Source organism: Astyanax mexicanus, chromosome 6 (assembly GCF_023375975.1).
Source record: "Astyanax mexicanus isolate ESR-SI-001 chromosome 6, AstMex3_surface, whole genome shotgun sequence".
Taxonomy (NCBI): Eukaryota; Metazoa; Chordata; class Actinopteri; order Characiformes; family Acestrorhamphidae; genus Astyanax; species Astyanax mexicanus.
In genome coordinates, this window is record NC_064413.1 from 3,128,537 (window position 1) to 3,261,334 (window position 132,798).

The 132,798-nt window shown below is 36.3% G+C and overlaps 8 protein-coding genes across 8 annotated transcripts; 4 read left to right on the forward strand and 4 right to left on the reverse strand.

The window, feature by feature from the left end:
• Positions 1-9,388: 9,388 nt before the first annotated feature.
• Positions 9,389-13,057, reverse strand: LOC125802355 (protein FAM237B-like). Its single transcript, XM_049480140.1, has 2 exons — positions 12,876-13,057; positions 9,389-10,166 (listed from the first exon to the last, which is right to left on the reverse strand). Exon 2 carries the CDS (start codon positions 10,112-10,114, stop codon positions 9,713-9,715), a length of 402 nt encoding a protein of 133 aa, XP_049336097.1. The 5' UTR covers positions 10,115-10,166; positions 12,876-13,057; the 3' UTR covers positions 9,389-9,712.
• Positions 13,058-15,329: 2,272 nt separating this feature from the next.
• gtpbp10 (GTP-binding protein 10 (putative)) lies at positions 15,330-29,891 on the forward strand. The gene is made up of 10 exons (XM_007231145.4): positions 15,330-15,524; positions 17,274-17,467; positions 18,805-18,896; positions 19,207-19,351; positions 21,154-21,227; positions 22,927-22,979; positions 25,560-25,667; positions 25,751-25,828; positions 26,647-26,770; positions 28,326-29,891. Exons 1-10 carry the CDS (start codon positions 15,492-15,494, stop codon positions 28,574-28,576), a joined length of 1,152 nt encoding a protein of 383 aa, XP_007231207.2. The 5' UTR covers positions 15,330-15,491; the 3' UTR covers positions 28,577-29,891.
• A 1,059-nt stretch (positions 29,892-30,950) lies between these two features.
• Positions 30,951-43,105, reverse strand: LOC103047392 (meprin A subunit beta-like). Its single transcript, XM_022674236.2, has 14 exons — positions 43,024-43,105; positions 42,876-42,910; positions 41,931-42,015; positions 41,716-41,833; positions 38,948-39,123; positions 37,983-38,201; positions 37,720-37,869; positions 37,584-37,619; positions 36,473-36,697; positions 34,943-35,380; positions 34,040-34,210; positions 33,482-33,584; positions 32,467-32,529; positions 30,951-32,160 (listed from the first exon to the last, which is right to left on the reverse strand). The coding sequence occupies exons 1-14, from the start codon at positions 43,088-43,090 to the stop codon at positions 32,097-32,099; spliced, it is 1,950 nt and encodes a 649-aa protein (XP_022529957.2). The 5' UTR covers positions 43,091-43,105; the 3' UTR covers positions 30,951-32,096.
• Positions 43,106-47,179: 4,074 nt separating this feature from the next.
• On the reverse strand, positions 47,180-62,935 carry LOC111193392 (meprin A subunit beta-like). The gene is made up of 17 exons (XM_049480136.1): positions 62,879-62,935; positions 62,167-62,228; positions 62,031-62,049; positions 61,728-61,769; positions 61,558-61,592; positions 60,801-60,885; positions 60,571-60,688; positions 59,428-59,603; positions 59,015-59,233; positions 57,545-57,694; positions 57,409-57,444; positions 55,979-56,203; positions 54,573-55,019; positions 54,297-54,437; positions 51,191-51,296; positions 50,056-50,112; positions 47,180-48,545 (listed from the first exon to the last, which is right to left on the reverse strand). Exons 2-17 carry the CDS (start codon positions 62,221-62,223, stop codon positions 48,434-48,436), a joined length of 2,025 nt encoding a protein of 674 aa, XP_049336093.1. The 5' UTR covers positions 62,224-62,228; positions 62,879-62,935; the 3' UTR covers positions 47,180-48,433.
• A 4,497-nt stretch (positions 62,936-67,432) lies between these two features.
• On the reverse strand, positions 67,433-90,101 carry LOC103047091 (meprin A subunit beta). Its single transcript, XM_022674237.2, has 17 exons — positions 90,056-90,101; positions 89,736-89,797; positions 88,553-88,577; positions 85,226-85,264; positions 84,195-84,226; positions 84,004-84,094; positions 82,640-82,757; positions 79,714-79,889; positions 78,079-78,297; positions 77,784-77,927; positions 75,768-75,803; positions 74,421-74,645; positions 73,054-73,497; positions 71,987-72,163; positions 71,697-71,805; positions 69,982-70,011; positions 67,433-68,018 (listed from the first exon to the last, which is right to left on the reverse strand). The coding sequence occupies exons 2-17, from the start codon at positions 89,790-89,792 to the stop codon at positions 67,928-67,930; spliced, it is 2,013 nt and encodes a 670-aa protein (XP_022529958.2). The 5' UTR covers positions 89,793-89,797; positions 90,056-90,101; the 3' UTR covers positions 67,433-67,927.
• Positions 90,102-107,303: 17,202 nt separating this feature from the next.
• On the forward strand, positions 107,304-109,109 carry LOC103046789 (apolipoprotein A-I). Its single transcript, XM_022674043.2, has 4 exons — positions 107,304-107,395; positions 107,499-107,553; positions 107,945-108,095; positions 108,186-109,109. Exons 2-4 carry the CDS (start codon positions 107,514-107,516, stop codon positions 108,760-108,762), a joined length of 768 nt encoding a protein of 255 aa, XP_022529764.2. The 5' UTR covers positions 107,304-107,395; positions 107,499-107,513; the 3' UTR covers positions 108,763-109,109.
• Positions 109,110-116,142: 7,033 nt separating this feature from the next.
• Positions 116,143-117,666, forward strand: LOC125802358 (apolipoprotein A-IV-like). The gene is made up of 4 exons (XM_049480143.1): positions 116,143-116,267; positions 116,398-116,452; positions 116,658-116,808; positions 116,899-117,666. Exons 2-4 carry the CDS (start codon positions 116,413-116,415, stop codon positions 117,473-117,475), a joined length of 768 nt encoding a protein of 255 aa, XP_049336100.1. The 5' UTR covers positions 116,143-116,267; positions 116,398-116,412; the 3' UTR covers positions 117,476-117,666.
• Positions 117,667-129,261: 11,595 nt separating this feature from the next.
• apoeb (apolipoprotein Eb) lies at positions 129,262-131,531 on the forward strand. Its single transcript, XM_007231144.4, has 5 exons — positions 129,262-129,324; positions 129,518-129,582; positions 129,808-129,961; positions 130,137-130,424; positions 130,537-131,531. Exons 2-5 carry the CDS (start codon positions 129,540-129,542, stop codon positions 130,895-130,897), a joined length of 846 nt encoding a protein of 281 aa, XP_007231206.2. The 5' UTR covers positions 129,262-129,324; positions 129,518-129,539; the 3' UTR covers positions 130,898-131,531.
• Positions 131,532-132,798: the final 1,267 nt, after the last annotated feature.

A 132,798-nucleotide genomic window follows, 5' to 3' on the forward strand; every position in this document is an offset into this window, starting at 1 on the left:
TTTCAGGTTTATTCTGTTAATAGACTAAATAAATTAATTCAATAATTTCTCATTTCTGTAGAAATGAAATTATAGTTACAAAAACAAGATTGTTTCCAGAACATAGATGTTTAAATCTTATACAAACACTGTGTTAGAACCTGAGTACATTCTTCAAAATGTATAGTGAATGAACACATTATTACGCATATAGAGGAATAATATTAACCTTCATTTAAAAAAAAAACTTCTGGTAGATTTGATATGATTTTAGTTTTTATTGACTACATAAATTTCACAAAAGTTTATGTTTACTCTACTGTAAAAGTAATAGAATTAAAAATATACAAAATATCTAATTTCATGTCTCCTATATTGTAGGTTATTTATGTTTTTGTTAAATGCCAGATTTCACTAAAATTGATCTTCCTGTTAAGCAGCTTGCTATAATATACCATGAAAAAGTGATTAATTGTACATCATGCATCATTAGCTATTTTTCAACTTTTATGCAATGTCAATTACTTCCAGTGTTGTTTTTAAAATAATTCATATTGTTTAATGTTTTGGCTGTAAATCAACTTCTTTAATTGAGGAATGTCTGCCAGTACAGACAGCTGCAAGCAGATAAGTAGGGTCAAGCAGTGATAGTGAAGGTGAGTCTGGAAATGTTACTGAGGGAGTTGAGGCTGAGGAACGGAGATGAAGGAGATGAGGCTGTTGAAACTAAGGGCACCCCAATATCCAGTATGCCCCTGGAAACCACTGGCCCCAGCTCAAGAAAGTATAAAATGCCAGCACACGAAGAACCAAGTACATCTGCATGCAGTGTCTTGTAGCTTTGTGCCCTGTATGCTTTGGCAACCATCATAGAAAATAGTCTCAGAAATTAGCAACAAGCATGATTTGACAGGAAATATGATACATGCTATAAAATACTATAAGAGAATATGCTCACTTAACAGTTCAGAGACTTGACAAGAATACAGTATGATAATACCAGTCACAATCAAGATTCTATAAGGTTCTACGGTTCAGAGACATTTTCTTGTGTCACAATATCCTCCTCAGTTCCACTATTCCAACAGAATACCATATTACAACTGTATAACTGAATTACATTTGTGTTTTTTTTACAACAAAAAATGCATGAAGTACACTTGAGTGGACAGATAAATATTTCTTTATCGAATAAAGATAGAATATATATTTTTTTCAAACCTTGTTTTACATCCCTAAGGATGTATAAAAACACTTAGAAAAAAAATCCTGACTGAGTTTATTATAATTCATGCATGAGAGGGTTAATTGTACATCATGCATCATTAGCTATTTTTCAACTTTTATGCAATGTCAATTACTTCCAGTGTTGTTTTTAAAATAATTCATATTGTTTAATGTTTTGGCTGTAAATCAACTTCTTTAATTGAGGAATGTCTGCCAGTACAGACAGTTGCAAGCAGAGAAGTAGGGTCAAGCAGTGATAGTGAAGGTGAGTCTGGAAATGTTACTGAGGGAGTTGAGGCTGAGGAACGGAGATGAAGGAGATGAGGCTGTTGAAACTAAGGGCACCCCAATATCCAGTATGCCCCTGGAAACCACTGGCCCAGCTCAAGAAAGTATAAAATGCCAGCACACGAAGAACCAAGTACATCTGCATGCAGTGTCTTGTAGCTTTGTGCCCTGTATGCTTTGGCAACCATCATAGAAAATAGTCTCAGAAATTAGCAACAAGCATGATTTGACAGGAAATATGATACATGCTATAAAATACTATAAGAGAATATGCTCACTTAACAGTTCAGAGACTTGACAAGAATACAGTATGATAATACCAGTCACAATCAAGATTCTATAAGGTTCTACGGTTCAGAGACATTTTCTTGTGTCACAATATCCTCCTCAGTTCCACTATTCCAACAGAATACCATATTACAACTGTATAACTGAATTACATTTGTGTTTTTTTTACAACAAAAAATGCATGAAGTACACTTGAGTGGACAGATAAATATTTCTTTATCGAATAAAGATAGAATATATTTTTTTTCAAACCTTGTTTTACATCCCTAAGGATGTATAAAAACACTTAGAAAAAAAATCCTGACTGAGTTTATTATAATTCATGCATGAGAGGGTTAAGCTGGAAAATATTATTTCTGTCTTATAAATATTATAAACAGTAAAAAGAAAATATATTGATCTATAGATAAGTTCATCTATAGATAAGTTTGCTTAAATACAGGCACTTTTCATTAAGGGGAATTATATATTTATACAGTTTTAATATAATTATGCTGCCTCATGTTGGGCTGATGGTTAATCTGTTTAACCTCAGTAGTATTAAACCCATCAGGGGCAAAACTGAGCCAAAAGCTGCCAGAGATTTTTTGTAAAATTTATTTTTGACCAGTAGAGGGCACAGATGTATAATGTTCAGTTAAAGACAGGGGCATTACTTTTTCTGATGCATGAATATTCAACACATGCAAAACTCCTGTAGGCTAAAATTAAACTCTTAAAAATCTTAATTAGCATTACACAGAACTATGACATAATTTGCCTTGCTTTTTTGATGCACAACTATCCTTTGATAAATGTGTCTAAATTGCCAATCGCCCCACTTTGAAAGTATCCTCAAGTGCAGTCTCAAAGACCATAAAAAAACGCAATGATGAAACTGGCACTCATCAGAATGCCACTCCAGAATATTATATATATTAAATTCTTTTAGAAGCAAAACAATATAAATAAATTTCATTTAAAAACATGTTTTCAGCTTTTGAAAATAAGAGACCACTTAAAAATAATTAGTTTATTTGTTTTTACCAAATTAAAAACCTCTGGAATATAATCAAGAGGAAGATGGATGATCACAAGCCATCAAACCACCAAACTGAACTGCTTGAATTTTTGCACCAGGAGTAAAGCAGCATAAAGTTATCCAAAAGCAGTGTGTAAGACTGGTGGAGTCTTACACACTGATGCCAAGCTGCATGAAAACTGTGATTTAAATGTAATTAAATATTGATTTCTGAACTCTAAAACTATGCTGCATTGCCGAGTAGCATCACAGCGCTAACGCTCGGAGAAAAGCGCAGCGACTCGGTTCTGATACATCAGCTCACAGACGCAGCGCCATCTACTGTACCCACCCAGAGAGAGCAAGGCCAATTGTGCACTCTCAGGGCTCTGGCAGCTGATGGAAAGCTGCATAACCGGGATTCGAACCAGCCATATCCCAATCAAAGTAGCAGGCTTTTAGTTGATTGGACCAGTCGGCGCCCATGCTGATTATATCTTATTGTTTTACAGGCAGTTGTCATGGAATGAGATTTTCACCTGTTATAAATGTCTCACAACTTTTACAGTATCAGAGTATAGGAGTATATGGTATTTTACAGTTCTTCTTTCCTCTACTGTTGTTCTTAGAACAGGATGTATTTTTGGTTAAACAGAAGCTGTGACATATTAAAAACTTTAATCTTTTTTATTATTGGAGGACTGTAAAATGTAAAATGTCTTACATTTTTTTAAATAAATAAAAATCTCTTAAACTATTTTAAAACCAGCTGAAGATTATTATCAATAGGAATGAATTTGCTGATTTCTCAGTTAATCAACTGGTTGTTCGTAATTTCTTCTCTGTTCATTTGTTTCCAATGCTGATATTAAGCAAGTGTACACAGTATGGTAACAACCAATCAACAATCAGTTTTCTTTCCATCTTAAAAATGATAAAAAAATCATATACCACTAAAACTCCACTTAAAATCGTTGTTAACCTGCATTAAAATATTGATTAATCCCTCTTTACCACATTAGGTTGGATGAGTCGTGGCCCACCGTCTCCTACGCAGAGTCTAGTGCACTAGAGTGAATGAAGTGTGCATGTATTCCCCAAACTGACACACGGGGAAATCCAGGCCAATCACTGGATGTTCACCTTGATGTCATGAAAAGGGAATTAGGAAGATTCCTCATTTTCTCAAACCTATCATTAACCCTCGCATGACTCTCAAAAGGACAATCAGCAAATAAAGTGCTTTAGGATTTCGGCTATGACATAGACAGACATCTTTTACTGGATTGCACCCAGATTGCAGTGTTGAACGCAGTGGGCGTGACTAAGCCTGGCTACTGGAGCTTAATTGGGTTGTGACTGAGTGTCTAGTGGCTGCTGATGAGTAACTGTGTGTGTGTGTGTGTGTGTGTGTGTGTGTGTGTGTGTGTGTTTGTGTGTGTGTGAATGTTTGTGTTTTCATTCAGTTTTTTCATTCAATATTTCTTTGTTACAATGGCAGTCCGTGTTATTTAGTTTTTAAACTGAAAGCAGAAGCATTTCAAATATAATTATTAAAATCCTTCAGAGATATAATTTTTAGACCACAATAATTTATTGTGGTGAGGGACAGTTCTGGTGGAAACAGGAGAGTTGAGGTGCACATTGAATTCTGCGTGATTTGATCAGCCATGGTTTTATGTTTTTTTAATACAATCCGGGTTAGCACCCGAACATCCCTTTCAGACAGCTTCCTCTTACAGCGTCCACAGTTAATCCTGTTGGATGTGGTTGGTCCTTCTTGGTGGTATGCTGACATTACCCTGGATACCGTGGCTCTTGACGCGTCACAAAGACTTGCTGTCTTGGTCACAGATGCTCCAGCAAGACGTGCACCAACAATTTGTCCTCTTTTGAACTCACACTAATGTTGTGTGCATTGCAATATTTAGAGCAGAACTGTGCTCTTACCCTGCTAATTGAACCTTCACACTCTTACTGCTCTTACTGGTGCAATGTGCAATTAATTAAGATTGGCCACCAGGCTGCTCCAATTTAGCCATGAAACCTAAAATCCCACACTAAAATGAGACAGGTGTTTTAGTTTCATTGTCCAACTCCTGTGTATGTGTTATTAGATTACATAACACATAGTTACAACAAGCCAATCGCATCCATTCGGTGGAATGGCCCCTGTAGCTTTAGTGTGGTGGAACTTGCGCCAGAACATCTTGACATTTTAGGGAGCATTTAGCCTTTAGCTCCGCACATACAGATGTCTGTAGCCCACAAAGACAGAAAAACTGACGCATTGTGTGAGTCAGTATGTGTATGTGTTTGGCTGGACGTTGATTAGCTGTATTGTAGGTGATTTCTTTTATTGTTTTGGAGACGTCAGGGCCACAGCAGGGCTCCGATAACTCAGAGCGGTCGTTGTGGGGCTGTGCAATCAGCTTCATCAGCACTTCAGCCTGCCAACCTGATATTAGACCCTGCGTCCATAATGCAACCGCTTAAACCCTCAATCATCCTTATGTTTTGTGTTCGGTGTATCGAGAACGAAACAAACATGAAGCACAGATGGCTTCAATTTCCCACGAGTGGCTGCTTTAAATGAGGTGCAACAAATGTTCTCAGTACAGAATGTAAAAAAAAAAAAGCACTGAATAAAGGAGACAGGAGTGTGTACGGATGCGTATGTGTGTGTGTTTGGTCTTGTTTTGTGTGAAATTTTCACTTTTTTGTGCAACATGTTCACAGTGTTTTAGCTTTTTTTCCCAAATGCATGGACCCCGGACAAACAAAGCCATGTTTGGTGTCATGGGAAGAGCTTGTTAATCATCTCAAGGTAGCTGGGAGCACAGCCACCAAGAAAACCATTCGTTACACCTTGTGCAGTAATGGACTGAGATGCTGCACTTCCCAAAAAGTCTCTATGATCAAGAAGGAGGGAGGAAAGAAGAAAAACCTGAATGATTCAGAGATGGCTTGGGAGAAGGTAGTGTTTTCCGATTGGACCAAATTTTAACTCTTCTAGGCATTATTAAGTAGAAAATGCTGGATTTGACCCCAAAAACATAATTCCCAATGTCAAATATGGAGGTTTTTCTCTGCTAAATGTACTGCAAGATGTACTGCAAGATGAATAAGGCCTTGTCTCCTGAGTCATAGATGGGTCTTCCAGCATGACAATGACCCAAAACATATGGCCAGTGCAACAAAGTAGTGGCTTAAAAAGAAGAAGCACATATTTAGCCAGTTTCCGGACCTTAATCACATAGAACATCTGTGGGAGGAGCTCAAACATCCTTAAAAACTTGAGGAAACCTAAGAGGAAAGAGCATAATAGTTTTTTAATGGATTTTTTTCTTATAAAAAGAAAAAAAATGTGTAAGAAATTAGAACAAGACTGTAGAATATTTGAATGAAAAGGAACTCATCTAATCTAATATCTAATAATTTTCATTGGTTGTTTCATTTATGTGTTTAAATCTTTTTAATAACATTTATGCTCCTTCTAGATTCTACAGTATCTTTTTTGCGACATGTGTAGTATACTTCTATGTATTCCCTGGTGAAAAAATATACTTAATTGTACTTAAAACATATTGAGAAATGTCTAAGTATGCTGTAAATATACTAACATATTTCTGTACTTACTTAAAATATATAAAACATACATTAATGTTATGCTTTCATCAAATATTTGAAAGTACACTTTAATCATACTTTTAAAAAGTACAATATAATGTATTTTAAATAAATAGACTACTATGAAGTACACTTTTAGTTTAATGTAATTTAAAATACTTTTAAAATACTTACTTCCAAATATACTTTTGTACATTTTTAGCAAAGTATGTTAAAAAAAATCAATTGTTACAGTAGTTCACTTAAAGCACAATGTGGTAAATTAAAATTATGTAGTAAATAGTAAATGAAATTATAACTAATTAAAAAAAAATGGGTAACAAGCTAGAAAATTGTAGTACAGTATATTAAAATATATTTTTATATATTTTTTTGTGCTACTTACAAAAGACAGGAACAAGAAGCATATTTGTACTCTAATGTAAATAGATCACATATATTTAAATAAATTCTTAGTACATTTCTAAAATACCTGGTGAATAATAAATAGTGATACAGTTGTAATACTCATAAATTAAATGTATTCTAATTTTACCGTAAGCATATTTAAAAGAATATGGGGTTACATACATGAAGTAGTTTAAATGTTTAAATGTTACTTAAGTACTGTATATTTAAAATAGCTCCATTTCAGTACAGTTAAGTACACTTAGCACAATTTAAGTAAGACTCTTATACTCTTTTTATTCTGTAATTAAAGTATAATAAGTACAAAAAAGTTGTTTCATTTTAGCACTTTTTAAATATACTGATTAATAATAATTAATGTGGCTACAAGAACACTTTTTTAGTGCACTATAGTATAATAATGCTTAATATACTTTAATCTACTTTTTTCACTCCTGCTTCTGAAGTCATCATCAGCTTCCACCTGAACTCAATCTGATGTGTTAAAACCGCCATGCAGCTGTTCTCAGATGCAGTCAGGTTTCACCCACACACACACACACACACACACACACACACACACACTCACACTCACACTCAAAAGTAATAGCGTGATGAATCATCAAACATATAACATATATCAGTTTGATGCTGTGGGTTCAGAAATAAACCAAATTGCATCCATAGAGTCAGTCATGGCAATTAGGCTGTAGCTGATTGGTAGCTGGTGTAAGGGGACAATCACACCTGGGCCCACATTACTTTTATTGCATTTACATTTATTTGAATTCACATTTATTTTACTAATATATCATATATCATGTTTTACACTCTTATTGCCAAAATGAAGGACATATTTATTGTAATGTGCAAAAGTCACGGTCCACACTTATAGTCACGACCCCTGAAATATTTTCAGAAAATGAAGTATTTATCACAGAAATGATTGCAGTTATAAATGTTTCCTTTGCACACCCCTTGGTAAAATCAATCACTTCTTAAATCCCTCTATCCCTAAATCACTCTTTCTTTGCTAACTGATCCAGGTCTCTCATATTTGATATCTGAAGGCTGCCTTCTCCCAACAGCAATTTTAAGATCCATCTCTGGGTGCTTTTCAAAGATTATTTGGGGTCATTGTCCTGCTGGAAGGCCCAAAACCTATCAAAAACAATCCCAAACATCTATAAACCTCCACCGTATTTGACTGTAGGTACTGTGTTCTTTTTGTTGTGGGCCTTATTCCTTTTTTGGTAAAGGGTAGAATGATGTTTTACAAACATAACCAACTTGACCAAGCTAAACAACCAACATGACCAAGCTTGACCATGCTGGTCCACCAACTTGACCAAACTGGTTGACCTGCATGACTAGCAAGACCAAGCAGGCTAACCAGTATGACCACCATAACCAAGCTGGTTGCTAGCAAAACCATGTTAATCAGTCAGCATGACTTTGCTGGTCGACCTGCATGACCTTCATGAGCAAGTAGATCGCCCATCATTACGAACATGACCAAGTGGTTTAACTCACATTAGCACAAGACCAGCAAGACTCTGCTGGTTGACGCAATTACTATCAAAACCAGGCTCATTGATCTGCATGACCAAGCATGACCAAAATCAAATGCTTTTCTAAAACATCATCAGATTTTCACAACAAATCAAAAATAGATAAAGAGAACCAATCCAAAGTCAGAAGAAAATGTTGGCCGACCAACAAAAGATCACTTCAATAGCATGGCATGGAATAGTTGATGAGGTCACAAAGGTTACCCCAGGGTAACTTCTAAGCAACTGAAGGCCTCTGTCACATTGGCTTATGTTAATGTTTATGAGTCCACTATTAGAAGAAGAAATTAATGAACAAGTAAATGACTTGTGTGAAAATGTGATGATGTTTTAGGTCATATTTATGCAGAAATATCGGAAAAAAAATCTTTCAAGCGCCATTGTAGACCTTACAGGAAAATTCCGGTGTAAAATTGACTTTTGGTGAGGTAAAACATGATAAAAAGTACTTACCTTTGTTGAATAGCTCACCACCGCTCTTCTACAGCTTTCTGAGATTCAGAATTTTACAATTTTAATTGTACAGTTTTGTAATTTTGTACACCCCATAATGCTAGCTTCAGCTACTGATAATAACATAGACATATATACATAGACTCCGCATGGCCTGCCTTCTGCCATAGCAGCCGGCGCCAGAAGGCAGGCTTTGCGGAGTCTATGTGTATATATATGTATGTCTTTGTTATTATCAGTACAGTGATGGCGGCGCTCAGAGCTGAAGCTAGCAGTGGTTTTTAATTAGCTTCTTCTGCACATTTTAAGTTATTAATGCCTCGTTTTAAATGTCAGGGCTTTCCGGATTCTAGCAAGGAGGTGTGGAGCTACTTTGAGCTGGATAACGGTGTAAAAAGCTATTTATTGGGGCAAAATATGTCCCGATACCGCACAAAATTACTGGATTTCAGAAAGCTATAGGAGAATGGTGGTGAGCTATTCTACAAAGGTAAGTTCTTTTTAATCATGTTTTACTACACCCAAAGTCCATTTTATACCTACAGTGGGTGGAGCTAGTTTGAGACATAACAGTGGCGAGCAAAGAAGCAAATTACACCGTCAGGTTGTTTTATTTATTGAAATTAAGGGGGAGGGGTAGGGATGTAAAAAATGATTTGTCCTTCTGACAATGACCTCATTAAAACCTCATTAAGACAGGAAGTGAACACACTCTAAAACACACAGTAGTCTATCTGTTAGCTGAACAACATGGGACAACAGAGAAGACAGCACTGGATGGGATGTCGAGGTCCTGGCTTCTTTAATTAGCTCTATTTAAGCTGTCCAGGACCGGAACCGCCCACCAGGACCCCAGGACATCTACTATCAGGACTTATCAGGTATTAAATCAGTCTCTACTGATTATTATAGTCCCCCTCCTGCCCAGTCCGTGGGCACGTGACAGCACGCAGTCCACATAGCGCTCCCAGAAGAGCTGCGCGAGCTTCATGAACGCGCTGTGGTGGCCCGGCTGCGGGGACGTGTGCAGGTAAGCCATGAAGTCCCAGAAGGCCTCCACGCTGTTGGGTAGGTGTAGCTTACGAGCCTCTATGACCGCGAGCGACGAGGCATCCCAGCATGCACCGTCGATCTCCCCCAGTTGTGCCGGCGCGCCGGAATCAGCGCTCAGAATGGCGGGCATGCTCAGGGTGCAGGACGAGGCCACGGCCAGCAGAAGGCCGTACACGCCCACGAGACGCCACCACTTGACCCCGTGAGGCCCTGCTGACGCGTCCAGTCTGGGATCCATGGACAAATGTGCCAGACGAATGTCAATGAGGTTTGGAAAATCTGCAGTGAACCTGAAAGTCGAGAAATGTTCAGGAATTAATAATCAGTTTTATGTATTGTATTATTAGAAACACAGAATGTAAATATCAGATATATGTAGAGCTGCAAAAATGATTACTGTGCAGTGAGTCAGATTTGTTCATAGTAGTGTTGGATAGAACAATATGTCTAAAAAGCCTCATTAATGCCTCTAAAAGCTACATCACCAGGCTGGTTGACCAGTCAAAACCAACATGACCAAGCTGGTTGACCAGCATGACCACCAGAATCAAGCTTGTTGGAAATACTCTGTTCTAGAGAAATCTTCTAGAGTTAGATTTGTTCACAGTAGTGGTGGATGGAACAAAATGTCTAAAAAACCATCTTTGATGCCCCTAAAAGCTACATCACCAAGCTGGTTGACCAGTATGAAAATTAAAACCAAGCTGGTTGACCAACATAATAAGCTAGTTGAAAATGCTGGATAGTAGATGAAACAATATGCCTATAAAGCCTCTTTAATGTCTCTAAAAGCTACATCACCAAGCTGGCTGACCAGCATGACCACCATGACTAAGCTGGTTGACCAGTATGACAAGCATTACCAAACTGGTTGACCAGTATGACCACCACGACCAAGCTGGTTGGTCATACTGTTCTAGAAAAAGTTCCAGAGTTGGATTTGTTCTTAGTAATGGTGAATGAAAAAATATGTCTAAAAAGCCTCTTTAATGCCTCTAAAATTGACCAAGCTTGTTGACCAGTATGACCACCAAAGCCAAAGAGGGTTAACCAGTATGACCACCAAAACCAAGCTAGTTGACCAGTCATGACCAACATATTAAAGCTTGTTGGCCAGTGCTCTATTCTAAAAAACTTCCAGAGTTCTAGAGTCACATTTGTTCATTGTAGTGGCAGATAGAACAATATGTCTAAAAAGCATCATTAATGCCTCTAAAAGCTACATCACCAAGCTGGTTGACCAGTCATGACCAACATGAGCAAGCTGGTTGACCAGCATGACCATTATGAGCAAACTGGTTGACCAGCATGGCCACCATAATCAAGCTTGCTTTCCACACTGTTCTTGAGAGTTCCAGATTTGTTCATAGTAATGCTGAATGAAACAATATGTCTAAAAGCCTCTTTAATGCCTCTAAAAGCTACATCACCAAGTTGGTTGACCAGTATGACCAACAAAACCAAGCAGTTGACCAGGTTAGCATTTTCCACCTTCAAAGAAAATACAAACACAGCCACAGATAAAAAAAACGCTCACATGGAGCACAGCATAAGTGTTTTCCTTCTTCCAACACACCCAATTCACCTAATCAACTCATTAACAAGCCCTTTCAGAGTTACAGCAGGGACACCACAAAAATTTGCAGGGTTAGGACTGCGAAAAGCATTCATGATGGAGGGATACATGCTTGGTAAAATAAGGCAAAACAGTCCACAAAGTAATCTTGTTATTTTTACATTTACCACTATTGCATTACTGCTGAATTCTGGATATTAAATAAAGCAAATATTTTAGTTAAGTCTTGTAAAATAAATAAATTCCTTCATTATATCAGGGCTAGAATGTTCTGGATGCTAGATGCATGCTACGTCAAAATGGCACAACCAGCGTTTTTACTAAAACCTAAAACTTGATCTTTTCCCCCCAGTTCTATCAGCTCTGCTCTGGCAGTAATATGGAAATTAAATTCCATATTGCTCATACAATTCTTTTTTGACATATAAAGCCCTACATGATCTAATTTCATATTACACGATTACTCAGATCACAGTGTGCTGGCTTCCTACCAGTTCCCAGAATTCAACAGTGGGAAGGGCCTTTCCTTATGAAGCTCCCCAACTCTGGAATAATCTTTTGTATAATGTTCAGACATATAATTGGCTCAGACACAGTCTCAATCTTTAGGTCTAGGAATTAAAACTAGTTTAACTTTTGGTAATTTGGTCAAATCCAGGAGCTCTCCCGCAAACTCTCTATACACACCTACAGTCAGAAATATGTAACCATTTCTGAGAGTAACTTTAAATAACCATATTCAACAGGATGTTCTTGTTTTCAGAGATGGTTCTTTGAGTTGGAATAATTCTATATACAGTACAACCATATATTTTCTTAAAGAACCCTCTGAGAACCAATACGCCAATTCATAGACCAGTAAAATTAGAAATAAAGTTCCAAAACTAGAACAATTTCTGAAAGGAACTTTCATATAAATAATCATATTCAATAGGATGTTCTTGTTGTTTTAGAGATGGTTCTTTGAGTTTGGAATGATTCTATATACAGTAGGACCATAGCTTTGTCTAAAGAACCATTAGAAGAACCATATTCTACTCCTTTTTAAGCCAATAAGCCAATTTATAGTCCAGTGAAATTAGAAACAACATGCTAGAATAAGAAATTATTAGTAAAATTTGTCATAAAAGTGGTCATAAAAATGGTCAATGGACCCAAGAAACAAATGCAATGGCACTTGCCTTTGTTGCAGAATATATCTACATCTAAAACTAGATTAGATAAATGGTTAAATCAGATCTCTGGTTTAATGGTTCTTTAAATACATGGAAAGTAACACAAGGGAAACCACTTGTAGATTTGCTTTTTAAAAAAGTGCAAGAACCCTTTCTCACTACTCCTGTCAGAACCCCTTTGGTTTAAAGTGTTCTTATGAAGCCAAAAGTTGAGCGAAAGCCCTGGAATGATGGTAAAGCAGCCCTACCTGCTCTGCAGTCGGATGCTGAGTGAACGAGCAGCTCCTCTGGTGTGTGTGTGAGCGAGTGTATGCCCTCCTCGCTGCTCCACCTCCTCCTCCTACCTTCACCTTCTCTGCTGTGTGTAACGTCAGTGTGTATGAAGGTCCTTCAGGGGCTTCGACGCAAAACCAAATGACCTGAGAAGCAATTTCAGCAGGACGTGTGACGCAGTCCATCCGTACCATCATCACAAAGGCCAGGGGGGGAGGAGGTGGGCGGCTGTGAAGTAGCTACAGTATGACTTGTGGCATTCACCTGTTACTCACTGATTTCTTTTTTTTTATATATATGTATACTTTTTACTCATTTCGCTTCATTTTAAACAGTCTGAAATGTCTACATATCTCCATAGCTGCATAAATAATAATGCATCAGAAAGAATCATCGTTCAATCGTTTCAATCGTTTCAATCGTTTAAAAAATGTAATCAGATTAATCACAACAATGTTCTGTGATTAACTGTGATTAATCGCACTTGTTCTTCTTAAGATGCAAGTTTTTATAGTGGATAAAACAGACTGCTGATAAATTTGCAGCTGCTCTTTTAAACACAGTGCTTTCGATGGAACGTGATGCGCAGATTTGAGCAGTGAACGCTGCACATACCGCACTCTTAGTGTTTAAACAGCATGGAGCAGCATGGAGACAATGTTTGACCATAGAAGTGTATTATCTGGCTAATTAAAATATTCAAATTCAAATATTCAATATTAAAAACTGCGCAGTTTAGCCAAATTAAAAAGAAGTATATTTAATAGCTAGGTCAGATCAAGACCAGATCACTGATCATCAGTAAATTTTGCATTTTATTTGTAAATCAAGGGACCAAAGTCAAGAATATAAGTGGAGAGACACACAGTCCAAACTGCTTGAGGTCTAGTGTGAAGTTTCCACCAATCAGTGATGGTTTGGAGAGACATGCCATCTGCTGGTGTTGATCCACTGTGTTTTATTATCAAGTCTAAAGTCAGTGCAGTTTCGTTTTCCCACAAAATCTTACAGCACTTCATATCTTACAGCTTCCCTCTGCTACTGACAACTTTAATGGAGATGCGGATTTCCTTTTCCAGCAGGACTTTTAGGCTTTATTAGCTAAAAGCCATAACCATCAACAGCAAAATAAATAATAATAAATGCTTAAAATAGAATACATCTATACAATCTATGGGTTTCACATCTTGAACTGAACTACTGAAATTAAGAAACCTTTCAAAAATATTCTAATTTTGTGAGATGCACCCATATGTTCTTTTTGAAGATCTTTATGAGGCTTTTCTTCTATTCTGCCACAAGAACATATTTTTTTTGGGTGAAGGTATTTGGCATGGCCTGGCTTTTTCATTGGGTTTCCAGTTAATTCATTCCAAGCATATTGGAATATTGAAATATTAAGAGAGCTGGACACAGTGTGCATTTTACATGTAAGAATTTGTATGGCTCCATTATAAATTTCACAATGCAGCTGGTATGTTAAGTATTATGTGTCATCTCCTTCTTATTTTTATACACTCTGCCAACCTCCCCTACGCCCTTGAGGCCCTTGTTCAGGCCAGGCAAATTCTTCCACATTAATTTATTTAGACATTTTATTATTGTTATTATTCCTTTTACAAATAATGGCGCATTCTAGAGCCCAAGGACACTTTACAATGAAATTTCTGCACAATTGACACAGGTTATACAATTCTTTACACACACACACACACACACACACACGCGCGCGAAAGTGAAAAGCGCCAGCCAGCCGCTCACAGTGTACTCCCAACTGGAAACTATGGAAGCCCATTCCTGCCACCTAAAAAATATAAAAAAATAGTCCAGCACATTTTTTATTAAGTCTCATCTCATTATTTTGAGATACTATTTCATTATTTTGTGACAGTAAGTCATTGTTTTAAGATTCTGAGATAGTCATTATTTAAGATAGTAAGTTATTTTTGTGAGATAGTAAGTCATTATTTTGAGATAGCAAGTCATTTTTGTGAGATAGTAAGTTATTATTTTTAAGATTTTGAAATAGTAAGTCATTATTTTGAGATAGCAAGTCATTTTTGTGAGATAGTAAGTCATTATTTTTAAGATTTTGAAATAGTAAGTCATTATTTTGAGATAGTAAGTCATTATTTTGAGACACTATTATTTTGTGAGAGTAAGTAATTTTTTGTATTTTTTGTATCTTAAAATAGTATCTTAAAATAATAAGATAGCAGTTTACTTAATACTTAATAAAAATAAAAAAGTTTTTTTAATTATTATTATTATTATTTTAGTTGGCGGGAATGGGCTTCCATAAATTACAATCATTTTCACTGAGTAAAATAAATGCCGTTATCCCTCTGAGGGATTGACACAGACTTCAGCCAATAGTAGGATGTGCAGTGCAGTCGGCAGTGCTCTAGCCCCGCCCCCCAGACCTGACAGTTTTCCTGTTCCTCTGCGCACATGGCGGGTGTTCAGATGTTAGCGTTAGCCGGTTAGTGAGTGGGTTCAGATGTTAGCGCTGATTTCCGCAGCGCGTGTTTAAAGAACCGCAGGCAGCACCGCGGGCTCTGAGCGAGGGGAGCCGGGCTGCGGGGCTCGGTATGGTCTGGATCAGCAGGGCGTGCTGGAGGAAGGTCGGTAGATGATGTTAGTCCTTTGCTGCTGCTGCGGGTTATTTTGTCCTCTAACGTTAACTTAGCTAAGCTAACGTTAACTAACCCAGAGCTACCGGGTTTATATTATTATTATTATTATTATTATTATTATTATTATTATTATTATTATTATTATTATTAACTCTAATAACCAGCAGCGCCTGTTTTATAACTACACAATTCCACCTTAAATACTGCTGCAGCACTTCTGACCAATTAATTATATAACCTGGTTAAAAGAGACACTGAGAAACACTCTGAAACACTCTGCATGTGGGACTTTTATTTTGAATTATATTAGGCACACTAAAACATTTAACAAGCTAGCCTAGCTTATTAATTTATAAAAATTTGTTTATTTCTCATACTGTTAGTTGTGTTTACAGTTTTACTCAAGAAACATACAATTTAGCTATATTAGTAAATCTAATATTTATATAAATTATAAAAAAGTATTTAATTATGGCACTGATTATTGCAAAGGTCATATGCAGAACTAACGTATTCCACTTTTTATATATAAAAATGAGACAACATTAAAATGATCAGTTTCTCTTATTTTACTCTTTATAGGTTTATGTTTGAGTTAAATGAACATTGTGGTTTAATTCTATAAACGTCAGACAACATTTCTCCCAAGTTACACATAAAAATATTGTTATTTAGAGCATTTATTTGCAATCAAATCATAAATAATGCAAAGAAATCAAGTTCATATTAATTTAGAAACAACAATGCAGATGTTTTAAGAGTTCAGAAATCAATATTTGGTGGAATCACATAGATTTTTAATCACAGCTTTCATGCATCTTGGCATGTTCTCCTCCACCAGTCTTTCACACTGCTTTTTGGTGACCTTATTCCACTCCTGGCACAACAATTCAAGCAGTTCAGCTTGTTTTAAGGGCTTGTGACCAACTTCCATCTTACATTATTACATGAGGCACATGAGGACCTATAAAAAGAATGGCAAATGGCAGCTGGGGTGAACTGCATGGAAAGAACATTTCAAAACAATCATTTAGAGGCAGGACTCAAGCTAAAAAAGGACTTTCTTCAATGTGAACCAAAGAAGACCCAGACTGGAGTTTGCAAAATATCATAAGAATTGGACTAAAGAGGTCAGCTTTGCTCAACACCAGGCCATCAAATGCTCAAGTCATGATCAAGTCATGGCCAGCCCAATCTCCAAACTGGAAAACTATGGTATTAAACATTAAGATCACAAAAAAGCAGTGTGTAAGACTGGTGGAGGAGAACATGCCAAGACGCATGCAAGCTGTGATTTAAAAATCTGGGTTATTCTACCAATTATTGATTGATATTGAACTCTTCCTTTAGATAAATAAAACTTTAGCACTGTCGTTGTTTCTTAATGAATATGAACTTGTTTTCTTTGCATTATTTGAGGTCTAAAAGCTCTGCATCCTTTTAGTTAATTTGACCATTTCTCATTTTCTGCAAATAAATAAATGCTCTAAATGAGAATATTTTTATTTGGAATTTGGGAGAAATGCCATCAGTAGTTTACAGAATAAAACAACAATGTTCATTTTACTCAAAAATATACCTATAAATAGTTAGGTCAGAGTCACAGAAGCTTATTTTAAAATGGTCTAATTTTTGTACATTACTATAATGTATTATAACCTGTACATTAACTTTTTTAAACCTTTAAAATGTTCTTCCATACTCGTCTTGACATGTTTTTCCTCTCTCTGGTGGCAGTATGGGAACTTTGTGGATAACCTGCGGATGTACGTGCGAGGGGGGAGCGGGGGCATGGGCTTACCCCGTCTGGGGGGGCATGGTGGAAACGGAGGAGACGTGTGGGTGGTGGCGAAGAAAGACCTCACCCTGAAGCGGATAAAGGACAGGTATCCCCTGAAGCGCTTTGTGGCTGGCGTGGGCTCCAACAGCAGGTACGTGTGTTCAGTCATCCCTCCTCTTCAAATGTAAAGGGGTTTTCCTCTTCTTTATGCTCTGCCTTTTAAAGCTTTTTTTAAGCCACTGCTATTTATTTTCTAGCTGTGTTTTTTTATTTATTTATTTATTTTTTAAAAGGAATTTTTTCAGTTTTTCTCATATTACAAACACAAATCGTAATGTATTTTATTGAGATCTTAAGTAAAAGACCATCACAAATTAAAACATAAATCCTTAGACCTTGGATTTTGTTGTTCCGGGTTTTTTTTTCTTTCTGAAACCTCCTGGATGAGTTGTCCGTGCCCTTTTGGAGTAATTTCGGTGGGCCGGTCGCTCCTGGGAAGGTTCACCATTGTTCTCATAATCCAAACCATACCCCTCATAGGTATAGTGTCATTTCTTTTACTCAGTGAAAATTATTGCAATTTATGGAAGCACACCTAAAATAATAATTATAATAAAACAATCAAGCACAGGTTTTGTAATAATAAGTCATTATTTTAAGATAGCAAGTCACTATTTTGAGATAGTAAGTCATTATTTTCAGATACCATCTTATTATTTTGAGATAGTACGTCATTAGCTTAAGGTAGTAAGTCATTATTTTAAGATTCTGAATTAGTAAGTCATTATTTTGAGATAGTAAGTCATTATTTTAAGATATTTAAACAGTAAGTCATTATTTTAAGGTAGTAAGTCATTAGATAGATAGATAGATAGATAGATAGATAGGTACTTTATTGATCCCCGAGGTGAAATTCTAGACATCCAGCAGCAGGTATGTATAGTACACAAAGTTACAATAAGATAAGATATAACGATACATATAAATACAATAAAATAAAAAATTAAAATAAAAGTATAAAAATACAGTCTTTAAGTCATTATTTTGAGATAGTGCGTCATTATTTTGAGATGCCATCTTTTTATTTTGAGATAGTAAGTCATTATTTGAAGATAGTAAGTCATTATTTGAAGATTTTGAAACAGTAGGTCATTGTTTTAGGGTAGTAAGTCATTATTTTGCGATAGCAAATCATTATTTTAAGACTTTGAGTAAGTAAATCAAATAAGTGCTACTTTGTGTTGGTCCATCACTTAAAATCTCAATAAAATGAGAAAATAGGGAAGATTCACCAGTGTTACGTGTTTTTTTTTTTATTTGTAAATAATAGTTTTTACTCGATTTGTTAAATCATTGTTGGTTGATTATGCAATGCTTTTGCATTTTAGATGTAATATTGGATCTTTTTCATGTATAATATTTTTGTCTCACTTTCATTAACTGTTTTTTTCTTAATAATAACTTATATTTTTGTGTTGTTGCTTTCAGTATCCGTGCGCTGAAAGGTGCGAGAGGGAATGATGTTGAAATCCCTGCTCCAGTTGGGATCTCCATAACCACAGATAATGGGAAGATCCTAGGTAAACCACCGCTAACCACGCTAGCTCTTTCCAGCTCTTTCCTCGTTCAGCGGGGAGTATATCTGACTGTATCCTGCGTGTTTACTGAGTTATAACAAGCTAGCAGGTAGCCGCTAATGCTAATGCTCCAGCCTTAGTGTTGGAGAAATTTGGGAATCTAAGATTACTGTAAATAAACGGAAGCGCTTTACTCACCCAAAAAAAATAAAAGTTAATCCGGTGCGAAAAATGCGGCCGTCCATGAGACTCATTAGTCCACCAGTCCATTTTGTCCATTTTGCTCATGATTTATGATTGTCTTCCCCTGTAGGAGAGCTGAACTGTGAAGGCGACAGGATTTTGGTGGCTAGAGGCGGCCAAGGAGGAGCTCTTCACTCTGGCTTTTTACCCAGTAAGGGCCAATTCCGTCAGATATGCCTGGATCTTCGGCTCATCGCGGATTTGGGTCTAGTTGGGTAAGAGTAACCAATCATCTCTCACTCGTATACGCACAAGCATGATCAGTGTGACTGTAGACTATTAATGATCAGATTTTAAATTATGATTTCATTTATTAAGGAGAAAAGCAATCTAGACCAACCAGGCCTGATTACAGCCAGACCTGTAGAATAAAATCACTTCAGTAGAACCTGTCTGACAACATGACGCAGATAAAAGCAACAAATTCTACCCCGATCTGAGGAAATTCAACAACAGATGAGAAAACAAAATCACTGTAACCTTTTTTAAAGACTAATAGATGTCAAAGTAATTTTTAAAGCTTTGCCACTCCAGTGAATCATATTTAGAGCTATTATTCACTAATAGAGAAAACATGGAACACTGGTGAACCTTCCCAGGAGTGCCTGGCTTACCAAAATTACTCTAAAAGGGCATGGACAACTCATCCATGAGGTCACAAAAGAACCCAGAAAACCATTCAAAGAACTGCAGGCCTTACTTAAGGCCTCAGTTAAGATCAGTGTTAAGTTAAGAATCAGTGCCGCATTCAAAGGAGTCTTCTAAATGGGACAGCCTAGTTGCTCCACGGTCTTCAAATGAGTCCTTGGAAGGATGCAGCCCCTGAATTGAGACACAGCTATTGTGTCTAAATTAAAACAATTCTGTAAAGTAGAGTGGACTAAAATCCCTCCACAGAGATGTGAAAGACTCGTTGCCAGTTATCAGTAAAGCTTGATTACAGCTCTTAATGCCAAGAGTGGCACAACTAATAACAAAGTTATTAGATTTAGAAGGAAACACTTTTTCACACAGGTCCAGGTTGATTTGGATATGTTTTGTTTCCTTAATAAAGGAAATTATCATTATTACATGTATTATATATGTTTAAAATATGTCTGATTAATTTTAAATTTATGTTAGTATTATTTTAAAAATCAAAAAAATGTTTTTTACAGCATTGTATGCTAAATTAAGCAATTTAAGGTTGTCACTTAATAGTATTAAGTTATAGTATTAACATTATTTCTATAACTTGCACATTGTCATTGCAGTAACAATACTCTCAAGTAGGTTTGGCACCTTCACCTGTTGCAGTACGCTCTCTGTGTGAAGTGTGAAGCCTCGGTTATTGGTGTTTTGGTTCCTACGCAACTGGTTACAGTATTGGTGACGTTAATTCTCACGCAGGAAACACAATAGACGACATCAAGGTCAGGAAAACAAAATTGAGATCATGTCCATATATTGAGCGACAAGTCGATAGCGTAATTATTCTGACAGGTCGGGTTTTAAATGGGAGTTTTCAGGACTCGTCTCTTCTCGTTATCTGGTCTTGATGATGAGGCTGGCTTTATGTTAATGTCTGGAGGTCAGGGACGTGATGTAACTGGAAGTAAGCGGTTTGAATAAGCTAAGAATATATGAAAGCCTTGTATTTATAGTGATTTCACTGAAGGTACCACTGCTACGGAAAGAAGCTTAATGGCGCTATTGAATACGGATGATCGTAGTTACCTGTTCTTACAGCTTTTAGCGCAAATGGCTCAGCTGCATACAAAAGCAAATATATGTCTATTCATTTTAAATAAAAAAAAAAAAAACTTTTGATACCATAAAGGAAGCATAAGCTACACATCTGTAATGTTGTATCAGATAAGTAATACTTATGCACTTATTTTACTTATGTAAAACAAATGCATGACGTGTAAATTGATGTATCATTTTAATTTGCAGGTGTAAATAGGTGTAAAAACCAACACAGTTGTTTGTATATTATTTTATATTAATTTGATCATTCATTAATTCATTTAATCAGGTTTCCTAATGCAGGAAAGTCCTCTCTTCTCACCGCCCTCTCTCACGCCACTCCGCAGATCGCCAGCTATCCATGTGAGTACAACCAAAAGCACAACAGCTCCAACAAACAGAATCTACAAAATCAATCAAATCAATTCACATTGATTTCATAGTCAGAATGAATAAGGGTGAATAGGGAATATTGATTTATTTTCACACAAGAGTTCATAAGAACAGAGTTGAAATGATAAACGCTCTGCTGCACACATTGAGAGTGCTGGTTTAAAAAAAAAAAAAAGGTTTCTGCCCATGCTGATGATATTTAAATAGGGCTGGGCAATATTGCAAAAAAATAAATAAATAAAGAAGTAAAATTTAATCTCATTTAAAGCCATTCAAAATGATACACAAGCTATTGTTTCCATTATCATCGATTTAAATACTTTAAATAAGTATATATTAATAAATGCTATTTTTTTATTATTATTATTATTATTATTATTATTATTATTATTATTATTATTATAAGTTTAATTGGTTTAATTTTTTTTTTTTTTAATTAACAGTCAATATCAAAAAGAATCTGTCCATGCTGCTAATATTTGAATATGGCTGGGCAATATTGTTAAAAAAAAATAATAATAATAATAATAAAAATAAAAAATTAGATAGATAGATATCAAATTTAATCTCATGTAATGCTATTGTTTTTATTACATTCAATTCAAATACTTTTTAAATATTTTTAAAGTAAATATATTTATTATTTCTAATTTTTAAAGTTATTTTTTTATTTCCTATCTTTAACTCCTTGTACATCAGTTAAGAAAAGGTGTTAAATATGTAAATCGCTGCTACATACATTTTGAAAAAAAGTATTAAAACAGTAATTCAATTAATCAGATTAATTTGATTAACTTTTCACTCCTATTTAAATACTACCATACTTTTATAGAATATTAGATGCACTTAAAATCATTTAATTTTTCAAAAGGCTGGGTGCAGCAGCATTAGCATTAGCCACTAACTGTGCTAAGTGCTAGCTCTTTTGCCATTCAGAGGCACGTATATTAGACTGTAGTCTGCTTGTTTACTGTGTTAAAACAAGTTACATGGGACGAACCACTAGCTAATAGCATCCTGGGTTACAAGAACACTCATTTACTTCCTGCTAGCGCTGTGATTAGCAGCTAATGCTATTGCTGCTGCACCCAGCCTTAGTGCTGGAGAAACTTCACTGAAAACTCACCTTTAGACAAAATATTGTAATTCTAAGCTTACTGTAAATAAACGTAAGAGCTTTAATTTCAGGAGAGAAATCTGTGTAGATTAAAATCCTGTTTTGTTAAGAATTACAGTTTTGCTTAGTTATGCACTTTCCCCAGCTCTTCCCCATTAGAAGAGAAAAATGGCAACGCACTTGTTCACTTCAATTTAGGCATCCTAACTAGTGTCACTTTGTGTCTTATAATCTGGTGCACCTTGTAGTCTGAAAAATACGATAAAATGCTCGGAAAAACTGTATTAACATTTTTTTTTGACAGTTTGTTTTAAAGCTAAGAGCATGCACTCCTCTGAAAATTAGTTTTAAGTTTTTGCATAATTCAGTGGATGAGGAGTAGCTGAGTTGTAGCAAAACTTTAAACTGCACTTTTTTCAGAATTAGAGCACTCTGATTCACTTTTTGTTCACATCTGAAGCTTTTGGTTCATTTAATAAGCAGGAATTTAGAAATTCTCCAAATGAACTGCTATCTGGAACATTTAAATTCTTTAATTTAATTCTCTTTCAGTCACGACTCTGAGGCCAGAGATTGGAAAGGTCATGTATGAGGACCATAAGCAGGTATGGGTTTATTTACCTCAGGAATGCTTTGTTACGTCTTTTTATGATGGAATTTTCTCCTTATTAACGGCTGAAGTGCTGCAAATTGACGTTGCTACGGCAACCATCACGCTCACTTTCTTGTCCTTGTGTACCCTGCAGTTAAAGATACGTATGATACGTGAGTAAGGGTCCTCTTTTACATTGCGTAGATTGCGTGTGGATTCTCATTGGTTGAATATTATAATAAACCGTTATCAGTTCGTTCTTCAGTGGGCGTGACCTCAGTAGTGCTTCCGTTTTGCCTGTTTTCTCGGTGTAATTTTCTGTATGAGTGAGAGGAATGTTACAGGTCGTGATTGGAGCAGTGCACTGAATATTTGGCAACTAAAATTATGCGGTCGTGAGTAGCGTAAAAGTACTTTGACTGGATTTAGACACATCAAGTCTAAATATATCAGTGATTCCTCTCAAGTTAGGGTTTTTTTTTCAGCAGCGTCTAGCTAATAGCGTCTTTGGTATTCTTGGTATTCTTCAAGTTATTAAATTTAATTTGGTTTCAGTTTTGGCCAAAAAATTTCATTCGTGTGCATCTCTATAAATCAGGGGTGTCCAAACTTTTTTTGTTGGGGGCCAGAAGGAGAAATATATTTGAAGTCACGGGCCACAGACTCTGTAATAAAACAAATAATGAAATATACCACTTTAAATAATACTTTTTTCCTGATTATTTTATTTACACACCATTTTACTTGACTTACTATCTTTATCTTTGACAGTGTTGTGTAAACTAAGATTTTTCAAATTGATGTTTCATTTCATGATGTCTCTTAATATTAAACTCCTTAATTACGCCAACTTTAAGACTCTTTGGCCTGTTTTTCTTCGCTAGAAATGCGCACTCTCTCCGCTTTTAGACTCTTTGGCCCGTTTTTCTGTGCTAGAAATGCACATCCTCTCCGCTTTTAGACTCTTTGGCCCGTTTCTGACACCTAGCGTTCAAATCTTGACTCTCACATTATAAAAATCTGCTTAACAGCGGGCCAACTTTCATCTTATTTCTAAAATACCTCGCGGGCCGCTCCAAAAAAGGAAACGGGCCGCAAATGGACACCCCTGCTATAAATAAATATTCTATTTTTGTCCAGTACTATCATTATGCTTCTTTATGTAACTAACTTTATTTTATATAACAACGCAGTTCTTTAATGGGATTACTTGAGAACATTTTGAAGCACCTTTATTTAGATGCAGATTAAGAATGATGGAGAGAGATATGCGATATGGACAAAAGTATTGAGACGCCTTCTTACCTGACTTAACTGTCCCTACTCTCAAGGGAAGGCTTCCTAATAGGGATGTCCCCGATCTGATCATGTGATCAGAAATCAGGGCAGAAACTCTGTCTCTTTCTCACGCTGTCTCTCACTCATTCGTTCTCTTTCTCACGCTGTCTGTCTCTCACCCTTTCTGTCTCTCACTTGGTCTGTCTCTCTCACTCTCTGTCTGTCTCTCACCCTTTCTGTCTGACACTGTCTGTCTCTCTCTGTCTCTTTCTCACGCTGTCTCTCACTCGGTCTGTCTCTCTTACTCTCTGTCTGTCTCTCACCCTTTCTGTCTCTTTCTCACTGTCTCTCTCACACTGCCTGTCTCTCTCTGTCTCTTTCTCACGCTGTCTCTCACTCGGTCTGTCTCTCTTACTCTCTGTCTGTCTCTCACCCTTTCTGTCTCTTTCTCACTGTCTCTCTCACACTGCCTGTCTATCTCTGTCTCTTTCTCACGCTGTCTCTCACTCGGTCTGTCTCTCTTACTCTCTGTCTGTCTCTCACCCTTTCTGTCTCTTTCTCACTGTCTCTCTCACACTTTCTGTCTCTCTCTGTCTCTTTCTCACTCTCTCTTTCTCACTCTGTCTCTCACTCGGTCTGTCTCTCTCACTCTTTGTCTGTCTCTCACCCTTTCTGTTTCTCTCTGTCTCTTTCTCACTCTCTCTTTCTCACTCTGTCTCTCACTCGGTCTGTCTCTCTTACTCTCTGTCTGTCTCTCACCCTTTCTGTCTCTTTCTCACTGTCTCTCTCACACTGTCTGTCTCTCTGTCACTTTGTCTTTTTCTGTCTCAGGCTCTCTTTCTTTCTGTCTCTCACTGGATATCTCACACTCTTTGTTGCTCTCTCATTCTCTCTGTCTTTCTCGCTCTCTGTCTCTCTCACACACTCTTTCACATCTCATCTCTTTCACACTCGCTTGTAATACACTGTTTCCTCTTTCCAAGGTTAAATTTGCAAAAATAAAATTCAATATATGCTGCTACACTAGCATTTGTTTCTGTTAAAACTCAGTTAAACTTTAAAAACCATTATAACTACCCTGAGATATTATAATACAGTAAAAATCTAGTCTAAATCTAGTCTAGCATTATAGCAACCACCATGGACACCATAGCAACACCATAGCAACCACCATGGAACCGTCTAGCAAAGGCTTAGCAACCAGCAGAGACTACAGCAGCCAGCCACGAGTCAGCACTGCGATCACACTCGCAGTTTCTGCAGGAACTGTAATCTAGTTTTATTTGAGCTTCTGGATGACTTTTTTTTGGCTCAGGTGTCGGTGGCTGATCTGCCCGGACTGATCGAGGGAGCTCACATGAACAGAGGCATGGGCCACAAGTTTCTGAAGCACGTTGAGAGAACGAGGCAGCTGATGTTTGTGGTGAGTTAAAGAACAGGTCTAAATACGTTCGGAATGAATCTAAAATGTGTTGAGTGTCTAAACTGTGTTTATTTCTGCTGCAGGTGGATGTGCGTGGGTTTCAGCTGGCCAGTAACACGCCGTTTAGATCTGCGTTTGAGGCGGTGCAGCTGCTCACTAAGGTGAGTCCTGCAGATGGAAAGTCTAAGACTCTGTTAGACACTGAGGGCTCTGTCGTACAGCCTGTGTAAGGCGTGGTGTGATGCTCTTTGCTATCTTGTATCCTGTCAACAGTCTATTTTCACACCTGTTAGCACCCACGCGCTGTTAAAATAGCGTCTAGAGTTAAGGAATAAATCTACACTGATGGTTTGGTGTGGTGGTCTGGAAGTGAGGTGTGTTCAGGTAAATTTCAGGCATGTTTCTATTATATATTTTGGTGGTGGAAAACAAACACAGGAGCTCCACTGACTCATTTAAACCCTGACAACAGTCAGTTTCCAGTCCATTTCTATAACCTGCACTTTTACCTCAACTATACACAGAATAAAGAATAAAATAACATTACTATTCCCTTAAATAAATGAGCTGCTGGTGTATCTTCACATCGTGAACGTGCAGGTCAGTATCTGTCTCTACTGAGACGTACAAAAAAAGAGCTGCGCTGTTAAGATACGAACGTGCCAAAGTCAGAGCTCACCTGGCTCTTAAAGGGGATGAATGGCAAGGGACACACTGATTGGTTTATTTCATGTAACGGCCAAAATTAATTAAAAGGTGTATTTTTGGTAACACTTTATTTTAAGGAACACAAATTAGACGCTTATTAATGTCTTATTATTTGCTTTAAAAGTTTTTTTGCAGAATAAATTGGATGTTTTTTGTTTGTCCTTTAAAGTTAAAAATGTAAAAATAAAAAAAAAATAGTTTTAGAGAGGTCAGCATGTTAGATTATCACCACCCCACTTCTTTCCTATTGCTGATGTTGGTTGTCTGTCAGGAGCTGGAGTTGTATAAAGAGGAGCTGCTGGGGAAGCCGGCGATTCTGGTGGTGAATAAGATGGACCTGCCTGAGGCTGAAGAGAAGCTCCAGGAGCTGGAAACTCAGCTGGAGAATCAGGAGGGTAAGTGTGATTGTATTTAAATGGTATTTAATTTTTTTATTTTTTTTGTTATTTATTTAAGCAGTAATACAAAAGAGGGAGTGCTGTAACGTGTAATATTGCAGTGCCAATATTACACGTTATAGCACGAACCTCGAATGTATGATTGCGATTATACCACAGTTCTATTATCACTGTTTATTAAAAGGTTTTGACGTAAAGAGGAGGAGAAAATAGGATCTGTTTGGTTATAAAAACACCGCCATTTAAAATCGTTTCATTGTTGCTCTGTTTGTAGCTGCGTTGTTTGGTTTGTAAGCGCTGCTGCATGGTTGCAAGGTTACCTGTGCTGTATGTGGCGGAGTAATACACGGAGAGCTTCGGTTACAGCACATTACCGGCTGATAACGGCACTCATAGAACGCCTCTCAGCCAATCACATTGCAGGGTCGGAACTAACGGTGGTATAATGTACTGTATTAGTAGTAGTAGTAGCAATAAAAATGTCTCTACAGTGTAAGTTAATAAACATTTCAGTTTGATTAAATGATTTTATTGTATTACTATTGGTGTATACAAATGAGCCAAAACATTATGGCCACCCAAAGATAACTTGAACAGCATGTTGAGGTCTAGGATACAGTGGTGCTTAAAAGTTTCTTCACAGCTATATTTCTTTATAAATATGATCTAAAACATCAGATTTTAGCAGTTTGCTGTGTTAAAGCATTGTTTGTATTTGTATATTTTGTATATTTGTTTATATGCGTGCACATAATATTCTGCATTTTCCTTTTTAAAAAAATAGACAAAAGTTTACAGATTTTCTTTGTCATATCGTCAGAAATAAACACCCTAAAATATTGTGATTTTATTGTGATATAAGACCCACATCACTCAGCCCTCGTCTCTTCAGTGGATCAGATTGTATCATATCACTGATCTTTATCTTTAAATGCTTGAGCACACTTCTGTCTGATATCAAAGGTCTTCCCTGACTCACTGCCCTTCTTCATCTCTCTCTCTCTCTCTCGCTCTCTCTCTCTCTCTTTCACTCCATCTTTCTCTCTCTCTCTCTCTCTTTCTCTTTCTATATCTCTATATCTCTATCTCTGTATTCATCTGTCTTTCTCTCACCTCTCTCTCTTTCTCTTTTTCCATCTCTCTCTTTCTCACCCTCCCTCTCTTTTTTTTTCCATCTTTCTCTCCATTTCTTTCTCACCCTCTTTTTTTTCCCTCTTTCTGTCTCCTGCTCTCTCCATCTCTCTTTCTCTCCTGTCTCCATCTCTGTCTCCATCTCCGTCTCCATCTCTCTCCACTGCACTCCATGTCTCACTCTCCCATTCTCCATCTCTCTCTCTCATCTCCAACTCTCTCTCTGTCCCTCTCACTCTCCATCTCTCCCTCTTTCTCTCTCTCTCTCTCTTTCCATCTCTCTCCTGTCTTTCGTCTCTTGCTCTCTCCACTGTCTCTCTCCATCTCTTTCTCACTCTCTCTCTCTCACCTTTCTCCCTTTCTGTCTCGCCACATCTCTCTTTTTTCTCTCCTTCTCTCCATCTCTCTCTCTCTCTCTCAGAACTGAGTCAGCTCCTGCCGGAGGAGATGATCCCCAGCAGTTTTGTCAGTTTTAAGCACACGGTCCCGGTCTCGGCTCAGACCGGCCTCGGACTGTCCCGCCTGAAGTCCCTCCTCCGGCAGTCTCTGGAGGAGCAGGACGCTGTGGAGACGGAGGAGCAGCGCACGGAGAAGCTGAAGGAGCTGAGGAGGGAGCTTCCTGTCGTCACTAAACCCGTCTGGGGGCAGCATCAGTCAGCCTGGGACTCTTAATGGGAGCGTTAATGTGGAACTGTGTGTTTGTGTGTTTATGGAAGCTGTTTTTGAATGGGCCTTTAATGTGCCTTCAGGATATACAAAAACAGGAATAGCTGGATTTTTACTAGGCCTGCACGATATATTGTTTAAGCATCATCATCATCATTATCAATAATCACATCACAGGACGTGTGATGTCACTTAAGGCAATTAAATCAAACACGTCATGTTGCAATGGTTTGATTCTTGACACAAGAAGTAGTAAGTAGATACACAGCGCTGTCTCTGTGTCTGTGTGAGCGACAGGCTGCTGCTGCCTGTGAAGCGCGAGAGGGAGGAAGCAGGAGTAAACACGAGGTAACTAAATGCGTGGCCTTCATCCACATGGTTGGGCACGTGCTTGTAAACGTGAGCACGTGTGGATAGCTGTGCACCTCAGTTCAGCACAGTTTTGCAGCGCAGATATTTCCAGTTACAGCTGAATTCAGGCTTTCTTTTAATTCCAGGAAAACACTCGTATTTACTTGTAAAAAAGCCATTTAAATGCCTTATTTAAGGGCTGATTACTGTTGTTTTGCTGTTTTCCTCGGGTTTTGAGTTGAGCTCGGCACTGACTCAGCTCTTGATTGGTCCGGACTCGAGACAGCATGTGGGTTGGGGTGGGGCTGGTGACGTCATGAGCCCTGCATTGTTTAAAATCACGATATATATCGTCAAAAAAAGAATGTTTGCAATCTACATTTTTTTCCAATATCATACAGCCCTATTTTCTTTTCTTCAGATATGGATATGTTTATAAGTTTGGATACATTGATTTCCTCTATATAAAATACATACATTCCTCTACAGCTCTGCATACATGTAACTTAATTTATTTTGTAGGCACTACTGAGAACCAACTGTTCCAACAGGGGAGAATTTAGTAAATGACCAGTTCATTATACATCTATTTAAAGTTTCCTGTGTTTTAGGCTGGACTGGACAAAATGATGTAGAATACATCACATAATCTGCATAAAATTGCTTGCAGTGTGGACTAATTGAGTTGTGTAATTGTGAAACGTATGAGCTTTGAAACAGCATGACTGCCATCTAGTGGATATACTAGTGCATCTAAAAAAATAGAATATCATTGAAAAGTTACTTTATTTCAGTAATTCAGTTCAAAATGTTCAAAAACTCACATATTATATAGATCTATTACACACACAGAGTAATCTATTTTAAGTGTTTATTTCTCTTATTGATGATGATTATGACTTACAGCCAATGAAAACCCAAAAAACATTGTCTCAGAAAATAGAATATTATTAAAAAAGATCAATTGGTACTTTTGGCAGTGTGGGCAGTTTCTCTAATTTTGCTATGTATAGGTTTATGTTTGAGTAAAATGAACATTGTTGTTTAATTCTATAAACTACAGACAACATTTCTAGCAAATTCCAACTGTATATATTTTTTGTCATTTAAAGCATTTATTTGCAGAAAGTGAGAAATGGCTGAAATAACTACAACAAAAAAAAAGATGCAGAACTTTCAGACTTTAAATAATGCAAAGAAATCAAGTTCATATTCATAAAGTTTTAAGAGTTCAGTAAAATCAATATTTGGTGGAATAATAACACTGTTTTTTTAATCAGAGTTTTCATGCATCTTGGCATCGTGTTCTCCTCCACCAGTCTTACACACTGCTTTTGGATAACTTTATGCTGCTTTACTCCTGGTGCAAAAAATTCAAGCAGTTCAGTTTGGTGGTTTGATGGTTTGTGATCATCCATCTTCCTCTTGATTATATTCCAGAGGTTTTCAATTTGGTAAAATCAAAGAAACTCATAATTTTTAAGTGCTCTCTTATTTTATTTTTTTTTTTTTATCCCAAAGCTGTATGCTGGTTGGCATCAATGTATACTCTTACCTAGAGCGATTTACCTTAGCCAACTTTAGCCAACATTCCAGGTTCATTGTCATGTGGAACACAGCACAGTTGAGTGCTGCTGAGTGCTTATGAAAACTTACAAAACCTGATTTTGTCCACAAAGACCTGAAAAGGACCAAAAAAAAAAAACACACACACGATGGGTTTGTTTTATGCACTAAAAGCTGTCTGTGGTTTTAAAACATTGTCTCTCAAAACTGGACGAACTTTCTTTGCAGAGCAGCTTTAGTTCAGTGACATTTAAAAACTTGAAACATTTCAAGTCCAACAGCATTTCATTAAGGTATAGGTCACGACTTAGACTGTATAACATTCCATGACGAGTTTCCTCTTTCTCATTTTTAACCACAGCGTAGAGGACAGTAATTTAGACACCACAAAACATCGTAAGTGCTTAACGTTTCCTAGACACTCGTAAAATGTTGAGTAAAACTGGTTCTACATGTTTTTACAGTCAGACAAGACAAAATATAGCTTTTCTGTCAAAAAAAACGCCATCCATTAAGTGTTTTAAAGGCATAAAGGATGTTTACACAGAAAACTGGGTTATTATCTTATTTTAAACTCACTGTGGAGTGTTGGAGTGGGTTGTCAAGCATTTACAACATCAAAGGGATTGAAATCATTTAATAATAATTCAGAAATAATAAGGAATGCAATAGTTTACAAATTTACAGTAAATTTAAGTCAATTTAGGACCCTTTTATTTCATTTAAAACCTTTCATGACTTTTTAAGGACCCGCAGGAACCCTGTACTATGTTCAACTGGATTATTTGATTAGATATAATCATTAAATCAGAACTGTCTAGTATAGATGCCACACCCAAAATATTTAGCTATTTAGAAAAAAAATATATACAGGGTTCTTGCTCCATTTAAAAGTCAGATTTAATGCTTTTTAAGACCTCAATAAATAGAATTTGAGGCCCAAAAATGTAGTAAAAACTTCTTAAGTAGAAAATAATTTATTGTATTGAAAATTTAAACTTAACGATTCCCATTGTTATCTACTTTATTTATCATTTTTGTTCCATTGTGCTGTAGAACATCTTAGCATGTTAGCTAACTCAGCGCTAATGTTAGCTAGCTCTCTGCTAACCCTCGGTTCTCCCCGGTAACACAGCTAACTTGCCGCTAACGTTAGTAGGTTAGCTAGCTCGCCACTAATGTTAACTCTGCTAACCATAGCTCTCTCCCTGGTGACGTTAGCTAGCGCGCAGCTAATGTTAGCTAGCTCTTAGCTAACCTTAGCTCTCTCCCTAGTTACTCGCTGCTAATGTTAGTATGTGCTTTCCCACCGGCATTAAATGGAATACCTACAGCAAATTTACAGTAAATTTAAGACCTTTTTATTTAATTTAAGACCTTTTATGACTTTTTAAGGACCCGCAGGAACCCTGTATTATGTTCAGCTGGATTATTTGATTAGATATAATCATTAAATCAGAACTGTATAGTATAGATGCCACGCCCAAAATATTTAGATATTTAGAAATATATATATATATTTTAGAACAACAGCAGTTTTAGTAATATTAATAACAGCGTTTGTGTTAGCTATTAGCACCAGCGCAGGGTAATATAGATGATTTAGCTGCTAGTTCACTAGCATTAGAACCAGTGCCAGCAGGAGGGCAACTGAAGGATGCACAATATCAGCACTGGAAAAAAAGAAGATAAAAAAGACATAAGAGCAGAAAATGTGAAAAATCGTAACTGTGGCAACAATTGGGAGACAAAATTAAGTGATAGACCAACACAAGGTAGCACATTATTATGAAATGGAACAAAAACGCTTTTTTTTAAAAGATGGACCAAGATGGACCATTCGGAGCCAATGTTTTTTATTTTACTTTTTTTTTTCAAGACATTGATAATTAGCTATAGTCATTTACAACAGTCTTACACTGTTCAGTTATGTGTTAATTATTTATTATAATTATTATAAACAAGATTAGTGTGCATACCCCAATGTGTTTGCGTTTGAAGGCGTAGTGGTGCTCGTGGCTGGAGTACTAGTGGGAAGACTCCTGAAAAAAAAATTGATAAAGATACAGTAATTATTATTATTATTATTGCAGTCTGTTAAAATGCGGAAATCATGAAATACTTCTTTCCTTTAAGTGATATGTACTAGTGCATCTCAAACAATTAAAATTTTGTTAAAAGGTAACTTAATTTCAGTAATTCAGTTAAAAATGTAAAAAAATAATATATTAGATTATGTATTATAGATGTATTACACACATAATGATCTATTTTGAACATTTATTTATTTTATTGTTGATGAGTGTGGCTTACAGCCAATGAAAAACCCAAAAAACGATTTTATGATATACAGGGTTCGTACGGTCATAAAAAAAAACAGTAAAGGCATGGAATTAAAAAATAATAATAATATAAGCTTTGTAAAAATAAAAATACTCAGAAAGTTTTGGAAAAGTCATGGAAAATGTCTAAAAATTGTACGGTCATAAAAAATTGTCTTGAAGGCATGGAAAAGTCATGGAAAAATCATGGAAATTTATTGGTTAAAAAATGTATGAACCCTGTATGTAAGATGAATTGGTACTTTTGGCAGTGTGGGCAGTGTGCCAAGTCCTGCTGAAAAATGAAATCCGTGAATGAATCTCCATAAAAGTTGTCAGTAGCAGAGGGAAGCTGTAAGATATGAAGTGCTGTAAGATTTTGTGGGAAAACGAAACTGCACTGACTTTAGACTTGATAATAAAACACAGTGGATCAACACCAGCAGATATCAGACATGTCTCTCCATCAAACCATCACTGATTGGTGGAAACTTTACACTAGACCTCAAGCAGTTTGGACTGTGTGTCTCTCCACTCTTCCTCCAGACTCTGCTCCCTTGATTTACAATATACATTTTACTGATGATCAGTGATGGTTTGGAGAGACATGTCATCTGCTGGTGTTGATCCACTGTGAGATACTGTAGACCTAATCTGAAATGGGTGTTTATACCTCGTCACGCAGGGTTGAATTTGAGCACCCAGAGAGACACTGATGTTCTTCACTGGAACTGTGGGGCAGGGCAAGGTGTCATTCTGAAGCAGGGGTGAGATATCTGACCATGCACACACACACACACACACACACACACACAACAACAGACACAAAAAATATTGATGTGAGGCGGCGGAGGAACCGTGGGTCCACCCCAAGCCAGGACCCACACCCCCGGTCTGTCCCAGCTGGCCATCGTTGGACCGGGTCCGGTTTAAAAACCTTAACTCAGTTATAAAACACAGAATAAAGAGACTAGAACCAATCAATTCGTTGATTTAAGTTTGTTTTGGGTGTGGTGGAGGTCCCTGTGGTTTTGTCTCGGTGTGCTTCTGAACTGCCTGTTTAAAATATATGCAGTTAGGTCCAGAAATATTTGGAGAGTGACACAATCTTCATGATTTAGGCTTTGCATGCGACCACAAGTGATTTGAAAATGAGAGGCAATTGAAGTGTGAAAACTTGTACAAATTGAAATGTTTCATGTCCTCTTTAAAGGGTAAAATGAAGGCCCACCTGTCATGCTGATGAGAACGATGAGGTCTCCACCTTTGATAAACTGCATGTCACCCAAATGTGTTGAATCAATGATGGCATAACCCATTGGTGTAGTAACATTCACAGTCTCGCCATAGATTATTTGTTGAGTTCCGACTTCACTCGGCCGGCCCCACACCAGCTTACCTCCTAAAATAAAATGTGGAATGAAAGTAATTGCTTAATACTAAACTGCTCAAAAGGATGTGACAGGATCAAGTCAATGCACAAAACTGATAATGGAGAAACATAAAGCAATGAAGTTTGAGTGTGATAAACAATAGGGGTGAAACAATTACTCGAGTTAATCGAGTTACTCAATTTTAAAAAAATTGTTCGAGTAATTTTCTGTGCCTCAAGGAATCGTTTATTTCATTTTAAAACCCAGAGCGTCGTAATTTCGAACTGACTGCTTTTAATGTGTCGACGCGCTTAGCGTTATTAGCGTCTATTTGAATAGAGACAGAGATTATGTAATCAGTAAACCCCTTTGACTTGGTGGTAAAAGAATGCAGCGTGCTTATCCAACACTGGCAGGTCTGGCAAAGTCTCTGCTGTTCAGAAGCTAAGATGCACAACATAAAGTCAATATTTATGCCTCTTTTAACTGACTAATACTCTATATTTGATACCTAAAAGAAATCCTAAGTTGAAACAATTTAACTTAATTTATTCAATTATTAATTATTAAATCATTACACGTGGCATTTTTAATTGCTCTTTAGGCAAGCAACTATGTTTTATCTGATTACTCGATTAATCGAATTGATTGTTCAGTAGAGTACCTGATTGCTAAAATAATTGATAGCTGCAGCCCTAGTAAACAATAAAACGTAAAGATTATGTTTTCGAAAACGGTGAAATTTATTCTGCATTTCTCACCAATGACCAGATTGGGGTCCGTTGTAAAGCTTCTTTGTTTCGATGCACGGTTTCTGATATCGGGGTTCTGGTCCAGCAAGGTGAAAGTCACTTGTCTCCATGGGCAAGGCCACTGCAAACGGTCATCATAGATACCAGACACCAAATTTATACGAATTTCCAAGGTATTAGAATTCAGAAGCAGCACTAGATAAAAGCGATAGCCTTCGGGTGAGTAAAACAGTGGGCTGTACACAAAAATGTGTTCTTTCAAGGTCTCCATGAAGTTGTTGATCTGCCATATGCTATGAGGACACTCTGTCTCCGACAGGTTGATATCATCCACAGAGAAACCTCCTCTGGAATATCCGTTCCCTTTCCGTGCCTCAAATTCCACCTGGAACGTCTTACTCGCGTCCAGTGGCACGAGGCGGAACTGCCAGTGATCAGTGGGAGATCCTGGAAAAAAAAAAAATTTTTAATACATACAATACGTCAATTTATCAGTTTTTTCCCTGTTAACAAGTACCCTGTTTATAACCTGCTTCATCATTAACCCTTTTAAGCCTAGGCTGTTTTGGTGTGTTTTTTCTCTATTTCTTGTCAGTTCCTCTTTTTCAGGTCTTATAACACAGTAATTATTATATCAGACAGACACATGCCCTGATCTCTTTTACTCCAGAAGACATACGGCTGCTCAAAAATAACAATACAATCATTTAAAATGTAAAAGGAAGCAGAATTGTTATATTTTCCTGGAACTCATCATGTTTTGGTCAAAATTACTTTTTTTTTTATGTATGAGACTTTAAATATATTCACACTTAAGATATGTTTTCAAAAATGGTTAGACTAGAGTTTATATGAGATGAAAGCAAAAGAATATTGATGATTTGAGATCACTACATGGCTTATTAATTATTACTTTGACAAAAGACATGGAGAAACAGCATCCGGCGGAGTTATTTTATATTTTTGATAATCACATTAAAACAATCCTGACATTTAGAGCAGCCTATGCCTTTCGGTATTTTGATCAGGACACACAAAGTAAACATATATTATATTGTATCATATATATATATACAAAAATTTAAACTTTTTAGTCTAAATAAATAAAAAATGTTTAGTAAAAATGTGCAAGTAAAATAATGAAAACTATATAAAGTAGTGCGCACACCATACCATAAAGCTTTAGTTTGAGTAAAGCAGGTAGTTTCAAACTTTTTTACACTGTGGACACTTTTGAGTCTGATATTTACTGATATTATTTGGTTTGAAACATCATATAAATATATTTGAAGCACTAAAGGTAAATATTAAATATTGGTTGGGGAAGGAGATTTCTCACTTTTTTAGGTGTTTTTCTCTCAATGGGTTTCTTGTAGATTTAGCTTTACCGCACTGGGATGTGATCACTATTTTTAGAAAGAATAAGCTCCGCCCTTTCTAACCATATATGGATTATGTTTACTTGTGAAGGGATTCCTGAGTAATTATATATATATATATATATGTATATATATTTCACTTGTTAACCAGTTCACTCACCTGTAATCTGGTCCCTAAGCCTGAGGGTTCCTACAGTATCATAAGCACTCTGGTACTCTCGGATCCAGATGTTGAGCTGGTCGGTCTCATTTCCACTGTGATAGTAGAAGAACTCCAGGCACTGGACATTGCAGGATCTGCGGGGGGTCATCTCTCTGCTCTCCAGTCGACCCGAGTCTCCAGGCTGTCCAGTCTTCGTGCTGAAGTGCATGAAGAACGGCGGCTCTGTGGAGAAAAAAATTAATTAGCAGAAAGCTAACACTATGAGCTAACACTATTTTAGCCATCTATAGATAGGCGATCCCTCAACCAAGCACAAGCCATTCACTCTGCTGCGTAATTTAGGGCATGTCAGCGTGTCTTTGCTATCATAACGACTGGAAAAGTATGCCTTGTTACTTTGTTCCATGGGGAAGGGTTACAGTACAAAAGCCTTAGTATTGGATGTTTTTTTTTTAGTTTGTTGACTATTTTGCTATCTTGGATTTGACCCTTTGATTATGTCTCATGGTTCTGCTTGTGTCTCACCCATGTCTGGTCTGTTTGCTTACAATACATAAGTCTTAGTCAATACATTTTTGTACAATTTTGTGCTTGAGTCGGGAACCAAAAAGCTGAAGTAGATTGTTTTTTTTTGTTTATATATAATTCTATAATATATTTCTAATTTTCTCCAATTTTCACCCAATTTATCTAGGCCAACTGTCTCGCCCATTCAGTATTTCCCCCCAGCCCAAGTGATGCCACAACACAAGTAGGGTGAAGACTAGCACACGCCTTCTTCAAAACATGTGACACAAGTCAGACTCCGCCTCTTTTCCAGCACAGCGACTCTGGTGGTTCTGATACATCAGCTCACAGACGCAGCCTTGTGCTGATCCACATCACCCTAGGAGTGATGAATAGGGGAAAGAGAGAGCGCCATCTACTGTACTGTACCCACCCAGAGAGAGCAAGGCCAACTGTGCAATTGTGCTCTCTCAGGGCTCCGGCAGCTGATGACAAAGCTGCAGCAATCTCCCGATCATAGTGGCAAGACATAGTGAACCACTGGAATTATGACCTAAAACACTTTAATAGAATAATGAATTAAATTCAGTATTAAACATACCTGAGGAAATGTTGTTTATGTACAGAGTAAGATTATCTGAAAGGTAACAAAAACATATCACGTTTTAATACTACAGTTCATTGAAACTGGTACGGTAACATCTAAAGACATTTGGCTCTACATTTGGAAACATTACCCCTGGGCGGCAGGTTGGTATGATCACTAGATGGACCTCCAGAAACGTTGCTCACAATCTCCCAGTTACTAACATTAGCAGAAGAGCAGTTAGCCATCTGGCAGGTGCCGTCTTTGAAGCTACAGCGGTCCAGAAAGGAGATGGATTCATCTGTTAAAAAGTTGAGAGTTGAGTACTTTTTGTCAAAACACCACAAAAATATATATTATGTATCAGGGTCAGACCTGCTTTTGATTACTACAAAAGACCATAAAAATACATACTGCATTTATAAAGGTTGTAGAGTTCGACTGCATCCAAAGGGCTCAGGTCATAGCGCTGACCAATGAAGGTTTGGAACTTGGCGTCTTTAGCAGTGATGGTGGGTTTACTTGTATTGCTGAATTCGTATTGTCCATAGTGCATCAGAGACATGTAGTTATAGGGAGTTCCCTGCACGGTGCTTTCATCCTCGCTTACTTTGTCAAAGTTGTTTCTTCTTTCTGAAATCAGAGCACACATACACTTTTGTAAAATGTACTAGCGCATCTCAAAAAATTACTCAGTAGTATATATTATATATATATGTATTTTATTTCTTTTATTGTTTATTTCTTTTATTGTTGATGATTATGGCTTTCAGCCAATGAAAACCCAAAAATCAGTGTCTCAGAAAATTATATTATAAGACCAATTGGTACTTTTGGCAGTGTGGGCAGTGTGCCAAGTCCTGCTGGAAAATGAAATCCACATCTCCATAAAGTTGTCAGTAGCAGAGGGAAGCTGTAAGATATGAAGTGCTGTAAGATTTTGCGGAAAAAACAAAACTGCACTGACTCTAGCCTTAATAATAAAACATAGTGGATCAACATCAGCAGATGTCAGACATGTCTCTCCATCAAACCATCACTGATTGGTGGAAACTTCACACTAGACCTCGAGCAGTTTGGACTGAGTGTCTCTCCACTCTTCCTCCAGACTCTGCTCCCTTGATTTACTTTAAATGAAATGTAAAATTTGCTGATGATCAGTGATGGTTTGGAGAGACATGTCTCAACATCTGCTGGTGTTGGTCCACCAGATTTCATTTTCCAGCAGGACTTGGCACATTATGTTTCACTATGTATTAAAATGCTATCATTTCTTCAGTCATGTTCTGCAGAAAAAAAACGATTTTTGAAACTTGAAGAAGAAGAAAGAATGTTTAAGACTTAAGAAGAAGGTTAAGGTTTAGGAACATGACAGTGACCTTCAGGGATGTTTTCATAATGGATTGTCACGTAGTCGTCTCGATCATATCGGCTCTGTTCGTGGAAGAAGCCCAGACAGTGAAGAAACTCGTGCTCCACAATACCAACATACCCACATCCAATTCCAATAGAGAGCTGCTGCTTCCCACCGTTCCTCCCGATATACGACCAGCACCTGCAAAAAGAGATTTCAGCAGATTTTTACTAAAGCTGTTGATTGTCACACATGGTTTTAATCAGGGTGCGAATTATACAATGATGATTAGGGGTGTCAAGTATTTTTTCTGTAACATCACAGCATGTAAACGATAAATCCATTACATCAGCTAATGTAGCACTCCTATAACACACAATATCCTTTGTAGTCATAAATAATATATTTTACAGCAAAATCCACAGTTAATCCTGCAAAAACACACACAATGTGATTGGTTGCTATCTTTTCCATCAGTTTTCTAGTCATTTAATTTGAATTCATATTCTACAGGGTACAGGATATCTCCCACAAGAATCATTTGGTATTTAATTCTAAATAAATAGAAAATGTAACTAAAAATCTTGGAAGAAAAGGCTTTTGTCGCATCTCATCCACATACTTTGACAATGGGACTTCAATATTAAATGTTAAGAGGGAGATGTAGGAAAGCATTTATATTGCTTGGCTAATCCTAGGTGGTTGCTAAGGCATTGCTATGGTATCCGTGGTGGTTGCTATGGTGTTGCTAAGCAGTTGCTAGATGGTTGCTAAGGCGTTGTTATGGTATCCATGGTGGTTGCTAGAGTGTTGCTAAGCAGTTGCTAGGTGGTTGCTAAGGCGTTGGTATGGTGTCTGTGGTGGTTTCTATGGTGTTGCTAAGCAGTTGCTAGGTGGTTGCTAAGGTGTTGCCAGGTGGTTTCCAAGGCATTGCTATGGTATCCATGGTGGTTGCTATGATGTTGCTAAGCAGTTGCTAGGTGGTTGCTAAGGTGTTGCTAGGTGGTTCCTTAGGAGTTGCTATGGTATCCATGGGTGTTGCTATGGTCTTGCTAAGCAGTTAAACAAAGACCTGACGTGAACGACGCCCACTTTAATCATTCTGTTCTCTTCTGTTGTTCAAGTTGTGCTACCATGTCAAACCGTGCACCCCTAGTGTTTATTTAAGGTCTCGGTAAAACACAGAATCAACCGGAGATCCCTTTTAAACCTACAGTTGTAAGCTGTAAGCTCTGCCTGTGGGCGGTCCTGAGCCGTGGTGGGCGAAGCCATGAATTCACTGGTTGACTTGTATTTCTGAGGCTTTTTTGTAGTAGCTACTGCAGACAGTGGAGGCTGAGAAACAGTTTCATATGCAGCATCCGTATACAACTCAGCAGAATGAGAGGTCTAAGAGAATTAGGATATACCTTTTGCATGCTTCTAGTCGCGCAAGGCATACTTTTCCTGTCGTTACAACAGCAAAGACGCACCAACCCAAAGTCCAAAGTTTTTTTTCCAAAGCATTTGGCTGGAGTTCTCTCGAATCTCTGCCACAGATCTTCTTCATACCAGGCTACATACAGGGGTTGGACAATGAAACTGGTGAAACACAATGAAACACCTGGTATTAGAGCACAATAATTGATTGTGGTGACGGACAGTTCTGGTGGAAACAGGAGAGTTGAGGTGCACATTGAATTCTGCGTGATTTGATCAGCCGTGGTTTTATGTTTTTTTAATACAATCCGGGTTGGCACCCAAACATCCCTTTCAGACAGCTTCCTCTTACAGCGTCCACAGTTAATCCTGTTGGATGTGGTTGGTCCTTCTTGGTGGTATGCTGACATTACCCTGGATACTGTGGCTCTTGATGCATCACAAAGACTTGCTGTCTTGGTCACAGATGCTCCAGCAAGACGTGCACCAACAATTTGTCCTCTTTTGAACTCTGGTGTGTCACCCATAATGTTGTGAGCATTGCAATATTTAGAGCAGAACTGTGCTCTTACCCTGCTAATTGAACCTTCACTCTCTGCTCTTCCTGGCGCAATGTGCAATTAATGATTAAAGATTGAACACCAGGCTGCTCCAATTTTGCCATGAAACCTCCCACACTAAAATGACAGGTGTTTCAGTTTCATTATCCAACCCCTGTATGTAAGCTACGTCTGTTATGTTCTTGCCGGAGAGTGGCGTGACAAGAGCCACATTCCTTGTGTGTCCAAGGTGTTGCATGTGAACAATCAGGTTTTTTTTCTTTACTAATAATAAATTCAAATAACAGATGACAGAACGACAAATTCTAATACATATAAAAATAATTCTTCTTTAAATTATTCATTTAAAGCCCTATCTGGAAGTAATTAGAGCCTCAGGGGGTCCTGGGGTCATTTTCTCTGTGATTTTATTCCAGTCCAGAACGACCATGTACGTGTTTTTCTCAGACGTCCTCTGAGAGAAAATTACAGGCTGAGTTATCTACTGTTTTTCTCAGAACTCACTAAACGTGGTCCGGACGCACATCTCTGAGTTTTGTCTCCTCGCGTTTAATAAAAATACTGTAGCTATTTGTCCACTGCCGCGCACCGTAATTACTCTACACTTTGGGAACGCAACGGTGTCCACAGAGATCCATATAGTAAACACAACAGCGGGTGGAAATGGAGGAGCTACTGAACCTGATGATGTCATGTGACCGAGAAAACCTAAAAAACTCACTGGACCTCCTTTTTTTTTAACTGCAGTCCTGATGCAGGAGTTTTATCACTGAGTAGAAGTAGAAGTAGATGTGATTAAATATGTACACTGTACCCGGTTTGTGCTTCCACAGAGACGTAGTCGGTTTCTGTTGTCCGCGGCTTAAAGTCGATGCATCCTTTCAGTCTCAGCTGCTCGAAAGCTCTTAAAATAACTCCTTTGTCGTTTATGCCTGAATTAAATATAAAAAAAAACATAATAATAAGCTTCAGCAATAAAATCACATAAAATAGTTAAATGAAATATGAATAAATATGTAAAGTTCTTACTCAGGCTGTTATTCAGCACATAGGGAATGTACCCATTCCACCGGTACTTGTTACCCAGAATTGCATTCTTTGTAAGCGGCTTGTCCTAGTTTATAACAGGTTGAATTATTAGTATTATTATTAGTAGTAGTAGTATTATTATTAACACTTACTCATGAGTTATACAGGTGCATCTCAAAAAAAAAAAATTAATCATTGAAAAGTTAATTTATTTCAGTAATTCAGTTCAAAATGTGAAACTCACATATTATATATTATATAGATGTATTAAACACACAGAGTGATCTATTTTTATTTATTTTATTGTTGATAGTTGATTTTATTGACTTACAGCCAAATAAAACCCCATAAAAATCGGTGTCTCAGACAATTAGAATATTATATAAGAGCAATTGGTACTTTTTGCAGTGTGGGCAGTGTGCCAAGTCCTGCTGGAAAATGAAAGCAGATGACATGACTCTTTATCCAAACCATCACTGATTGGTGGAAACTTCACTCTAGACCTCGAGCAGCTTGGACTGTGTGTCTCTCCACTCTTCCTCCAGACTCTGATCCCTTAATTGATTTTTTTTTACAAATGAAACGTAAATTTTAAATTTACTGATGATCAGTGATGGTTTGGAGAGACATGTCTGTCATCTGCTGGTGTTGATCCACTGTGTTTTATTATCAAGTCTAAAGTCAGTGCAGTTTTGTTTTCCCACAAAATCTTACAGCACTTCATATCTTACAGCTTCCCTCTGCTACTGACAACTTTTATGGAGATGCGGATTTCATTTTCCAGCAGGAATTGGCACACTGCCCACACTAACAAAAGTACCAATTGGTCTTAAATAATATTCAGATTTTTCTGAATTTTTTCTTTGTTTTTTTTTTGGAGTCATAACTGTGTTAAACTTGTTATAAAGCAAAATACAATTATATTATACTGTGTGATGAACTTACCACCACCATGATATCTCCTTGGTAAAGGTTTAAATCTGAATGAACATCAGATGGTTATTTATCTCAATGAGATTTATTAAATGGTTTCTGGTATTTTGTGTAAAACTGGTTTATATTATAAATCATACTGAGAAATAAGTTGGTTTACCTTTGTTTATTTCAAAGATGTCCTTAAATTCACCGTCTATACACAACAAAACAGTAGAAAGCAACATTTTTTAAATTAAATTCTTTCTTTTCACTTATTCTGACACAGACTGTGCCCTTTTCACTATTTTCGACTGACGTGACTAATATTCGGTGCATCCTTAAAATATATGTTTAATTAGAATATATTTTATTAATATTAAAGGCACTGATTTAATCGTAATTTCTTTTGTTTAAACATATATTTAGACAAATAATTATTAAATATATTTAACAGCCCAGATCTTAAATGATTAGGTCAGACATTGAAAGTGCCTTTTTAAGCATCCTTATAAAATTTTTAAATGTATTTTATTAATATTGAAGGCGTTTACTTAAGTGGTAAAACATCATTATTCTTCTTGGTTTAAACATATATTTGATAGAATTGTGATTATTAAGCATGTATTTCTCCAGGTTTTCATTCATTTTGCTACTTTTTACTATTTCACAAATTAAACAGTCTACAAGTTTTTTGTGTTGCTTCTCAATTTAAAAGCAATTACCACATAATGATAAATAAATACAGAAAATATATTAATTAAACATATTTAACATCCTTGAACCTGAATTATTTGGCCTTTTCACTTATTCAGACATGAAAAGTATTTTTTTTTTGTTGCTTTTTTGACTTAACTGAAACTGAATAATATTTGGCGCATCCTTAAAAATATATATTTGATTAATACTAAAGGTATTGGCTTAGATATATTATTTATATATTTTTTTCCTGGTTTCATTTACTTGACAATAAAATGGTCTGAATGTAATTTGTGTTGCTTCTCAATTAAAAATCAACATTATTATGAATATATAAATATATAAGTTTATTATATTTAACATTCCAGAGCTTACATTTTTTTTTTTTTTTTTTTTTTTTTACTTATTTTGACATTAAAAAGTGCCTTTTATTTTATTAATATTGAAGGCATTGATTTAATAGATAAACATTACTCTTCTTCTTGTTTAAACATATATACATGGCATGAAGTGGAATGGAATGACTGTTTACAGTATTTCTCTAATATAATCTAATGGTGATCTCAATACTTATAAGCTTACCTGTGAGTGTTGGTGGGGGCTAAAGAAGAGAAAGTGTTAAAAAAAAGTCAAAAATTTACATTTTAAACACAGAAACCGGATTTAATTATAAAACAATATATAGTAGAGTATATAAATTTATATAGTATTACAGTACACTCACCAGTAATGAAGCAGCCAAGCTCAGCAGGAGGACAAATGGGAAAGCCATTGTCCCTAAAAAAATTAAAGAAAAATGTACAAAAAATAGCTTATATAAGATACAGCACTTTTAAAGAGATGCAGATTTCATTTTCCAGCAGGACTTGGCATACTGCCCACACTTATATATATATATATATGTGTGGTCAAATTCTAAATTTTAAGCAGGTTTTTTCCAGGTTTTCATTAATTTCACAAATTGTATATTAGTTTCACATTTTCAACTGAATCACTGAAATAAAGTAACTTTTCAATAATATTATAATTTGTAATTGAGCCATTTGTAATGATTGATAATGTCTCAACTGGTGTCAGATAAAAATTAATAGTTGACTAATAATAGACTTTCTGCTGTATTAAGTACAAGTACTGCTATTTAATGTGCCCTTATTGTTAAATGTGGCTTTTTGCAAAACATTTAAATTCTAAAAAAAATCATAATACATCTGCATTTTACTTTCATAATATAAGTTTTATCCAATAAGGCAGATTAAAACAGATAGAAATACAAATGTCACAAACCTGATCAGCTGGACGACGCGTAGAAAAGCTCACTGAACCTCCGTAAGCATCTTATTTATATTTCCTCCACACCCACACAGGTAAAAGCCTGTCTTATAGAACAGCACAAACGAGACCTGATGTTGCTTCCTCTGCATGGGAAGAATGTACCTGTTTCACTGGTATGAGAACCTTTAACTATGATACAGTAATTACATTATAGTACATTATAGCTCTTTATATGGTGACATGAGTTGGATTTCACTGACCACAACCAGGCCTGATTACTGCCAGACCTGTAGAATCAAGAAATCACTTGATTTTCAGTGAACTTGTCTGACAACATGAAGCAGATATAAGATCTTTAAGTCTATAAAAGCTTACAAAGTCATATCTAAAGCTTTGGGACTTCACTAATGGAGAAAACATGGAACACTGGTGAACCTTCCCAGGAGTGACCGGCCGATCGAACAAAATTACTACAAAAGGGCATGAATAACTCATCCAGGAGGTCACAAAAAAAGAACCAGAACAACACTTAAAGAGCTGCAGGGCAGACCAGCCTCAGTTAAGGTCAGAGTTAATGATTCAAAAACAAGAAACAGGTCCGTCTTACATTTACCAACAAACATCTTGATGATCTTGATTTCCAACAGTTTAAAGCATGTACAGTATCACAGTACTAAACTAAGATGTCAAAAGTGTTGACATTCATTCATCTGTAGGTAGAAGTTTAGATGCTAGTGTTTAATAAAATACTTCTGTAGAAGTTGAAGAAGTATCGACTCAAGCTTTTTTCTTTTTAAGTAAAAGTGTTTAAAAAAAAAAGCACTGGTTTCAAAACTAAAATTAAAACGTACTAAAAGTAAAAGTAATGTAAGGGGAAAAAATAAAAAACATTAAGGAAAACAAAACAAAACCTAACCTAAGTAGCTAGCTTATCAATATCTGACTGGTAGAGCTTATTTACACCCGGCACTAATGTGTGTTTCATATAAAGATCTGTCTATAATGTATCTGTATCTATCTATTTAAACAGCACATTAACAAGAACATATGTTTCATTTTGTTTTCTAATGTTAGCCGGTTCATACTGCTTTATCATCATTAAACTGGCTTGTCTTGATGCACCTACACACATTCCAATGTGATCTCACTATTAAAACATCCAGATACAGTGGCTTGCCAAAGTATTCTTACCCTTTGAACATTTTCACATTCTGTCACAGAAGTTCAATATGATTTAGGTCAGGATTTTGACTAACACATGATTATTCTTTGTTCTAAATCATTTCCCTGTGGCTCTGTAGCTCTGTATGTTTATGGTCATCGTCTTGTTGGAAGGTTAATCTCCTTCCCAGTATTTTACAGCATCCAACAGGTTTTCCAGGATTCTTGCAGGATTGTTTACATTACATTACATTACATTTGGCAGACGCTTTTGTCCAAAGCGACTTACAATAGTCAAGTACAAAAGTAATAGAAGTTAAAGGTAAAAACATATTTATATAGGGCCTAAGGGAGGTCAAAGGGAAATAATGGAATGGAGGAGTGAAGGAGGGGAAGAAGAAAATTAGGTTAGAATTAGTTAGTTAGAGGTGTTAGGAGAGTAAGTGCTCTTTGAAGAGTTCTGTCTTCAGGAGTTTATTAAAGATAGTGAGAGATTCTCCTGATCTGGTAGTAGAAGGTAGTTAGTTAGAGGTGTTAGGAGAGTAAGTGCTCTTTGAAGAGCTCTGTCTTCAGGAGTTTATTAAAGATAGTGAGAGATTCTCCTGATCTGGTAGTGGAAGGTAGTTAGTTAGAGGTGTTAGGAGAGTAAGAGCTCTTTGAAGAGCTCAGTCTTCAGGAGTTTATTAAAGATAGTGAGAGATTCTCCTGATCTGGTAGTAGAAGGTAGTTAGTTAGAGGTGTTAGGAGAGTAAGTGCTCTTTGAAGAGCTCTGTCTTCAGGAATTTATTAAAGATAGTGAGAGATTCTCCTGATCTGGTAGTAGAAGGTAGTTAGTTAGAGGTGTTAGGAGAGTAAGAGCTCTTTGAAGAGCTCAGTCTTCAGGAGTCTCTTAAAGATAGTGAGAGATTCTCCTGATCAGGTAGTAGAAGGTAGTTTGTTAGAGGTGTTAGGAGAGTAGGTGCTCTTTGAAGAGCTCTGTCTTCAGGAGTTTATTAAAGATAATGAGAGATTAGACCAGGAGTATATTTTCTGTAGTGACTTATAATACAATCAGATGTATCCTCAGATATTAAGCAAACATGCTTTGAGTTTAAGCACTGCAGAGCTTTAGCCAGTATTTTCTTATTTGAACTGTTTGAATTGATACTTCATGGTGGTGGTGTGTGATCAGTTTTTCTTAAAATTGCACAAAAAGGAATCTTGAAACGTTTTTTTTTTTGTACAAATTTCAGACAAGAAACCTGCTGTTTATTAAGCTTTCGTAAGTCTTTGGAAAGAATGATATACAGATATTGCAGTTAACAGTCAAGATGAGGACTAAATGATTAAAGTACACAAATGTAATTGAAAACACCACATCCAGCTAAATGATTTAATCAGATATGATCAATTAATAAGAACTTTTAGAGCTTAGATCGGGCCCAAAATATCGAGCCCCAACGGCCCCGCCCTATACACCTTTAATATGAGCCTGAGCCCGATTTAAACCCGACATTTTTTTGAGTAAGTAAAGCGTTAAAACTGAGCTTTTAAAAAAAACATTTTCGGGTTGAGCGAAATCTGTTCAGAATGCTGTTAATTTACATTGCAACACTGAAGAAGCATAGACCTAAGAGCAGTGTTATCTCCGAAATGTTAAAAGTCTGAAAAATACAAGAATAATGTCTGAATAAATTTCCCTGCAATCTAACATAATTTAACATGGTTTACGAATAGAAAACACTTTCTAAACAAACTGTTTTATATTGAGCTTATAGCCTAAGTGCACAAAAAAAACCCACTTTGCAGTATTATGACTATCACGTCATAGATTTATATGAAGTTCGGGTCGGGCCTTGGGTCGGGTTGGGTTCTGGCAGAGATTCTAAGCTCTAAGAACTGTACATACAGTGTTGTGCAAATGTTTTTTGGCATTTAGCATTACAATCCATACAAACAGCAATTATACAAAAAGCCGAGCTTTTACGGCCCCATTTTTCTTAATGAAACATCTCCTAATCTCTCCTCTTAATCTGAGTTTAATAGAGTTATTTTTAGTTCTCATCATATTAATCAACACCTGGTTTGGTACATTGGTAAATTTGGTAAATCAGGTGAGCTGCTGACAGAACTCAACATAATATACAGTACATGCTGGCTGAGGAGCATCCAGCAGAAATCTGGAATCTCTACATTTTGTTCTTCAGCTCGGCTCACAGGATATAAATAGCATACTTCCTTGTTACGTTTTATTGTATGCAGGTTTATTTGCATCTGTTTAAATCATAATTGCTAAGAAATCATAATGCTGAGATGAATGGATTAGTGTCATTTGCCTTGGTGCCTTAAACTCTTGCACAGTACTGTACATTCACATTATTGGTGATTTGTGATTGGTTGATTGTTAGAGAAAGTGGTAAAGCAGCAGTTTTAGTAATATTAGTAACAGCGTTTGTGTTAGCTATTAGCGCCAGCTCTGGCTAATATAGAAGATTTAGCTGCGAGTTCACTAGCATTAGAACCAGTGCCAGCAGGAGGACGACTGAAGGATGAACAATATCAGCACTGGAACAAAAGATGTCCAGACACTCTCTGAAAAAAAAGAAGACAAAAATAGTAATTAGAACATTAGAAAATTTGAAAAAATTGAAAAAATGAATTAATTGTAATTGTGGCAACAGTTAAGAGACACTGAGAAACCAGTGAAAGTAATAAATCAACACGAATGGCCCGATCATACACCCTGTTCTAGATGCGTCGTGATGCTCTTTGCTATCTTACACCCCGTCAACAGTCTATTTTTTAGAGTTCAGGAAAAAATATACACAGATAAATTTCAGGTAAATATCTGGCGTGTTTCTATTATATATTTTGATGACAGAAAACGAAACACAGGAGCGCCACTGACTGATTAAAACCCTGAAAACAGTCAATCATCAGAGTCCATTCCTATAGGTAGCAGAGCTCAAACCCAACTTCTTCCAACTCAACACTAAACAGAATAAATAATAAAATACTGTAAACATCGCTGTTCCCTTAAATAAATGAGCTGCTGGTGTACCTTCACAGTGTGCACGCTCAGGTCAGTATCTGTCTCTGCTGAGACAAAGCACAAGTCAGAGCTTACCCGGCTCTTAAAGGGAATTTAACGCAATTTGACACACTGATTGGTTTATTTCACGTTACGCCCAAAATTAACCACACCTATGATTAACTAAGAGAATGGATACATGCCTTTTCATGTTTCGAGCATGTTTTTCACCCTCGCCATACAAGAGACACACCGACACGCCCTGAATCCAGCTGTGTGATGCACAATTGACCAGTGTGCAATACACGGTTAAAATATGGCCCGAAGTAGCACATCATTTTAAAGTGAAACTAAAAATTGTGTAAAAATCATGACATGCAAAAGTATTCAGCCCTTACTTGAGACACCATTTGCTGCAATTACAGCTGCAGGTCTTTTCGGGTTTGTCTCTACCAGCTTTGCGCATCTAGAGACTGTGATTTTTGCCCCATTCTTCTTTATAAAACAGCTCAAGCTCAGCCAGGTTGGGTGGAGAGCATTTTTACGTCTCTCCACAGAAGCTCAGTGGGGTTTAGGTATTTAGGACTTTGACTGGGCCATTGTTACACACGAAAATTCTTTTATTAGGTTTTAAAATCTAAAATCAAAGCCATTCCACTGTAGCTCTGGCTGTATGTTTGGGTCATCGTCTTGCCGGAAGGCTCCAGGCTCCAGCCTCCAACGAATATGAGTATGAGTACTTTTGCAAGCAACTCTATAGCATCGGTTGTATTACACAACTTGCAAATTCTTTACCGTAGAGACACTGTAGATTTTTACAGCTTTTGTAGTACTTTTTTTTTTTTTGAAGTATAACTTTTGTCTAAATGCCTTTTTGGATCAAGTATAATATTAATATATTTAAGTAGCGAAATTACTGCTTTATTTGCATTAGCATTTGCTATTATTTAAAACTGCATCCTATTTCCAGAAATAAAAAAATAGCTATAGTCATTTACAACAGTCAGAGTCTTACACAATTCAGTTATTTGTTAATTATCTATTTTTAGTAAACACGATTAGTGTGCGTACCCGTTTTTGTCTGAAGGTGTAGTTGTGCTCGTGGCTGGAGTTCTAGTGGTAAGACTCCTAAAAAAAAGTTGATAAAGATTTAGTAATTATTATAATTATTACAGTCTGTTAAAATGCTTAAAATACTTTTAAGTTTGCCTTTAAGTGATATGTACTAGTGCATCTCAAACAATACAAATATTGATGAAAAGTGACTTTATTTCAGTAATTCAGTTCAAAATGTGAAACTTGTATATTATATAGATGTATTAAACACAGAGTGATCTATTTTTATTGTTGATGATTATGGCTTATAGCCAATAAAACTCAAGAATCAGTTTATTATACAAGACCAAAACGGTACTTTTGGCAGTGTGTGGGCAGTGTGCCAAGTCCTGCTGGAAAATGAAATCTGCGTCTCCATAAAAGTTGTCAGTAGCAGAGGGAAGCTGTAAGATATGAAGTGCTGTAAGATTTTGTGGGAAAACAAAACTGCACTGACTTTAGACTTGATAATAAAACACAGTGGATCAACACCAGCAGATGACAGACATGTCTCTCCAAACCATCACTGATTGGTGGAAACTTCACACTAGACCTCGAGCAGTTTGGACTGTGTGTCTCTCCACTCTTCCTCCAGACTCTGCTCCCTTGATTTTCATAAATGAAATGTAAAATTTACTGATGATCAGTGATGGTTTAGAGGAGAGACATGTCTGTCATCTGCTGGTGTTGATCCACTGTGTTTTATTATCAAGTCTAAAGTCAGTGCAGTTTTGTTTTCCCACAAAATCTTACAGCACTTCATATCTTACAACTTTTCACTGCCAAAAGTACCAATTGGTCTTATATAATATTCAAATTTTCTGAGACATTGATTTTCTTTATTTTTTTCACTGGCTGTAAGCCATAATCATATATAATCAATAATAAAAGAAATAAATGCTTAAAATAGATCACTCTGTGTGTTTAATACATCTATATAATATATGAGTTTCACATTTTGAACTGAATCACTGAAATAAATGAACTTTTCAATGATATTCTAATGTATTGGGATGTACTAGTAGAGAGAGTTATTTCAACAAAAGCAGGACTGTAGCAACAAATGACCAAGAAGAATGTTTGAAACAACAAATCTTAAATTGGCGTTTACCTTGCAACACATGCTTCCTTTTGAGCACCCAGAGGGACACTACTGACGTTCATCACTGGAACACTGGTGCAGGGCAAGGTGTCGCTCTGCTGCAGGGGTGAGAGATCTGACCATGCAAACCACACACACACACACACACACACACACACACACACACACACACACACACACACACACACACACACAACACACAAAATATATACAGTTAGGTGCAGAAATATTTGGACAGTGACACAATCGTCATGATTTGGGCTCTACGTGCCACCACACTGTGTTGAAATCGAAAATCGTTTAATTTAACCCTTCCCAGAGGTGGAAAGTAATGAATTACGTTTACTCACATTACTGCAATTGAGTGGATTTTATGAGTAATTTGTCATTTTTAAAGTAGTTTTTAAAATAGGTAATTTTACTTTTACTCAAGTACATTTTGACACAAGTAATTTACTTTGCTACATTGGAAAACTCCCAATTACTAAGTAAAAAAAGAATTACTGGGGGAAAAAAAAATTGGCGCCGACGCACGGATGCTCGTGCGTGGAATAACGAGGCAATAGCGTCCTCACGCAATAAAAAATTTGCCCCGCCGGACAGAGCTGTCAGCTTTCAAAACTTCCACATTAAACCTGCAAAAGCAAGTGGTGTATTTTTATAATTTTTTTTTGTATGATTTCATGTTTTTTTATGATTATTCCTTAAGTTTTTATTGGAAACATTAAACAGTCTGCTTGAATGTAAAAAAAAAACATGTAAATAGCAGTTAAAGCACAGCAATGGCAAGTTAAAATATAATAAAAACTGTAAAACTATAAAAATACAGTTTATAGTCACCTATATGACCATAACCTTTTAACAGTAAAGAAAAAAATTAATCATAGAAACCTATGCCTCTTGTTCTTGAGAATGTTTTATGGGATGGTCTGATCAAATACTGCCTGAAAGGTCTAAATTATTATGTGGAATAAAAGTTCATTAAAAACATTTACTCAAAGTACATTTTAAATTGAGTACTTTTTTACTTTTACTCGAGTAGATTTTTAGCACAGTAAAGGTACTTTTATTTAATTACAATTTCAGTATTTCAGTACTTTTATCCACCTCTGACCCTTCCTAATATGTTTATTTGTCAGGAACACCAACCAGGTGTTCCAGGGTCAATTTGATCCGGTGCATGTTTGAATATCCAATTAATATCCAAAATAATAATTATCCAAAATAATATAAAAAAAAAAAAATCCAAACAAGCAGTGTGAATATTTTATTACTTACTACTTGCTAATTATTCTTCCTTACCTCTAAGAGGTAATGGTTTAATCAGGATAATCACTCGTTTAAAAAAAAAACACATTTTTTTTTAATGTTTCACTACTTTACTACTTTTACAAGACCAACATATTATACATAATAGCTTTACATAACATTAAAGCAGAAGTTTTATACTGAAAAAATCTTTTTTTTTATTTTTCCTAGATCTTCAAACTTTTAAACTGGTCAATTTGACCTGTAACATAACAGGAGGGTTAAAGGGGTTGAACCAAAAATATCTTATGAGACGTTTAGTATTTACAACTCTATTATGTTGAGAATTCTTTGCAGGCAGTGACGGCCTAATGTCTGAAACTCCAAACACTGGGTTTCCTCCTTTATGACGCTTTTCCAGGTCTTTACTGCAGGGTTTAAAACTTTCAAGTGTTGCTGGTTTGTGGGTCTTTCTACCTTCAGTTTTGTGAAGCGAAAGCAAGTAAAATGCTTCTTGATTAGGTTCAGATCCAGTGATTGACTTGTCCAGTGCAGAATATTCCAATTCTTTGCCTTAAAAAATTCCTGGGTTGCTTTAGCAGTATGTTTTTGGTCCTTGTCCATTTGCACTGTTAATCAATGTTCAATCAACCTGGCTGCATTTGGTCGAGTCTGAGCAGAAATTAAATCCCTGTACACTTCAGAATTCATCCTTCTGCTTCTGTCTTCATTTTCATGTCACATTTTCAATAAACACTAATGACCCAGTGCTATAAGAAGCTTTGCACGCCTATACTAACTACCACCACCATGTCTTACATAGGATGTCGTGAAATTTGTCTTGGGCCGTTCCAAGCCTTCTCCATACTTTCTTCTACACATCATTTGGGTACATGCTGATCTAAGGCTTCTTTAGATTTAGATTTAGATCTCTGTTTCTATTAATGATTTGCTCTCATGAAGACTTTTATTTTTATTGTAAACTGGGATACTGATGCATCTACTTTCTGGAGAGTGGTCTTCACTTGGGTGGATATTTTTTAGGTTTTTTTTTTCACCATGGAAAGGATTTTGTGATCATCCACCACTGTTGTCTTCTGTAAATGTCCAGGACATTTTGAGTTCTCAAGCTTAAAACCGCACTCTTTTTTTCCCCAATGTTTGTTTGATTTGGCCACCCCTAACATCTCCACTGTCTCTCTGATGGATTTCTTCTTTTTTCAGCCTAATGATGGTCTTCCATTTCACTTCCATTGAAAGCTCCTTTGACTGCATGTTGTGGGTTCACAGCAACATCTTTCAAACGGCTTCAGACCATTTATCTGCTCGACTGATGACAGATTAATGAGGGAATAGAGCCCAAGAAATAGCTTTTGAGACAATTCATCCAATTACTTTTGAGCCGCTGAAAGGAGGAGGCTTTGTTAAAAAAATGGTTGTAAGTTCTGAACGCTTCAAAGGATATTTTTGTTCAACCCATTTAAATTAAACCTACTGTAAAAGTCTTCAACTGCATCTAATTTATTTAATTTCAAATCCAGTGCGGTGGCATGGGCCTAACTGTATAAATCCACCAGCAGAAATGAAACTTGGTGGGTAGTCATGTCATATTGGAGTGATTCAGTAATTCAGAATGGTGACCCTGAACATACAGCACTACAGAACTACAGTGGAGTGGTTTAGATCAAAGAATATTCATGTGTTAAAATGACCTGACCCGATAATACGTGTTGCTTATTGTCTTGGGTGCATAATATTATACTGGAATGGCAAAAGTCATGGGACAGGAACAAGTACTGTGTCACATGTTTATGTGGATTTCATATTAGATAGGGTAATATGTTTAAATGGTAAAATGAAAGCCCACCTTGCATGCTGGCGAGGATGATGAGGTCACCACCTTTGACAAACTCCCTGTCACCAAAATGTGCTTTATCCAAGACAGTTGGAAACCCCCAGAAGACTGGTGATCCGGCTTCACTTGGCCGGCCCCACACTGGCTTTCCATCTAAAATAAATTGTAGACAGTAAAAGTAAATTGTTCAATACCAAACTCCCCAAAAGGATGTGACAGGATTGATGAACAATAGAAAGTAAAGATGATGTTTGTTAAAACAGTGAAGTTCATTCTGCAAGGTCTCACCATATAAGGTAGTTGGGTCCGTTGTAAAGGTTGTTTGTTTCGATGCACGGTTTCTGATATCGGGGTTCTGGTCCAGCAAGGTGAAAGTCACTTGTCTCCATGAGCAAGGCCACTGCAAACGGTCATCATAGATTCCAGACACTAACCGTATATAGAGGCCAATACTGCTAGGAGTCATTAACAGATGTAGCTGAAAGCGATAACCTTCCGCTGAGTAATACAGTGGACTGAACAGATATTGTGCATTCACAGTTTTGTTCCAAGCCTCCATGAAGTTGTTGATCTGCCATATGCTATGAGGACACTCTGTCTCCGACAGGTTGATATCATCCACAGAGAAACCTCCTCTGGAATATCCGTCCCCTTTCCGTGCCTCAAATTCCACCTGGAACGTCTTACTCGCGTCCAATGGCACGAGGCGGAACTGCCAGTGATCAGTGGGCGGTCCTGATATTGAAAAAAAATATAAAAAATGTACAATGTCAGTTTATCAGTTTGTTTCCTGTTAACAAGTACCCCGTTTATTACCTGTGTATTCAAAGGGAAGGAATTGGACCATTCGCTAGAGTGCTAAGAACATTAAAAAAATGGCGTTTGAAAACTGAAGTTTGTGACTGCATCCAGAAACTTTTGCTTCTCCTCTCCTCCCTTTCTTCTCCACCTCTCCTACCTCGGAAGAAAATGGAGAAATCAAGGAGAGGAGAGAAGGAGCAATAGTAACTAGGGAAATGGGAGAGCTGAGCTTCCAATAGGATGTTGACTATTGATTAACGGAGCCAAACGCAGACATGTCTCTCCAAACCATCACTGATCATCAGTAAATTTTACATTTCATTTACATTAAATCAAGGGAGCAGAGTCTGGAGGAAGAGTGGAGAGACACACAGTCCAAACTGCTCGAGGTCTAGTGTGAAGTTTCCACCAATCAGTGATGGTTTGATGGAGAGACATGTCTGTCATCTGCTGGTGTTGATCCATTGTGTTTATTATCAAGTCAAAAAAAAAAGTCAGTGCAGTTTTGTTTTCCCTCAAAATCTTACAACTTTGATCTTACAACTTTGATCTTAACTTGATGACAACTTTTGTGGAGATGCAGATTTCATTTTCCAGCAGGACTTTCCAGCACAGTGCCCACACTGCCAAAAGTACCAAGACTTTGTTTTTTTTATTGGCTGTAAGCCATAATCATCAACAATAAAAATAAATAAATGCTTAAAATAGATCACTCTGTGTGTTCAATACATCAATATAATATATGAGTTTCACATTTTGAACTGAATTACTGACAAAAAAATTGATAACTTTTCAATGATATTAACATTTCTTCAAATGCACAAGTGTATATTAGATGCCACGATTTAATGTCACCAAAAATGACAAGTTTCACTGGCTTATCAGAAACTCACCTGTAATCTGGTCCATAAGCCTGAGGGTTCCTACAGTATCATAAGCACTCTGGTACTCTCGGATCCAGATGTTGAGCTGGTCGGTCTCATTTCCACTGTGATAGTAGAAGAACTCCAGGCACTGGACATTGCAGGATCTGCGGGGGGTCATCTCTCTGCTCTCCAGTCGACCCGAGTCTCCGGGCTGTCCAGTCTTCGTGCTGAAGTGCATGAAGAAAGGCGGCTCTGTGGAGAAAAAATTAAATTAGCAGAAAGCTAACGAACTGTGAGCTAACACTTTTAGCCATCTATAGATGGCTAACCAAGCAACCAAGCACAAGCCAATCTGCAGCATAATTTAGGGCGTGATCAGCGTGTCTTTGATATCATAATGACGGGAAAAGTATGCTTTGTAACTTGGCATTCCGAAAAGGGGAAAGGGTTAGACTCATTAACAAGAAGAATGGTAAAAAAATAAGATGATTTAGATGATTGTTGTTGCATGGCTCATGGGCTTGGTAGTGGGGGGAAAAGTGGACCTGACTACCCAGGGCCTGAGTAGGACGAGGGGCTCAGGAAAATCCAGATTTATTATATATATATATATATATATATATATTTGGCATGTTTTTGAATTGGGCCCTCCAATTAACTATTTTTTTTATTTATCTTTCAAATATATTGATACAGTCATATGAAAAAGTTTGGGCACCCCTATTAATCTTAATCATTTTTAGTTCTAAATATTTGGGTGTTTGCAACAGCCATTTCAGTTTGATATATCTAATAACTGATGGACACAGTAATATTTCAGGATTGAAATGAGGTTTACTGTACTAACAGAAAATGTGCAATATGCATTAAACCAAAATTTGACCGGTGCAAAAGTATGGGCACCCTTATCATTTTATTGATTTGAATACTTCTAACTACTTCTGTAAGCACGCCATAAACAGCACAAAAGCACACCTCAGGCGACTCTGTTTGTGGAGTGCTTGAAGAAATGGCTTTTTTCGCATCACTCTCCCATTCAGCTTCACCTTGTGTAAAGTGCGCTGTATTGTTGACCGATGCACAGTGACACCATCTGCAGCAAGATGATGCTGCAGCTCTTTGGAGGTGGTCTGTGGATTGTCCTTGACTGTTCTCACCATTCTTCTTCTCTGCCTTTCTGATATTTTTCTTGGCCTGCCACTTTTGGGCTTAACAAGAACTGTCCCTGTGGTCTTCCATTTCCTTACTATGTTCCTCACAGTGGAAACTGACAGGTTAAATCTCTGAGAAAACTTTTTCTATCCTTCCCCTGAACAACTATGTTGAACAATCTTTGTTTTTAGATCATTTGAGAGTTGTTTTGATGAGCCCATGATGCCTCTCTTCAGAGGAAATATATTCTGTGTCGCCTGCAAAGGCGAGCTGAATAAAATAATGTTCCACTTTCAAAAGCATACCTGAGGAAATGTTGTTTATGAACAGAGTCAGATTATCTGAAAGGTAACAAAAACATATCACGTTTTAATACTACAGTTCATTGAAACTGGTACGGTAACATCTAAAGGCATTTGGCTCTACATTTGGAAACATTACCCATGGGCGGCAGGTTGGTATGATCACTAGATGGACCTCCAGAAACGTTGCTCACAATCTGCCAGTTCCCAGCATTAGCAGAGGAGCAGGTAGCCATCTGGCAGGTGCCGTCTTTGAAGCTACAGCGGTCCAGAAAGGAGATGGATTCATCTGTTAGAAATGAGTTAGAGTTACTTTCTGATATCCTGACATAACAAAAAGCTTGATTTAGTTAAGTTTCCTTCTCTTTATTTCATAATATGTACCAAAAGTGTAGCATGTGGAGTATACACTTCCAGAGTATACATTTACAAGTATATTTAAATATGGAAGCACTAGCAGGTGTTTACAGTTTTCCCCAAAATTGAAATCAACATTAATCACATTTAACTCTAAACACAAATTTAAAAATAGTTGTGTACTTTGTCAAAACACCACAAATATATAGCTAAATAAAAAACAACAACAACAAAAAATACTGCATTTAAAACCATGCTTTTCTTCTCAAAACTCAAAATTTCTTCCACCGACTCTGCTCCCTTGATTTCCAAATGAAATGTAAAATTTACTGATGATCAGTGACGGTTTTGTTGATCCACTGTGTTTTATTATCAAGTCTAAAGTCAGTGCAGTTTTGTTTTCCCGCAAAGCTTCCCTCTGCTACTGACAACTTTTATGGAGATGCGAATTTTATTTTCCAGCAGGACTTGGCACACTGCCCACACTGCCAAAAGTACCAATACTCTAAATAATGACCTACATATTCATTATTAATCTTTAAAGCCCCACTAGGTAGGATTTCCTTGATTTTTGATATTTTTAAAGAAGTAAAATTACAGCTTGAAACTCACTGCAGCGCTGCATTGAGGTGTAATAGGGGGAATAGCGGTGCTCTCGTGTCTGTGCTGGAGCTCCTCTGAGCTCAAACCAGACTCTGTAAGTTTTCCGAGGCGGCTGCGACCAACGCTCGCGAGAACTGCGACCTGCTTTCCGACCTTTAGTTCTAACAGTTCTACAAGCACTACTGGTTCATTCTTTACAAACTAACATACAGACACTTCGCCAGAAACTGGAAAGAGAGCGAATATGTCTGTGAAAGCCAGAAAACGAGAAAGAGAAACTAATCCGCCTGAAACATTTTTTACACTCTGCAACTGTAGGGGGAGCCCATGAGCACAAAATCTCAATCCTACCTAGTGGAGCTTTCAATATTAAGACAGTACTTCATAATAGTTATATAGTATAAGAAAAATATGAGATAACATCTTAAAATATTGACAAATAATTTATGTTCTGATGAAAAAAATAGGTAATGGATGTTTTTTAGAAATAGTTTTAGGATTGGGCTTTCTTAAAGCACTCACTGTTTATTTCCTTCCCAATAAATCCCACCCTTTACAGAAGCCAAAGGATGATCACAACTGCTTTTATTTATCTAGTGTCAGCCTTGCATTTTTTTGCATTACTGCAAAAGAACATAGAAATACATACTGCATTTATAGAGGTTGTAGAGTTCGACTGCATCCAAAGGGCTCAGGTCATAGCGCTGACCAATGAAGGTTTGGAACTTAACGTCTTTAGTGATGATGGTGGGTCCACTTGTATTGCTGAAATCGTATTGTCCATAGTGCATCAGAGACCTGTAGTCATAGGGAGTTCCCTGCACGGTGCTTTGCGCCTCACTTACTTTGTCAAAGTTATGTTTCTGAACTGAAATCAGAGCACACATACACTTTTGTGATAAGTATTCAGTAAAGTCTGCATTAAAACTAAGTTTAGCATGTATCAATCGCTATCATTTATTCGGACATTTTCTGCAAGAAAACGATTTTTGAAACTTGAAGAAGAAGAAAGAAGGTTTAAGACTTAAGAAGAAGGTTAAGGTTTAGGAACATGACAATGACCTGCAGGGATGTTTTCATAATGGATTGTCACGTAGTCGTCTCGATCATATCGGCTCTGTTCGTGGAAGAAGCCCAGACAGTGAAGAAACTCGTGCTCCACAATACCGATGTAGCCACACCCACTTCCAATAGAGAGCTGCTGCCTCCCACCGATCCTCCCGATATACGACCAGCACCTGCAAAAACAGATTTCAGCAGTTTTTACTAAAGCTCTGATATATGGTTTTAATCAGGGGCGTCCTTGGGCCTGGGCTTCCGGGGCTTTAGCCCCAAATCATTTTCCAGTAGCCCCGAATCGTTTCGCTCAGCTCAGCTGTATTATTAATGAGGAGAATCTCTTAATGGAAAATCTCTTAATGCCAATAGAAAGGAATTTGCTGACGTATATGTGCTACATTATCTGTTCTTACGAGGCTGCATTCCTTAAAAACAGATAAAATACATTCCTTCTCAAAGTGAAACTATTGAAACAGTAACAAATGTGACCAATCAAGTTTTATCTTAACTGATTAATGGATGTTCTATCTTGCATCTTACATTCCACTAAGAAAAGTCAGGTACCGTGGCAGAAAGCCAGTTTTATTGTGGTAAGAATATGAATAAGAACTCCAATACATCCAATACAATCCTAATCAATCATTCTCACTAGAATCCAGAGAGCCCTGACATTTAAAACAATATACATCGACTCTGCATAGCGTAGCAGCCGGCGCCAGAAGGCAGGCTATGCGGAGTCTATGTATATATATATATGTCTATGTCATTATCAGTACAGTAATGGTGGCGCTCGGAGCTAAAGCTAGTGTTCTAGGATGTAAACAGTGTTCTTTAATAAGCTTAATAAGTTATTAATGCCTCGTTTTAAATGTCAAAGCTCTCTGATTTCTAGCAAGCAGGTGTGGTGCTATTTTGAGCTGCTGGAAAACTTTGGAAAAAACTATTTATCAAGGTAAATTATGCCCCGTGTCACCCAGTCTGAAGGGTGTTTGGACAAACTGTGGGAGAACGAAGGTGTGCTATTCATCAAAGGTAAGGACTTTTTATCATGTTTTACTACAGCAAAAGTCCATTTTACACCAGAGTTCTCCTTTAAGAAGAAAATTTCAAAGTTTCTGAAAATGTGATTAAATATGTACACTGTACCCGGTTTGTGCTTCCACAGAGACGTAGTCGGTTTCTGTTGTCCGCGGCTTAAAGTCGATGCATCCTTTCAGTCTCAGCTGCTCGAAAGCTCTTAAAATAACTCCTTTGTCGTTTATGCCTGAATTAAATATAAAAAAAAACAATATAAGAAACTTCAGTGCAAGAGCAATAAAATCACATGAAACAAATATAAATTTGAAATATAAAACATAAATAAGAAAAGTTCTTACTCAGGCTGTTATTCAGCACATAGGGAATGTACCCATTCCACCGGTAGTTGTTACTCAGAATCGCACTCTTTGTAAGCGGCTTGTTCTAGTTTATAACAGATTGAATTAATATTATTATTATTGTTGTTATTATTATTATTATTATTATTATTATTATTAGGATATTATTCAGGATATAGACAGCTGCATCTCAAAAAAATAGGATATCATTATAAAGTTACTTTATTACAGGAATTTAGTTCAAAATGTGAAACATATATTATTATATAGATGTATTGCACACAGACTAATCTATTTTAAGCGTTTATTTATTTTTTATTGTTGATGATTATTTATGGCTTACAGCCAATGAAAACCCAAAATTAAGTGTCTCTGAAAATTTGAATATTATATATTATAGTGCAGTTTTGTCTTCCCTCTGCTACTGACAACTTTTATGGAGATGCGGATTTCATTTTCCGGCAGGACTTGGCACAATGCCCACACTGTACCAAAAGTACCAATTGGTCTTATTATATAATGTTCTAATTTTCTGAGACACTGATTTGTGGGTTTTTAATTGGCTGTAAGCTTCATAATAATCATCAACAATAAAATAAATAAACACATTTTGAACTGAATTACTGAAATAAAGTCACTTTTTAATGATATTCAACATTTTTTGAGATGCACCTGTAGATCCCGTATAGCCTCATAACTTGTACTAAACTTGTTATAAAGCAAAATACCATTATAGTATACAGTGTGATGAACTTACCACCACCATGATATCTCCTTGGTAAAGGTTTAAATCTGAATGAACATCGAAAGGTTATAAGCAGCGCTAATAGACTAACAAATCAACAACAACATTTATTAAATGGTTTCTGGTATTTTGTGTAAAACTGGTTTATACTGTAAATCATACTGAGAAATAAGTTGGTTTACCTTTGTTTATTTCAAAGATGTCCTTAAATTCACCGTCTATGCCTAATAAAACAGAAAGAAAGAGAGATGATTAAAGTGAAACTGAGACCTGTAAACTGATATCATGCAGTGAAAGCTTCCCTGAGCTGTATAAATATGCAAATAAGATTAATTATATACAGGTTTAATTTTAAACTAACCAAGATACCAGATGGCTGAATTCTAATGCTGAGCAAAATTAGATATTTGGTCAAACTCTGAATACTGAATACTAAATATAACCTAATATATTTAATATATATGCCATAACACCTATATGCTTACCGATAAGTGTCGGTGGGGGCTGAAGAAGAGAAAGCACAGGGGGAAAAAATCACATATTAAACACATATTAAAAAAAAATTGCTTTCAGCCTAAAAAATATATAATATATATTTTAGGAGTACTACAGTACACTCACCAGTAATGAGACGGGAGAGACAGCCAAGCTCAGCAGGAGGACCATTAGAAAATCCATTGTCCCTGCAAAAAAAAAAAAAAAGCTTAAATTAGGATATTTAAAAGAAATGTAATTACTACTACTAATTTAAAAATGAAGGTAAAAAATATATATATTGTTTATACCCAACAAATACAAGAGTATGACATGAGCAAGAAGCCTATTTGTACTTTAATGTTAAACCTATTTAACACCAATTCTTACATTTCTAATATACCTGATGTATAATAAATAGTGATACAGTTGTAATACTTATTAAATGTATTTGTATAATTTCACTGTAGGCATATTTAAAATATGGGGTTACACACATGAAGTAGTTTAAATGTTTAAATGTTACTTAAGTATATTTAAAATATTTCAATTTTAGTACAGTTAATAATAAAGTGGCCACAAGAACACTTTTTAGTGCTCTAAAGCATAATAATGCTTAATATACTTTAATCTACTTTTTTTTCACTAGGGTATGCAAAAATCATTAATCACAATTATTTATGGAATTTAAATATCTGATCTTACATTGTGAATACATATATATATTTTTGGAAAATTGCATTTGAAAATTTCACATTTGATTTAAATATAAATTCAACTTATCAGTGTTTCGCTTTTTTAATATAAGTTTTATCCAATAAAGCAGATTAAAACAGATTAAAATGCAAATGTCACAAACCTGATCAGCTGGACGACTCGTAGAAAAACCCACTGAACCTCCTCAAGCATCTTATTTATATTTCCTCCACACCCACACAGGTAAAAATCTGTCGCACTGACCAGCACCAGCGTGACCTGATGCTGTTTTCTGATTGGCTTTATGTACAAGGAAGGAATTTAACTGTTTCACCAGTATCAGGATGTTTATCTACATTACATTACAGTAAAGTGTTGATAACATGAAGCAGCAGTGCACTGTGCTGCACTGGATACAGTATACAGTAGGGGTGGGCGATATGGCTCTAAAATAATATCACGATATTTCAGGGTATTTTTGCGATAGCGATATACTTGGCGATATAGGAAAACAGAAAAGTAATTAATTAATTTCAGGAATATAGTATAAGAGTATAACAGCATAATCATAATGTGGCAAAATAAATAATATAGCATAAAGTAATATATTGCAGCAAAACATATTGCAGAATATTTAGTGCATGCATATAAACTGCAAACTAAAAGAATTATACAATAAATACACCTAAAGCTTCACAGTAAATAATAGACTACTTTTAAGACAGAACATCTCTATTATCACGATATGAATTTTTAATATCACGATATTTCTGTGTCACGATATATTCTATACGATATAATATTGCCCACCCCTAGTATACAGTAGATGCATCAACCTGACAGTATATGGTGACATTTTTATATAGATTTCATACAGATTTTCTATTCAATGCTATGTTTTTTATCTGCCCTAGTGAATAAAAAGTAGATTAAATTATACTAAGCATTATTATATTATAGTGCACTAAAGTGTTCTTGTAGCCACATTATTATTATTAATCAGTATATTTTATTCTTTTATACTTATTATACTTTAATTACAGTATAAAAATAGTACAAAGGTCTTACTTAAATTGTGCTAAGTGTATTGTAACTATTTTAAATATACTTAAGTAGCATTTAAACAATTTAAACTACTTCATGTATGTCACCCCATATTTTAAATATGCTTACAGTCAAATTATAATACATTTATATTTTATTATTACAACTGTATCACTACTTATTATACACCAGGTATATTAGAAATGTACTAAGAATTGATGTATATGTAATATATATGTGATCTATTTACATTAGAGTATTTGTATTAGATATACATGCTTTTTGTTCCTGTCTTTTGTAAGTAGCACACTTCTAGTCTTCTACTATACTTCGTTGGGTATAAAAATATATTTTAATATAATGTTCTACAATTTTAGCGTGTTACAAATTTATGTTGTTGTTTAACACTGTATCCTATAATTTACTCATATTTATATTTTCCTAATTATAATTACAGAGCACTAAAATACATTTTAACTGTCATATCAATGTAATACCTAAATATATATATACTACATATATATATATATATACTACATATATATATATATATACTACATATATATATTACATATATATATTTATATATTTTACATATTTTTACATTTTTCCAATATAGTAATTTAATTTACTTTTTAAAAAGTTGCATGATAAATTGCACTTTAATTGAATTACTGCAACAGTTGTTTTTAACACACTTTGCTAAAAATGTACCAAAGTATATTTGGAAGAAATTATTTTAAATTTTATATTGAATTACATTAAACTAAAAGTGTACCTCGTACTAATCTAATTTTAAAATACACTATGCTGTATGTGCTTTTTTAAAAGTATGATGAAAGTTTACTTTCAAACATTTGATAAAAGCATAATATTAATCTACTTTTAATATATTTTAGGTAATTACACAAATCTGTTAGTATATTTACAGCATACTCAGAGATTTCTGAATATGTTTTAAGTACAATTAAGTATATATATATATTTTCTTTTTTTACCAGGGTGTGCAGTATCTAAATATACACAGTAAAATAAACTGTGTACTTATACATATATACTATATACTGTACATATATACATATACATATACATATACTATACAGTCACAGTCACAGGCTGCTGTTTATTCTGTTAGTTTTTTTTGTATCTAAGCGAACATTAGACTATTTTAAAAAGAATTACTTGTTTTTATTTTACTATTCTAAAATTCAAACAGGAAAAAAAGTACGGACGTGTGCAGGTGTGATGGATCACAGTATAAACCAATAGGGAGTCGGAATGGTATAATGTTTATACTTCTCTACATCCAATCACAATCAGATTTTGGATGGGGAATTTAATAATCGAGATTAAATGAAATAGGAGTAACGTGTTTTTATAAAAATGTAAGGAGTAGAAAGTTCAGATAATTGTGTGAAAATGTAAGAATTAGAAGTAAAAAAGTGAAAATGTGTAATGAATTTTGTTTTCTGATGTCAGCAGGTTCATACTGCTTTATCATCATTAATCTGGCTAGTCTTGATGCACGTACTCACATTCCAACGTGATCTCATTATCAAACATCCAGATACAGTCACTTTCCAAAGAATTGAAATTGAAACTGTTTTCAAAGTTTGTCACGTTTTAACCATTAACTTAACTTAGCTGCAGGGCTTTTGGGGTTTGTTTCAACCAGCTTTCCACATCTAGAGACTGAGATTTTTGCTCCATTCTTCTTTACAAAACAGATGGAGAGCATCTGGGAACAGCAGGTTTCATGTCTTGCAGCAGAAGCTCAATTAGATTTAGGTCAGGACGTTGACTGGATCATTCTAACATATATATAGAATATTCTTTAATCCAAACCATTCCACTGTAGCTCTGTAGCTCTGGCTGTATGTTTAGGGTCATTGTCTTGTTGGAAGGTGAATCTCTTTCCAGTCTCAAGTCTTTTGCAGCCTCCAACAGGTTTTCTTGCAGGATTGTCATGTATTTATCCATATTCCATCCATCTTCCCTTCTTCAACTCTGTCCTTGTTGAAGAAAAGCTTCCCCACAGCACGATGCAGCCACCACCATGTTTCACAGTGGGGATGGTGTATCCAGGGTGATGAGTTGTGTTTTTTTATGCCTTTCAGTATGATATTCTTTAATCTGTATGTTTTTTTTTAATTATGTGTTTGTTTTATGAGAGATGTATCGGGACACACAGCTTTTAAATCTTTCCACTTTTATCTTGTCAGTCCACAGAATATTTTTCTAAAGTCCTGGGGGTCATCAAGATGTTTGTTGGCAATTGTAAGACCGGACGTTGTGTTATTTTGGGTCAGAAGTGATTAATTTCAGTAAACTGACCTTAGGCATTTAAGACCCCAAGTTCTTTAATTGTTGTGGGTTATTTTGTGACCTCCTGGATGAGTTGTCCATGCCCTTTTGGAGTAATCTCAGGAGACCGTAGCAATAGAACAATAGATCTCCACAGTCCCTACAGGCTGACCGTGCCTCTGATGAATAATTAAGAAAATGTGAAGAAGACACGTCTCCTTAAAATTTCATGATGGCAATGCTGATGAAGGAGACCCAGATTGAATTGTTTGGACATAATAACCAAGACATAAGGTATATTTAAAGGAAGCAAGGCGAGGCATTCAAAACCAGGAACACCAGGAACTGTTAAGCATGGTGGTGGTAAAATCATGCTTAGGTGCTGTTTTTGTACACGGCACTTAATGTCAGGTTTGTTCCAGAAAAACAACCAAATTATTAGCCATTCAAACTTACTTGCAATTGAGTAAATGAGTTTAAAGGCCGTATTTTAGCCATCTGTAGAGGCGCAGCGATCAATTGCAGATCATGCAGCTGGATTTAGTGCTTGAATGTGCTTGTGTGGCTTGGAATGAGCAAAAGGCATGAACTAATTCTCTATATTAATCATGGGTGTGGTAAATTTTGGGTAAAACATGAAATAAACCAATCAGTGTGCCAGTTGTCATTCCCTTTAAGAGTCGGGTGAGCTCTGACTTTGGCGCGTTCGTATTTTAACAGCGTGTCGCTTTTGTGCGTCTCAGCAGAGACAGATACTGAGCTGCTCGTTCATGCTGTGAAGATACGCCAGCAGCTCATTTATTTAAGGGAACAACAATTTTACAGTTATTTTATTCTTTATTCTGTTTATTGTTGAGTTAAAAGTTGACAACCCTGTTGTCAGGGTTTTAATCAGTCAGTGCACAGCGCACCTGTGTTTTCCGCCACCAAAATATATAATAGAAACACGCCAGAAATTTACCTGAGCTCACCTCACTTCCAGACCTCCACGCCAGACCATCAGTTTTCATCAGTAGATTTAATCCTAAACTCTTTTATAACTGTATTTTAACAGCCAAAAAAATGTAGGACATTATAATTAATCATGATATTTTAAATTCTGACACTTTAACATTTTAATGCAAATACATTTGTATTATTACTGAAGTGGAGGTCTAAAAAAAGGACTTCTACTTTTACTGGAGTAACAATTTACCTATAATATCTCTATTTTAACTCAAGTTCAATAATTTCATTATTTTCTTATCCACCTGATAAACATCTGTTTATTAACATCATTTAGTGTTTCTGTACTATTTATAATAAATACATTTATTAGCATAAACGTATAAAAAAACATCTGAACAAAGACAAACTTTAGACAAAATGATATGTTAATAGAGGCACTTTAATTTTTTATTTTAAATCTTCACTTCCAGAATAATAATTAATGACAATAATATATTATTATATATGTATTTAATAACCTGTAAAAATTAAAAAGAGAATTTTTTAAACCTCGGAACCCAGGATTACAGTCTTTATTTAATAAAAATAAAATATATTGATAAAATTTGTCTATCTATCTATCTATCTATCTATCTATCTATCTATCTATCTATCTATCTATCTATCTATCTATCTATCTATCTATCTATCTATCTATCTATCTATCTATCTATCTATCTATCTATCTATCTATCTATCTATCTATCTATCTATCTATCTATCTATCTATAATAGTGCTTCAATAGTGCTTTAGTATTAAGTTCCCATTTTAAAAAGGTCACAAAATCAATCAGAATTTTATTATTAATCAGAGTGATTGGTGATTGGTGTCTTGTTTCTGAGAGATAGGTTTGTAATGACTGTGCAGACTGTGCTGCTAGTTCACGAGCAGCAGGATCAGCGCCAGCAGGAGGGCGACTGACGGGTGAATGATGTTAGCACTGGAACAGAAGATGTCCAAGCACTCGCTAAAAAGGAAAAGAAAAGAGAAAAAAAGTCCTTATAAACAGATAAAAACCATCTCACAACTCACACTACTACTACACCACATTAGTGATAAAAATAGTGAACACTGAATGTCTATAAAAGCTGTTAAAGCAGGCAAGTCTGTGTTATGAATTTTTAGTAATTTTTGTGCCAAAATAATTTTGTGCAAAAAAAAAAAAAAAAATTAGCCAATAAAATTTTAAGAATTAAAATTAAAAAAATATGCTAGGTTACTTTAATATTTTTGCAGATATTAAAAAATAAATAAATTTGAATTGTGCCAGTCTTTGCTTTCATTTGTGTGTTTTTTAGTAATTTTTTTTCTGTGTATTTTTTTCTGGATTTTGCTGCTAAAAACTTTTGTTTGCTTCTGCATCATTTTTTAATTGTTCTATGAAATTTGAGCAAATTTTGTGCTAAAATAATTTTGTGCAAAAAAAAAAAGCAATTAAAATGTTAAAAATTAAAAGAAAAAATGAAGCAAATTCAAAAGACATTTTAAAAATAATACATTTAAATATACTTAGTTACTTCATTATTTTTTTGCAGTTATTTAAGTTTAAATTGTGCCAGTCTTTGCTTTCATTTGTGTGCTTTTTTCTGTGTATTTTTCTCTGGATTTTGCTGCTAAAAATTTCACTCCTGGAATCTCTCATTTACTTCTGCATAATTTTTTAATTTTTATATGAATTTTGAGCGAATTTTGTGCTAAAAGAATTTTGTGCAACAAAATAAGTAAAATTAGCAATCAAAATTTTAAAAATGAAAAGAAAAAAATTTGCAAATTCAAAAGACATTTAAAAAAGTACATTTAAATATACTTAGTTAATTAATTATTTTTTGCAGTTATTGTGCCAGTTTTTGCTTTGATTTGTGTTTTTTAGTCATTTCTTTTCCTGTGTATTTTTTTCTGGATTTTACTGCTAAAAAAACTTTCACTCCTGGAACCTCTCGTTTGCTTCTGCATAATTTTTTAATTGCCAAAAAAAAAAAAACAAATGTGCAAAAAAGTAAAAATAAATAAATAAAATTAGCAATCAAAATGTTACAAATTAAAAGAAAAAATTAGCAAATTAAAAAGACAGAAAAAATACATTTAAATAACCTTGGTTACTTAATTATGTTAATTTAAGTTATTTGAAAATGTTTATTTGAAATACTTCATTGGGTATAAAAATTGTAAAAATATTTTAATATACTGTACTACAATTTTTAGCATATAACTACTATAACAGTTGTTTTAATACAATTTGCTAAAAGTGTACAAAAATGTGTATTTAAAAGGTATATTAAATTACATTAAACTAAAAGTGTACTTCATAGTAGTCTAAAGACATTTAGAATACACTATACTCTACTTTTTAAGTATTTAAAGAGTATGATCAAAGTTTACTTTTTGAAACATTTGATGAAAGTGATGATTAATGTGCTTTTAATATATTTTAAGTAAGCGCATAAATCTGTTAATATATTTACAGCATGCTTAGACATTTCTCAATACGTTTTAAGTACTATTAATATATATATATATATAATATATAATATATATATAAAATCTCATGGACAGTTTGTACAGTGTTGGCTCAATAATAAGTCTTGTTGCGGCTGCTGCGCTTGTGCAGATCTCCTTATCTCTGCTCTCAGCATAACCAGCAATGCTGATTGGCTCTTTTCCTCTCATTCATGTTTCAGCAAGTGTCTGGTCTCCTCAATAATCTCAAGGTCTCTAGTGCAGATAGAGATGTAGATCATGTATAACAGGCAAAGTTTGGAGCTGTTTTGGTACCATGAGGGAGCCTAAACCATATTAGGCATGTGTAATGTTTTAACGTAATGGCTGATTGGTGTATATTTGCATATATAAATGAGACATTGTCACTACGTGTGGTATTAAAAAGTATTTCTGCTCATTAGATTATCATTAATTCCACAATGAGACAGTACCTTTCAGTTGGCTCAGGTGTGGGAATTTGCCTGGAGATAAAAACAGGAGAAAGATGTAACAAGGTTATTATGTATAGCTCCTATCAAATAATATAATCAAACTTTGATCCAATCAAAAAACAACTCATATTTGTACTATTTATACATCACAGACAAACTTATACCTCAATAATTGCACCTTTAAGGAATAGGTTATAAGTTTAGCCACTTAACACATTCAAACTGAATATTTTGGGATTTTAATGCTTTTTAAAAACCTTTAAAAGCTATCTCAGCACACATCAGTAGTTTTGTATATAATAACCAATCAATCAATAGTATTGCCTCTGCTTGCATTCAACCATTTGCGTCTCAGCGCTACCTCTAAACCCATACATCACCCAGTCCCTCTCCCAAATTAGCCCTCCAATTATTTTGGTCTTTTTTTTAAGAGTTGAGCTGAGGGTGAAGTCATTTATACGTCACAGGACAACTTAAATCTCAATAAAGTCATTATATGGCACCTTTACGGCACCTTTAAGGCATCAGTTTAGCCACTTAACACATTCAAACTGCATATTTTGGGATGTTAATGCTTTTTAAAACTGCTGTCTCAGCACTCATCAGATTTACTGTTGAGAACATGACCCATCTTCAGCACCCTCATAAAAAAAGGTACGTAGTCACCCTTCGACATTATAAGAGGGCATATAATGTAACTATATTAAATTATATAATCAAACTATGTTCCAATCAGAATACTACTTTCTATCTAAGACCTCTGCATCTGCTGAGAATAATAACCAATTAATAAAAATCTTGTAAAGAGTGATGGTGACTTTAGAATCACAAGCTGTTGTTGATACTGGAGAGCAGCTCATCCCCTCCAGGCTCTGCTAATTATTGGAATATATAGGCTGATATATAGGATGATTAAGACTTTAATGTGCCAGCTTTGGCAGAAGGGGAGCACAAAATTATATATATATATATATATATATATATATATATATATATATATATATATATATATATATATATATTCATAAATAGCTGAAATGTGTTTCTTAAAATTTGTCTAAACATTTCCTGACCTTTAATTTTTGCCTCTCCAGCAGCGCCCTCTCAGGTTTAACTATGCTGTAGGCGAGGATGATGTTTCTGTCTACTTTAGTACGCAGATATTCACAATATGCAAATCAGTCTATCAATAATAATAATACCGCCCCCTGCTGACGTCCAACCATCTGCTCATCATCTCATCGCTACCAGAGGCACACTGCTGCTGCTGCAGCTTAGCCAATCAGCTATTTCTTCCTGCTGCCCCACCTCTAAACCCATACATCACCCAGTGCCCCTCCAAAACTAATCCTACCATTTCTTTGTGTTTTTCAGCTAAATTCAGAGGATTTAGTGCCAAAACTGAGCTAAACACACAACAGAACTCTGTTAAAGCAAATACGGCAAGGCTAAATGCTAGCGGCTACAATTTTTTTTTTAGTTTTATTTTATGTAGGGTATTATAAAAATATGGTAATTAGGCTTGTTTAATGATATCTGAGCATTTTACACCCCAAGAAAAGTCATATTTTTACTATTTATACGTCACAGGACAACTTATACCTCAATAAATGCATTTTAAGACCAATTTAAGGCAAATTTTAGCCACTTGACACATTAAAACTGCATATTTTGGGAAGTTAATGCCATGTAATTATAATGTAATGGAGATTCACCGTTGAGAACAGGGAGCATCTTCAGCGCCCTTATAAGGAGGTACGTAGTCACCCTTCGAGATTAGAACGGGGCAGGGCAAAGAGTCACTTAAGAGCAGTCCTGAGATATCTGATCACGCCAACATGTAAAAAAACACACAAGAAAAAGTAGAAAAATATATATAAATAATAGGAAAATCAATAAATACATATGTATATTAGTGAATGCATAACTTAAAAATGGCTCTACAGGACAGGACAGGTAATTAGCTTTAAAATAAAAAATAAAAAAAATCAAAATAAAAGCCCACCTTGCATGCTGAAGAGAAGGATGAGATCACCACCTTTGACAAACTCCCTGTCGTTGAGGCGTATCTTATTCAGCTTTATGTTAAAAGACTTTGACGCAGTGACGTTTACAACTTCTTTATCAGCAGTGATGTATGGAGTTCCAACTACACTGGGTTTGTTCCACAGGTAATTATCCCCTGAAAGATAAAAAGCGTGTAAAATTGTTGTATCTTCAGTGAAATTACTTCAGTAAATCTTATCACCATGTTGTATAATTATAAAAACAATGTACAGATTAAAAAAATGTCCCAGGTCTAAAAACATTGAAAGTAAGTAAATTCAGGATAATAGGAAATTATATATATATATATTTTTTTTAAATAGCACCGTTTTACAGTCATGTGAAAATGTTGGACATTTTAAAACCATTGGAAACCATTGGGAAATTAAAAAATGTGGGAATTTGATCTCCATTTCCACATTTTTTGTAGACAGAGGTAATGTAACAAAACCTTTAAAACAGAACAATGTGTTTTAAACATTATAAATAAAATTGTATTAATAGAAAAGCAAAGCAAATATTTCTTTGCGTCTTTGCACCACTCTATGCCCCTATCACTAGCACTGTAAGTCCTTCAGGAGCTGTATTCCTGCTGTATTAAACCCATACATCACCCAGTGCCCCTCCAAAACTAATCCTACCATTTCTATGTGTTTTTCAGCTAAAATGAGAGGATTTAGTGCCACTTTAACTAAACCAGACTGATCTAAACACACATTGGCAAATAGGGCAAGGCTAAATGCTAGCGGCTACAATCCTTTCAGTTTCAGTCATTAGGCTTGTTTAATGATATCTGAGCATTTTACACCCCAAGCATATTTTTCATATTTTTACTATTTATACACCACAGGACAACTTATACCTCAATAAATGCATTTTAAGGCCAATTTAGGGTACTGGCCTTACTAGGGTTAAGGCCAGTATTTAACCACAGTCATGAAGGAGAGGTCATTTAAAGAACTGGTATGATGGATGATGTACTGTATAACTGATAATAAAGAGAGTGTAAAATCTCCATGGTCTCACCGAACACTTCTTTCGGGTCAGTGGTGATGCTGTCTTGGCTTGACATGCGCTGTCGGACGTCGGGGTTCTGGTCCAGCAGCACGAACGTCACTTGTCTCCACGGGCACGGCCACGGCAGAAGCTCATCATACAGACCAGAGACCAGCCTCACAGAGACGCTGATGATCTCCTCACTCAGCTGCAGCACTGCCTGATAGCGGTAGCCCTCAGGAGAGTAAAACAGCGGGCTGTACATGTGTCCGTCCGACGTGGAGTTCACTGCTTCCATGAAATTCCTGATCTGCCACACGTTATGAGGACACTCCGACTCTAAGAAGTTGATATCGTCCACGGAGAAACCTCCAGAGGAGGATCCGGCTCCCTTACGGCCCTCGAATTCCACCGAGAACGCTCCGCTCGCATCCAGAGGCACATAGTGGAGCAGCCAGCGATTAGTGGCAGGACCTGGAAAGTTAAAAAAGTATGGAGCTCACATGCCCAATTAATCAGAAAACAGTTCTTTTTGGTATTTTTAATGATGCACTCTCAGAATCAGAAAAATAATAAATAGTTTTATTATAAATGGTTGATTGAACATCAATCGTTTATATGTGTCAAGTGAATCTGTTTTTAAACAAATCATCAGACGAAAGAAATCAGAAGACGAAACACTTTGGACTCAAAAATCAGAAAGGTAGTACTTGGGTGATACTTTCTATCTTTTTAATTAATTGATCTTGAACATTAAAAGTTACATACAGTATACAGGGGTTGGACAATGAAACTGAAACACCTGTCATTTTAGTGTTGGAGGTTTCATGGCTAAATTGGAGCAGCCTGGTGGCTAGTTTTTAATCATTAATTGCACATTGCACCAGTAAGAGCAGAGTGTGAAGGTTGGTTCAATTAGCAGGGTAAGAGCACAGTTCTGCTCTAAATATTAGTGTGCAATGCACTCAACATTATGGGGGACATACCAGAGTTCAAAATGCTGGAGCATCTGTGACCAAGACAGCAAGTATTTGTGATGCATCAAGAGCCACTTTATCCAGGGTAATGTCAGCAAACCACCAAGAAGGACCAACCACATCCAACAGGATTAACTGTGGACGCTGTAAGAGGAAGCTGTCTGAAAGGGATGTTTGTGCACCTCAACTCTCCTGTTTCCACCAGAACTGTCCGTCACCACAATAAATTATTGTGCTCTAAAACCAGGTGTTTCAGTTTCATTCTCCAACCCCTGTATCACAAAAGTGAGTAGACCCTTTACACTTCTTTAAGTATATCTTTTCATTGGCATAGGAACCGTAGGGGATGCTTTTTTTAGGGGGGGGGAAAACATCCACCTATTTCTGATTGTTGTATTGGATGGTTGTTTTGGAAATTACCTGTAATCTGGTTCATATGTCTGACGGTTCCGATCACGTCCGTGTTGTTCACGTACTCCCTGATCCAGATGTTGAGCTGGTCAGTCTGAGCGCCGCTGTGATAGTAGAAGAACTCCAGGCACTGGATGTTGCATGCTCTCCTCCGGGTCATCTCTTTACTCTGCAGAACAGCTGACGCTCCTTCAGATTCATACATCGTACTGTAGTGCGCAAAGTAACCTGGCACTGCACAAGTCACAAAAATAAGAGATCATTTAAAAATGATGAGTTTCTTTGATTTTACCAAATTGAAAACCTCTGGAATATAATCAAGAGGAAGATGGATGATCACAAGCCATCAAACCACCAAACTGAACTGCTTGAATTTTTGCACCAGGAGTAAAGCAGCATAAAGTTATCCAAAAGCAGTGTGTAAGACTGGTGGAGGAGAAGAACATGATGCCAAGATGCATGAAAACTGTGATCTCCTAAAAACTTGATAAACTCTTAACTCTTTATGAATATGAACTTTTTGTTTTCTTTGCATTATTTGAGGTCTGAAAGCTCTGCATCTTTTTTTTTGTTATTTCATTTTCTCATTTTCTGCAAATAAATGCTCTAAATTACAATATTTTTACTTGGAATTTGGGACAAAAGTTGTCTGTAGTTTATCGAATAAAACAACAATGTTCATTTTACTCAAACATAAACCTATAAATATAGAGCAAAATCAGAGAAACTGATTCAGAAACTGAACTGAAGTGGTCTCTTTATTTTTATATATATATATATATATATATATATATATATATATATATATATATTAGCTATATATTAGTGTTGGGCAATACGACCAAAAATTAATATCATGCTTAATATCATGCTATTTTTTAAGATTCTGATGGTTTCACAGTATATCACGGTATTTTTATTATTTTATTATCACCAACAACCTTAACACGGCTTCCTTTACAAAACGTAATATTTTGAATAGTTCCATAAACACTGCAAATGGTCGTAAAATACTCAAACTGTAAGTATTGCTGTTTGTTGCTTGGATAAAAACACTCATACAGTGAGGAACAGCAGCAGGAGCTCTTCAGATAAAGCGCTGGTCTCATTTCTCTCCAGGCTGGACAGCGTAAGATGAGCATCACTTCAGTGTATTAGCTTGTTATGCTAACTGGCTAGCGATAGATAGCGAGCTGTATCTGCTTATGGTGGTGGTGGTGGTGGTGGTGATGTTTTACGCAGCACTCCGAAGCTCCTATAGTAAACAAAGCAGCACTGGCCTTTGCGTAATTAAACATCTTCTGTAAAGGACAGTCTGAATATTCATATATGAAATGTGCCACTTTAAAAGTATACCTGATGAAGTGTCGTTCATAGACACGGCAGGAACACCTGGAAGAAAACATTTAAAATATATAATTACATACAAACTAATAATGTAACACTTAAAGCAATTATTATTCTTAGTATTATTATTAGTAGTAGGATGAGTAGTAGTAGGAGGAGGAGTAGTTGTAAGAGTAGGAGTAGAAGTAAAAGTAATAGGAGTAGTATAAGTATTAGTAATAATAGGAGTATTATCATTATTATTATTGTTAATAATATTATTATTAGTAGTAGAAGTTGTAGTAATAGTAGGAGTAGTAGTAGCAGTAGTTGTAGTGGTAGTAACAGTAGTAGTAGTAGTAAAAATAGTAATAGTAGTAGTAGTAACAGTAGAAGTAGGAGTAGCAGAAGTAACAGTAGTAATAGTGTCGTTATAGTAGTAGTATGGATAGTATGAGTAGTAGAAACAGTGGTATTAACTATAGTAGTCGTAATAGTAGTAGTAACAGTAGTAGCAGTAGCAGTAATAGTAGTAGTTGTAGTAGTAGTAACAGTAGTAGCAGTAGCAGTAATAGTAGTAGTTGTAGTAGTTGTAGTAGTAGTAACAGTAGTAGCAGTAGTAGTTGTTGTAGTAGAAAGAGTAGCAGTAGTAGGAGTAGTAGTAGTAGAAGTAGTAGTAGAAGTAATAGTATAGTAACAGTAGTAGTGACAGGAGTAACAGTAATAGTAGTAGTATGGATAGAAGTAGTATTAACAGTAGTATTAACTATAGTAGTAGCAGTAGTACTATGGATATTATTTGTAGTAGTAATAGGAGTTTTAGTAGTAGTATAGATAATATGACTAGTAACAGTAGTAGTAATAGTAGTAGTAGCTGTAGTAGTAGTAACAGTAGTAGTGGCAGTAGTTGTAGAAGTAACAGTAGTAACAGTAATAATAGAAGTAATAGTAGTAGTATGGATAGTAGAAGTAGTAGTAACAGTAGTATTAACTATAGTAGCAGCAGCAGTAGTAATAGTAGTATGGATAGTAGAAGTAGTAGTAATAGGAGTTTTATTAGTAGTATAGATAATATGTAGTAGTAGTAGTAATAGTTGTAGTAGCAGTAGTAACAGTAGTAGTTGTAGTAGCAGTAGTAATAGTAGTAGTAATAGTAGTAGTAACAGTAGTAGTAGTAATAGTAGTAGTAGTAGTAAGAGTAGTTGTAGTAGCAGTAGTAATAGTAGTAGTAGCAGTAGTAATAGTAGTCGTAACAGTAGTAGTAGTAATAGTAGTAGTAGTAGGAGTAGTTGTAGTAGCAGTAGTAATAGTAGTACTAGCAGTAGTAATAGTAGTCGTAACAGTAGTAGTAGTAATTGTAGTAGGAGTAGTTGTAGTAGCAGTAGTAATAGTAGTAGTAGTAGTATTAGTATTAGTAGTAGGAGTAGTTGTAGTAGCAGTAGTAATAGTAGTAGTAGTATTAGTAGTAGTAGTAGGAGTAGTTGTAGTAGCAGTAGTAATAGTAGTAGTGGTATTAGTAGTAGTAGTAGGAGTAGTTGTAGTAGCAGTAGTAATAGTAGTAGTAGTAGGAGTAGTTGTAGTAGCTGTAGTAATAGTAGTAGTCGTATTAGCAGTAGTGATAGTAGTAGTAATAGTAGTAGTATGGATGGATTATTTGTAGAAGTAATAGGAGTTTTAGTAGTAGTATAGATAATAGAACCAGTAACAGTAGTAGTAATAGTAGTAGTTGTAGTAGTAGTAGTAGTAGAAGTAGGAGTAGTAGAAGAGTATTAGTAGTAGCAGTAATAGTAGTAGTATGGATGGATTATTTGTAGTAGTAATAGGAGTTTTAGTAGTAGTATAGATAATAGAACTGGTAACAGTAGTAGTAATAGTAGTAGTTGTAGTAGTAGTAGTAGTAGGAGTAGTAGAAGAGTATTAGTAGTAGTAACAGTAGTAGTAGTATGGATATTATTTGTAGTAGGAGTAGGAGTAGTAGAAGAGTATTAGTAGTAGTAGTAGAGTAGTAGTAGTTTCAGGAAATACAGATAGAAATGAAGATGTCACCTAGAGATGGCAGGCCGGTGTGGTCACTGTCGGGTCCTGTGTAAACAAATGAGCGCACGCTCCATTTGCTGTCGCACGCAGTCATCCCACACATGCTGTTATACCCATCAAAACTGCAGCCGTCCAGATAGGAAATGGATTTATCTGTGAGGAAAATGTTTAACAGCACATAATTAAAACACATTACATAATATCAGGACAAATAATAAATGTAGTGTATTAGACTTTTTACTTCTTACCTGAACTTTTTACTCCTTATATTTAAAAAAATAATAATAATATTAAATATACGTACTGCAGTTGTAGAGCTTGCTTAGTTCATAAGAATCCCAAGGGCTCAAGTCGTACTCCTGACCAATCACATTCTGGAACCTCGGGACTCGGGTGTGGATGGTGTTTCCGTTGCCGTTGGTGAAAGCGTCTTGTCCGTAGTGCATCACAGACGTGTAGTCATAAGGGGTTCCCTGTGTGGTGCTGGATTGCTCGCTCTTCTTGTCGAAGTTGTGCAACTGGGCTGAAACCAGTACAAACAGAAGCACAAATTAATTACATAGATTTACAAAACCCATGTAACCAAGTGGATTTCACGTCGTCGCCGATCACGATCATTACCAACCACTGCGCTGTCCACTGTGGGTGATAATGCCTTCTATGGCGTGGATTGAGGAATGTTAAATGCATGCACCGCTTCAAAAATGTATGTATGTATAATGGCCACTGTGTGTGTGACCATTTCAGGAGTGATGGTACGTAGAGAAAGTCTAATTCACATTTTTTAGTAGACCACATAAGAAGTGCATCCTTTCTATTGGCTCCTGGCATCATTTAAACTCCTTCTTAGCATAACTGTCAATTCATATTGACATCATATGTTGTAATTTTGTCAATATTTCTAGAATTTTCCCTCAGGGAACAATAAAGTATCTTTCTATCTATATGGCTAACCAGTGCTTTATTATAAGGGTAGTTAGCTTGTGCTTTCGTTTCTTTCTTTCTTTCTTAGATTAACCCTTGCGTGGTGTTCATATTTTTGTTACTCGTTTACTTTGTTACTTGTATTTAATTCAGCAAAATTAAGCAATTTTACATTAAAATGCTTTACACATGCTCGCTTCACCTAAATTGCAAGCAATATAAACAGCTTACATGGTTAATATTTGCCCTTTACCTTTCTTATGTTACATTTCTTTTAAAAAGTGCTACTCTTTTTTTATTAGTTTTTTAATAAAATGTAAAAGAAAATGAATTAAACTCAAGATATGAGTAGAAAATTTGTTTAGTTTCAAATTTACAGCCCTTGGCCAAACAGACTGTATGTAATATAAATGTGTAGGGGGGGGTTGATATATGTTTTTCACAAAAAATGAGCCAATGCCAATGAGTTTGAGTTAGAAAAAATATTTTTTTAGTATAATTTGATGAAAAATGAAAACGGGTCCCACAGACCTGAACACCACACAAGGGTTAAAACAGCCCTGCTTCACTTTCGCCCTCCCAACAAAGTGAGCGTTGTTTCATACTGTAGCAAAGCTGTAAAGGTAAATCAACTCAAGAAATTTGAGATCCATGTAAAAAACAAAACAAAAAAACAACAGCGAGTGGAAATGGAGGAGCTACTGAACGCTGGATGTCATGTGACCGAAAAAGCCTAGAAACTCACTGGTCCTCCTGTTTTTTTCAATTGTAGTCCGGATGTTAGAGTTTTATCAGAGAGTTGAAGTGTGAAATATTTGAAATATTTTTTACACAGACGTCCCCCTGAGAAACTAATCCCGAGTTCGCCTGAACTCGAGTTGTTGTCTAATTTAGAAAATAAACTCAAAAAATTAAATTTTTGCTTTAACTTTTCTTTAACGGATTTTTGAACTCCAGAAATTTGCAGTGTGAAGCAAAATTGAACATTGAAAAAAATGAGCAACATGGCGATGACCTGCAATGATGTTTTCAGTAATGATTTCCACGTAGTCGTCCCGATCATATCGGCTCTGCTCGTGATTAAATCCCAGACAGTGAAGAAACTCGTGCTCCACGGTGGAGAGGAACGCACACCCGTCTCCAATTGAGAGCGTCTGCATTCCACCTCTCATCCCAATGTCTGACCAGCACCTGTAAATCAGGGAAAGAGTGGGTTTTTAAAATAAGAGTTTGGAAGAGTTCCTTTAACTCACACACACACAAAAATCCAATGGTACCAATAACAGCTCAACCTGCATAAAAAATAAATATTTAAATATTTAAACCAGGAAAAAGCTGTCAAAACTACCCACCCTGGATTAAACTACAGGTAAGTAAATGATGTGGGGTTGGTTGGTTGATGCTGCAGTTGGTCTGCAGGTTTAGGTTCAGCACCAGTATGTGCTGATGAAAGAATGAGGTCAGCTGACCTCAATACCTGAATATACTGAATATAGACCAGCTTATTCCTGGATCAACGGACCTTGAATTTTTAAAATTATTTTTACTTAGCAAGGAGAATCTTAAGATGTGAATATGTTGAAGGGGTATAAATACTTTTGCAAGCCACCGTACGTGTAAAATGGACTTTTGTTGTAGTAAAACATGATAAAAAGTTCTTATCTTTAATGAATAGGACACCTCCGTTCTCCCACAGCGTTCAGAGATCCAGAAATTTTAACAGTTTGTCCCAAACCCTTCAGACTGGGAGATACGAGACATAATTTACCCTGATAAATCAAATAAATCGCTTTTTCCACCGTTATCCAGTAGCTCAAAGTAGCTCCACACCTCCTTACTAGAATCTGGAGAGCCCTGACATTTAAAACGAGGCATTAATAACTTAAAAAGTGCACAAGAAGCTTATTAAAAATCACTGTTTACATCCTATAATGCTAGCTTCAGCTCTGAGCGCCACCATCACTGTACTGATAATGACATACACATATATATATATACTGTACATGGACTCTGCATAGCGTAGCAGCCGGCGCCGTATTTAATAAGCTTCTTCTACACATTTAAAGTTGTTAATGCCTCGTTTTAAATGTCAGGGCTCTCCGGATTCTAGCAAGCAGGTGTGGAGCTACTTTGAGCTGCTGGATAACGGTGTAAAAAGCGATTTATTTGATTTATCAGGGTAAATTATGCCCCATATCGCCCCGTCTGAAGGGTTTGGGACAAACTGTTAAAATTTGTGGATCTCTGAACGCTGTGGGAGAACGGAGGTGTGCTATTCCTTAAAGGTATGAACTTTTTATCATGTTTTACTACAACAAAAGTCCATTTTACACCAGAGTTCTCCTTTAAGGTTGTACAATAGGACTGTCCATTGGCAAAGTCTGTTACTTTGCCCCGTTTTTCTGCGCTAGAACTGAACACTCTCTCCACTTTTAGACTCTTTGGCCCCGTTTTTCTGCGCAAGAAATGCACACACTCTCCGCTTTTAGACTCTTTGACCCGATTTTCTGCACTAGAAATGCGCACTCTCTCCGCTTTTAGACTCTTTGACCCTATTTTCTGCGCTAGAAATGAGCACTCTCTCCGCTTTTAGACTCTTTGGCCCGTTTTTCTGTGCTAGAAATGCCCACTCTCTGCTTTTAGACTCTTTGGCCCGTTTTTCTGCGCTAGAAATGAGCACTCTATCCGCTTTTAGACTCTTTGACCCGTTTTTCTGCGCTAGAAATGCGCACCCTCTCCGCTTTTAGACTCTTTGACCCGATTTTCTGCGCTAGAAATGCGCACCCTCTCCGCTTTTAGACTCTTTGACCCGATTTTCTATGCTAGAAATGCGCACTCTCTCCACTTTTAGACTCTTTGACCCGATTTTCTGCGCTAGAAATGCGCACCCTCTCCGCTTTTAGACTCTTTGGCCCGTTTCTGACACCTAGCATTCAAACTTTGAATCTCACATTATAAAAACCTGCTTAACAGCGGGCCAACTTTCAACAGGTTTGATAAATATTATCAGATGTTGCTCAGTCTGGCTCCTGACTGCCCCGCAGTGTTGCATTCCTGCACTTCAACCCTGCACTGATTAACTTTATCACTGAGCATCTGCCCATCATCTTCTCACACTCACAACTCATAACCTGTTTCTACATTATCTATAGACATATAGAAGTTGAACAATGAAACTGAAACACCTGTCTCATTTTAGTGTGGGATTTTAGGTTTCATGGCTAAATTGGAGCAGCCTGGTGTTCAATCTTTAATCATTAATTACACATTGCACCAGTAAGAGCAGAGTGTTGGTTCAATTAGCAGGGTAAGAGCACAGTTCTGCTCTAAATATTGCAATGCACACTATAACATTATGGGAGACATACCAGAGTTCAAAAGAGGACAAATTGTTGGTGCACGTCTTGCTGAAGCATCTGTGACCAAGACAGCAAGTCTTTGTGATGTATCAAGAGCCACGGTATCCAGGGTAATGTCAGCATACCACCAAGAAGAACCAACCACATCCAACAGGATTAACTGTGGACGCTGTAAGAGGAAGCTGTCTGAATGGGATGTTTTTCGAGTGATAACCCGGATTGTATCCGAAAAACATAAAACCACGGCTGATCAAATCACGGCAGAATTCAATGTGCACCTCAACTCTCCTGTTTCCACCAGAACTGTCCGTCACCACAATCAATTAATGTGGTCTAAAACCAGGTGTTTCAGCTTCATTCTCCAACTGCTGTATATAATCTCTTCAACATTACCACCGAGCATTTCTTTCCCATTATCTTCTCACACTCAAAACTCAGAACCTGTTTCTACACAGTCACGGCTGTAGCAAGTCTTGTATTTATCATTTTAAATCTGTAATACAGTTTTAGATGTTTAGATCTAACAATGCAGTGCAGTTATTTTGAGCTCATAGCATAGATTTGATTGAGAATTCACCGTACCCGTCTTGTGATTCGATAGAGACGTAGTCTTCTTCTGTAGTTCGGGGGACAAATTCAATGCAGGATTTCAGTCTCATCTGCTCAAAGGCTCTTAAAATAACTCCTCTGTCGTTTATGCCTGAAACAACATATTTTCAAATGGTTACAATGCAATAAAATGATATATATATATGTATATATATATATACAAAACTGATACTGGAATATTCAGGTCCGGCTGACCCACATGGCAACGGCACCTTTAGCTCAGCTTAACATGATTGGACTAAGCAGTGATATATATATATGATGTGATAAATATATATATTCATCACTGCTTATGTGATACATAAATATATATATATATATATATATATATATATATATATATATATATATATATATATATATATATATATATATTTATCACTGCTTAGTCCAATCATGTTAAGCTGAGCTAAAGGTGCCGTTGCCATGTGGGTCAGCCGGACCTGAATATTCCAGTATCAGTTTTGTGTGCATGCTGCAGTATAGAGTACAATAATGCTAATTTCTGTAATATTAATTTTCAAAGATCAGATTATTAATATTAGTTAGCTGTTAACCGATTAATTATTTGCTAAACCCCCTCTTTTTTATGCTATATACATTTTTTCCCAGTTTTTGCTGACAATAAACTTTAACTCTTTTCAGTTTTAGTTCATTTCTTTCCCTTATAGGGGGATATCCAGGTAGAATTTTGTACTGTGGATTTTTATACCATTTTCAGTTATTTACTCGACCTGAAGAGCTTAAACGGCAAACATAAAGGGAAAAAATGGGGGAGTTCTGAAACTTTTGACCATTTAATGATGATATTTTCCCTTGATTTGACCAAATTGAAAACCTCTGGAATGTAATCAAGAGGAAGATGGATGACCACAAGCCATCAAACCACCAAACTGAACTGCTTGAATTTTTGCACCAGGAGTAAAGCAGCATAAAGTTATCCAAAAGCAGTGTGTAAGACTGGTGGAGGAGGAGAACATGATGCCAAGATGCATGACAAAAACTGTGATTAAAAACCAATCAGGGTTATTCCACCAAATATTGATTATTGAACTCTTAAAACTACTTTATGAATATGAACTTATTATTATTTTTTTTGCATTATTTGAGGTCTGAAAGCTCTGCATCTTTTTTGTTATTTCAGCCAAAATAAATGCTCTAAATGAGAATATTTTTTAATTTGGAATTTGGGAGAAATTTTGTCTGTAGTTTATAGAATAACAATAAAATAACAATGTTAATTTTACTCAAATATAAACCTATAAATAGCAAAATCAGGTAAACTGATTCATAAACTGAAGTGGTCTTTTATTATAAATACATAAATAAATACTTACTAAGACTTCCATTGAACACATAGGGGATGCGTTTGTCTGTCCATCGGTACTGTTGCCCCAAAATTACACTCTTCTGAACTCCTCGATTGATCTGATTTAATGAGGAATTGGTCAAAAACAAGGTAGCTTACATAAATCACATTTTTGATTTATGATTTAATTCAACATGAAATATTCTCTATTAGGTTCACCTGCTTGATGTCTCCTTCCACAAGGTTTAAACCTGAAGGAACAACAGAGAATTGAATGAAGCAGAAATAGGATTTATCTTAACAAGGTTTTAAAAAATAAATAATTTTAGTCTATTTCTGTTGAAATTCTGACAAAATGTAAAAAAATAAACATATACAGCAATAATGTATAGTGTACATATCGGTATTTATTGTATTTTTACAGTTATGTCCAAAACAAAATGCATTAATTAAAAATAAATTTGTTTATTTTTTACATCACATCAAAAATAAAACATTAGTTTAAATACAAAACACATAACAATCACTCGTATTTAGTCAGTAATTATTTAATCGCAAATAAAATATATATTTGGAATTTGTGGAATTTACTTGGAGCTCATAAATATATATATATATATATATAAACTATGAAAAATAAATAACTAATAAAAAAAATAACTTAAAACTTTTAGATAATGATCAGGATAAAATGTATTGGACTTATTATTATTATTTTTTTTTTTATCAGTTATGTTTTTCCAACAGCTTCACACAAAGGAATAATTTTTTCTTTCATTTTTCACTGTATTGCTTTTTTTATTATTAAAATAATGTGTACCTCTAACATTTTTCTTCATAGAAGAAGAAAAATGATATATCAAAAAATGCCTGTGAAAAACTGAAACAATAGATATATTAGATATATTATATACTAGATATTTTGCGTGACAGAGAGGATCTAAATCTGACCTTTTATCTTAATTTTTAAATAGAATGTGTATGTGTTATCTGAACTTTTTATTCCTTACATTTTAATAAAAACAGCCTCGTTACTGCAATTTACTTATTGCAGCTTGTTTTTTATTTTGGCTTCTCATTGTTCAATAAAACCCCTATCCAAATAAATCTCTCCTCCATCCAGATAGAGTGAATCTGATTGTGATTGGCTGTAGAGAAGTATAAACACATATATCATTCTGAAACCCTATTGGTTTATACTGTGATCCATCACACCTGTACACGCCCCAAACACATCAGAGAGGATTTACCTTGGTTTATTTCAGGGATGGTCTTTCTTCCTTTGCCTTCTACATAAAGCAGAGATGACAGATGATGACAACAGAGAACATGACAACACTGACAGCTGGAGAGTTTGATTGACAGCAGGGAGTGGTGAAGATATGAGCTGTATGTACAGTACAGTCCAGGTCAAAAGTTTATACACACCTTGTCTTTTTCAATGTGTTTTTTAATTGCATTTTAATGACTATTTGCATTGTAGATTCTATATATATATATATATATATATATATAAACTTTTGGCCTGTACTGTAAGTGATTATTTTAATGCTTTTGAAGATTAAAAGCCTAAAAATCTACAATATAAAATAAACAACTACTTAGTGTTACGCGGGGATGAGACGGGAGGCGGATTTAAATGCGGGTAAGAACAAGACTTTAATAAATAATAAGTAAACAAATAAACAAACAGGGGAATAACGAATAAATATATATACATAAACAAACAGGGAAAACAAACAAAGAGCTAAACCAAACAGATAAGTACAAAACAAGGGTAGGGAATATATACAACGGATAAATACGTAAATATATACAAAATAAACAAAGAAACAAACAGGCAAGAAACGTGACTAGAAATATACAAGAAATAAAGGGAACTAGAAATAAACAAGAAACTAATAGAGCGTAACGAAACCGTGAACAAACAATAGCAAACGTGGCGAGACAAACGACAGAGGAAGGTGCAAAGACCGACGGAGGACAAGGTGGCAGAGGAGGGCTATTTATAGTAACATAAAACACTGAACACCTGGGGAAGGGGCGGAGCTACAAATGACACACACGTGATGGAAAAGTACTAGAGAAACACACTAGGAAACGGGGAAAACACAGGAAAACATAGCGAGGGCGTAACATTAGAAAATAGTTTCTAGGTTCCACAAAAACTATGATCACATATCAAGCCTATAAAAAAGCATTTATCATCGTACATCCTCTTACACTTTAATCAAGATTAATCATTCATTATATTATATAGATAAAATGTCTTGATGGCAGAAAGCCCTGATTTCTAATATAATGATATGCTGCCTGATATTTGCATTTTTTTTTTCATAATATAATACAGAAAAAAATTAAAAAATATTTAAATGTATTTATTGACACAATAAAGTAAGAGAGAGTCTAGCTGAGTGGCTGCTGGTCAGTTTTGTGTGTTTTTGTGTGTGTGTTATATTAAAGGTGAGGTGCTAGACTAGTACTGTCTGTATGAGCATCCGATAATTAATGTTGCAGAATAATAAAATAAAAGTAAAACTGTGATAAGACAGGTAATGTTCCACTACTGATAAGCCAATCAGCTGTGGATATTGGGTTGTTTTTCTAAAGTAAAGAGCAAGTTCAGGTTCAGGTGAAGGAATAAGGTGAAAATAAATGATGGGATTTTTTATTGCCCTTTTTTTTTTAGCTAACAGTTTTATCTTATTATCTACCGAAAAAATGTTTAAAAAATATATTTATATAAAAAAATATATATATAATAAATATTAATGTGTGAGTGACTTGAAACTACATGATTATGTTCCCCTGATATGTCCCACATTTTACCCTTCTGGGAACTCGCCTCAATTTTAAGTTATTTCTTTTTATTTTTAAGGGGGGGTTAATGGGGCATGTTTTGTTGTGTGCTCATCACCCCTAGACCTCTGATCCTAGAACTGCCCCTGACCACAGTGCTGAAGTTATGTACATAAAAATACATTATTCACTATTCTAATAATTCACATGCACTTAAAAAAAAAAAAAAAAAAATATTTTGTTCCGTCAGAAACCAGCCTCACCCAAACCCTCAACAAAGACTAAACAAAGGCTTTTCATAGAAACCTCCTCTCTCTCATAGAAACTCTCCTCAAACACTCCTTCCCCACACTGTTCTGCTGTTCTCTCTTTTATATGGGTAAAAGAATACCGCACGGTCAGCTCCGTAACCTGCTTTAAAGACGCAACACTATGATATTGCATTTCAGAGTTTGTTCTGTGGTAAAGTGCAAGCGAAAGGATCAATTATACTGTATAAAGTGCTTAAAAAGGGGTTCTTTCTATTGTTCTTTCTAACAATAACAATATTGAAACAAGCTTAAAAAAGAACTTTCTCTGTTTAACCATGCAAACATCTAGTGATAATAAAGTAGATTAAAGTAGATTAAGCATTATTATGCTATAGTGCACTAAAGTGTTCATGTATACACATTATTAATATTAATCAGTATATTTAAAACGTGCTAAAATAAAACAATTTTTTGTACTTATTATACTTTAATTACAGTATGAAAATAGTACTAAAATCTTACTTAAATTGTGTTAAATAAATTTAACTGTACTAAAATGGAACTATTTTAAATATGCAGTACTTAAGTAACATTTAAACACTTAAACTACTTAATGTATGTAACCCCATATTTTAAATATGCTTACAGTAACATTATAATACATTTAACATTAAGAATTGATGTTAAATATATATGATCTATATTTACATCAGAGTACAAATATGCTTCTTGTTCCTGTCTTTTGTAAGTAGCACACTTCTAATATAGTATAATTTGTTAGGTATAAAATATATATGTATATATTTTAATATACTGTACTACAATATATTTAGCGTGTTACAATTTTTTTTTACAGAGCATTGGAATCCATTTTAACTGTTATATTAGTGTAATATATTTCATTTTCTATAACATATAAAAATATATTTTTTATATGTTATATAAATATATTTTTAAATCATTTTACCAATGTAGTAATTTAATTTACTTTCTAAAAAAGTTACATGATACATTGTACTTTAACTGAACTACTAGCTGTTTTTATTTAACACATTTTGCTAAAAATGTACAAAAGTGTATTTGGAAATAAGTATTTTAGAAGTATATTTAATTACATTAAACTAAAAGTGTACTTTATAGAAGTCTGTTTAAAAAAACAATATATTGTACTATATTATAAAAAGTATGATCAAAGTTTACTTTCAAACATTTGATGAAAGCATAAAATTAATGTATTTTTAATATATTTTAAGTAAGTACATACATTTGTTAGTATATTTACAGCATCTTTAGACCTTTCTCAATATGTTATAAGTACAAAGTATTTTTTTCACCAGAAACAACTTCTGAATTAAACAAATTATGCACTGAAGTCCTTCTTTAAGCTACTATGGTTCTATATGGAACTCTTTTTTATATTTTTATTATGTAACCCTTTAAAAAAGGCCTTAAATGATAAAAAGTCATTAACCCAACTCATAAATACATTTTTCTGTTTTTTAATCCTGTTTGTGGCTAAAAACTTACCTATTATTGTTGGCAGCTGATTGGGCTGTAGAAAAACATCACAAAATCCACATATAAAACATATAAAAAAACATATAAAATGAGTTTAATTTAACTCAATATAATAATTACAATTAAATATTGTGCATTGGGAATTCTCTGTCATGTATAAATAGCTTGATATTTTAATGAAAATTGCAAAAACAATTACTGAAATGTCTAAATGAAAAAAAAAAAAAATTAATTTAACTTAAATCTAACCATGCAGCATTGCAGACATGGCCAAAAAATGACCCTTAGTTTAAAGAAAACTGTATAAAATGTACAATTTTTTTTTTCTGAGATGCTATTCACTGGCAACTTTGTGGTTTGTCACGGAAATCTATTTGGGTTGCACTCTCCGAATCTGCACACTGCCATTCCCCAATCCCATTTCCACACTCAGGATTGCCAGGTATAGCACTCAACAGCACACACAAACACAAACAGTGTCCTGAACCATGGTAATGAGTGAGCTGGCTATTGTTCTGCTGAGAAACAGGTAATCACTGAGCTTCAGTAAGGTTGCTGAACTGTAGCTGTGTAATTTACCACCACCGCTAGCATAGTAGAGACTATATATATATATATACAATATATACAAGCCATCAAACCAAGTTGAAATGCCTGAATTTTTGCACCAGGAGTGAAGCAGCATAAAGTTATCCAAAAGCAGTGTGTAAGACTGGTGGAGGAGAACATGATTTCAAGACAAATGAAAAAAACTGTGATTAAAAACCAGGGTTATTTCACCAAGTATTGATTTTTGAACTTTGTTTGCATTATTTGAGAAAGTCTGAAAGCTCTGCATCTTTTTTGCCTATTTCATTTCAGCCATTTCTCATTTTCTGCAATTAAATACTTTAAATGACAATATTTTTTATTTGGAATTTGAGAGAAATGCTGTCTGTAATTTATAAAATAAAACAACACTGTTAATTTTACTGTTATAATGTTATATTATTTAAAAAGTAAAGATTAAAGTGAAAGTGATTCTGTAATTACCTAAACAAAAAGTGGTATGTTGTGTTGCCTGAGGGCAACATCATGTCATTGAGGTTTAGGAACATTTTACACACTACATGAAAGAATGATTGATTTATTACATCATTACATTGCACTGATTCATTTTTTTTTACAGTAAAATATATGTTTTGTTACTTACCAGAGATGATACAGGAGAGACAGCCAAGCTCAGCAGAAGAACAGCGAGAAAATCCATTGTTCCTACAAATAATAGTTAACTGATTATTTATACACTTATTTTAAATGTTATGTTTTCTCTTTGTTTGACTGATTTAAGTAAAAAAAAAGGGTAAATATAAAAGGACAAATGAAGTTTGATCCAAAATTCCAGCAAGTATTCTTCACCTACTAAGACCTACATTCTCACTAGAACTGATATTAAAAAGTAAAACTGTAAATAAAGGTGTATTTTTAAATCTATCTCAGCAAATCTAATCCTAAATAAGAAAATCCACAAACCCCAGACGTCTGTAGAACAGCTGACTGCTCTGCTTCTCCACTCACCTGCTCGTCCCTCACACCCACATATATATATACTCGGCTCACTTCCTCATAGTTTACACCTGCTCACAGACACTTCAATTTACTGTAAATCACTGTTCATTTCAGCCCAAGTGATTAGAATTAGTTTTAATCTTAGTTTTTTTACAAAAAAACACCATTTAGTTATTATTATAGTTTTACTTTAGTTTCAATAAAATTTTAGTCGAATAAAAAATAGATTTGTGTTGTATTTCGAGATCTTTATTAAAACAACAGACTTTTTTTCTTGTTTTAGTGTGCATGTCTGTTTCACAAAAGCTGATCTGATCAAGATGGTTTGAGCAGTAGCTTCAGCTTAAAAGAAAAATAATCTGCAGAGTATTTGTGATGACAATCACACCAGTCATGCATTTCCACTAAAAGATAACATGCATTTTACACCAAATGGAGCAGAAAATCAGTTAAGATAGATGCAGGATCTGTGCAATATAAAAAAATAAAAGGAGATGTTCAACCATGTGTTTATTTTTAGTTAAAATAACTGAATTAATTTGATAATAGTTTTATTCACTACTGTGTACTTAAGTACTAAAATACTGGAGTATTATTTATTATTTTTACTTTACTACTACTTAAGTACTTAAGTACTAAAATGTTGAATTTGTACTCATTTCAATACATAAGATTTAATTAAGTAAAAAAACTCTAGTTAAATTTTAGGTAATTAATTTTGATTTGTGCTATTATTTATCTACTCTAATAGGCGTGGTAGTCAGAAAGAAAGGGGTGGGTTTAAGTACATTTCAGGCATATTGCTATCTTGGCAGCGGAAAACACAGGTGCTCCACCTTTCTCTCTCATCTTACCTTTCTTCATCTACTGCATCCTGTGGGCGGTATCCTGTAGGCAATTTCCTTTGGGCAGCATCCTGTAGACAGTTTTCTGTAGGCAGCATCCTGTATGCAGCGTCCTGTAGGCAGCGTCCTGTAGGCAGAATCTTGTATGCAGCATTCTGTATGCAGCGTCCTGTAGGCAGCGTCCTGTAGGCAGCATCCTGTAGGCAGTGTCCTGTATGCAGCATCCTGTCTGCAGCATTCTGTATGCAGCGTACTGTAGGCAGCATCCTGTTGACAGTGTCCTGTGGGCATCGTTCTGTAGGCAGCGTCCTGTGAGCAGCATCCTGTAGGAAATGTCCTGTAGGCAGCGTCCTATAGGCAGTGTCCTGTAGGCAGCGTCCTGTAGGAAATGTCCTGTAGGCAGCATCCTGTAGGCAGTGTCCTGTAGGCAACGTCCTATAGGCAGCGTTCTATAGGCAGTGTCCTGTAGGCAGAGTCCTTTAGGCAGTGTCCTGTAGGCAGCATTCTGTAGGCAGTGTCCTGTAGGCAGCATCCTGTGGGCAGTTCCCTGTGGACAATGTCCTGTGAACAACGCCTTGTAGGCAGGGTCCTGTGGGTAACATCCTGTAGGCAGCATCCTTTGAGCACTGTCCTCTAGGCAATGTCCTTCCGGCAGTGTCCTATGGGCAGTGTCCTGTAGGCAGCATTCTGTAGGCAGTGTCCTGTGGACTGAGTCCTATAGACAGTTTTCTGTAGGCAGTGTCCTGTGGGCAGGGTTCTGCAGGCAGTGTCCTGTGAACAGCACCCTGTAAGCAGTGTCCTGTAGGCAGCATCCTGTAGGCAGTGTCCTGTGAACAGCACCCTGTAAGCAGTGTCCTGTAGGCAGCATACTGTGGGCAGTGTCCTATTGGCATTGTCCTGTGGGCAACATCCTGTAGGCAGCATGCTTTAGGCTTGTGTCCTTTGAGCACTGTCCTCTAGGCAATGTCCTTCCGGCAGTGTCCTGTAGGCAGCATTCTGTAGGAAGTGTCCTGTGGACTGTGTCCTGTAGGAAATGTCCTTTGGGCATTGTCCTGTCGACAGTGTCCTGCATGCAATGTCTTTTGGGCAGCGTCCTATGGGCATCGTCCTGTAGGCAACATCCTGTAGGCAGTGTCCTGTAATCAGTGATGATGGTCTGACGGTCTAATAGAGAACAGACTGTGAGTGAACAAAGTGTTTAAAAACTCCAAAATACATTCATATAAATGTATGTACACAAATACATCTTATACAAATAAGATACTTGCAAAAGTATTCGGCCCCCTTGAACTTTTCAACCTTTTGCCACATTTCAGGCTTTAAACATGAAGATATGAAATTGTATTTTTTTGTGAAGAATCAACTTTTTTTTATTTTTATAAAAAAACTGAAAAGTGGGGCTATAGTGGGTGCAATATATAACATTTAAAATTAAGATCTCCTGAAAATAACAACATCTGGCATGTGCAACTGTCTCATATAATACTTAAGAAATTTGCATGGGGCTGTAAAATAAATAATAAGGATAATAACTCATAATAATTATTAGGTTTGATTTCAGAAACAGGAGGAAGTAAAGAGTGTTTGAGTGTTAAATAAATTCACTCTGGGTATTTGTGTTAGAAATGCTCTTTGTTTCTACTACATGCTTTTGAGCTCAGACCGGATTTTCCAATCTGACCACATTTTATGCAGCTTGTAAGACTTCTTGTGAACTATTGAGACCTTTATTCTTTATTTTCCTGCTTCATACCGGTTCTGCATGTCTGCTTCACAAAAGCTGTCAAGATAGTTTGATTAGTGGCTTCAGTTTAAAAGAAAAAGATTATGTAATCTATTTGTGATGACAATCACACCAGTCCTGCATTTTACACCAAATGTAGCAGAAACTCAGTTTAGATAGATGATAGATCTGCTGCAATGTAAAAAATGTTCAACCATATGTTTATTTTTAGTAGGAATAACTGAATGAATTAAATAATACTTAATTGTTCACTACTGTATATCTGTATATCTACTGGAATATTTTTTTTACTACACCACTGTGTATTTAAGTACTACTGTAAAATGCTGTATCTGTATCTACTGGAGTATTAATTATTATTTTAACTTAAATACTAAAATGCTGCATCTGTATCTACTGGAGTATTATTAATACTTCACTACTGTGTACTTAAGTACTAGAATATTGTACCTTACTTATTCGCTACTGTACTTAAGTACTAAAATACTTTATCTGTATCTACTGGAGTATTAATTATTATTGTAACTTCACTACTGTGTACTTAAGTACTAAATTACTGTATCTGTATCTACTGGAGTATTAATTATTATTGTAACTACACTACTGTGTATTTAAGTACTAAATTACTGCATCTGTATCTACTGGAGTATAATTATTATTTTAACTACACTTCTGTGTAATTAAGTACTACTGTAAAATGCTGTATCTGTATCTACTGGAGTATTAATTATTATTTTAACTTCACTACTGTGTACTTAAGTACTAAATGCTGTATCTAGATCTACTGGAGTATTAATTATTATTTTAACTTAAATACTAAAATGCTGCATCTGTATCTACTGTAGTATTATTATTACTTCACTACTGTGTACTTAAGTACTAGAATATTGTATCTTACTTATTCACTACTGTACTTAAGTACTAAATTACTGTATCTGTATCTACTGGAGTATAATTATTATTTTAACTACACTACTGTGTACTTAAGTACTAAAATGCTGCATCTGTATCTACTGTAGTATTATTAATACTTCACTACTGTGTACTTAAGTACTAAATTACTGTATCTGTATCTATTGTAGTATTAATTATTATTTTAACTTCACTACTGTGTACTTAAGTACTAAATTACTGTATCTGTATCTACTGGAGTATAATTATTATTTTAACTACACTTCTGTGTAATTAAGTACTACTGTAAAAAGCTGTATCTGTATCTACTGGAGTATTAATTATTATTTTAACTTCACTACTGTGTACTTAAGTACTAAAATACTTTATCTGTATCTACTGGAGTATTAATTATTATTCTATCTTCACTACTGTGTATTTAAGTACTAAATTACTGCATCTGTATCTATTGGAGTACAATTATTATTTTAACTACACTTCTGTGTAATTAAGTACTACTGTAAAATGCTGTATCTGTATCTACTGGAGTATTAATTATTATTTTAACTTCACTACTGTGTACTTAAATACTAAAATGCTGCATCTGTATCTACTGTAGTATTATTAATACTTCACTACTGTGTACTTAAGTACTAGAATATTGTATCTTACTTATCCACTACTGTACTTAAGTACTAAATTACTGTATCTGTATCTACTGTAGTATTAATTATTATTTTAACTTCACTACTGTGTACTTAAGTACTACTGTAAAATGCTGTATCTGTACCTACTGGAGTATAATTATTATTTTAACTTCACTACTGTGTACTTAAGTACTAAAATACTTTATCTGTATCTACTGGAGTATTAATTATTATTCTAACTTCACTACTGTGTACTTAAGTACTAAAACACTTTATCTGTATCTACTGGAGTATTAATTATTATTCTAACTTCACTACTGTGTACTTAAGTACTAAAATACTTTATCTGTATCTACTGGAGTATTAATTATTATTCTAACTTCACTACTGTGTACTTAAGTACTAAATTACTGTATCTGTATCTACTGGAGTATTAATTATTATTTTAACTTCACTACTGTGTAATTAAGTACTAAATGCTGTATCTAGATCTACAAGAGTATTAATTATTATTTTAACTTCACTACTGTGTACTTAAGTACTAAAATGCTGCATCTGTATCTACTGCAGTATAATTATTATTTTAACTTCACTACTGTGAACTTAAATACTAAAATGCTGTATCTGTATCTACTGCAGTATAATTATTATTTTAACTTCAGTACTGTGTATTTAAGTACTAAAATGCTGTATCTGTACCTTCTGGAGTATTATTATTATTTTTACTTCACTACTGTGTACTTAAATACTAAAATGCTGTATCTACTAGAGTATTCGTTTTTATTTTAACTTCACTACTGTAGTACTTACGTACTAAAATGCTGTTTCTGTATCTACTGGAGTATTAATTATTATTAAGAATTCACTACTGTGTACTTAAATACTAAAATGCTGTATCTACTGGAATATTATTTTTACTTTATTACTGTGTACTTAAATACTAAAATGCTGTATCTGTATCTACTGTAGTATTATTTTTTACTTCTACTTGGTTGGAGGGAAACTTCAAATTAAGTTAAGAAATGTTTTTTTTTTGTGTGTTACAGAACAAAACCACAAGGTGGCACCATAACTCTGCCAGTCCATTTAAGCCAAACAGATGCCAGAACTGTTATCCACTACACTACTCCACCCACAGTAGTGGAAGAGAAGCTTTTAAAATGACTGAATTCAAAAGCGTGTAGAAATATTTGACCTATTCAGTAGTGAAATCCCCCTTAATTCCACCAGATGTGCTGAAAAAACCTGAAAAGTTCAAAGAAAGCCCAATATTGCCATTATATTCACATCAATAGTGATTGCACATAAGCTTCCTACCACTACTGTGCATCAACGCAATTAGATGATATGTTTAAGAACATGGTTTCTTGTGCATGAGACGTTTTTGTTGAATGTCACACTTAAACATCAATGCATCTTATCTGCTGGTGGAGGGCACAAATTAAAGGTAATCTTCCTGCCTGCCTACCTGTCTGTTCCCTGCCAGATAAGCATGCAATCTTTCTATCAAAGGAGAAACTAGCCAGACTAACAATGGAAACTGGGGACATGCTCTTACTTGTGCAGCAAAACATTAGTTTATCAAAACATCTCCAGCGTGACGTCACCAACAGCACAACGCACGATGTAGCACGTTTACAGTTCTTTTCAGTCGAATTGGTACATTTCTCAGATCAGAATTGAAACGATCAAAACAGTTAACTCAATCTGCACATTTCCTTGTCACTTGTGCAAGAGGGGTATGACTACTTAAGGAGCAGTAAAGGCACTCTGCTGAAGTACAGAGTTATACAGGAGTTTTAGTTTAGTTCTCCAGCACCGGGGCTGGAGTAGCATTAGCATTAGCTGCTAACCGCTATTTCACGATTCAGTATTATTGAGTTGAGTATTATTAAACTGTTGCCTGCTGCTAACCCCGGCTAGCACTGCTGGAGCAGTATTAGCATTACCTGCTAACCACGCTAGCTCTTTCACCATACAGAGGCGAATATATTGGACTGTAGTCTGCGTGTTTACTGTGTTAAAACATGCTACATGGGACGCACCGCTGGCTAATATCCCCCTGGCAAACTGAAACACTCAGGATTACTCAGTGTAGCACTGTTTGGCGGCATTAGCAGCTAACTGCTAGTGGTTAGCCGCTAATGCTAATGCTCTAGCCTCAGTACTGGAGAAAGTCAGGAATCTAAGCTTACTGTAAAAAAACAGAAGCGCTTTACTCACCCAAATAATCTGTGTAGATTAACATCCAGCTCTCGTTTGACTTTAAGAAAAAATCTTTTTTTATTGCAGTTTTGTTTACTTAGCTTAGTTTTACTTAACTTAGTTAGCTAACTGATTATAGTACGCCTTTATTTGACATAAAATGGGTTAAAAAACGTTACAATATTACACATTTTACTAGCTGAATAACATTTCTTCACATCTATGCCTTATATTTGTCTGAATGAAGATAGACAGCATTAAATTATCATTTTTCTCTCTGTGTGAATTTACAGGTATAGTGCAGCTAAAACTCCAGAATAGAACCCATGCAGCTTGCTAGCTAATTTAAAATGAATTATTCAATTTTTTTTTTTTTAAACAAAACAGCTTTTCTCTGTCGATTAACAGAAAGAAAAATTAATTCAAATTTCCATGATTTTTCCCAAACTTTATGGGTGTTTTTATTTTTCCAAAATGTATCCAGGACTGAAAATTGCTGTGTTCAAATTCCATGACTTTTCCAGGTTTTTCATGACCGTTTTACAAACCCTGAATATTACAGAAATGGATCACCTGTTTTGCTATTTTGTTTCATTAACCCTTGTGTGGTGTTCATATTTTTGCTACTCGTTTACTTTGTTACTTGTATTTAATTCAGCAAAATTAAGCAATTCTACATTAAAATGCTTTACACATGCTCGCTTCACCTAAATTGCAAGCAATATAAACAGCTTACATGGCTAATATTTGCCCTTTACCTTTCTTATGTTACATTTCTTTTAAAAAGTGCTACTCTTTTTTTATTAGTTTTTTAATAAAATGTAAAAGAAAATGAATTAAACTCAAGATATGAGTAGAAAATTTGTTTAGTTTCAAATTTACAAATGAAGCAATGTTTATTAGCCCTTGGCCAAACATACTGTATGTAATATAAATGTGTAGGGGGGGAGGGGGGGTACAATGTACAATGTGTGTTTATCGAAAATGTGTTTTGATATATGTTTTTCACAAAAAATGAGCCAATGCCAATGAGTTTGAGTTAGAAAAAATATTTTTTTAGTATCATTTGAAGAAAAATGAAAACGGGTCCCACAGACCCGAACACCACACAAGGGTTAACTGCAAGCAAAAACTGCACCAAGCACTCTTAATTCACATTATTTCAATATATAATGCTATATTACTCCTAAGAAGCTCTTTTACTGCTTTAAACAGCCTGTTGTTTGTGTGAGTCAGACTTTGAGGAAGGCCAGACATGCCCAGTGCCGTGTTGTCAGTGAACTCTGCACCTCCACGCTGGCTCTGTGATGGTGAGGGGTGGGGAGGGGTGGTGTTCCTATTATTGGCCGGAGAGGGTTGGGAGGAACAGAGTGGTGGGAGGAACTGAACACATAAGAACTCAATGAGTCAATAGAAGCCCATAAACTTCAAAGAAAATGACAAGGTAGCATCAGTTATTTTATTGTTTTGTTTTATCTTAATCTAGGCCTTAATTTTATACTTTTATGCTGAATTTGAATGGATTTTTCATCAACAAATATTCACTACTAAATCCACTGTATAGTGTGATCAATAGTAGGCATTTGTACCATAGCTGTCCCTAGTGAAAAAAAGTAGATTAAAGTATACTAAGCATTATTATAAAGTATTAAATTGTAAAAAAGTCTTACTTAAATTGTACTAAGTGTACTTATCTGTACTAAAATTAAACAATTTTAAATATACAGTACTTTAAAAGTAACATTTAAACATTTAAACTAATTCAAGTTTGTAACTCTATTTTAAATATGCTTACAGTAAAATTATAATACATGTTATATATGAATATTACAAATGTGTAATAACTACAATACGCCAGGTATACTAGGAATTTAAATGTTAAATATATATATATTTACATTAGAGTACAAATATGCTCCTTCTTCCTTTCTTTAATAAGTAGCACACTTCTAGTATAAATATATTTTACACTCTAAAAAACAGAGGTACGATATGAGTACTTTTTTGTACTCGAAGGTACATTCTTTATAATTGTCCCCTCAAAGGTACAATATTGGTCTTTATAGGGTCAGATTTGTTCCTTCTGAAGTACAAAGTCATTTCTAACAGCAATAAGTACAGATTTGTACCATTTAACCTGCAGCCAAAAGGTACATTCAGTATTCTGCATCACTGTACTAATGAACAATATATATTTAAATTGCACATTTTTTATTTGAAAGCCAGACAATTTTGTATCATCAAGTTTTTGAGCCATTTTTAGTTGATGACAATGTTTATAATCTTTATAATCTATACTGGCACAAAAACCATGGGTACAAAAAAGGACTTTCACTGAAAGGTACTTTTTTGAACCTTAATATAAGGTACAGCCCCAGCGACAAGCTTTGTACTCTTTTAAGTACAAATCTGTACTTATATTTCTTAGAGTGTAATATACTGTACTACAATTTTTGATGTGTTGCATATTTACTTTAAATTTAGTCATTTTAAATGTAATAATTTAATTTATTTTCAAAAAAAGTTACTTGATACATTCCACTTCAAATGAAGTACTGTAACAGTTGTTTTAACACACTTTGCTCTAAAAAAAAGTATTGTAGAAGCATATTTAATTATATTATATTATATAGTCTCTTTTTTTTAAACACACTATATTGTACTTTTTAAAAAGTATGATCAACGTTTACCTTCAAATATTTTATGAAAGCATAATATTAATGCACTGAAGTTTGTGTTGGAGTTGTTAGATGTAGCTGAAAGATCTAGTCAGTGGTTGTGGTTCAGAAGGGCTGAGGCTGTGTGGGGAAGGGAGTGAGTTTGTGCTTCTACAGCAGGCTTGGAGGGGGGTGGGTCTGGGACGCCAGACTTCACTGTTGAGCCTTCTGGAGGTGTCGTGGGCCTAATTCAGCGAAACACTGACGAAGGAAGGTGCCTGCCTGATGACCCCTGAGAAGAGCTTGCACTGAAGTTTGTGTTAGAGTTTGGATGAAGGGGATTGGTGTGGTCCTGCTCTTGTAATAATTTGTCTCATGAGTTTTTTGTAGACGTCTGAGTACTTGGCAGTTGAGGCACGGACCATGAACATAGTTCGCTATGCTTCTGGATTCTTGTCGAGCCAGTATCGGATGGTAGTGGTTGCTGTGTTCTGCTCACGCAACTTATAATGTGATTTATTGTGTGTGATTGTGCTTAGGTAAGTGTGTTGTTGCCATAGTTAAAGGAAGTGAGCTTAGATTAAGGAGGGATTCTGTGTGTTCATAGGTTATTTTTTGGTAGGTCTGTTACTTGGCAGTTGAGGCAATGGACCATGAACATAGTGTTAGGCTGTGCTTCTGGATTCTTGTCGAGCCAGTATCAGATTGTGGTGGTTTTGCTATTATTGTTAGTTGAGTGAGTAGTAGATCCTGGCTGAGCCCTATGCATAACCACAGCTGTTAGGTGCAGGATTTGTCAATTTCCTGTATTATATTACTTGATATCTAGTTAAGCTAGTGACTGCTGTGAAGAGAACAGTTGACAACAGAGGAAAGACCCTGTGACAGCATGGAAAGACAGCTGACAAGAGGGAATAGACCCTAACGGTGCTGCCATGGGCTGGCAATCCATGGTAGCAGCCACCATGGTTAACCATGTGTGTGCAACCAAGCAAGCTACATTGAAAAAGAAAAAAGCAATACCCCAGGAGTCAGCGAGAGCAGGGGTGGAAGATGACTCACAGGCGGATAACATGGTTACGGACTCTGGAACGGACATGACTACGAGAAGTGGGTTAAGCATAGAGGCAGGTGGGATGGTAAGTGGAAAGGAGTTGCTGACCTGTGTGTGTGGGTGGAGCAAGGTCACATCAGTGAGAGGGCTGAGGATACACCAAGGAAAGATGAGGTGCTTGAGTGAAGGAGTGCAGGGGCCCCGCATTGAACAATACTTTGAACAGAATTGTTTGAGTCAGTCGGCTGAAGTCCAGCGGCAGGTTACGTGCCACAGTCCGCAGGATATCAATACCTTTGATACTAGGGAGGCTAACTTAAGCACAGAAGGAGTGGAGGATGAAGGAGGTGTTGATAGGTCAAAGGCTAAGGGAAAGCAGATGGGTAGGGAGAAAGGAATCGGTCAAAGATCCAAAGTTAAATGGCCAGGCACAGGAGACAAGATGGCATGGAGGAGTATTAATGATGATTTGAAAGGTATGCTTGAGGGTTTGAAGGGAACAGCAGAGAGTAAATTGAACAGGCTAGGTAAAGTCATTTATGATTATGGAATGGCAAGATTTGGTGTTGTGCAGAGGAACGTAAAGTGTCAAGATGTAGTTAAATCAAGGCGGCAGGTAGAAATAGAAAAACTGGTTAAGGAATCAAGGTTACTCAGAAAGAAGTGGAAGAAGGGGAATGAGGCAGAAAGAGAGGGCATTGAGTTATTGCAGGAGGAGTTGAGAAGTAAGTTGGTAAAATTGCGGAGAGCAGAGGCTATGAGGAAAAGGAGGAAGAAGAAGGAGCGTGCTAGGATAGAGTTCTTTAGAGATCCATTTAGGTTTGTTAAGAGTCTGTTTAGTAAGGAGAAATCAGGAAATCTAAAGGTCGGAAAGAGGGAGTTGGAGGAGCACTTTAAGAGTGTTTACACAGAGAAGGAAAGGTCTAGCGACCTGGACCTACCAGCAGACATGCCGCCGTTAGGTGATATAGAGTGGAAAATGGATGTTAACCCCCCTAGGTGGAGTGAGGTTCAGGAGGTGGTGAAGGCTGCAAAGGCAGGTTCTGCCCCAGGGCCAAATGGGGTTCCATATAGATTATATAAAAGTGCACCAGATGTTTTGAAGTTTCTATGGAAACTAATGGCTATAGTGTGGAAGAAGGGGATTATTCCAAAGGAGTGGCGCAGAGCAGGTGGTGTTCTTATCCCAAAAGAAAAGGATTCTGTGGCTATTGATCAGTTCCGTCCCATAAGCTTGTTGAATGTGGAGGGTAAGATCTTCTTTAGTGTGGTTGCACGTAGACTAGCAACGTACCTGAAAAGAAATAATTTAATTGATACGTCTGTACAAAAGGCAGGAATTGCAGGTTTTTCTGGTTGCATAGAGCATAATAGTATGATTTGGCATCAGATTCAAACAGCAAGAGCCGAGAAAAAGGATCTACATGTGGTGTTTTTAGATCTGGCTAATGCTTTTGGTTCGGTACCGCATGCATTGTTGTGGAAGGCATTCAATTTTTTTAGGGTTCCAGAAGAGATTTCAAGGTTAGTTAAAGCCTATTTTGAAGACATACAGTTTTGCTGTAGTGTAGGGGAGTGTGTCACATCTTGGCAACGACTGGAAATAGGTATAATGGCAGGTTGTACAATTTCACCGCTAGCGTTTACGATGGCAATGGAGGTGATTATTAGGGCTTCTAAGTGGGTCGTAGGCGGGGAGAGGCTGCATGATGGCACCCGGCTCCCACCAGTTAGGGCGTTTATGGACGATATGACAACATTAACGACCACGGTGCCATGTACCCGGCGACTGCTAGGGAAGTTAAATGATAATCTTAGGCTGGCTAGGATGAAAGTTAAACCAAGCAAGTCTAGGAGTGTATCAATCGTTAAAGGGAAATTGATACAAGAAAGGTTTATGATGGAGGGAGAAGTCATACCATCTATATTGGAAAAGCCAGTTAAGAGTTTAGGTAGGTGGTATACTGCAGCACTGAATGATAAAGAGCAGGTGGAAGGGTTGAGGACAGAAATGGTGGAGGCCATTAATAGAATTGATAAGTCTTTTCTGCCAGGTAAATTAAAATTGTGGTGTCTGCAGTTTGGTTTGTTGCCTCGTCTAAGGTGGCCACTTACAGTTTATGATATTCCGATTTCTGAGGTTGAGAGGTTAGAAAGGGTTATGAGCAAGGCTATAAGGACATGGTTGGGGGTGCCGCGTTGCCTTAGTAGTGTGGCGTGGTGTGGGAGAGGGATGCTGGAACTGCCGTTGACGAGCTTGGTTGAGGAGTTCAAATGTGCTAAGGTAGGACGTGAAATGCAGTTGTTAGGGTCAAAAGACGGGCTGGTTAAAGCAACAGCACCAGTGACTAGGTCTGGGAGAAAGTGGAATGCTCGAGAAGCTACTCAAGCCGCAAGGAGGGCACTGGAGCACAGGGATGTTGTGGGGCAGGTGCAAAATGGGAGGGCAGGATTAGGTTTAGGTGATTCTTGGAAAGCATTCGGCAAGGCCACATCACCTGAGAAAAGGTGTATGGTTACAGGGTTTATTCGTGAGCAGGAGGAGGAAGCAAGGAGGGCAAAAGCAGCAGGGCAGAGTAAACAGGGGCAGTGGATGAGATGGGAAAGTGTAGAGAAGCGGAGAATCACCTGGCGAGAGTTATGGGGATTGGATACAGGCCGTATAAAGTTTCTTTTGGGAGCTACATATGATGTTCTGCCAACGCCACAAAACCTTGCTCAGTGGGTGGGTGAGGATCCAAGTTGTAAGCTATGTGCAGGAAGTGGCACGCTGAAGCACATTTTGTCGGCATGTAAGGTGAGTCTATCCCAGGGGCGCTACACATGGAGGCATAATCAGGTACTTAGATCTCTTGCAGGTGCACTTGATAAGAAACGGTTAGAAGTTAATAACATGCCCGTGGTAGGTTGCAGTAGGGTAATCACGTTTGTGCGTGAGGGGCAGCATAGTGGAGAAACAGCACAGTGCTTGAAAACTGCTGGTAAGTGGGCCAATGCACGAGATTGGAAGTTATTAGTGGATGTAGGTAGTAAACTGCAGATCCCAGAGTGCATTCTGGTTACAACCTTGAGGCCGGATGTAGTGTTGTACTCTGAAAGTAAGCGGATAGTGTATTTTATAGAGCTGACTGTTCCGTTTGAAGACGAGGTAGATGGAGCTTATGAAAGGAAAAGGCTGAAGTATACAGACTTGGTGGCTGAGGTGAGAGAGCGTGGGTGGCAAGCGTATATTAGACCGGTAGAGGTAGGTACTAGAGGCTTTGTTGCGAAGTCTGCCACAAGACTGCTGTCTGAATTCGGAATTAGAGGTCGTGTGCTAAGGACTGTAGTGAAGGAGTTGTCAGATGTAGCTGAAAGATCTAGTCAGTGGTTGTGGTTCAGAAGGGCTGAGGCTGTGTGGGGAAGGGAGTGAGTTTGTGCTTCTACAGCAAGCTTGGAGGGGGGTGGGTCTGGGACGCCAGTCTTCACTGTTGAGCCTTCTGGAGGTGTCGTGGGCCTAATTCAGCGAAACACTGACGAAGGAAGGTGCCTACCTGATGACCCCTGAGAAGAGCTTGCACTGAAGTTTGTGTTGGAGTTGTTAGATGTAGCTGAAAGATCTAGTCAGTGGTTGTGGTTCAGAAGGGCTGAGGCTGTGTGGGGAAGGGAGTGAGTTTGTGCTTCTACAGCAGGCTTGGAGGGGGGTGGGTCTGGGACGCCAGACTTCACTGTTGAGCCTTCTGGAGGTGTCGTGGGCCTAATTCAGCGAAACACTGACGAAGGAAGGTGCCTGCCTGATGACCCCTGAGAAGAGCTTGCACTGAAGTTTGTGTTAGAGTTTGGATGAAGGGGATTGGTGTGGTCCTGCTCTTGTAATAATTTGTCTCATGAGTTTTTTGTAGACGTCTGAGTACTTGGCAGTTGAGGCACGGACCATGAACATAGTTCGCTATGCTTCTGGATTCTTGTCGAGCCAGTATCGGATGGTAGTGGTTGCTGTGTTCTGCTCACGCAACTTATAATGTGATTTATTGTGTGTGATTGTGCTTAGGTAAGTGTGTTGTTGCCATAGTTAAAGGAAGTGAGCTTAGATTAAGGAGGGATTCTGTGTGTTCATAGGTTATTTTTTGGTAGGTCTGTTACTTGGCAGTTGAGGCAATGGACCATGAACATAGTGTTAGGCTGTGCTTCTGGATTCTTGTCGAGCCAGTATCAGATTGTGGTGGTTTTGCTATTATTGTTAGTTGAGTGAGTAGTAGATCCTGGCTGAGCCCTATGCATAACCCCAGCTGTTAGGTGCAGGATTTGTCAATTTCCTGTATTATATTACTTAATGTACTTTTAATATTTTAGGTATATTAATTACATAAATATGTTAGTATATTGACAGCATACTTAGACATTTCTCAATATATTGTAAGTACAATTAAGTGTGGCATGCGCTAACAGTGCTTTTAAAAATACAATTTTAGCATGTGCATCCACCACCCAACCACTCTAAAGTGACTGGTAGTTGCAAAAAACAACCAACCACTGTAATAAGTACTGGGCAAGCCTTCGCCCACCCAGTGGGTTATGGTGTCGTCCAATAGGATTGTGATCCCACAGCGTGTCACTAAAGAAAACATTCACATTCTGGGGATAATTTACAAGATATCGTCGCTGTCCAATGAAAAACATTTCCATCTCCATTTTTGTTGATTTTTAGTTTACTACATAATCTGAACTGACAAACTGTTCCTGACACTGTGCCAAAATTTCATAATAAATGAAGCAATAGAAACACTTCAAAATGACCTAAAATAAACTCTTCTTCCATTGAAAGTTTAGTAGTTTTTTTCTCTCTCCTGTAACGCTGCTTGTTTTTTTTATTGCATAGTGATGATATGAAAGCAAACGTTCCCATAGTGAAGATATTAAAGCCTCTTAACCAAAAATAACCCTGTTCTGGCAATCAAATGTACGCCATGTGAAAACATTTTATCACGAGTGAAATAGTGGAACTGGTGACATGGCTGTCTGTCTCGTGTGAACACGTAAACATCCACACCTCCTCAGGAGAAAGTTCAGATTCACAACTGAACTGAATATTAACTGTTGAAGCTCAAAGGTTGATATATATTTTTTTTACGTTACAGTATTGCTGTAATTATCATTGGTGAATATTGAGCACCCGTCGCGACATAGATAAAAAAAAAAAAAAAAAAGCCAAGCGTGGGCAAGAGGGTTATTTAAGCAATAGAACACGAGAGGGAGTGTGTTATTTTTTTTTACAAAATGAATTAAGAAAAAGTCAAAGAACTTCAAGAACTTTAAGAAATTCAGTTTGAATATGCTTTAATATGGACTGTGCCTTCCGCCAAAAAGTAGTTCCACAACAACTGTAACAGAACTGAAACTTAACTACAAAACGGTGTATCCAAATTGGGAATAAGTGAAGATGGTAACGTTAGGAGCGTGAAATAACGCTAATACTCTCCTCTCCTGCTCCGTGGAGTCGTCTTCAGGTGAAAGCTGTGCATTTTTTGAGCATTTCTGCTTGTTTTGCTGGGTGGTGTTGGTTTTAGCTAGCTGGCTGGACTGTGGTTAGGTTAGCGTAGCTTGCTTTAGCTCAGCATTAGCTTAGCGTAGCTTAGTCTAGCCTGGCTGGTTAGCGTTCTGGCTGTAGAACGGCAGTAACAGAGCGGTTTTCTTTCCCTTTTTTCCACAAAGACGAGTTAGCGCTGCAGGCGAGCGCTAGCCTGTGCTAAGCTAACGCCGCTGCTCAACCAATCAGATTGTGAGGTCAGAACTAACTGTTGTATAAAAAGCCCTAAAGCACTGAGCTGTGGAGCACAATGTAGCACCAATAGTTCTGAGATTAATTTTGGGGAGCTGATCATCCAACATCATGACATCAATAATGCCCTTATTGCTAATAGCAATCAAATTCTCACCTCAATGTTCCAATATCCCATTTCCATATACTTCTACTATATTTATTACTAATCTGTTTACTAATTACATTGCAACAACTACTGTAATACTATCACTAATGCTACTAACACTACTTATCATTATAGTACTAGTACTACTAATACTCTTACTTATACAATTATACCACTATCAATACTATTACTACTACTACTACCTCTGGATATAATCAAGAGAAAGATGGATGATCAAAAGCCATCAAACCACCAAACTGAACTACTTGAATTTCTGCACCAGGAGTAAAGCAGCATAAAGTTATCCAAAAGCAGTGTGTAAGACTGGTGGAGGAGAACATGATGCCAAGATGCATGAAAAAAAAACTGTGATTAAAAACCAGGGTTATTCCACCTAATATTGATTTCTGAACTGTTAAAACTTTATGAATATGAACTCAAAGGTCTTAAAGCTCTGCATATTTTTGTTATTTCAGTCATTTCTCATTTTCTGCTCTAAATTCTGCTCTTCAGAAACTGAAGAGGTCTCTTAATTTTTTTCCAGAGCTGTAGTTCCCCAATGATGAACAAACTACCTTCTACTACCAGAACAGGAACATCAGGAGCGTCCCTCACTACCTTTAAAAACTTCTGAAGACAGAGCTCTTTAAAGAGCACTTACTCTCCTAACACCTCTAACTAACTAACTACTTCTAATCCCATTTCCTTCTTCCCTTTATTTCCTCCTCTATCCTACTACTTACCTTGGCCTAACTGGTCCGGTAACTGTAATGTAATGTATTTATACAGACAGTTTGTTCACACACTGCAATACTATTATATTGCTATAACAAATGCATGGGATTTGGCTACTATTGATCACACTTAAAATCTTAAATAAAACCTAAAATATCTCCAGCTCCACTGTTGAATCGAGGGCGAATATTTTATTAATGTACTGTTTCATTAAATTGGGATGTTATAACCTTCCATCCACCACACAAAATATTACTTACTACTACTAAAGCAGTAGAGCATTACTATGGAAAACTAGGTCAAGTTGATGTTTGCAGAGTTGATGTTTGTAGAAATGTTGGCAGCTGATTGGAGGTACAGTTAGGGGCTTGGTATCACTGTTATAAGTGGAAGCATAACATCATGTGACAGCAGGCGAGCAACCTAACAGCTCTGAAAGCTGAAAAAAAAAAAAAAAAATAGGAGCGGCGCTGACAACATGGCACTGATTGCTGGACTTTGGGTTGTGCTGCGAAGGACTTGTCTGCGTATACATATATATACACCGCCATACTCCGTCTAGACTGACACAGGGTTACTGGACTGGGCAAACACATTCGGTGGGAAAGATCAGCCAAGAGGTGAGTGACTTTTGAAGCACAGGCTAATCGACAAGCTGTGTGTGGAGTGTGTGGAGTCTCTAGACTGGGAATTAAATCGGATTTCTGTGTTAATTTTTTTTAGCAAACAACATCAAAGATGAAGACACTCCTGCTCCTCGCTGTTGTGGCACTTACAGGTAAAGAAGGTTTCTGTGTTTTATTATTAGCAAAAGTGTAGTGAAGTAAATTAGATATTGGATTGAGATTATTGGCATTAAGAGTGTGTCTACGTTGAGTTTTGATGAGAAGCAAACTGTGCAAAGACTCGATGACGTTCTGATATTCATTTCAAATTCAACTGATTAATGCTACACTGTACTTATGCAGTGTGCAAATCTGGTGCTGTACTACAACTATTCCAGAAAATTCCAGAATTTCCCTCTGGGATCAATAAAATATCAATAAATCTATCTATCTATCTATCTGTCTGTCTGTCTGTCTGTCTGTATATCTATATATGTATCTATCTATCTAGCCATCTATCTTTCCCTCTAAGCCCCTAAATTTCTATATTCTTTTTTATAATAGGCTCCCAAGCCAACCTCTTCTACGCTGATGAGCCCAAACCCCAGCTGGAGCAGCTGACTGATGCATTCTGGGACTATGTTGCCCAGGCCACACGCACTGCTGAGGACACAGTGAAGATGATCAGAGAGTCTCAGCTGGGACAGGAAGTCAAGTAAGTCAAGTCAAGAAAAGACTTACCCATTTAAAAAATATATATTTTTGCTTTTACTAAGTGTTTCTCTCCTCTTCTTCTACTCCAAAGTGCCAGAATCACAGACAGCGCCAGCGTGGCCAGCGAGTACGCCGTCAACCTCCAGAACAGAATGAGCCCCATTGCTCAGGACATCATGACCAAAATCACCAAGGAGGCTGAAGTTCTGAAGGAGCGTCTGGAGACCGACCTCACCGCCATGAAGGACAAGCTGGAGCCCTATGCCGACGACCTCAAGGCCCAGATCCAGCAGAGAGTGGAGCAGCTCAGAGTGGCTGTAGCTCCGTACGCTGAGTCCCTGGACTCCGAATCCCTGAAGGCCACCATTCTTCAGAAGACCGAGGAGCTCAGAGGAACCCTGGAGGAGAGAGTGAAGGAGCTGCAGTCTCAGCTGGAGCCCTACACCGCAGAACTCAAGCAGAAGGTTGACGAGCGCCTGCAGGAGTTCCAGAAGATCGTGGCGCCTCTAGGTGAGGATCTTCAGACCAGCGTTCTCCAGAGAACCAAGATGGTCCAGCAGAGTCTGGCTCCCTACGCTGAGGACCTGAGGGAGAGGCTGGACCCCTTCGCCCAGAACCTGAAGGACCAGCTCACCTCTCTTTATGAGTCCTACACCAAAACCAGCTGAATACTGCAAAAAAAAAAAAAAATATATAGAATAAAACCCTCAATGGACTGTTTATATTTCTGCTAAATGAAACTGACGCTTTAATCCAACACATTTGATCAAAAGTTCCAGTCAATACCAAAAGCAAAAGCAATTTACCATCAAGATTTCAAGCCCAAACCCAACCATTGGTGGGGTGTTTCACCATTTGTTCACTAAAGAAAACTTTGCTATAGTTGCTGAAAAAAAAAAAAAAACTGTGAATGTGTTCGTTAATGTGTTTGTAAATGTATATCTCATGTTGAAGAATGACGTCATATGTTGTATTTATATGCTAGAATAAACAAATTTCCATATGAAGAAAGAAAGTGTTGAGTGTTGTTAATCTTTTCTGGTTTTCTACTTCTGATTTCATGCAAAAAAAATAAAAAAATAAAAAAATAAATAATAAATACATTAATAAATTAATAAAAAAAATACACATATACAGGGGTTGGACAATGAAACTGTATGAAACACCTGGTTTTAGACCACAATAATTTATTGTGGTGACGGACAGTTCTGGTGGAAACAGGAGAGTTGAGATGAGATGAGTTGAGAGTTGAGATGTTTTTTGGATACAATCCGGGTTAGCACCCAAACATCCCTTTCAGACAGCTTCCTCTTACAGCGTCCACAGTTAATCCTGTTGGATGTGGTTGGTTCTTCTTGGTGGTATCTCGCTGACATTACCCTGGATACCGTGGCTCTTGATGCATCTCAAAGACTTGCTGTCTTGGTCACAGATGCTCCAGCAAGACGTGCACCAACAATTTGTCCTCTTTTGAACTCTGGTATGTCACATAATATCATAATGTTGTGTGCATTGCAATATTTGGAGCAAAAGGGACAGAGGACAAGCAGCAAAAATCTTTAAATATCAACAGAGAGGTACAGTACAGTTCATCAAACGTTTAATGGTGCAAAATATAGAAAGATTCGATTAATCCATAGCTGTAATAACTGGCAATATGAAACTAAAAATCTTTGAACCGTCCATTTAGAAAAGCTCTGATTTGTTTGAATTCTGAGAAACTGAGAGAAACTGAGTTTACTGTCAGTCAAAAACTCACAGATAAGAGAAATATGTCATCACTACTGTAGGTCTAATCCAGTTCATTCTGTTTGTACTTCCAGATTGTGCAATCACCTGTAAATACTGTGAACACACACGTTTAGATGTTCAGTACTTTGGGTTTCACATACCATTTCACCAATTCAGTTTCTGAATCAGTTTCTCTGATTTTGCTATTTATAGGTTTATGTTTGAGTAAAATGAACATTGTTGTTTTATTCTATAAACTACAGACAACATTTCTCCCAAATTCCAAATAAAAATATTGTCACAGTTTAATCACAGTTTTAAACATGCATCTTGGCATCATGTTCTCCTCCACCAGTCTTACACACTGCTTTTGGATAACTTTATGCTGCTTTACTCCTGGTGCAAAAATTCAAGCAGTTCAGTTTGGTGGTTTGATGGCTTGTGATCATCCATCTTCCTCTTGATTATATTCCAGAGGTTTTCAATTTGGTAAAATCAAAGAAAGTCACCATTTTTAGGTGTTGAATCCTTTAGTAATTCCACTGAAGGGTGGAGCTAAAAGAATACTTTTACTTAAAGTACTTTTACTCAAATCTGGGTTTTTAGTACTTTAAACATGTCTGATTACAATAAAACATTATAAAAACGTTCTTTAAAAACTACTTAAAAGTACAAAAAAGTACTGAACTATGAGAATATTTGAGTAAGGCATAATTTGAGTATACTTTTTAATACTTTTTTCACAAGTGGTGAAAACAACAGTTGAGATCAAATTAACAGACTAATAAAAACATAATTATTTGGAATTATTTAGTGTTTAAAACTAACAGATTATTGATGTAGAAAGTTGCTTGGTAGATAAATTACAGACGTAAAACCGACTGTCGGGAGATGTTTCTCTGCTCTGTCTATCGTCCAGAAAAGGGTAATGAGGATGACCTTGTCATGAGAGAGAGCAGCAGATTACTCAACCCACACAGCTGGTTTAGTCGTATAACCGTCAGACCCCCACAATCACTGAGGTTAAGTAAAGGCATCTTTTTAACTTTTAGGAAAATCAGCTGACCTATAACCTTTGCTGGCCGGCCGGACTGATAAAGAACAGACAGATAAACCCTGAAGGAGAGTTAAGACCATTAGAGCTTCTCTCCTGAAGACCTGGGAACTCTCTGGGATATACAATTAAATGATTTCTTGTTAAATTCCCACCTGAAAAACAGATTTTAAAGCTTTTACAAAACGGACAACCTTAGTGCTTTGTAGGCCATATTTATCCTTATTAACTGTAAACTGTTACAGGCTTTCCACTAATCTGTCACGAAGTGACCCAGGCAGGGTGACGAGGAGGCGGAAACAAGTGCAGGTAGGGACGAAAACGAATAACTTAATAAATATATATATAAATAACAAAGATAAACAAATAACAAAGAACACGTAATAATTAAGTAAACCAAAACAAACGAGAGGAACTAGTGAACATAAACTCAACAAACAAGAAGTACTAAATATATATAAATACAAACAGGGAGTAAATAAACAAAGAAACAAACAAAGCTAAGAACATAAACAAGGAATAAACAAGAAACTAGAAACTACCAAAAATAACCAAGAAATAACCAAAACTAAACAGGGCAGGGATATATATATATACAAGGAATATACTAGAAACAAAACACTAAGCAGAGGACTGGGAAACGAGGAAATAAACAAGAAACTAGAAAACATACACAAAAGATAAACTGAGGTAAACACGGGCAATGACTAGGGCTATGAAACACGGAGGAACACGGAGAGACAAAACAACAGGGGAAGGTGCAAAGACCGACGGAGACAAAGTGGCAGAGGAGGGCTATAAAAAGAAACAGGAAACACTATAATTAGAAACACCTGGGGAAGGGGCGGAGCTACAAATTAGAAACAGGTGGAAAAGTACTGAGACGGGAGACACAGGGGAGCACAGGTCACGTGGGACACACACAGAGACACGAGACAGGGCTAAGACCTGACATAATCTCTGATAAAATGGAGGTGGAACAGCGATCCATCACATTGTCACTATCCAATGAAAAACCCGATTCTCAAAAACAGAAACTTTACAAGAGAGAGAAAATAAAAACTTTTTAACTTTCAATTGAATAAGAAATCAATGTATAAAGAGTTTGTTTCAGGTCATTTTGGAAATTTTCTGTTGGTCCATTCATCAAAAAAAAAACCTCTTGCATCCGGACTACAAGAAAAAAAACAAAAAAACACTGAAAAAAAATGCTGAGTGAAATTTATTTTAAAAAAGTTTCGCAACTTTCTGCATTTTCCGTTTTTAAGTAAATTTAATTTCCGATAAATTTAAGAAACGTCAACTCGGTTTCCAGACTTAAATGTTACACAGAGTAAATAAGTGAACTGAACTTCAGTCAATCCTTTCTTTTAGTAAACTTTATATTACCTAATTACAATTACTTCATTTATACAATATTACTCAAATAATTTATTATACATACAATATATTACAATTCCTAAAATTTTAATATTTTTAGATAAACTCTCCTCAAGACGGGACTAAAATTACCGGAGGACCACGCAGTTCAGCAAAATACAGTAGATAATTCAGCCTGTAATTTTTTTTTTTGTTGTGAAAATGTCTAAGAAATTAAACACATACATGGTCGTTCTGGATGGGAATAAAATCACAGAGAACCCTAACCCTTACAAAAGAGAAAATTACCTCAGAAACCCCTGAGAAACTAATCCAATGCAGATAGGTCTTAAGAGACAGTTTGTGTGTTTGAAAAATGATGTAGAACACTTATAACTAACAAAAATGGAGATACTTATTTTTTTATTGGACAGGGACGATATACATTTGGGTACAATAATATTGGAAACATATCAAATACTGTATGTGTGTTAAAATTATCTTTGAAGTGGATTTGATTATTCCTGCCATCACAAGCAGTGGGTAAAGTCCATTCAAGTGTCAATATCAATATAGCATGGCCTTTGTGTCACACAGTGTAACACTGTGTAATAATGTTTTTTTTCAATATCTTCTCTGAACAAACACATTATTACACATATAGAGAAATGTTAACACTTCACTTTAAATAAATTTTGTTTAATGTTAGTGGTGTGTTTTTCCATGTTTGAAGTACTGTCTGGTTGAATAGAGTAAAACTGTAGTTGAATAATTCTTTAAAGTGGTTAAATTACATTTTTAATTTTTTTTTTAGAAATATTAAAGGCCCTGTCCCACTGCGATTGCGTCTAAATATCCACTAAAGTACGTCCAAATTGATCAGAAAACACTGCGTCCACTGAGTGAACGCGCTGTGTCCAAAATATAGACGAAAATTGAAGTTGGACGCCGACTTCCAACTATATATGGTTGTTTTTTCTAGTGAATCATCATTTCTTCTTGAGCTACAAGAGAGAGCACATCTATTCTCTTCTACACAACCATGGACCACAGATTCCTTGCAGTGATGGTGCAGCAGCAGAACTTACTCCTCCATGTGCTGGACCAGACCGGGAGGAGGAGGAGGCGGCAGCAGGAGAGGACTGTCTGGGTCAGGCCTTGGATTGTACGCCGGGTGGAGTTTGGACTGTACGACCGGCTGATGGTAAAGCGATGGACGCCAGAAAAATATTTTTATGGACGTCGACGTCCACCTGTACGTGCCGTCCAAATATCCACTAAAATACGTCCGTACTGCGTCTAAATATCCACTAAATTACGTCCATATTAGTCGCCGTCTATTCCGAAAATTTTGGGAGGTACCAAAACCACTTTTGCGTCTAAAGTGGACGGCAACGTCTAAACTACGTCCACTTGGACGGTGCCGTCCAAATATCCACTAAACTACGTCCAGATTGCGTCTAAATATCCACTAAACTGCGTCCACTGAAATTTGGACGTACTTTAGTGGATATTTAGACGCAATCGCAGTGGGACAGGGCCTTAAGTAATGATTTAGCTATTTTCATAAAAAGAACAAACTATTTATATACAACCCTAGAAGCTTGCTGTGACAGGAAAGACACATGCAGTGAAAACAAAAAGTGATTAAGCTGGTCTTCATATGGTTGATTGTCAAAATAATTAAGACAAAATTCAGGCTCCTTTATTTTATTAATGGCTATTAATTAGGTCATTAGCTTAATAAGCAAAAAATACCTAAAAAAGCAGTTACAATCATATCATCTCTACATTAATTAGAAATGAATTACATCAATTATAGAAATTAAAATTAAACTGACTTAAGTTAACTGAAGAAACACAATTTTTTCCAATAGCAGTATAAAAACATAACCACAAGATGATGATTCATTTCAATAGATAATGGGACCAAGTGTCTTGGTCAAATCTCCAAGACCTAATCAAATCAAAGTCTTCAAAGGTACCTAGTAGCTGTGTTGGATCAAAGTCCAGTGGAGTCCAGCTGTCCTGACTGAAAGTACTTAGTCCAACTAAATCACCAACTGTTATCATGAGCCCTCCACATAACCACACAGACAGACACCGAGAAGAGAATGAGATGATTTTACTTTTTGTATCTATGGGGTTAAACAACATTAAACAACATGACTACATCTACAAACCTCAGCTCTCAGTGGAAAATGATGTTTAAACATTATTTTAATCAGCAATTACATAAATATATATATATATATATATATATATATATATATATATATATATATATATATATATATATATATATATATATATATATTTACATTAGTTAGAAATTAGAAGTATGATTCAACCCAGGCCATGCGGTCAGTTTTCCGGCTGCTTGAGGCTAAATGCAAAAATAGAAAATTGGATGCAAAAACTCCTTATTTTACTGATTTTTTTTTTTTTTTGCTTTAATGTAGTGCAGTGTACAAAACATTTTATTATATATGTTTTTATATATTTTTTCAATTTTATTTTTTTCCATCTCTGCACCTCACAATTTTATTTTTAGGAAAAAAAAAATATATATATATCTTTATTTTTTGATTTTTACATTTTTGCATTTAGCAACTTTTACTAAACCATCAGATTTGTGTTGCAATATGCAAAAATAAAAACAATTGAGAGAAGATTTAACTTTAAAATTTCCTTAAAATCATGTTTGCGAAAGGCTGGATAGAAAAACGAAATAATTGACCATTTGGATGATTTAGGATGATTTCGTTTTTACTATACTAAATAAAAATATATATTAATTAAGTTTTAAACCCAATTGTCCCCAAGTGAAAAAAGTAGATTAAATTATATTAAGCATTATTATAAAGCTATAGTGCCCTAAAGTGTTCTTGTAGCCACACATAAAATGGAACAACTTTTTAATACTTATTATACTTTAATTATAGCATAAAAAAGTCCTACTTAAATTGTGCTAAGTGGACTTAACTGTACTAAAATGAAACTATTACAAATATACTTAAGTAACATTTAAACATTTTTAAACTACTTCATGTATGTAACGCCATATATTTTAAATATGCTTACAGTAAAATTATAATACATTTAATAATGAGTATTACAACTGTATCACTATTTATTTATTATATACCAGGTATATTAGAAATGTACTAAGAATTGATGTTAAATATATGTGATCTATTTACATTAGAGTACAAATATATATATGCTTCTTGTTCCTGTCTTTTTTCTAGTCTAGTATACATTGTTGGTTATAACAATATATTTTAATATACTGTACTACAAATTTTAAATGTTAATTTTTTTTTTTAATGTAGTAATTTAATTTACTTTCTAAAATAAAGTTACAAGATAAATTGCACTTTAAGTGAACTACTGTAAGAGCTGTTTTTAACACACTTTGCTAAAAATGTACAAAAGTATATTTGGAAATAATATTTTAGAAGTATATTGAATTACATTAAACTGTAAAAAAAAGTGTACTTCATATTAGTCTATTATTGGATGAATGCATAATATTAATGTACTTTTAATATATTTTAAGTAAGTACACAATCTGTTAGCATATTTTCAGCATACTTAGACATGTCTCAATATGTTTTAAGTACAATTAAGTATATATTTTTTAATTTAGCTCGATACAGTCAGAAAATTAACCTGCTAAAGTTACAGTGACCCCATGCAGGCAGTGTTCTGTGTACTTTCCTTTCTTTAGGGAGGTTGTCACTTAATGACTGAACTTTCAACTCTCTGTACGCTATCTCTGCTTTTATTAGGCCATGATAGCGAGACGTTTATCAGTCTCGACTGAACTTCAGGCCCTGTGCTAACTGATGGTCCAATCAGGACATTATGATGTGGAGCAGCACTGACAGCAATGCACTATGAGCTGGACTTTGGGTTGGCAGCGCAACGCACACCTCTCTTCAGTGTATATATAGAGCCGCCATTGGCGTAGGGTTGCTCACACACACTCAAGTCTGGCCTCTGACAGCATCCAGTGTCTGAAAGGTAAGCAAACTCAAAGGGTTAACTGTGTTCAATTGTTCTTCATTTTGTACCTGTGTATATATAAATATATATATATATATATATGGAAAAAACAGCTTGTACTTAAATATTACTTTTTGGACTTTTACAGAATCTGTCAGCAACCATGAAGGTGCTCGCGATACTGGTGCTCGCTGTTTTCACAGGTATTTATTAGACGTGCTGTTACTTTACATCACTTCATTTTATGCTGAAATACATTATACATTATATATAAAGCTTTTTAAATGATTGATTTCCATTGAAACTGAAATAAAATAAATATATAGTCGACAACTAGCGTAGACTTGATTCCTGTCTGCGTTTAAATTGTATTAAAATCAACTAAAAACCATATTTTTCTTTGATCAGGCTCCCAAGCCAACCTCTTCTACGCTGATGAGCCCAAACCCCAGCTGGAGCAGCTGACTGATGCATTCTGGGACTATGTTGCCCAGGCCACACGCACTGCTGAGGACACAGTGAAGATGATCAGAGAGTCTCAGCTGGGACAGGAAGTCAAGTAAGTCAAGTCAAGAAAAGACTTACCCATTTAAAAAATATATATTTTTGCTTTTACTAAGTGTTTCTCTCCTCTTCTTCTACTCCAAAGTGCCAGAATCACAGACAGCGCCAGCGTGGCCAGCGAGTACGCCGTCAACCTCCAGAACAGAATGAGCCCCATTGCTCAGGACATCATGACCAAAATCACCAAGGAGGCTGAAGTTCTGAAGGAGCGTCTGGAGACCGACATGACCACCGTCAGGGACAAGCTGGAGCCCTACGCCGACGACCTCAAGGCCCAGATCCAGCAGAGAGTGGAGGAGCTCCGAGTGGCCGTCGCCCCCTACGCTGGAAACCTGGATTCTGAAGCCCTGAAGGCCACCGTTCTTCAGAAGACCGAGGAGCTCAGAGGAACCCTGGAGGAGAGAGTGAAGGAGCTGCAGTCTCAGCTGGGGCCCTACACCGACGAGCTGAGGCAGAAAGTCGACCAGCATCTGCAGGAGTTCCAGAAGACCGTGACCCCCCTGGCCGAGGATCTTCAGACCCAGGTCGCCCAGAGAGCCGAGATGGTCCAGCAGAGTCTGGCTCCCTACGCTGAGGACCTGAGGGAGAAACTGGACCCCTACGCCCAGAACCTGAAGGACCAGCTCGCCACTCTGTACGAGTCCTTCAGCAAGACCAGCTAAAAAAAAAAAACACTGACAAAAACCTGAAATTTCCAATTTTCCCACTCCAATACTCCAATGACTGATAGCTGCTTTGCTTTGCTGCCTCCTCTGCATGTATTGTAGAATATGCCATCATTTCCACTGTAACTGTCATTTCCAGACTAGGCCATGTTGTGCAATGAACACAATTAAAGGTGTGTTGTAACATATGATACGATGTTTTTCCATTCTTTAATTTAATAAAGCTCAAAGAAATATAAAAATATATATATTTATGTTGAAGTGACTTGAGTTTCTGTAGAATTTTAAACAATTTAAACATCAGTGAGCGTCAATTTTTAAGAGAGAAAAATGATTATTTCTGTTGTTGAATTATAGTATATTATATTATATCATATTACAGGCTATTACAGGGGATTGCTATTGGGAAAATATTTGGTATCTCTAGGTCTAGTGTCTTTAATCCCACCTACACCTATTGAAAATGTGTTTCTAACTAACATTGTGGCCGTTCTATAGGGAAACTCTGTTGTGTATCAACTTGCAAATATATAAAAAGTACCAGTCAAGAGTTTAGAGTAATTTATTTTCTACATTGTAGATTAATATTAACATAAGATATAAAACTATTAAGTGACAAATATATAGACTTATCTAGTAAACAAAAAATAAGTGCATGGCCTCCACAATCCCTTGACCTAAACCCAAATGAGATGCTGATTTGGTTGGGATGAGCTGTGCTCCTGTATATATATATATATATACATATATATTCCTGTATCTCTCTCTCTCTCTCTAAGATCTATGATCGTTTTAAGAAAACCCACCCCAGAAGTACTGATAAAATGGAGACAGAAAAACATTTTACCCTCTATTTATTTATTTGTTATTCTGCAATCCCTCTTTAAATTAAGTTTACAGTATTTAGTTGACGCTCTTTTCCAGAGAGACTTACAGAGAGTGTAATTCCTATTACAGATCTAGGCCAATGTAGTGTTAGGAGCCTTGCCCAAGGACTGCATACACTGCATCGTTTTAATGTTTTTAGTTAGTTATTACATATTAGCACTGATATTATATTACATAAAATAATTCAGTAGTTGTCTTTTTTTTCTTTTCACACAATGAATGGCTACTTTTAATTATGTGTTGGTCTACCACTTGAAATCTCAATATAATAAATTTAAGTTTGTGGTTATGAGGTGTGTACCAAACGTGAAAAAGTTCAAATGGTATGAACAGTGGTTTGCAAGCTACTATGTAGCAGTGTACACACATCCGACTCTTTAAAATACATTCAACCAACCCAGCTCCTCTCAGTACAAACAAAACACCAGTAATAATGGTGTGACCAGGGGTAAAAAACAATATCGAGTCAATGAACTAGCTATAATTACTCGGTTTGTCTCCTGCTGACAAATATTGTGAAAAAATATAGTTTTTATACTAACTGCTTAGCTTTATATGAAAGCATTAAGACTAAACTCACTGTGTACTACCATAAAAAAACAGTCATTTCTAATATCTGTGTGCTGTGTATGCCCTCTAGTGATAAGCATACTGTATTCCTGTATTTTCTGTATGAGGACCAGGCATACATTGGTGAAAACCAATGAAGTCAAGATCACTGCAGAAACCTAATTGCAGAAAATGTTATAATATAATAAAGTAGTTATGTTTATTGTGAGAATAAAATCCTTAACAGAACATATTCCCTAACCTTATATACTAAATACATGTCCTCAAATCCAGGGCAGCCACAAACACTAATCAAATCCCCCACAAAACTCAAGTCAAAACCTACAATTACACTTGAAAGCTAAGCTAAGCCAAAAGCTGCATGTCTGGAACTGTACCTACATGCTTATCAAAGTACGTGTCCTTCCTTTTCTCCATGTCAAGAGTCGCCCACACACTCCCATTAGAACACAAACAGCTCTTGCTTAAGGAACAAAGCAGCTCTAAACGGAAATTTATCAAGCCTCAACATAACATCTCAAAGATGGCCTAGAATGTTGTCAAGCTGTATTTATCTTCTTATATAGCAGAATAATGAGAGTTCAGCACATGGAAAAGACAAAACTCAGTGACCCTCAAACACTGTTGTTCCTCTTTCAAAAGAAAATCCAGCAGAACGGATGAAAAAACAAAAATATGCAGAGCTTTCAGACCACAAATAATGCAAAGAAAGAGTTCAGAAATCTATCAATACTTGGTGGAATAACCCTAATGGTTTTTAATCACAGTTTTCATGCATCTTGGCATCATGTTCTCCTCCACCAGTCTTACACACTGCTTTTGGATAACTTTATGCTGCTTTACTCCTGGTGCAAAAATTCAAGCAGTTCAGTTTGGTGGTTTGATGGCTTGTGGTCATCCATCTTCCTCTTGATTTTATTTCAGAGGTTTTCAATTTGCTAAAATCAAAGAAACTCATCGTTTTTAAGTGATCTCATGTTTTTTCCAGAGCTGTATGTTCCTCAACATCACATTTAATGGCGACTTCAGGAGAACATGGTGCTGATGATACTGGAGAGCAGCTCATCACCTCCAGACTTTGCTAGTTATGGATTTTTTTTTTATTTAGTCAAATAAAAGTCTAAAAGTAGTTTGTTAGAGAACACTAGTAAACAAACAGCATCATGAGTCTCTAGGTCCGAGACTAAGGTGTGTAGAAGTTTAAAGCAGTGTCATGTTATTAAAAACATATCCCAAACTTTGAGCATCCCAAGAAAAAGGATTCTACAACTGTCCCAACAAACCTACCAAGACATGGCCATGGTCCACCCAAACTGACAGATCAAGTAAGGAGAGCCCTGATTAGAGAATTGGCCAAAAGGGCCATGGTCACTCTGGAGGAGCTGCAGAGATCCACAGCTCAGGTGGGAGAATCTGTCCACAGGACAACTATCGTAAGTCATGCACTCCAGAAATCTGACCTTTATTATTATGTATCATTTTCATTACACTTCACACTTATGTGCTATTTTGTGTTGATTTTGTGTTGATCTTACTTAAAATCTCAACAAAAAGCGTTTCAATGGGGCTCCGGGTGGTCCAGCAGACTAAGGTGCTGCCACTATGAACAGGAGATTGCTGGTTTGAATCCCAGTCATGCAGCTTGCCATCAGCTGCCGGAGCCCTGAGAGAGCACAATTCGCCTTGCTTTTTTGGGTACAGTAGATGGCACTCTCTCCCCTTATCACTCTTAGGGTGATGCCGATCAGCACAAGGCATCTGTGAGCTGATGTATTGGAACCGAGTCGCTGCACTTTCCTCCGAGTGCGATGGCAACTCGGAAATAATGCATCAGCTGCAGGTCGAAAAGAGGCGTGTGCTAGTTTTTACCCTCTTTGTGTTGAGGCATCACAGGTGATGGGGGATATACAGCTGACCAACAGTTCAATGGGTGGAACAACTGGCCAGATAAATTAAGAGAAAAACTGGGAAAAACTTGGAAATTTGTTGTAAGTTTCAAGATGTATGATTACTCAGCAAGCCACTTTAAGTCGGCAAACTCCAAAGAAGTGACCGTGGTTTTGGTCAGTAAAAAAAAATTTCCTTTATTTCTTAATTTGTGTTGAAGGTCAGTAATGCTGCAGCTTGCACTTCTTTTGTGGGTCATGAGAAACGAGGAGCACATGACAGTTGGTGTCCCATACATCACTGAGAGTTCTGAGTGTTCTGGAAAGCAATTCAGTGCTGTCGTGCAAAAACGAGGGTGATGATTAAGATTCAGATGACTGCTCTCTCTGATACACAACAGCTGAGAGGCCTTTGACCTGGATTGCCTAATTGAAGTGAAAACAGTGAGTAATGCAGAAGAAAAGCAGAAAGACTCCCTGTCTGTCACAACATCGAGGTGAATCATAGACCGCCAAAAACAACACTGTACAACAGAAGCCAAGTCAGGGTAACTAGAGTTCATAAACTCTCGCAGGCATTTACACATGCGAGAGCTGCATGCGGATTCCTGTTGTTACCTATATGTTGTGTTACAGGTGAGGAAACTTCTTTCAGTTCAGTTAAATCATTCATTTGCTATGATTACTGCAGAAGAAACCAAAAAACTAAACAAAAAAACACAAATCTTGCTTCATAAAGTTAAGGGTCATTTATGGGTCACTTCCGCATTTAATCTACGCTACAACCTATGCATATTGCTAGGTCTATACTAGGGCTGCACAATATACCGTTTAAACATCGTCATCGCGATGTGCGCATTAAATCAAACACCTCATGTTGCAATATTTTGATTCTTGACACAAGAAGTAGATACACAGCGCTGTCTCTGTGTCTGTGTAAGTGAAAGGCTGCTGCTGCCCGAGAAGTGCAAGGTGAGGGGAAGCAGGAGTAAACACGAGGTAACCGCACACATGGCCTCCATCCACATGGTTGGGCACATGCATGTAAACGTGAGCACGTGTTGAAAGCTGTGCTCCTCAGTCCAGCACAGTTTTGCATCGCAGATATTTCTAGTTACAGCTGAATTCACACTTTTAATTATTTACCTTTTTAAAGGGTTGATTACTGTTATTTTGCTGTTTTCCTTTACCTTTTAAGTGTTCTGTCCTGACTTACCTCTTGATCTGTCCGGACGTGAGACACTGCACAAGTGGGGGCGGGGCTGCTGACATCATGGGTCTTGCATCGTTTAATATCTCGATATATATCGCCGAAAAATGAATTTTGCAATGTAAAACAATTTCCAATATCATGCAGCCCTATTGCATACCCTACACCACAGCCCGATGTACACACATCCCCAGAAAATACAGCGACTGGGATTTATTTACTGAAGATCGTATTCCGACATTTCCGACTTTCTTACCTCTTGTCTACTGTTTTTTTTTGGTGTAACTGCACTAGGACCCTCACACAGGCCACACTACGAACTCTGTGTTGAATTAAAAACAGTGAGTAATGAAGTAGAAAGGCAGAAAGACTCCCTGTCTGTCACAACATTGTGGTGAATCATAGACCGCCAATAACAACACAGTATAACAGAAGCCATGTCAGGGTAACTAGAGTTCATAGCTTCTGAAATGTTGTAGTTACCTTCATTGTGTGCTATGATAGGAGGAGATAACATAAATACATTTCCTGAATATAAAGATTCTATCTGTTAAGATTTCTGTAACAAAAACTAGCGATGCATCAGAATGAACGTTTTTGACTTAATCCAAACAAAATGCTAAATAACCAGCAACAACCGAATACGATACCCACTTTTTTATTGGTTTTTATTCATTCTGTTATATGACCATTGCATAATTTATGCAACTAACTATATATATATGATGTACGTGTGTGTGTGTGAGGGGAGGGGGGTGGGTTGTGGTGGTTTGGTTTAGTGGTGATTGCTAAAGTTGTTAAACACCCAATTTTACCTACAGAGTTGAAAAAAATTTATGACTATTTTTCTAGTCAGACACAGCTCCCTGGTCAGTAGCTCTAGTTCTGTGCAGTTCTCTGGGTTAGTTTCCAACAACAGAGTTTGTAGATTATGAAAGTTGCTGTAAAATGTCACACAGGAGATTTGATTGTGCGGTAGCCACATTTTGGACATGTTTTGAGCACGTATCTAGCTGCTGTGCCGTCTCTCTCTAACCTGGCACCCACTAAAATAATACAATTAAATTTTAACTTTCCTGAGAATGAGAATTTCCTCTAAAACTTTTTTTTTTAAATAACAGGGAAATTTAGCAGGGCTACATAATATTTTATGTTAAATATATGGAGATCCAAACAAATAATTATGAAATGTAATGAGGTGACCTATAGGTTCCCTCACAATGTGATTAACTATAAATTGCGTAAATTGTTGTGAACTTAATCCCACTGTTGAACTTGCAGTAGGTGTTTTTAGTAATTTCTTCACCACTGCCCTTTAAACAGCCTGATTCTCCACGGTCCTTTAACATACTTAATCATACTGTAGTGATTGAGTGTGACCCTTATTACATATTAGCTGCTGTTTTCTTTACAGATTGAGGAAACATCTGGAGTTATCTGTAGAAAGGGAAGTGACTTAAAAGCCAACAAAGGCCATTTAACCAGATTTAACCTCCGGCAGACATGACATCAGTCTAGTCAAAAACATATGTCAGCATTTGGTTGGCAGTGTTGGGCAAGCTACTAAAAGTGTAGCACGCCAGGCTACAGAGTTTATAACTGATGTATTTTAGGCTTAATAAAATAAAATTAATAAGTAAAATGAAACAAATGTATTAGGAGATGTAACATTTATCATATTTTCCAATTTTCTTTCTGTGTGATTCCAGATCATCCAAATGTCATCTTTAAAATCAGAACTGATTATTCAGAAAAGCCAATAAACGTGTGTTTATAGACATGGATGGAAAACAGAGAACCCATTGGAAACTAGGGGTGCACGATATATCGTTTAAGCATCATCATCATGTTGCAATGTTTTGATTCTTGACACAAGAAGTAGATACACAGTGCTGTCTCTGTGTCTGTGTGAGTGACAGGGTGCTGCTGCCTGAGAAGCATGAGGGGGAGGGGGAGCAGGCGTAAACATGAGGTAACTGTGTGGCCTCCATCCACATGGTTGGGCACATGCTTGTAAACATAAACTCGTGTGGAAAGCTGTGCTCCTCAGTCCAATAAAACACACTTATTTATCTTTTTAAAAAAGTAATTTAAATGCCTGATTAAAGAGCCGATTAGTGTTGTTTTGCTCGGGTTTTCCTCAGGTTTTGAGAGCTCAGCGCTGACTCAGCTCTTGATTGGTGCGGGCACAAGACAGCACACGGGTGGGGGCGGGGCTGGTGACGTCATAGGTACCGCATTTGAAATGTAACATTTTTCCAATATTGTGCAGCCCTAGCCCCTAAATGCTCTCTGGTACTGAATTGACCGTATGTATGGTCTCACCACAATCAGCACCTCTGAGGACAGACCACACCTCTTTTTCAGCACATAAACATACATTAAAAATGTCATCACTATTCCTGCTGAGAGCTAAATGTTAAAGACATGGGCTTGGGACCAGTTGGGACCCGTTTGATCCCCCGGACAGGCAGGAAGTGACCATAATCAGTGCCACACCACACCTTAAACCCACATAAACACTGTCTGCACCATGCAATTTACAACAAGAGCTGGATCTTACAGCCCAGTAACACTGCACACCACAAAAAACCTTTAACCCCACTTACCTACCTACAACTAAATATAAATTTGCCTACTATATGTACAAAGCAATATATAATACCTGTATGTTTCTTAACGTTTCTTTATAGAAAACGTTGATTTGTCTATATCAATTCACATGATGTAAAGGTGAGTAAACCTGGTTTATTTTGGCTGCATTTACTGCATTAAATGTGTTTAATGCACAGGTTAAACATCTTAAAGGGGAACTCCGGTGAGAATTGCACTTGGGATGTAGTAAAACATGATGATGAGAACAAACATTTGTCAAATAGTCCACCTCCATTAACCCCCAGCTTTCTGAAATACAGATCTTTTAGCCGATGCTCCCAGCAGGCTTACAACGCTAAAGATAGGGGCATAGATAAGAGTTGCTAATCCAAAGAAACCACTTTCTTTACACCATTAACAAGCTCAAAGTAGCTCCACACTTCATTGGTAGAGTTTTAAAGGTCTTTACATTCAAAATGAGGCGTTGAGAACTTTAAAAGTGTACAGAGTTTAAGTCACAAAAGTTTGACAACATTTCTCCTAAATTCCAAATATTTATTTGTAGAAAATGAGAAATGGCTGAAATAGCAAAAAAATATGCAGAGCTTTCAGACCTCCAATAATACATATACAAAGAAAACAAGTTCTTATTCATAAAGTTTTAAGAGTTCAAGAAATCAATATTTGGTGGAATAACCCTGGTGGTATGGTCTCCTCCACCAGTCTTACACACTGCTTTATGCTAATCACTCCTGGTGCAAAAATTTAAGCAGTTCAGCTTGGTTTGATGCTTGTGATCATCCATCTTCCATCACCCTTTCCTCTTGATTGTATTTAGAGGTTTTAATTTTGGTAATATCAAAAACTCATCAGTTTTTAGTGGTCTCTTATTTTTTCCAGACTAAACAGACGAATATGTATAGTCTGGTCAAAAAGGTACTTGCTACTCTACCAGTAAAAATCATCAAACTAGCAGGTTTATTAACTGCAGCATCACTAATGTCCGACTTTGTAGGTTCAACTAAGGGACACGCCATGTGTTACAGTCTTGTATGTAAATAATTGATATCCCCTGGCACTGTAATCTTAGCAGGATCTCAGTTCACAAAGGCATGTTTTGTTCTGGAGAGCTGCTGGGGTGCAGGACGGGCAGGGCTGCAGGTACTGAAAGAGACGAGTTGGGACAAGAGGCTGAAACTCGCCGTGAATAATAAGGAAAGTCATACATCGTCACACGAGGCATCATCTGAGAAATTAAACCAGCATGAAGAAAGATCAGCCTGTGATGTAAGCACTGCAAGACGTTTAACTAATCTGCTCTACAAAGCTCAACTGCACCTACAGCCCCCATGAATCCGCATTCCCATTATAGCTCTTTATATTACAGCTACGTCTGCTATCAGCAGACTTAAACAGTGCAGGACGAGGGCCCTTATCTCCAGGTGAACAATGACCCAGCATCTGACGTGGAAGAAGCCCTATGAACGCACCTTTATCAACACAACATGCTAACCTACTTCACAACATGACATTTAGCCACAAAGGTGGATTTAAGTATTGTTGATTGTAACAATACATTTATAAAATATGTTAAAGTCGTTTTAAAACTAGTTTTTGGTTTTAAATGCTAAAAAAAAAAGGTTAAATCTAGCAGAAGAGCAGGAGCTAATCTTACAGACAACATTAAATCAAGATTACAAAACACAAGCAACCTCCCTTTGGCTTGAACTCAAATTTAAGGAAAATATATACAGCTCTGGAAAAAAAGAGACATCTAAAAAAGGATGGGTTTCTTTGATTTTACCAAATTGAAAACCTCTGGAATATAATCAAGAGGAAGATGGATGATCACAAGCCATCAAACCACCAAACTGAACTGCTTGAATTTTTGCACCAGGAGTGTAAAGCATAAAGTTATCCAAAAGCAGTGTGTAAGACTGGTGGAGGAGGAGAACATGATGCCAAGATGCATGAAAAAAACTGTGATTAAAAACCACCAGGATTATTCCACCAAATATTGATTTCTGAACTCTTAAAACTTGGAATATAAACTTGTCTTATTGTATTATTTGAGGTCTGAAAGCTCTGCATCTTTTTTTGTTATTTCAGCCATTTCTCATTTTCTGCAAATAAATGCTCTAAATGACAATATTTATTTGGAATTTGGGAGAAATGTTGTAGCTGGTGTGTAAAAATAAGGATAAACGCACTTAAAACATAATTATTTTGAGATACTAAGTCATTATTTTGAGACAGTAAAAAAAAGAAAATAGTACACCATTATTTTGAAAGCAATCACTCACTATCTTTAATTAATGACTTAGTATCTTAAAAGCCATTATTTTGACATAAGTCAACAGTTTGAGACAGTAAGACATTTTTTTTAAAGAAAATGATTTTTTCCAAACACTTGCTTTTGCAAAATTATATCAAAATCCTAAAATAATGACTTACTATCTCAAAATAAAGATAAAGGTTTACTTAATATTTGAAATAAATTTGGTGCAATTTTTTTTGGTGATGTGTTGGGCAGTAACTAAATTTTGGTTTCATTTTCTATCAAAAAGAATCTCACTGGAACTGAGCGTTAAAGTAAAAAATGAAAGTGAAATTTATGCTGGTCTTTTAGTTTATATTAACAGGTATAAACCCACCAACATGTAGCTTTAGTAAACTGTTCATTAAGATGTAAATCTTTTCACTTGTTGTTAATGAACACTCTGTAAACACTGCTGTGAATGTGTGTGTGTGTGTGTGGAGGGGGGGGGGGGGGGGGGGGGCTAAAACATGATGGGCGATAATTATGCTAATGTGGTCGACCCTTATCAGCCCTTTAGACGCAGTAATTGCTCCATAGGAGACCGTTTGATCCCCCAGAGGTCTGTAAAAACAGACAAAGCACGATAAAGGGAAACATGCCCCCACTGTGTGTGTTTGTATGTGTGTGTGTGTGTGTGTAAGAAAAGGCACAAATAAAAGGTAATCTACTTTCTGAACTCAAGGTAAGTGTTGCTGTTATATTGCAAAATAAAATTCTATTGTATCAACAGGTTGTCAATTTTGTCAGATGATTAAAAATATATATATATATATATATTTTTTTTTAATCATCTGATATATATATTTCCAGATTAACTAGACGAGTTAACACATTAATGTTGACAGCCCTAATTTTTACACTTTAATCAAAATTCTAATAAAAATATTGTAAAAAAATATATATTTTTCTCATTATATCAAGTCAATTTTTTTTAGATAAATTTGATATCTGAGAAAATGGCAACCCTGTAAACAATTAGACGGAAACAGCACTGTTGTAACCTTATGTTCAGTATCAATATCTTCCTATTTTTTAGATAACAAATGATATAACATGATAAAAATTTAGGAAAGTTGTTAAAAGGTCGTTTTTTTGTTTTATACAGCATTAACAACATTAAATACATACCACAATGTGGCTAGAATGTTGAGATTTTGTCATATTTTCAACAAAAGTTTTAAACATTTTAAGAAAAAATGTATTAGCATTTTCTCAAGAGAAAAAAAATCTATATTTTAAAATATTAAATCTAAATACTACAGCTTTTAACATACTCCTGCGAGAAACACACTGTAAGAACACTGAGAGAAGGGTTTTATTATAGTTATACATTAAAAATAAATCTTTACATTAATATATCAAATTAGTGTCTTGCACTCAGCCATACATACTTAAAATGATTAAATTCAGATAAAAAAGCAAATAAAACAGACAAATGATTATCTGTTTATAAACCCAACGTACAGTTCATTTGATTGTGTACATTGTGAAGACCAAATCAATAGGTCACACTGTCGCTGTGTCAACTGGGACTTTACATCATGCAAACTTGAGCCCTGGTCCAGGTTCTTACAGGATTACACCATCCAGCAATTCAGGCCAAAGAACAGCCCCATCCTGGATAATCCCACATTTAAACAGAATAACGCAAATAATGAGTTCAGAAATCAATATTTGGTGGAATAACCCTGGTTTTTACTCACAGTTGGCATGTTTTCCTCCACCAGTCTTACACACTGCTTTTGGATAACTTTATGCCTTTACTCCTGGTGCAAAAATTCAAGCAGGTCAGTTCTGTGCATGTTAAATAAAGTTAACTTAAAGAGCAATAGTAACAGATACTATTGCTTTCAATGTGTGCTTATATTCTTGAACATTTTTCAAGAACACACATAAAATTGTTGCTCATAAATATTTTATAAGTACTATTATTATTTCGTCTAATTTTAAGTTTGCCAAGTTTCCTTTTACACATGCTCAGCATTTAATGGTTATTTTTGTAGCTAATTAGTGATTATAATTATTAGTAATTGTAATTTATAATTACCGCATTTATGTCCTCTGTAAAAAAAATTATTATCTAAATCCGACCAAGTTTTAACTCTAAACTCCCAACAAGAAAATGACCTAAAAATTAAAAGCATGGCCATAAATCACGGCTGATGTGATTCGATGATAAGTAAAGGTTGACACGGCACGAGATTCTGCAAGTACGGGGAATTGTGTAACAGGGCACCCAGCCTGGAGTGTTGGAGGGAGGGAGGGAGGGAGGGGGGTGATGGGTGTTTTAGAACAAAGCACGTCACGTGAGAGAGAGACACTATAAAAGAGTGTCAGCCTCACACTGATCTCACACACAGCAAACCGGACTTCTCAGGTGAGTGAGGGACAGAGACTTAGTTTGGGGTTGCATCTTTTTTATTTTATTCTTTATCTGAACTTTCTGTGTGTGTGTGTGTGTGTTCTGGGTTTTAATACAGTTTACAATGTTCACAATTATTACAGATACTTTTTTTAAATACACATTTTATTGTCACTTAGTTTGCTCATGTCTTCATTCCATTTTCCAGGTGTGCTTGTCTGTCTACCAACATGAGGGCTGTAGCTGTGGTTCTTGCTCTGGCGGTCATTGCTGGTAAGCAGAAAGAATATCTCAACTTTTTGCTCATGCACTTTAGCTGTGAACTGTGCATCCAAATTGAATTAAAATGTGGTCATTCTAAATTTCTTTAGCTGCAAAACGATTCATTTCTGTTTCTGATGTCATATTTGATATTACACCAAATGCACCAAATTTATTGAGTTATCTGCGAGAGTGAGAATGTGTTTCTTCAAATTCTGGATGTTCTTCCATCTGCAGGCTGCCATGCTCGCGCCGTGCCCCAGGCCGATGAGCCTAAGGCCAAATGGGAAGAGACGGTGGACCGCTTCTGGGAATACGTCTCTGAGCTCAACACCCATGCTGATGGTGTGGTGAAGAACATCAAGTCCTCCCAGCTCACCAGGGAACTTGAGTAAGTCAACAAAAAAACTAATATCTAATAAATTGTAATGTAATGTAATGTACATTAAAATAACCTATTATAACACTTGCAAATAGTATAGAATGCAATATATATACACCAATCATTATTACTGTACCCATACTAATCCATACTGTGTGGTCCACCTCCTCTCCATTGTGCTCAGTACTCTGATCACAGACACCATGTCTGAGCTGAACGTGTACAGAGAGGACCTCGAGACCAAACTGGGACCCTACGCCACAGACGCCAGCGGCCAGCTGAAGCAGGACCTGGAGCTGCTGACCAGCAAGCTGCAGACCGACATGGTTGACGCCAAGGAGCGTTCCACCCAGTACCTGCAAGAGCTGAAGACCATGATGGAGCAGAACGCCGATGACGTGAAGAACCGCATCAACACCTACACCCGCAAGCTGAAGAAGCGTCTGGGCAAGGACACCGAGGAGATCCGCAAGTGAGTGTGAATGAGTGTAAATCCCATATTTAAATGTCTATCTATCTTATAGATATTTTATCGCTTACCCCTTTTCTTCTTGCTCCCTCTCTCTCTCTCTCTCTCTCTCTAGCACCATGACGACTTACCTGGGCGAGCTGCAGTCTCGCGCCTCCCAGAACGCTGGAGCTATGAAGGACCGCTTCGAGCCCTACGTGCAACAGGCTCACCAGGGAGTCAGCCAGAAGCTGGGCACCATCAGCGACGTGCTGCAGAGCCAGGCCCAGGGAGTGAGCCAGCAGCTCGAGGCACAGGCCGGCGTACTGAAGGAGCAGCTGGAGCAGACCGCCGAAACCCTCCGCACCTCTCTGGAGGGCCGCATCGACGAGCTGACCAGCCTCCTCAACCCCTACACTGATAAGATCCGGGAACAGCTGCAGAACGTCATGGAAAAGATCAAGGAGGCCACAGCTGCTCTCCCCACACCGGCATAAAGTAGCTGCACCAAATGCAATGAGAAAGAAATATTCATTTTTGTTACTGAATCTATATACATATTTCACTGTCTGGGCAGGGAAAGAGCAAGGGCGAGAACTACACACAGCTGAACAAGTCTTTTAACTTATCGTTATCATCTTTTTTGTCAAAAGTGAACTACTGTTTAATAGCAATAATAATAATAATAATAATAATAATAATAATAATAATAATCACCACCTCGATTGTTCTCTCAGTATTAAGTATTAATCCACTGTCATGTCATGTTCTTTATCGTGCAATAGGGCATTGTTATAACTGCCTTAGGAACTGCATTCTTCCTCAAGAGTCTCACTTCCCAAATTGTTCAATCTGTCCACCTCAAATTTGTTTCATGGCGTTCTTGTTTTCTTGTGCAACCACAAAAGAGGCAGTTCAGTAAACTTCGGGCCAAATTGGCACCACATTTTTTAAAAAGTACTGTTTTAAATACAAAGAGATGTCCACCATTTCAACAGCTGAACAACCGTGACACAACCTGATGCAACCAGAGAATGTCGATGCAAGTTATTTTTTTGAACTGATTTTTTTTTGTGCACTGCCGTTTTTTTTTAACATGTTTTCAATAAATGTGCTTAACGGTTCATAACACACAGTGGCTTGGTCTTCATTTTCTCCTTTTTATTAAGAACACATACATCTCTAAATATGCAGACAAACATATATAGCAATTTCTCTCATTCTGAACGGGAATTGAACAGTTTGACCAGCTTAAACAGCTTGATAAATTGATGCTCATAATAAAAATAATGAAATCTTGGTCTCTCAGCTGAGATCTTGTCTTCAATGAAAGCCAAAAATGCTTTACAATACGAGATTAAATTGACTTGAGTCTTCATTTTCTCCTTTTCATTAAGAAAGCCTCCATTCTGTCCTCAAAAACAAACACATACATCTCTAAATATGCAGACAAACATATACAGCATATATAGCAACTTCTATAGCAATGAAATCTGGGTCTCTTGGCTGAGATCTTGGCTTCACTGAGAGCCAACAATGCTTTAAAATACAAGATTAATGAATACAATGATCTGTAAAATTACACATTTGAAAAATGGACAATTTTTAAATTACAATTAATTTTTTTATAAGTTATAAATCCATTAAGCTGAAGCTGAACTGTAGTAGAGACACTTTTATCACTCCTCCTTTTTAGGAACATTATGGGAAGGCTGAAGCAAGCATAAACATGCAGGCTGTCACCACAGGCCACAATAGATGGGATAGATGGAGGGAGGCCGGTACAGGGACACAAAAAGGGCCTTTTGTGTGTCATTTGGCTTCAACACATGCCTTTCAATATACTGGCTCACCAAAGAGAATAAGCAAGCGTCAGAAGTCTATTTAATGTCATGTCATATGTAATCTTATACATACAGATATAAGCTTTCTCGCTTTCTCAGAACGTATACTACTGACTGCAGCTGCCTTTTATATCATAAACACGTCGTAGTCACGCCACCTCTCAATTCCGCCCCACAAGCTTACATAATCAGACCTGTACGGGCAAAAACATGTTCTTTCTAATCTCTCACACGAACTTTCCCTTCTTTATGGATAATGTCCTACAGAGCTGCAAAGCTCCATCTAAACCCCTATTATGGAGAGCAGTGTTGATGTAGGTATAAAGACAAGATTACCATTGATCTGACTACACACTCTTCCACTCCTCCAAAGTCTGGAATAAAAATCCTCTTAATCATATAGAAGCAATGTTAAGTTTTTAGCTTTAGTTAAATCTTTAACAAACAGCCCCCATTTCAGGATTCATACAGTTTCAGTTTTTAACCAAGAAATTTACATGACTTTTCCATCCCACATTTTCATGATCATACGTTTTTTTAAAACATTAGTTCAG

What these genes read in the sequence shown, in the direction of transcription:
- LOC111193392 (XM_049480136.1), bottom strand. Translation starts at nt 62,223, where the DNA reads ATGGATTTTCTAATGGTCCTCCTGCTGAGCTTGGCTGTCTCTCCCGTC. An exon ending in AAGGAGATATCATGGTGGTG is followed by an intron (nt 60,886 to 61,557) that starts GTAAGTTCATCA and finishes GTTATAAACTAG; the next exon opens with AACAAGCCGCTTACAAAGAG. An exon ending in CATCCTCGCCAGCATGCAAG is followed by an intron (nt 51,297 to 54,296) that starts GTGGGCTTTCAT and finishes TTGCATGGTCAG; the next exon opens with ATCTCTCACCCCTGCAGCAG.
- gtpbp10 (XM_007231145.4), top strand. Translation starts at nt 15,492, where the DNA reads ATGGTCTGGATCAGCAGGGCGTGCTGGAGGAAG. An exon ending in GCAGGGCGTGCTGGAGGAAG is followed by an intron (nt 15,525 to 17,273) that starts GTCGGTAGATGA and finishes CTCTGGTGGCAG; the next exon opens with TATGGGAACTTTGTGGATAA. An exon ending in CGAGGCAGCTGATGTTTGTG is followed by an intron (nt 25,668 to 25,750) that starts GTGAGTTAAAGA and finishes TTTCTGCTGCAG; the next exon opens with GTGGATGTGCGTGGGTTTCA.
- LOC103047091 (XM_022674237.2), bottom strand. Translation starts at nt 89,792, where the DNA reads ATGGATTTTCTCGCTGTTCTTCTGCTGAGCTTGGCTGTCTCTCCTGTA. An exon ending in CACCGGCCTGCCATCTCTAG is followed by an intron (nt 75,804 to 77,783) that starts GTGACATCTTCA and finishes GTTTTCTTCCAG; the next exon opens with GTGTTCCTGCCGTGTCTATG. An exon ending in TGACCCGAAAGAAGTGTTCG is followed by an intron (nt 72,164 to 73,053) that starts GTGAGACCATGG and finishes TTTATCTTTCAG; the next exon opens with GGGATAATTACCTGTGGAAC.
- apoeb (XM_007231144.4), top strand. Translation starts at nt 129,540, where the DNA reads ATGAGGGCTGTAGCTGTGGTTCTTGCTCTGGCGGTCATTGCTG. An exon ending in TGCTCTGGCGGTCATTGCTG is followed by an intron (nt 129,583 to 129,807) that starts GTAAGCAGAAAG and finishes TTCCATCTGCAG; the next exon opens with GCTGCCATGCTCGCGCCGTG. An exon ending in GACACCGAGGAGATCCGCAA is followed by an intron (nt 130,425 to 130,536) that starts GTGAGTGTGAAT and finishes CTCTCTCTCTAG; the next exon opens with CACCATGACGACTTACCTGG.
- LOC103047392 (XM_022674236.2), bottom strand. Translation starts at nt 43,090, where the DNA reads ATGTTGCTTTCTACTGTTTTGTTGTGTATAGACGGTGAATTTAAGGAC. An exon ending in CTACAACCTTTATAAATGCA is followed by an intron (nt 37,870 to 37,982) that starts GTATGTATTTTT and finishes ACTTTTTAACAG; the next exon opens with ATGAATCCATCTCCTTTCTG. An exon ending in TCAAACGCAAACACATTGGG is followed by an intron (nt 32,161 to 32,466) that starts GTATGCACACTA and finishes CTTTTTTTCCAG; the next exon opens with TGCTGATATTGTGCATCCTT.
- LOC125802355 (XM_049480140.1), bottom strand. Translation starts at nt 10,114, where the DNA reads ATGGATCCCAGACTGGACGCGTCAGCAGGGCCTCACGGGGTCAAGTGG.
- LOC125802358 (XM_049480143.1), top strand. Translation starts at nt 116,413, where the DNA reads ATGAAGGTGCTCGCGATACTGGTGCTCGCTGTTTTCACAG. An exon ending in GGTGCTCGCTGTTTTCACAG is followed by an intron (nt 116,453 to 116,657) that starts GTATTTATTAGA and finishes TTCTTTGATCAG; the next exon opens with GCTCCCAAGCCAACCTCTTC. An exon ending in CAGCTGGGACAGGAAGTCAA is followed by an intron (nt 116,809 to 116,898) that starts GTAAGTCAAGTC and finishes TCTACTCCAAAG; the next exon opens with TGCCAGAATCACAGACAGCG.
- LOC103046789 (XM_022674043.2), top strand. Translation starts at nt 107,514, where the DNA reads ATGAAGACACTCCTGCTCCTCGCTGTTGTGGCACTTACAG. An exon ending in CGCTGTTGTGGCACTTACAG is followed by an intron (nt 107,554 to 107,944) that starts GTAAAGAAGGTT and finishes TTTTTATAATAG; the next exon opens with GCTCCCAAGCCAACCTCTTC. An exon ending in CAGCTGGGACAGGAAGTCAA is followed by an intron (nt 108,096 to 108,185) that starts GTAAGTCAAGTC and finishes TCTACTCCAAAG; the next exon opens with TGCCAGAATCACAGACAGCG.